The 144179-nt window shown below is 39.2% G+C and overlaps 2 protein-coding genes across 3 annotated transcripts; both read left to right on the top strand.

Annotated features, from left to right (window-relative positions):
* Nucleotides 1-57657: 57657 nt before the first annotated feature.
* IDO1 (indoleamine 2,3-dioxygenase 1) lies at nt 57658-69680 on the top strand. The gene is made up of 10 exons (XM_061177401.1): nt 57658-57756; nt 62148-62243; nt 62355-62474; nt 62947-63065; nt 63722-63736; nt 65841-65940; nt 66493-66610; nt 67649-67700; nt 68152-68300; nt 69252-69680. The coding sequence occupies exons 1-10, from the start codon at nt 57658-57660 to the stop codon at nt 69614-69616; spliced, it is 1233 nt and encodes a 410-aa protein (XP_061033384.1). The 3' UTR covers nt 69617-69680.
* A 7297-nt stretch (nt 69681-76977) lies between these two features.
* On the top strand, nt 76978-123344 carry IDO2 (indoleamine 2,3-dioxygenase 2). Of its 2 annotated transcripts, XM_061177307.1 has the most exons (10): nt 76978-77233; nt 92644-92739; nt 99558-99677; nt 101792-101910; nt 102939-102953; nt 104371-104470; nt 105778-105895; nt 115128-115179; nt 121202-121350; nt 122626-123344. In XM_061177307.1, the coding sequence occupies exons 1-10, from the start codon at nt 77135-77137 to the stop codon at nt 122979-122981; spliced, it is 1224 nt and encodes a 407-aa protein (XP_061033290.1). In that variant the 5' UTR covers nt 76978-77134; the 3' UTR covers nt 122982-123344. The 2 variants fall into 2 exon arrangements, with proteins under 2 accessions (XP_061033290.1, XP_061033291.1); XM_061177308.1 differs by lacking the exon at nt 102939-102953.
* The last annotated feature ends 20835 nt before the right edge of the window (nt 123345-144179 follow it).

Here is a 144179-nt window from a genome sequence, read left to right as displayed (position 1 = left end):
AATCACAAGGTCAATAAAGATTAAATTGGAATGAAAGAAGGTTAGTTTTTGTAGGAGTGTTTCAGATTTTCCAGGATAGTATTGTACATTCTTTTTCTCATGATTTGATTTTTGGTTTTAGTTTTGTTTTTAGCTACCTGGGCAAAAATCCATGTTTACATGTATTTTTTTATGTATATAGAGATTGGAATGGCAAGTCAGTAGATTCTGAAAGTTTACTTAATTTCCTTTTATTTTACACATTCGTGATCTAACTTTAATGGCCTGAAACTTTAAAAGTTCAGAGTGAATTTCATTCACATATAATCATATTTCCTCACTGAAGAACTGCTAGGATAACAGTAGTTTTAGGCAACTGATCAAAATTCATTTTTATATTTTGCTTTGTAAACAGTTTTTGAGACTAACTCAAAAGCTCATGCATATATGCATGACTCATGCATATATGCTTGCTTTTTAGACAGTCATTATTCATAATACTCCAACATGATTTTGTATTTTTAGAAGAATTAAATTAAATTTGAATAGATCAAAATTACTGACATTCAACTATAATCATTTGCTGATTGAGTAAAGGTAGTATAACACCAAATTTCAGTTATTTGCTCAGCTGTAATACAGGGTTTATAGTTTGGACCAAATACATGGTATGTGATTCGTATTGTCTTTCTAATTATTTGAAACTTGTCTTTAGTACAAGTTTCAGATTAGGTGACTTAACCAAATTTCAACCAGAGCTGCAGAGCTATGATCTCTCATAAATGACAGGTCAGTGCTATTTTCTGTATGCTGTGTTTTTGGGGTGTTACTTTTTATTTAGTTGTTTCTTGTTTTTTTTCTTTTTCAATGCTCATTTGTATTTGAAAATATTATTTGTCTTTGCCACAGTAACTTTTGATCAAGGTTTAATACATCACTTAAAATAAAATTACGGGAGTTCCCTGGTGGTCTAGTGCTTAGGATTCGGCCCTGTCACTGCTGTGGCCTAGGTTTGACCCCTGGTCGGGGAACTGAGACCCTGAAAGCTGCTTGGTGAGGCCAAAATTAAATAAATAAATAAATAAATAAAAAATAATTAAATAATACTCTCTGTAAGATCCAATAAGTAGAATCTAGGACAGACTCCTTTATTAATTAAATAAACCTTTAACCCAGAATTGAGTTACTTGACATTTGACATCTTCTTGAGTTCTAATGAAAACAAGGGTGCTTAGGTAAGATGTAACCACTCATGTGCATTTCCTCTTGTATGCTTTAATATCTCCACAAAACTTACCCAAATGGGTCAAAAATCAGATCTTTTGATGTAGTTTATTTATTTATTCATTCATTTATTCCTCTTTTATTCATTTATTTGGCTTCTATCTGGAGCAGGCATTTTTTTCTTGTTGTTATGTTACCAAAAACTATAGGGCAAAAAGCAGTTCTTATAGTAGTCTACTATATGAGACATATGAATTAACGAAGAGTTGTTTAAATTTCGCATTATTTCTTTCAGTAAATTTAAACATTTAAAGCAACTGTAGAAGTTCAATCATATTAATCATCTTTGTCCATTAAATATATATAGTGAGTGTGTATGTGCACGGTACTGATAGTATTCAACAAGTTGGACACAGTTGCATGGTTATTGTACTCACAGAACTTATGCTCAAGAGACAAAAACATTAAATACATAAACACAAAAGAAACATAAAACCTCTAATTTTATGCAAAGTGCAGTTAAAGGAAAGAAAATAGACTGTTGAAAGAAAAATGAAGTGTAGAGGACAAGAAATATACTGCCAACTGTCATCAGATAGCCTCCAGCTGTCAGCTCACTCCTTCAGAATTTGTACCAACTACACAGAGACACTTCACCCAAGCACGCACCCTTCCCAGGGCAGCACACATATCCAATGATTAACTGAGGTGGGGTAGAAAGGCCTGGTTTATGTTTATGCTCCACAGCTACCCGTGGGTGGGTCAAGTCTTTGTCGGGCCTGTGTCTTAGTTTGACTTCCTCTCTGCTCCATCCTGCTGCCTCCCTCTCACTTCCAGAGGTTCTGATCACTAATAAATAGTTTGCACATCATACCTCATCCAGACGCTGATTTCTGGAGTCTCCAGCCACTAACAGTCAGTACCGAGAGCAGTCTGAGAAAATAGCCTACAAGATACATTTTCAAAACTAAACCACTCACTACCAGGCAGTTAACGAGCACCCCATCCCTGGTGGAAGCTGAGGATGTGCTCACCGAATGAACAGGGATAGGATACTAGTGACAGGGTTCACCACATATCAGTGGGTACAGGTGAGATGTACTGGGAAATAGTAACTACAGGAACAATGGAATTGGATGACTATTACAAAGCAACACTGAAATCTGGGAAAAGATAACAAAAAGGTATTATTTGAATTCAAACTGAGTGGAGGGCCTCCTTGTTAACTGATATAGTTGAAATCAGTGGGTAGAGAAAGTTGAAGACTTATCAAGCTGAAGGAACTCCAGAGAAGGTTAAATTGTCAGTCAAGTCTGTTTTGCCAGGGTTAAGGATCTGGTTGGGAAAAGAATGGGACCTGCAGTTAGGATGGGAGGAGTTAAAAGTATGTCCCCCAAACTTTTGAGCCTCCAGACTAATCTGAAACTTTTGAATCTATATAATGGTCCAGCCCTGCCCCAATATATCACATATTTTATATGTATATATAATACATATCATATATTATACATTATATAATATATCATATATTATATATCACATATGATAATACCGACATCTGCTCCCAATTAAAAATGGCGTATGTTCCCCTTGCCTGAAAATAACGCAGAAACCTGTTACACAAATTGTATCCCCCATTAGTATCTTCCCCTACGTGTTGGCCATGAGCTTAAAATAGAGTTAAGGCACAGTAAAATAGAGCCAGGATGTGCTGGAGCTTATAGGGGAATAAAAGAGCTCTACACCAGGGGTCCCCAACCCCTGGGCCACAGACCGGCACCTGTTAGGAACCAGGCCGCACAGCAGTAGGTGAGCGGCGGGTGAGCGAACAAAGCCTCATCTGCCGCTCCCCATTGCTCCCTGTCGCTCGAATTACCGCCTGAACCATCACCCCCCCTTCCCGCCCCATCCACGTCCATCCGTCTGTGGAAAAATTGTCTTCCATGAAACCGGTCCCTGGTGCTAAAAAGGTTGGGGACCGCTGCTCTACACCAACAGAGCTGTAGGTCCTAGTCAGCAGTTACTACCAAAACCAAGGGATTCACATGGAACTGGATTCTGAGAGCGTGTTGTCATAAGACTGGATCAGGGAACGTAAGATTGGGTGGGAGAGAGTTTATTGTTATGGGAGCACTCTCCCGAGATAGAGGATTTAACATCCTGGCAAGGATCCTAGAAGGTAGTAAAAGTTTTTGCTAGATTGTTCCCAGAAGCATGGAAAATAACACGATGGCCCACTCTAAGTGAACTTTAAATGCGAGAATTGCCATAACAGATAGTGGAGTAAAGGAAGAAAAGGCTCAGGGAAGCGGATATTCTCTAATGTATATGCTACATATGTAAGACCAAATAATTAAGCCCAAGGCCATAGGGGATGTGCTGGTGAGAGGGGTGTCAGAATCACTGCATGTTTCAGTGATGGCCTTCTCTTTAGGCCAGGGGCAATGATGGTAGGAGGTGATAATATAGAAGTAGGCTCACTAATGGTAATTGGTATGATAAGTTCTTGAAAAATATCAAGGTCAGATAGCAGTGCTTGACTGCCAGGAACAGCTGGATAAAATTATTATAATAAGCATCAGGGACAGAGTAGCAGATGTGGATACCTGATTTACAGGCAGTCAGGGAGACAGTTAATAGAATATAATTTCTATTCTAGTGTGTTCTATGGGCAGCCGACCAAGGTATCACTCCATTTGTACCATCAAAGGAAATAAAAAATGAATGACTCAGGGACTGAGGAGAATTACCTTAATGATTATCATAATCCCATGTCCAAATTCTGAGCATAAGCCAGTTTTCAGAACCATTGACTGAATGGGCACTAAAGGGCGCAGACAACACTTTGGCAAATATACATGTTAACCGTTCTCCTAGTGCACCCCCAAATGGGACCTACAACCATTTAATCAGGGGTTTGTTCACTGGGGAAAGGGAAATAACCAAGCATTTTGGAAACTGGTGGACAAGGTCCGATTTGGCATGCGTACCTGGAAACCCAGTTTCATCATGGTCTCTCTGTGAGAGCAGGGACTTTGAGGGGTCAAGGAACAAATAGAGTCTGTGCCAAGTTTCAGTTTATAATGGGTCCACCAGGTCCACAAGTCCATTTGGTAATCCTTTCTCAGTCCTAGAGTGTATCATTGGGGTTGACATGATGGTAGTTTGTACAGTGCCATCATTAGCTCCTTGGTCTGTTTGGTAAGGCCATGGAGATAGCCTTTCCAGAAATTAGTGCTTCCCTTAAAGATCTAAAAGATGCAGACGTGGTTGGCTATATAATATCTACATTTAATGACCCAATTGGGTCATTAAGTTGACCCTGCAGAAACCAGATGGTCCCTGGAAGATAATAGTAATCTATTGCAAATGCAGGCAAGTAGTAGATTAAGTAACGCACCCACACTGCCGGTGTGGTGTCTATGCTAGAGCAGATCAGCGTGACCTCCAATATGTGGTAGGAGTATAGCCATTGATTTGGCAAATATATTCTTTCCTATTCTTATCTGAAAAGAGAATTAGAAACAGTTTGCATTCACATGGAATTCACATGTCATTAATTTAGGGTTTTGCTCCAGGGCTGTGTTTACTCTCCTGCCTTCAGTCATAATGTAGTTGAAGAGATTTGGACATCCCAGAAGATGTCACATTGATCCACCCTATCATTGATTTTTGTACTAACCCGGCTAAATAAGCAAAGTGTAGCTAGAATGTTGGAGGACCAAGTAAAATGCATGTACTACGAGGGGCAGAGATAGACTCAAGAAATATTTAGGAACCAATCACATCAGTAAAATTTTAGGAGTCCAGTGATCAGAGGCATGACCTGACACCCTCTACAAAGTAGAAGACAAACTGTATGTATCTTGCATTTCATATGACAAAGAAACAAGTCCAGTACCTGGTAGGCCTCTGTGGGTTCTAGAGGCAGTAGATGGGGAAGTGCCGCTTGATTCCATTTACTGGTTGGCCTGAAACATTGCTAATATCGAGGGAGGTAAAAACAGGAAAGGCCTCTGCAGCATATCCAAGCTGCAGTGCAGACAGACCTGCATTTTGAATCATAAAACAGAGAAATCCAATACCAGAAGTGTGGGTTATGAGAAAAAAAAAAAAATGCCCTGTGGGGTTTCTACCAGGCCTCTCGGGAGAATAACAGTGAAGTTCCCTGGGGTTCTAGAGCAAAGCTGTGCCATCTAAACTGGAAAATTATACCAATTTGACAAAACAACTCTGGGCACACTACTGGCCCCTGTAGAGGTAAACAGCCTGGTTTTCGGACATCAAGTGACCAATTGTTGAGAACTGCGCATCGTAAGCTCAGTTATGTCAAATCCACTAAGTTAGATGGTTCAATAGATAGAAGTCATTCATTCATCTGGATTCAAGCACAGGAAAAAGAGAGGGCAGGAGACAAATTCATGAACAGGAAGTCTAGATCAGTATGTCTTTCTACCCTCTTCCACCTTTGCTTCTTCCTCGGCTCTGACCAGCAGATACGTGGGCTTTCATTACAAGCAGCAGACACAGGAGAAACAAGCCTAGCCTTGTTTATGTAGGTGTGTTGGCTCAGTACTGGTTATAAGTTGAAAGAGGACAGTAGCCGCACTGCAGCCTCACTTGGGAGGATGCCTTAAAAGATTTTGACCACGTGGTCATCCATTTCCCATGAAGGAGAAACGGCCAGAGGTTGGATTAGAGGGGTACCCATGGACAGGGACGAAGGGCCAAGCAGGTTGGTGGGAAGCCTGGATGTTGGAAGATTAGAGCCAAGAGTTCTGGGATAGAAGTTAAGTGAATAGACACATGGACATGAACAAAAAATGTGAAGATCTTTGTATTAATCCACCAGGTTAATACCCACCAAAGAAGCGCCCACCGTGGATTAGACACAGAACAATCAAATAGACGTAAAGACTTAACCAGGTTACAGCAGCCAGCATCCATCGTCCTCCACCGCAGTGCCTGTAGGGTGGACACATTTCTGAACTTTCTCTATTTTTAATTACCGTTTTTGAAATAACGGATTCTTATCCGAATTTGCCGTATCTCTTTCTTGAGTATTTGTACCATCTGGTCACATTCAGCCAAGAGTAACCAAGACACATTCTGTTTCCTGACCACCTTGCCTAAGGCAGTAAGTTCATTAAGGACATTATCCACCTTTAAATGATTGAGAAGATAGTTTCTCCAGAAGTTTCAGCATTGCACAGCGCGCATAACTCTCCTTCTTGCCCCCTACTGTCAGGCTTCAATTACAATGCCACATTTTAGGCATATTTTGCAGTAGAATTGCACATCTACATACCAATTCCTGTGTTTGTTGGAATGGAAATGAACCTCAAACCTCTGCGATTTCCATATCTAATACGCTTACTCTGCTACTCCTCATCGCCTTCACTATGACACCCAGACTGACTGATGAGCCGCTACTTGAAACATTGCTTGTCCCCCATCAGAGAAAAAAAAGAGAATATGGCACTCAATCTACTAGTTCTGAAGGTTTTGCCCCAACTGACATTTCAAATCTCTCATTTCATTAAGCAGAGCAAGTTACAAGGTCAAGCCTGACGTACATTGGACTAGGAAGGATGCATTCCCACAGGGAGGGGTCAGCAAATTATTTTTAACCATAACCTAATTTACTACAATAGACATAATAATTTTCTATTTTCTGTCAGGTAAGACAATTGTTTCTTTCTACTTGCATTGACAGGGAACACACAGGAAAAAAAAAAAAAAGCATGATCAAGACCATGATTTGTTTTGCTTATGCAATGAGTTTCATTAACATTTTATTGACAAATGTTTTATTGGCATCAAGAATAATAATTTAGGACATATTTTCATTTTAAGGTGCTCAAGGTGCTCCATTTGCCTGTTTTGAAGAAGTTAATTCTCTGCGTAATAGTCTTGGAAACTGTGGTTTTAAAAATTCCCAACCATTACCTTGTGAACAGAAGTATGTATATAGAAAATGATTGTTTCATTGAGTTATAAAAATTATATATTTCTTGTCAAGAGACACTAAATAGTAATGGACAGTAAATCGTATATCTGGAGAATATTTTCAAATAACATTATGTGTATTTTCCTTCTATGTAATTCAGTTCTCTTTTTTCTTATTTTTTTCCCTGCTAGTGTGTTAGTAAGGAGACTAGACTAAGAGAAATTTGATATTTCTTACTGAAGGTAGAAAGTGGGCTCAGTGCAGAGGGAACACTGATGAAATCACCCATCACCTAGTCTTTCCCTGAAAGGCTTCCATCTGCATACTAAGAAAGCTGCTACCTGAAGGTCAGGTTTCTAATTTAGGACACATCTAGGAGCTGACTGCAATCCTCCCCAGAGACTCAAGAAACTGATAGACACTTTCCCTGCCATCTCTTTGTAGCCCACTCCAAGTCACCAGTATCTCCCTATAAAGAACTTGTACACATTTCTACACCCCAGCTTTTGCACTGCTGCCTGAGGGTCAGATCCCCAAGGTCACCTTTCTCAGATAGCCAAAGGGACTTCCATTCACAAATCTCACAGGAGTGTAGCAAACAAAGGAGTTCCTAAGTGGCTATGCCCCCAGGGTTCAGCACAGAAGGAGCAGACAAAAATGCCCATCTCCCAGTCTTACCTGGAAAGGGGTCCACGTGCATGCTTTAAAAGCTATTGACTGAGAATCAGCCTTCTAATTTAAAAAGCTTCTAAGGCCTGCCTTTGATCCTGCCCAGGGACCAGGAATGCCAGCAGCCTCCTCCTCCAGCATCTCCCTGTAACCTAATTCAAATCACCAGTATCTTCTGCTGGAAGCTTGTACACATGTCTGCACCACAGCTTTTGCAGTTAACACCCAAGAAACAGGCTTCCAAACAGCTTGGCACTGTTAATCAATGGCACTTCCATTAATGAGTCCCATTTATTGTAGAAATCAAATAAGCACTTCTTAATGGACACAGGAACACCCCTACACATACACACTCTGCTGCTATACCCCCAGGCCCAGTACATAAGAAGCAGGCAAAAATGCCCATTACCCAGTTTTTCCCTGTAGGGAGAAATACTGGAGTATACTATATCTACTATATAGAAAATCTGAACAGACCAATAGCAAATAAGGTGATTGAACTGGCAATCGAAAACCTGCCAACAAACAAGTCCACTGGGGAATTCTACCAAACATTTAAAAAATGAATTAACAAATTCTTGTGAAAGTCTTCCAAAAATTAGAAAAGAACACTTCCAAACTCATTTTACAAGGCTAGTATTACCCTAATACCAAAGACAGACAAGGACATAACAAGAAGAGAAATAGCAGGCCAATATCCCTGATGAACACAGATGCAAAAAAAATTTTTTTTAAATAACAAATTTAACAGTACTTTAAAAGGAACATACACCATGATCCAGTGGGAAATATTCCAGGGATGCAAGGATGGTTCAATATCCACACATCAATGAATGTGATACACCACATTAATAAAATGAAGGATAAAAATCATATGGTCATCTCAGTAGGTACAGAAAAAGCATTTGAAAAAATTCAACATCCTTTCGTTATAATAACTCTCAACATATTAGAGTAGAAAGACTGTACCTTGACATAATGAAAGTTATATGGCAAACCCACAGTTAATAGTATACTTAACAGTAACAGCTGGGAGTATTACCCCTAAGATTAAGAAAAAAACAATAATGCCTTCTCTTGTCACTTCTATTTAATAAAATACAGCTGTAATAAGCAAAAGAGCATGATACTGGCATAAAACTGAGATATATCAATGAAACAGAATAGCCTAGAAACAAACACATACATACACAGTGAATTAATTTTCAACAAAGGGGTCAAGATTATAAAATGGGGAAAGAATAGGCTTTTCAATAAATAGTGTAAGGAAAACTGTATTGCTACAGAAAAAAAAAAAAGTTGAACTGGACCTCTATCTTACACCATATACAACAATCATCTCAAAGTGGAAGATAAAAAAACACTTGAATGTAAGACCTGAAGCTGTAAAACTCCTAGAAGAAAACATAGGAGATAAGCTTCCTGACATTGGTCTTGGCAATGATTTTCTGGATAGGCACCAAAAGCAAAAGCAACAAAAGAAAAATTAGACAACTAGGACTACATCAAACTAAAAAGCTTCTGCTTAGCACTGGAAACCATCCACAAAATGAAAGGGAATGGGAGACAATATTTGCAAATCACATATCTAATAAGGGGTTAATATCCAAAATATACAAGGAACTCTTACATATCGATAGCAAAAAATATTTTAAAAATGATAATGATAATCTTTATTAAAAATGGGCAGAGGACCCAAATAGACATTCCCCCCTCCAAAAAAAATACAAATGGCCAACAAGTACACGAAAAGGTGCTTAACGTCACTAATGATGAGTACCATGCAAGTCAAAACCACAATGAGATATCACCTCACACCTGTTGAGACAGCTATCATCAAAAGACAAGAGATGACAAATACTGGTGAGGATGTGAAGAAAAGGGAACACTTGTACACTGTTTGTGGAAATGTAAGTTGGTACAACCACTATGGAAAACAGTATGGAAATTAAAAATACAACTACTTTATGATCCAGCAATAGCCAAAGTATGGAAACAATGAGTGTCCATCAAGGGAAGGATGGATCAAAAATGTGGAATACATGCAATGGAACATTCAGCTTTAAAAAAGATGGAAATCCTGACATTTGTGACAACATGGATGAATCTGTGGGGCAGTATGCTAAGTGAGATGAGACACACAGAGAAAGTCAAATACTGAATAGTATCAACTATATATGTATTCAAAAAAAAAATGAACTGGTAGAAACACAGAGTAGAAAATCTGTTGCCAGTGGAAACTAGGGAGAAGTTGGTAAAAGGGTACAAACTTTCAGTTATAAGATGAATAAGTCCTGAGGATCTAATGTATAACATGGTGACTATAGTTGATAACACTATATAATTGTTATATAATTATACAATACAATTATTATATAATTATTGTATAAATGAAATTTGCTAAGAGAGTAGAACTTAAACATATTCACACACAAAAATGGGATAAATATGTGAAATGAAGAATGTGTTAGTTCACTCAGTGGGGTGAATCATTTCACAATGTATACATGTATCAAGTCATCACTTTGTACACTTTAAATAACATAATTTTATTTTCAATTATACCTCAATAAAGCTAGAAAATGACAGTAGCAGATAAATAAGTTCTGGAGATCTACTATACAGCTTAGTTCCCATAGCTTTAAAAATATGTCACTGTATACTTAAAAGTTTCCAAGAGGGTAGATCTTTTGTTAATTGTTCTTAGCACACACAAAATAATAATAATTATAATCCAAAGGGAAGGAGGAAACTTTGGGAAGTGATGGATATGTTTATGTCCTTGATGATGCTAGTAATTTCATGGGCGTGTCCTTATCCCCAAACTCATCAAGTTTTACACATAGGTACAGTTTTTTGCTGGTGATTATACCTGGAAGTGGCTTAAAGAATAGTAACAGAGCCAACTTCAAGAACTAAGAGAGTGGGAAGAGAATATAAAAAGACTCAGATAAAGTCAAGCGATCCAGGGAGAAATAGGACTTTCTTTAACCTCCAGGACATAGTCAGAAAAACTGTAAAATCCTTAGGTAAGCACCACACTCAGCGTGGTTGAAAAACAACTTGGTTCCTTTATGAAGATTATAAATGGCTGAAGAAGGTGTCTAGTTCAATGGGACTAAGTGTCCTCCACCACCTGCCTCCACATGAGTTTACTATGGGTTAAGTATGACGTGTAGAGAATGCAGAATTTTCCACATGCTCCAACACAGGAGGACCTAATGGATTAAAAGAGGAGCTCTGGGATCACAAAATGAATGAACGAATGAATGAAGTGAGATCTCATGAAGAGACCCTGATTATCTCTAAAAGACAAAGTATAATCAGCCACTCTTTGTTAGATACCAACTGAGAGCACCAGTGATCAGGCAGACTGAGTTACACCACAATGGATGCCAACAGAGACAGGAGATGGTGGTAAATCAGCCACACTTAATCTCTCCCTGATGGCCAGAGGCATGTGTGCCATCCTTGGTCTAAGACTACCATGGAAGAAGGAAAAGGAAAGGTGGAAGGAACTGTGAAAGTTAGCAGGCATGACTTATCTGGACTTCATCTGAGATGATAATAGTACATGAATTTTCGCAAAATAAAATCACTAGATGAGACTGGAATTCAGTAGCTCAATTCATCTGCTGTGCCAGTTCCAAGAATTCAACCATAAATGCAAATTTTGAGAGAATGAACTTTGGAGGAAGAGTTTGTATTTCAATAGCCAGACTAGAAAAAGACCTACCATGCAAACTTGGTTTAAGATATATTCCATAGAAAGAGAATAGAGCAACAATCAAAAGAATTATTTCGATCTGAAAACCTAGAAAAATTAGGCTGGAGGGGAGAAAATCTTGGAAAGAAATTTGGGTATTGAATCCCACTCTTATTTCAATCTTCACTTCTTGATGCTATTAAGCTAATCCCTGTGATTTTAAAGAGCCGCCCCATGGAGAATTCCCTGGCGGTCCAGTGGTTAGGACTCTGTGCTTTCACCGCTGAGGGTGTGGGTTCAACCCCTGCTCAGGGAGCTAAAATCCTGCAAGCCACAAGGCAAAAAAAAAAAAAAAAAAAGGCCCCTCCATGGTCTTTTAGGACAAGTGGATGAAATTTCTCAAGGGAAGACTTTTGGAGGGACAATAATGGCATGCTCCACAGACACATATCAATAACTAAGAATCGTTGTTTCCACTGAGGATGAGAATTGATAGATCTGAGTGATTCCAAGAGCAAGAAGTGACATCGATGATTTTCCAGGGCATAAACTAGGAATATTGGAAGTCTCTTAGACAAGCCAGCATTCTACCCAATGATAGATTATAAATGGCTAAATAAACTGTTTATGGGATAAACTTTGGTATGCTTCTGCCAAAACTGGGATCTAAAAGTTTCTGAATTCTCAAGAGAGGAGGGCAGAATGACTGGGAATATCAACAGGTTGGAAGAATCCTGGGATTGAAACGGAGTGTCTGTGTATGAAATAGATTTACTGACTAAAGATCATGGCAGGTACCATGAGCATAATCGGAAGGGGCTCAAAAGATGCACAAAGTGTAAATAGATGCAGTCAGCCACTCTCAACAAATGCTGCGTAACAAATAGGGAGACTAGTCAAGCTTTAGCAAAGTGGGAGCAGGTGATGAATTTTCGCAATTGAGTTCTAAAATAGGAAATGAAGGCATGTCTGAACATTTGAGTTCAGGGTGTAGTTTTCAACTCTGCTACAGTGCTAATTAATTGTATCACATTTAGCTGTGCACCATAAAATAATGTCATTGTGGCATTTTTCTGGTTTTTTACTATCCGTTAAACAACATATTACAGTTTACGTAATACAATACTTATTTAAAACTTCGTTTCATTAGAAGGCAAAATGATAAGACATTTTTTGCTTTCCCTTTCCAGGGATGTTCTTTGTGGAAAATTGGCTTGTGTTTGGCCACATAATAAAACTTACAAAAGCGATGTTCGATCTGCAGTTTACTCATCTACTCAAGGACATGTATGCATAACTATTGGGTCATCAGTGAGATCAGGTGGAAGAGATTATGCCTATGTGGCTGATGGCACTGTGTGTGGTTCACAAATGGTAACAAAACATGTTCACTTATCTTTATTTGTGCTAAATTATGTAATTATCAGACACTATATTCCATGATGACTATCACAATCATACAAAATGGATTTGAACCTGGTGCTGCCACTTATTTCCCATATGATATTGAAAAGATAATTAAACTAAGCCTCAGTTATCCAATAACATTGATTTTTGGGTTAATCTGTCATCAGTCCTAATGTGAGAAGATGTGTTTTTAAGCACAAGATTCCACTAACTGACAGGTGATTTCTTTTTAGGTCTTTGAATTCTGATGGTTTTAAATCATAAAATTCTAATTTTGAGTTTTTAATTTTTCCTGCTTCACAAAGAAACATAATCGAGCTTTCATATTTCTTCTGCTTATCTGTATGGTCAAAATATAAGTGTGAGAAATTTGGGAGAACCAAACAAGAAGTCTGTACTGGGAGACCACAGTTATAGTGATGTACAAGCTTATGTTGATACATACATGTAGTACTATTCATGCAGTCAAAAAATAAAGGGAGAACAAAAATGGTTCAGAGGCATAGTGAGTCAGTCTGGAAGTATGAGTGCACACATTTCAGAAAACATAAGGCAGCAGTTGTAAATCAGTGTGTTTCATGTAAATGGCATTTAGTACTTATTTGCTGGATTAAAAATAAAACAAAACCTTAAAATGGTTACTCAATTAGCTAGTTCTCATATCTGTGTTCAGCCATTTTATCCCCTTGGAAACTTGCTTCTTGTGGTCGACAGCTTCTAAAATGCTCCAATGCTCCCACTTCCTGGTACTCACACCCCTGTGTAATACTCTTCCTTTGTGTGTGCTCTGGATACAGTGACTGGCTTCTGAGAAAGATAATATGGCAGGGTTATGGAATGTCACTTACAAGATTAGTTTAAAAAAGACAGTGACTTCTGTTTTGCATTCTCTCCCTCTGTCTTTCTCCTGCCTTCTCAGATTGCTTGCTTTGCTGAAGCAAGGTACGTGATGGAGAAACTCATATGGAAAAGCAAATATTTTCTCCTATAGCTTTTTTTGTACCCTCTTCACAGACTTTAACAGAGCAAAAGCTTTTGATTTTCATGATGTCAATTTATCAATTTTTCCTTTCATAGAGCATGCTTTTTGTGTCAAGTCTAAAAACCCTTCATCTAAACATAGGTCATGAAGATATTCTCCCAGTTTTTTTTCTAAAAATGTATAGTATTGTGCTTTACATTTAAGTCTTTGTTTAATTTTAAGTTTATTTTATAACGTGTGAGGTTTAGGTTGAGGTTCTTTTTTTTGTACTTTGGTCAAAAATAAATTGGGTATATTTTTGTGAGTCTATTTTTGGGTTGCCTAGATTGTTAAATTAATCTGCATGTCTATCCATCCACCAGTATCATATTCTCTTGATTACTTTAGCAATTTAGTAAGCTTTAATAACAAGCAGAGTGATTCTTCTCATTTTATTTTTCTTTCAAAATATAGTTTTAGCTATTCTAGTTTAGCCCTGCACTTTTCCATATAGATTGTAAAATAAACTTATATGAGACAACAAAAAACTTTTCAGAAATTTAATAAGAATTGTGTTAAAGCTATAGTTGAATTTGGGAAGGACGAATATCTTTACTGCATTGAATCTTCCAATCCATGAATGTGGTAAGCCTCTTCAATTATTTAAGTGCTCATTGATTTCTTTCATCAGCATTTTATAATTTTCAAGATACAGGCATTGTGCATCTTTTGTTAGACTTGTATCTCAGCACTTTATTCACTTTGGAGTAAGTATAAGTGATATTGTGTTTTTAATTTCACCTTTCACATGTTTATAGAAATGTAATTTTTATGTGTTGAACTTGTACCCAAAACCTTGCTGCATTATTTTATTAGTTCTAGAACTTTTTTTTGGGTAAAGTCCTTAGAATTTTGTATGTAGACAATCACTTCATTTTCAAATAAAGACAGTTTTTTTTTTCTTTTATGGTCTACACATATTTTATTTTTTTTCCTTGCTTATTGCACTGGCTAGAGCTTCATGTACTATGTTAAATAAGAGTCTTGAGAGTGGACACCCTTGCTTTCTTCCTGATCTTAGGGGAAAACTTCCAGTCATTTACCATCAGCTATTTTATTAGCTGTAGGTTTGAATATGACCCTTAGCCACTTGAGAAAGTTCCCTTCTACTCCTTGTTCACTCAGATTTTTTTCATTATAAATAGGTGCTGAATTTTGTCAAATACTTTTTCTGTGTTAATTGATATAACCATGTGATTTTTCCTTTTTGAGAATATAGTTCTATTTCATCCAGATCATCTAAAAAACAATATGTGGAAATACATTAATGGTATTTGAGAAGTCTCGATTCATAAGAAAAACTAGTGTTTGTAAAGATAGTACATTTTCCTTTATTCTATGTTAGCTGGTGTAGCTTGATAGGAATGAGGAAGCATGAATGATTAAATTTAGGTGGAGAATTTTGGAAAATGGTTCAAAATTGCCAGAGACTTTGATCATGACTATCTAGGAGATTTAAGAGTGCCAAACACCTCTGTGCAAGTTTTTTTTTTAACTTTTTAAATATGGTAAAATATACATAATATAAAATTTACAGTTTTAACCATTTTCAAGTTTACAATTCAGTGGCATTAAGTACATTCACTTGACCATAAATAATCTATTCCATTAGTCAATTTGTCTGAATTTATGCCGGAAACACATGGTTATCATTGGTGTAGCTTTATAGTAAGTTTTGAAATCAGGAAGTGTGAGTCCTCCAACTTTGTTGTTTTTTAACACTGTTTTGGTTATATAGAGCAGTGCTCCCCAACCTTTTTGGCACCAGGGACTGGTTTCATGGAAAACAACTTTTCCACAGATTGGGGGGGGGGGGCGGTGGGGGGATGGTTCAGGAGGTAATGCAAGCAATGGGGGGGATGGTTCAGGCGGTAATGTGAGCAATGGTTCAGGCAGTAGTTCAAATGATGGGGAGCGGCAGATGAAGCTTCGTTCGCTCGCCCGCTGCTCACCTCCTGCTGTGCAGCCCGTTTCCTAACAGGCCAGGGACCAGTACTGGTCCACAGGCTGGGGGTTGGGGACCCCTGATATAGAGTCTCTTGGGATTCTATGTGCATTTTAGGATGGGCTTTTCTATTTATGAAAAAAAATATGTCTTTGGAATGTTGATAGATTGCATTGAATTTATAGATGCTTTGGATAGTATTGATATCTTAACAATATTATGTCTTCCTGTCCATGAACACAGGATAGGTTTCTATTTTTCTGTTTTTTTGTTTTTTATTTTTTTCAGTATTTCTTTTTAGTTTTCAGTGTATGCTCCTTGGTTAAGTTTAGTTGTCTAATAATAGTGGATGCTATTCTATACTGAATTGTTTTCTTAATTTCCCTTTTAGAATGTTCATTGTTAAAGAAATGTCTTTGGGTTTTGTATGTTAATATTTTATCCTGCAGCTTTACTGAATCCTTGATTAGTTCTAACAGGCATTTTGTGTATGTAGAGCTTTTAGAGTTGACATATAAGATCACATCATCTGTAAAGAGATAATTTTACTTCTTTCTTTACAATGTGTATGCCTTTCATTTTTTTCTTGCCTGATTGCTCTGGCTAGAACTTCCAGTATTATATTGAAGAGAAAGGGCAAAAGTAGACTGGCATACGCAATGTCATTTTACTCATTGGCTCTGTGTTAATTTTCAGAAAATAATTGCAAAATGCTAATTTTCATTCTTATTTGATATATTCTCCTTTTCAATGATTTCCTCATATGTTATGCTGATATTTTTAAAGAAGTCAAAAGAACATAAGCTAGGAGCCTAGTTTAAAAAACAGAAAAAGGTAAATGAGGGGAAAAGTGAGTAATTTATCACTGGATTACCCACTTTGACGTAAGAAGCGTTTTGCAATGGATCCAAATTAAACTAAAATATTTCTCTTGCTGGATTATTCAGGTCAATATTATAACAGGGATTCATGATAATTTATAATCCAAAATATTAATTTATATTTGAAACCCAAACTAAATTAATAAATTATGTTCCAGTTTCAGTTTTTGAGGGGACAAATCATTAGTATTAATCTAACCAATTATTCATAACAGAACATTAACTCCCTTGATGGTGATTCTCAATTCAATTCCCAATTGTAAGTATCAAAACCAAAATTATATGACATTATTACATAAACTATGTTAAGGCAAGCACTCTCAGGGGGGCTTTCTTAAAGTTATTATTGTTTAGATTTTTGTATTGGAATGCCAGAATCTTTGTACCAAAATCAGAGTAATACATAATAAAAAGTCTCAACAAGAGCATCTTTTGTACGTATATAACAAATAGTTAATTCTTTCTTCACATCAAATTTGTGAATAATTATGAAGTATTGTTTGCTCTGTTTCAGTATTGTATAAATAAAACCTGCAAAGAAGTTCCTTTAATGGGGTATAATTGTAATGCCACTACAAAATGCAGAGGAAATGGGGTAAGTTACTTTTGTTTTCGTAGTTCTAAATTTCATGTTATTTTTGTGGGTATTTCAATGTCAAAATCTATACTGTTTGGGAGAATTGAAAATCTAGGTTGCTTTTAAACAGACCTGGCCTAAGAATAGCTAACTAATATAAAGGAAATCAGCTGATTTCCAACCAATCCAAACACTATTAAGTGAATTGTCCTATGTGTGTACTGAATTTATTGTAAGCACTCACAACTTATGAATTAGTAACATGTTTAAATAAAAAACATTTATTATTTTCTCATGCAAATAAATGCATATTTTGCTTATATTGTGAACATATTTGTTCTCCCTCATACTCTGCATAATTAAAATTTATGGCTATATAATATTTTGCAGAAGGTATACTTAAAAAACATGTTAGAGAATTTCTGATGTTCTTATGAAGAGGTTTCTAATAGAAAACATATCCTCCTGCAAAAAATATTTTATTTCTTCTCAATTGCTTATCTGTTTTAATCTGGTAATACAGATTTGTAGTTACTTTTATATTTAATTTTTACTTCTTAAAATGTATAGTTTGGGTCTCTTTGTGTTACTATTTTCCTAAAAGAAAATTAGTGTATGATTTAGTCAACATTATATGAATGATCCCAAATTAACCAAATTTATCAGTATTCAATTTTATAATTTTTAATTGATTGGTTTTAGAAGATATAAAGTGCTGCTGCATTGTCTTTAATTTTCTATGAGCTGTAAACAAAAAGGATAGCTACATTTTCATGTTTTGTCTTTTATTTTCTGTACTTATAATTATTGGTCTGATCTTTTGGTTTCCTTTGTTCAATTACCTGTTTTTAAGCCTTCAGCCTTAATATTTTTTATAAAATCTCAAACCAAAGTTATAGATTATTGATACATTTTATTTAGTAATAATTAACATGCAATATTATATTAGTTTCAGGTGTATATTAGTTTCAGGTGTACAACACAGTGATTTGATATTTTTATACATTATGAAATGAACACGACAGTAAGACCAGGTTTATGTATGTCTTATTTTACAATACAAAGTTTTATTAAAAAAAAAAAACACACATCCAAAATGTAGCTACTTTGACTTTGATGTTCCTGAGATACTCTATGCATTATGTTAATTTTTTTCTAAAATTTATGTTATAGGGAAATTATAATCTATTTAGATTTGATATTCTAGATAAATGTTCTTTCTAACATGACATTGTCTGTCTACTTTAATGGGAGGAGTAGGGTACTGGAATACCACTTTTTTCAAAAAGTAAAGAAAAATGTATGTGGGTGGTATTCATTTAGAGGAGGTCTCACATATCAACAATGGAAAAATGTTGCCTTTCCACATTAAAAATCCCTCTGTTGTCACAGGACTATTAAATTTTAATTCCATTCTCCCAAAACTTTGTAAGCTCTGTTGGACTGTCCTATTGCTTTCAGTCCTGCCAGAGAGAAATGTGATGCTAGTTTAATTCCTTTTACCTTGTGCCGAATGTTGTGAGATTACTTTTCTTTGTTTTCTGAGCTTAGAAATATTGCTGACAAGTGTCTAAGGTATGTGTTTTTCATTTCATTTTTTCTACTAGGAAGTCAAATTACACATCCAGTCTGAAATAGCATGTCATTCTTCATTTAATAAAATTTAATAATATAAAATTTAATAATATTATTTATTTGATTATTGCTTCTGCTCTAGCTGACCATCTTTTTCTTTCATTAAGTTAGTCAAAATGCAGTGATGGTAACCTCTGTTGCTTTATGTGGCTTAGATAATCGTAAATTAATTCAGGACGGGGGAAAAATTTTGGATTAGGTTTGAAATAATAAATGATACTCTAGTCCTAATTTCAAAACTTTATATTAAAATATTTATCACCTTGCACTAAATATCAAAAAACAGAGGTATTCATATGTACAATAGAAGAACACTTTATGGAATTCAAGATTATAATTCAAACTCATTTTATTGAAATCACTTTTGATATGTAGGGAAAAGAGATTTAAAATTTCAATAATCGTTAAACACAAAGAATTTAGTGCTGTCAGTGTACATGGGCAGGACACAATATCTGTAGCAGAATTATAGGAAATATCCATATCTTTGAATATTATATCTATTTTTTAAATGTGCCGGTCCTATATTTATACCTTCAGGTATGGGAATACGTTCATAATATAACATTAGTGATATTTGTTTGGCAAAAACCTGGGAATGAGTGTTAACGTGTGTTTGTGGATGTGGGTGTACATGTTTATCTGTGAATATACATAATACAGAATATGCTTAGCAGTGGAGAAGGACTTAATTAGTGGGTGAAGACACGTTTAGTTCTGTGCATTTTAATTGTTTGAATTTTACAAAATTTTACTCAAAAATGAAAATTAACACTAAGCTATTGAAATGTAAAAGCATAAGTAATGGGGAAACTGCACTGAATATAAACTGCTAGCAATTCAAATTTATCATAAAGGTTTTTTTTTCTGTCCTTTTTAATTATTTTTGGCAGCTATGTTTTTTTTTTATATTGGAAAATTTTTCACTTAAAAATTAAATACAAATGGTTGATCAATAGTATTAAATTTTGAAAAAAAGGGCTAGGATAATAAACTAAAGTGGCCAAGTCAATTGACGGTAATTCTATCATGATATTTTTGTATATAAATTAAAGGCCAGAAACATACTATCAGGCAGGGTAGTGATTTTGGCATTAACTGTTAGTATACTGCCAAAATTTTCACTACTTTTTCTAACCTATTTCTCACATTATGTAGTCTTAATAAACTCAGAAAAACAGTGATTTTGTTCTTTTGAGTGTAAGTATTTCTATATGACATATAAAGACTACCATGATTTATAGTGATTATATGTTTTTCTGTTTCAGATATGTAATAATTTAGGCAATTGCCATTGCCTTCCTGGGTATAGGCCTCCAGATTGTGAATTACAAATTGGTTCACCAGGAGGAAGTATTGATGATGGAAATGACCGTAAATCTGGTGAGTAGAAATTAAACTTTTAAAACAAAATAGAATGCTTTATGAAATAATTAAAGAAATATACTGCCGAGTCAAATCTTTCATGATCTCCTGAGTAATTAATAGAGTTACCTTGAATAGTGGCTTTCATTAAATTAGTGTTAAATAATATTTGTAATGTGGTTTCCTCAGAGAAACCCAGTTTTAATCAGCTCAGTTACTAAGATAGAATATGGTACTCTTAAGTTTCAATAAATGTCATAGCATGAATGCAAAACAAATTAAAATATGGACGAATGAACACTATGTAAGTTGTTTGCATCCCATGCTATTAAAAACTTTGTAGGTTATTAAAAAACAGTTGTAGGATAAGGTGTTTATTCTGAATGAAATTTAGACAAAAACATATGACAAAATATAAGTATACACACTTATTAGGAAATAACAGTAAATCACATTTTGAGTGATGAAGTACAGATTTATACTTACTCTTGTTTCCATGAACAGCAAGTGGCTGTTCATTGATTCAACATCCATTTATGATAAAAACTCTCAACAAAGTGGGTATAGAGGGGCTATACCTCAACATAGTAGAGGCCATATATGGAAAACCCAAAGCTAACATCATACTCAATGGTTAAAAGCTGAAAGCTTTTCCTCTAAGAACAGGAACAAGACAAGGATGTCCACGCCCACCACTTTTATTCAACATAGTATTGGAAGTCCTAGTCATGGCAATTAAACCAAAAAAACAAATAAAATATAATCCAAGTTGCACTGTATGGGTATTTTATTCTTACTGGACTACATGGCCCAAATCAATTCATACATATTCATTTATAAAATTATTTTTGTGTTTGTATAATTTTGCTGGAACAACTGGACATCCATAAGCAAAAGAATTATTCTAGGCACAGACCTCATAACTTTCAAATATTAGGATCACAGTCCTAATGTAAAATACAAAAATATGCATCTCCCAGAAGATAACAGAAGAAAATCTAAGTGCCCTTAGAGAATGACATTTTAGATACAGCACCATGAGCATGATCCATAAAAGAAAAAATTGGTAACTTGCACTTGACTAAAACGTAAAAGTTCTGTTCTGACAAGACAGTCAGAGAATGGAAAAACAAGCCAGACACTGGGAGAACATCTTTGCAAAACATATATCTGATATAGGACTGGTATTCAAAATATACCAAGCACTCTTGAAACTCAACAGTATGAAAATTAACAGCCCAGTTTAAAAATGAGCAATGTTAAAGTGCTTATCTGGGCTCTCTTGTAGTTCTCCGGCCATCTCTAGAACGATTACGTTGAATTCTTCGTTGAGCAATACCTAGATCTCCATTCCTTTGGGGCCAGTTACGGTAAATGTCCTGTATTCCTTTGGTGGAGACATCTTTCCCTGATTTTTCATGATTCCTGTAGCCTTGTGTAGGTGTCCATACATTTGGAGATACAGTCACCCCTTCCAGACTTTGTAAACTATTCCCTAAGGGAAGCCTTTCACCTGTGGATGGAGGCACACTTGATCGTGCTGTGACCCTGGGAAAACTGGTGCAGGGCACCAAGTGCAGGAGCACCTAGTGGTACCAGGCCCAAAGGGATGTAATGTCTCTTCGGCTCAGGCCACTGAGGTCCATATTATCAACGGTGTGGTCCTTGTGAGCACTTCGTGGGTCCATAGTGGCTGCAAGGACTGTTGCGGTTCTAAGCAGCACCTCCAGGATCAGTAGCTAAGGACAAGGCCAGGCAGCAGTGGTGGCTGGAGATAGTGGCATGCACACACTGGGCCGTGGGGCCCAACTGCAGGTGCCCGTGTGGTGGCAGAGGTCAGGTGCAGACGTGCTTGAAGTGATGGGCTGGAGCCAACTATAGGCTCACTGGCCACTGCAGTGTTCCTGAGTGTCAGTGTACTTTCCTACTGCTTCAGGCTCTACCTCAGGGTATGCATGCTGCAGGGAGACCAGTGATGGGGGGTGGTCAGGCTCGGGGTGCACAACTGGATGAGCTAACTACAGGTAGCCACAGTGATGCCAACCAGTGTCAGAAGGCAGAGCCTGATCTGGATCCAACAAACAGCTACAGTATGCTCCTCTCCTGTGGCTGTACTCTTACCCCCTGGAAAGAGTGCACTGCTGTGGAGGTCAGTGATGGGGGTCTGGCTGGGGGTGTGCAGGTGCATAGCTGGGGGGCGGGGCTAGTTACAGGTGGGCATGGTGGTACCGGCCAATGACAGAGGCTGAGCCTGATCTGGATCTGACAACAGCTGCAGGGTCCATGGATGTCAGTGTGCTCTCCTGTGGCTGGACACTCTCCCCACTGGCATGCACACTGCAGTAGAAGCCAGTGACAGGAATCAGGCTGGGAGCATGCAAGTGCACGGCTGGAGGGGCTATCAACAGGCGGCCATGGTGGTCTTGGCCGGTGACAGAAGGCAGGACCTGACTGTGCCTACAAACAGCTGTGGCTGGCAGGAGAGGGGGCAGGCTGGCTGGCTATGCGTTCACCTGGGGCTGCAGGTTATTTCTGCTCAGTATTATATCAGAGAGTCTAGTCAGTATAAAAAGACCAAAAAAAAAAAAAAACCCAAAAAGCATACAGATTGAAAAGGAAAAAGAAAATCAGTCTTTATGTATAGGTAATATGATCCTATATGCAGAAAATCCTAAGGAATCCACAAAAAATTTAGTAAGGTTGAAGAATATGAGATCAATGTACAAAAAGCAATTGTATTCCTATAAACTAAGAGGAGACAATCCAACAATGACATTAAGAAACCAATTTTATTCACCACAGCATAAAAAGTAAAATACTTAGAAATAAATTTAGCGAAAAATTACATGATTTGTACACTGAAAATTTCAAACCATTGCTGATGTAAATTAAAGAAAATTTATATAAATGGAGAGACAATGATGTTCATAGATTGGAAGACGACTGTTAAAAGGACGGTTCTCCACAAATTTATCTATACATTCAAGAAAATCCCTGTAAAAATCATCCAGCAGTTTCATTTGCAGAAATTGACAAGCTGGCTATAAACTTTATACAGAATTTCAAAGGACCTAGAGTTGTCCAAGTAACTTTGAAAAGAGTGATGTTGGAGAAAGTATACCACCCAATTTCAAAACTTTCTATAAAGCTACAATAATCAACACAGTGTAGCACTGATATTAACATAGACATGTAGAGCAATGGAACAGAATAAAGAACTGAAAATAGACCCACAGATACACGGAAAACTGATTTTCCATAAAAGTGCAAAGCAATTCAGTGAATAAAGGATAGTCTTTTCAACAAAAGGTGCTGGAACCATTACATACCCACATGTAAAAAAAAAAGGAATTTTGTACGTTTTGTACATGATCTGAAATCATATACAAAAATTCACTCAAAGTGGATCACAGACCAAAATGTGAAGCCTAAATGTATAAAACTTCCAGAAGAAAACATATGAGAAAACCTTAGTGACTTTGGATTAAATAAGGATTTTTTTACATATGACACCAAAAGCACAATCCAAGGAGAAAAGGTGAAAACTTGGACATCATCAAAATTAAAATCTTTTACTCTTCAAAAGTCACTGTTAGGTGTATACCTAATAAAGTATTTATATTCAGAATATGTACAAATTTTATATTCAGAATATATAATCTTTGAAACGTAATAATGAAAAACCAACAGCCTTGTAAAAATGGGCAAAACACTTAAACAGACACTTTATCAAAGAAGATATATGGATTGGCAAATAAGCACAAGTAAAGATGCCCAACATCATTGTTCATCAAGGAAATGCAAATTAAAATCACAATTAGATACCATTATATTCCTTTAAAATTTGTTTAAATTTAAAGGACTAACCACATGAAGTTTTGCCAAGATGTGAGGATAGTGTCTCATACACTACTGTTGAAATGTAAAATTGTACAGTTTCAGCTTCTTAAAAAGGTAAACTTTTACCTACCATGTAATCTAGTCACTTTACTATTTTATTTACCCAAGAGAATAGAATGCCTTCTCCCATACCAAACTTTGTATACAAATGTTCATAACAGCTTTATATGTAATAGATAAAATTTGGAAACAACCCAAATACAAATCAACAGGTGATGGATCAACGACGTGTGGTATATCCAAACAATAGCATATATTGAACAGTAAAAAGGAGCAAGCTATTGTTAAAAGTACCAACATGGATGGATGTCAACATTTACGCTGTGTGAAAGAAGCAAGACTAAAATGAATACAGACTGTCTGACTCTATATTAAATTGTAGAACACACAAACTAATTGATAGGGAGAGAATGCAGATCAAATCAGTGGTTACTTGTTTGGGGGAGTGGCATCATGGCAGCATCATATATAGGCAAGAAGAAACTTTTGTGGATAATGGATATATTCACTACAGTTGAGCCTCGGAGTACATGGATTTGAACTGCACGGATCCACTCATACACAGATTTTTTTCAATAAATACTGCAGTGCTACAACATCTGAGGTTGATTGAATCCACGGAAGGGCAACTGCGGATACGGTGGAACCTGGGCTAAGAAGGGACCTAGAGTATGGAGGACCAACGCTAAAGTTAAACAAGGATTTAGACTGCTCAGAGTGGATTCCCCTAAACCCTGCATTGTTTAAGGGTCAACTGTCTTTTGACTGATGTGGTGGTTTCATAGATATATACATATAATAAAACCTGTAAAATTGTACATCTCAAATAGGCGCATGTATTATGTGTCTAAAATAACTCAGTAAAGCTGTTAAAATAGCAAAATTTAAATGACATCTAAGACAAAAGTCACACTATTTTGTTGTCAAATCTCAGGCGTTAGTTAAACTTATTTTATTTACTTATCAAAAAATGATAAGAATTTTACATTAAATGAAGAAAAATCCACAGATGTCAAAAAAAATAATCTTTTAAATGTATCCCACATTTGTTCAATCATATCCATCTGTACAGTTATAATGTTTGCATTTCATTGTATATGAAGAATAACTATAATAAAAAGAATGAAAATACCAAATAGACCAAGACTCTCATCCACTGCTAATGGGAATGTGATTTCTACAACCACTTAGGAAAATCATTGGAAAAGTTACAAATGTTCAATTTAGGCACATGCTATGAATAAGCATCACCACTCCCAAAGGCATATACCTGAGAGATATGCACACATACATTGGCTAAGAGACATGTAGTATAATATTCATAGCAGCACTATTCATAGCATCCATAATTGCAAATAACCCAATGCTCAAGGGAAATAGAATGCATTAATAGCTGTTATTTCTACATAAAGATATCGTATGCAGTGATGAGAATGAATATTTTACAACTATAAACAATAATCTGGGTGAATCCCTAAATTAGATAATATTGAGCCCCCAAAAAAATCAGATAGAATAGAAATACACACAATATAACTCTATTTATATAAAGTTTAAAATCTGTCAAAAATGATCCGTGCTCTTAGCTACCATGGATTAGTGATTCTCATTGGGAGGATGGTGGCTGAAAGAAAGCAGATTGGAGGTCATGGGATGCTGGTAGTATTAAGTTTCCTGGATTTGGTGCTGGTTACATAGATATGTTCAATTTAGAAAATTCTTTGAGCTGTAAAATTATGGCATGCATGCATTTCTGTTAGTATGTTATAGTTCAGTAAAAAATTTACTAAATAAATAATAATGGAAGAAATCAATACACATGTAACCTTTGGAGAGGAATGGTGATTAGAAAATGTCCTGAGGACGCTTTGGGGAGTCTAACAGGGTATGTTTTGAGATCTGGATGATTTTGCTAATTCTTTGTTAACATATTTATTTACTGTGTACTTTTCTGAATTGTGTAATACTTCAATTTTTTAGGTGTAAGAAATAACGAAAGGGCATAAATAACGTCGTTGAACGTCAACGAGAGGGGAAAAATACACACAACACACACTTTATATATAGGTAGATACAGATACAAGGATAGGTATAGATATGGATTTTATTCATACGTATAAAATATAAATACTAGATGGAGAAACATGAGTCATTTAAAAATGGTTTCCTCCAAGGAGAGAAGCTGTGTGACTTGGCAAGGGAGGAGGATGGTGGTTTTTCACAGTATTTTGCTAAATTTTTAACTTAAGCCCTATTAATATATCACCTTTTAAAATATGATGCCATAAATAAGCTGCATGTAGTAAGCATACCTCAAAATATGTATACAGTATCATAATAATTAAACAAATATGCATAAAAGATGACTAGTAAATCTATGAAAAATGTACCATTGTAGTTTTGGCTATGAGCTTAAAGGCCTTTTGTTTTCTCCGATAAGAGTTTGCAAGGTATTAAACTTTCAATTAGGTATATGATTTTATATGTACACATATGATTAGAGTGAAATAAATATAAATTTATTCAAATGTTCTATTTTTCATTTCTAGTTACAATTTTTACTAAAAAAGGCTACAATGCACATCAGAACTGGCTTATTTTGAGTTTCTACATTGTTCTGCCCTTTTTCATAATTTTCACCATTATGATCATGAAGCGAAATGAAATGAGAAAATCATGCAACAAAGAGAGTGCAGAATATGAGGGGTAAATATGATTTTACAAATAATTTATTATTTTAAATTGTGCTGGTCATTAACCAGTGTCATAAATTCATAATTACATAACATTTGTTATATTTATTATTAAATATGTGCTATTTTAAATCTAAGGTAAATGGCATTTTAACCATTTTGTTTTCCCAGTAGTTCATTGTTAGTATATTAAGGCAAGTCAAAATTTTGACTGCTCCAAAACTGTTCTCCTGATGAATATTCCACACTGTATTAGGGACTTAATATGTCAGAGAAGAATATATTTGGTGTATCATTTTAAGTTCCTTTCTAGTTGGATCTAAATTAAGTATGAGTGTTTGTTTCCTTTGGGGAAACCGTTTTTTCCAATTTAGAATTTGTGTTAAACATGTCACTAATAAACCCTTGAACCTCGTAATATTTCTATCTCTTTAGTAGTCTCAAATACTGTTAAAAAATCTCTACAGAATTCCTTTGAAATTAGATACTGTTTCTTACACATTTGTGCAGACTATTTTCTTATATTTGTGCGTCTTCTCTTCTGATGACTTAACATTTAACTCATTGAAGGCAAGAAATCCTCAAATTAATCCCGAAATGTAACATCATGAATGAGGATTTCAGCTTCAAAGTTACATTTTCTTTGAAAGCTATTATTACTGGTCCATTTTATGAAGACACGCTCAATTGTACACACATTACATGCATATCGTTCAGGGAAGTGATGGATCATATTCACTGAAAGAGGAAGTGACTTGATGGGCCTATCACGAGCCTTTACAGAGGAAAAGAGAAAAAGAGAATTCAAAGAAAGTCCTGACAGGTAATATCGTAGCGGGAACCTGAGTAAAGTACATGCTCAATACATCTTCACATCCAAAAATTTCTGCTGCCCCAGCGTTAATGACTGTTCCTTTATAAACCCTCCCACCAGGCCTGGGATGTGTACCATTCGGCCCTCCATCTTTGTTTATTCTGTAAGTGTATATACTGGAGCCACTGAAAACATTATTTTCATCAGATGGGAAAAATCATCTTGTAGCCACATATTTATTTCCATCATGCATTAGGCTGGGGCTATGGGTTTTAGGTAGGAAGATCACAGAGATGGAATGTCATTCTCATCACATCAATATCAAAGGCAAATACTACCAACTGATAACTTAATATCAACCTTGATTACCTGGAGGAAGTAGTGTTTGTCAGGTATTTCCTGAAAACATGAAAACACCTGTAAGATTATTTTTCTCCCTTTTTATACTGAAATCTATAAAAGGAAGCGACTAAATGTACCCCATATGTTTTTGTTTTCTGAGCAGCTCTTCACTATTGGGCTCTATAAGATGTTCCAGAATCATCTTGTATATCCCTGGCCACAGGCCTAGAAGCAGGCATTTCTTCAAGGATTCTTGGTTTCTTTTATTGGAGAACAATATTAGAAACAGATCTAGATGCTAGGTGTGCTCCTTGCTTCTTGGATTTCATTGCATCTAGGTCCTCACAATAGACGGATATATAAGTTCAATATATGTGTACAACACATACATACACACACCTGTCTTTATATATCCTGCAGATAAGGCCTTTATCAGATATAAAAATCGCAAATGTTTTCTTCAGATATGTGTCATATTTTCATTCAAACCACAGTGTCTTTTGCTGAGGAAAAGTTTTTAATTTTATCATTATTTTCCTTCTTGGATTATGCTTTTGTTGTTATATTTAAAAACTCACCACCAAACCCAAGGTCACTCAGATTTTCTCCTGTGCTTTCTTGAAGATTTATAGCTTTGCATTTCACATTTAGATCTATGATCCATTTTAAGATAATTTTTGTGTAAAATTTGAAGTAAATTTAGAGTAAGGTGTGAAGTATGTGATAAGATTTGTATTTTTGCATATGTATGCCAAATGGTCCAGCACCATTTGTTGAAAGAACTATCATATCTTCATCAAAATGCCTTTGCACCTTTGTTGAAAACCAACTGACCAATATATACGTAGGTCTAATTTTGAATGAAGGAAATAAGTTGTTTTTTATTTTCATGGTTAATTTTACAGTGCAAGTCTGCTTATTTATAGGATAATGATATTTTTTTCTGTAATGTATCTTTTTCCAAGTTTCAAACATTAGAATGTGATTTTCTCTTTAATTCACGTTTGCAAATAAGTTTGCCTAAAGGAAAGATGTGAGTTATCTTTTTCACATGCCACAGGTTAAGTAAATAAATAAAGGTACAAATTCCTTTAAAATCCTCTTTTACGTTGAAGTTTGTGTCTTAGAAAGCAGAATGGAAAGAAAATATTGCTTCATGAAGATTGGTCTTCTCTGCCTTCATAATGTAGTTAAACTGCATTAAAATGTATTAATATTTGGCAAGGTTTGAAAGAGACTTTTTGGCTGTTGTTGCTTTTAACTCACACTAAAAATTGTGCAGGCAGAGGGCTAGACATGGGAGACTTAGTAGGAGACTAACTTTTCTTAGAGTGGACCATAACACAAACTCACAGACCACAAACTTAAGAACTCCATTTAATCACTTTCTGCAAGACCAAGAGGAAAAATCATAGTTATGGTGAATATACATTTGGGTTGAAGCCAGGAATACAACACAAATTACTTGGGCTTCCAGAAGGAATATATTTCAAATATATATACCTAGATATACATACATATATATAACCTAAATATTCATATATAGAGAGAAGTTTTATGTATGTAACTATATATATCATATATATAACTATGCATATATATATATACTTTCTGACATCTTAATGGGTATGAGGTTGTAGCTTATTGTGGTTTTTATTTGCATTTTCCTAATGATTGATTAATAACTTGAGCATCTTTTCATGTGCTTATATGCCATTAGTATATCTTCTTTGGAGAAATGTCTATTCAAGTCCTTTGGCCATTTTTGGATCAGATTGTTTGGGTTTTTGTTGTTGTTGAGTTTTAGGAGTTCTCTACATATTCTGTATATTCATCTCTTATCAGGTATATGATTTGCAAATTCTTCCATTTTTTGATTGCCTTTTTATTTGTAATATTCTGGGTATATAGCCAGATAATATTCTGGGTATATAGCCAAAATAATCAAAAGCAGTTTCTCCAAGAGCTACTTGTACACCAATGTTCATTGCACCTTTGTTCACAATAGCTAAAGATGGAAGCGACACAAGTGTCCATCAACAGATGAATGGATAAAGCAAAATGTGGTTTAAACATGCAATGGAATATTTATTATCTAGCCTTAAAAAGACAGGAAATTTTGACACATGCTACAAGGCAGATGAATGAACCTTGAGGACATTATGTTACATGAAATAACCTAGTCACAAAAGACAAATACTGTATCAGTTCACTAACATGAGGTAAACGGAGTAGTCAAATTCTTAGAGAGAGAAAATAAAATGGTGGTTGCCAGGATTTGGGATAGGAAGGAATGAGGAGTTATTGTTTAATGGGTATAGAGTTTCAGTTTTTCAAAATGAAGAGTTTTGGAGATGGTAGGTGGTGATGTTTGTACAACACTGAATATACTTAAGAGCAATAAACTGTACACTAAAAAATAGGATGGTAAATTTTATGTTATGTGTGTTTTACCATAATAAAAATTATTCTTATAAAAAATAAATTTCCCCCAACCCATAAATTAAAACATGAAATGAAAGTCCTCTTCAAGTTAACTCTGTAGCCTTTCAATGTGTGAACTCCACAGTGACTGGGAAAAAATTGTATTTAGCCTTTCACCATAGTCTTTCTAAACCATAGATTTTTCTAAGAACCAAAAGTGTACAAAACTAAATAAATAAATGGATTTCGATTGTTTTCAGTTTTGTCAAGGCTGTAATTATTTTGCCTCATACTTAAATTATAAATCAACAGTAAAGTAAATAAAATGCACACATAGGAGAATAGCTCAAGATGGCGGAGTAGAAGGACGTGCACTCACTCCCTCTTGCGAGAGCACCGGAATCACAACAGTTGAACAATCATCAACAGGAAGACACTGGAACTCACCAAAAAAGATACCCCACATCCAAAGACAAAGGAGAAGCTGCAATGAGATGGTAGGAGGAGTGCAATCACAATAAGATCAAATCCCATAACCGCTGTGTGGGTGACTCACAAACTGGAGAACACTTATACCACAGAAGTCCATCCACTGGAGTGAAGGTTCTGAGCCCCACGTCAGGCTTCCCAACCTTGGGGTCTGAAAACGGGAGGAGGAATTCCCAGAGAATCAGACTTTGAAGGCTAGCGGGATTTGATTGCAGGACTTTGACAGGACTGGGGGAAACAGACACTCCACTCTTGGAGGGCACACACAAGGTAATGTGTGCATCAGGATGCAGGGGGAAGAAGCAGTGACCCCATAAGAAACTGAACCAGACCTACCTGCTAGTCTTGGAGGGTCTCCTGCAGAGGCGGGGGGTGGCTGTGGCTCACTGTGGGGACAAGGACACTGGCAGCAGAAGTTCTGGGAAGTACTCCTTGGCATGAGCCCTCCAGGAGTCCGCCATTAGCCCCACCAAAGAGCCGGGTAGGCTCCAGTGTTGGGTCGCCTCAGGCCAAACAACCAACAGGAGGGAACTCAGCCCCACCCACCAGCAGACAAGCAGACTAAAGTTTTACTGAGCTCTGCCCACCAGAGCAACACCTAGATCTACCCACCACCAGTCCCTCCCATCCCATCAGGAAGCTTGCACAAACCTCTTAGATAGCCTCATCTACCAGAGGGAAGAGAGCAGAAGCAAGAAGAGCTACAATCCTGCAGCCTGTGGAAAGAAAACCACATTCACAGAAAGATATACAAAATGTAAAGGCAGAGGACTATGTACCAGCTGAAGGAACAAGATAAAACCCCAGAAAAACAACTAAATGAAGTGGAGATAGGCAACCTTCCAGAAAAAGAATTCAGAATAATGAAAGTCAAGATGATCCAGGACCTCGGAAAAAGAATGGAGGCAAAGATCAAGAAGATACAAGAAATGTTTAACAAAGACCTAGAAATTAAAAAACAAACAAACAGAGATGAACAATACAATAACTGAAATGAAAAATACACTAGAAGGAATCAATAGCAGAATAACTGAGGCAGAAGAATGGATAAGTGACCCAGAAGACAGAATGGTGGAATTCACTGCCGCGGAACAGAATAAAGAAAAAAGAATGAAAAGAAATGAAGACAACCTAAGAGACCTCTGGGACAACATTAAATGCAACAACATTCTCATTATAGGGGTCCCAGAAGGAGAAGAGAGAGAGAAAGGACCCGAGAAAACGTTTGAAGAGATTATAGTTGAAAACCTCCCTAACATGGGAAAGGAAATAGCCACCCAAGTCCAGGAAGCACAGAGAGTCCCAGGCAGGATAAACCCAAGGAGAAACACACTGAGACACCTAGTAATTAAATTGACAAAAACTAAGGACAAAGAAAAATTATTAAAAGCAACAAGGGAAAAAATGACAAATAACGTACAAGGGAACTCCCATAAATAAGGTTAACGGCTGATTTCTCAGCAGAAACTCTACAAGACAGGAGGGAGTGGCACAATATAGTTAAAGTGATGAAAGGGAAGAATCTACAACCAAGATTACTCTACCCAGCAAGGATCTCATTCAGATTTGATGGAGAAAACAAAAGCTTTACAAACAAGCAAAAGCTAAGAGAATTCAGCACCACCAAACCAGCTCTACAACAGATGCTAAAGGAACTTCTCTAAGTGGGAAACACAAGAGAAGAAAAGGATCTACAAAAGCAAACCAAAAACAATTAAGAAAATGGTAATAGGAACATACATTTTGATAATTACCTTAAATGTGAATGGATTAAATGCTCCAACCAAAACACACAGGCTCGCCAAATGGATACAAAAACGAGACCCATATATATGCTGTCTACAAGAGACCCACTTCAGACCTAGGGACACACACAGACTGAATGTGAGGGGATGGAAAAAGATATTCCATGCAAATGGAAATCAAAAGAAAGCTGGTGAAGTAATACTCATATCAGATAAAATAGACTTTAAAATAATGTTACAAGAGATAAGGAAGGACACTATATAATGATGAAGGGATCAATCCAAGAAGACGATATAATAATTATAAATACGTATGCACCCAACAAAGGAGCACCTCAATACATAAGGCAAATGCTAACAACCATGAAAGGGGAAATCAACAGTAACACAGTAATACTGGGGGACTTTAACACCTCACTTACACCAATGGACAGATCATCCAGACAGAAAATTAATAAGGAAACACAAGCTTTAAATGACACAATAAACCAGGTAGATTTCATTGATATTTATAGGACATTCCATTCAAAAACAGCAGATTACCAAGCAGTTTCTTCCAAGTGCCCACGGAACATCCTCCAGGATAGATCACATCTTGGTTCACAACTCAAGCCTCTGTAAATTTAAGAAAATTGAAATCATAGCAAGCATCTTTTCTGACCACAATGCTATGAGATTAGAAATCAATTACAGGGGGAAAAAAACGTAAAAAACACAAACACATGGAGGCTAAACAATACACTACTAAATAACCAAGAGATCACTGAAGAAATCAGAGAGGATGTCAAAAAATACCTAGAGAAAAATGACAACGAAAACATGACGATCCAAAACCTATGGGAGGCAGCAAAAGCAGTTCTAAGAGGGAAGTTGATAACAGTACAATCCTACCTCAAAAAACAAGAAAAATGTCAAATAAACAATCTAACCTTACACCTAAAGGAACTAGAGAAAGAAGAACAAACAAAACCCAAAGTTAGTAGAAGGAAAGAAATCATAAAGATCAGAGCAGAAATAAATGAAATAGAAAATGAAGAGAACAATAGCAAAGATGAATAAAACTAAAAGCTGGTTCTTTGATAAGATAAACAAAATTGATAAACCATTAGCCAGACTCATCAAGAAAAAGAGGGAGAGGACTCAAATCAATAAAATTAGAAATGAAAAAGGAGAAGTTACAACGGACACTGCAGAAATACAAAGCATCATAAGAGACTACTACAAGCAACTCTATGCCAATAAAATGGACAACCAGGAAGAAATGGACAAATTCTTAGAAAGGTGTAATCTTCCAAGACTGAACCAGGAAGAAATAGAAAATATGAACAGACCAATCACAAGTAATGAAATTGAAACTGTGATTAAAAATCTTCCAACAAACAAAAGTCCAGGACCAGATGGCTTCACAGGTGAATTCTGTCAAGCATTTAGAGAGGAGCTAACACCCATCCTTCTCAAACTCTTCCAAAAAATTGCAGAGGAAGAAACACACCCAAACTCATTCTACGAGGCCACCATCATGCTGACACCAAAACCAGACAAAGATACTACATAAAAAGAAAATTCCAGACCAGTATCACTGATGAATATAGGTGCAAATATCCTCAATAAAATACTAGCAAACAGAATCCAACAACACATTAAAAGGATCATACACCATGATCATGTGGGATTTATCCCAAGGATGCAAAGATTCTTCAATATACGCAAATCAATCAATGTGATACACCATATTAACAAATTGAAGAATAAAAACCATGTGATCTCAATAGATGCAGAAAAAGCCTTTGACAAAATTCAACACCCATTTATGATAAAAACTCTCCAGAAAGTGGGCATAGAGGGAACCTAACTCAACATAATAAAGGCCATATATGACAAACCCACAGCAAACATCATCCTCAGTGGTGAAAAACTGAAAACATTTCCTCTAAGATCGGGAACAAGACAAGGATGTCCACTCTTGCCACTATTATTCAACATAATTTTGGAAGTCCTCGCCACGGCAATCAGAGAAGAAAAAGAAATAAAAAGAATACAAATTGGAAAAAAGAAGTAAAACTGTCACTGTTTGCAGATGAGATGATACTATACATAGAAAATCCTAAAGATGCCAACAGAAAACTACTAGAGGTAATCAGTGAATGTGGTAAAGTTGCAGGATACAAAACTAATGCACAGAAATCTCTTGCATTCCTATACACTACCAACAAAAGATCAGAAAGAAAAATTAAGGAAACAATCCCATTTACCACTGCAACAAAAAGTATAAAATACCTAGGAATAAATGTACCTAAGGAGGTAAAAGACCTGTACTCAGAAAGCTATAAGACACTGATAAAAGAAATCAAAGATGACACAAACAGATGGAGAGATATACCATGTTCTTGGAGTGGAAGAATCAATATTGTGAAAATGACTATACTCCCCAAAGCAATCTACAGATTCAATACAATACCTGTCAAATGACCAATGGCATTTTTTACAGAATTAGAACAAAAAATCTTAAAATTTGTATGGAGACACAATGACCCCAAATAGCCAAAGCAATCTTGAGGGGAAAAAGCGGAGTTGGAGGAATCAGACTCCCTGACTTCAGACTATACTACAAAGCTACAGTAATCAAGACAATATGGTACTGGCACAAAAACAGAAATATAGATCAATGGAACAGGATAGAAAGCCCAGAGATAAACCCACGCACCTATGGTCAAGTAATCTATGACAAAAGAGGCAAGGATATACAACAGAGAAAAGACAGTCTCTTCAATAAGTGTGCTGGGAAAACTGGACAGCTACATGTAAAAGAATGAAATTACAACACTCCCTAACACCATACACAAAAATAAGCTCAAAATGCATTAAAGACCTAAATGTAAGACCAGACACTGTAAAACTCTTAGAAGAAAACATAGGAAGAACACTCTTTGACATAAATCACAGCAAGATCCTTTTTGACCCACCTCCTAGAGTAATGCAAATAAAAACAAAAATAAACAAATGGGATCTAATGTAACTTAAAAGCTTTTGCAGAGCAAAGGAAACTATAAACAAGATGAAAAGACAACCTCAGAATGGGAGAAAATATTTGCAAACAAATCAATGGACAAAGGGTTAATCTCCAAAATATATAAACATCTCATGCAGCTCAACGTTAAAAAAAAACAACCCAATTAAAAAATGGGCAGAAGACCTAAATAGTCATTTCTCCAAAGAAAACATACAGATGGCCAAGAGGCACATGAAAAGCTGCTCAACATTATTAATTATTAGAGAAATGCAAATCAAAACTACAATGAGGTATCACCTCACACCAGTTAGAATGGGCATCATCAGAAAATCTACAAACAAATGCTGGAGAGGGTGTGGAGAAAAGGGAACCCTGTTGCACCGTTGGTGGGACAGCAGGGGGAAGGTGGCTCGGGAAGGCCCCATCATCCGTGGCGGGCCCACACCCCCGTGTTACAGTCCCCTGGATGTAAATTGATATGGCCACTATGGAAAACAGTATGGAGGTGCCTTAAAAAACTAAAAATACCATATGACCCAGTAATCCCACTACTGGGCATATACCCAGAGAAAACCACAATTCAAAAAGACACATGTACCCCAATGTTCATTGCAGCACTATTTACAGTAGCCAAGTCATGGAAGCAACCTAAATGCCCATCAACAGAAGAATAGATAAACAAGATGTGGTACATATATACAATGGAATAGTACTTAGCCACAAAAAGGAACGAAGTTGGTTCATTCATAGAGAAGTGGATGGACCTAGATACTGTCATAGAGTGAAGCAAGTCAGAAAGAAAAACAAATATCGTATATTAACGCATATACATGGAATTCAGAAAAATGGTACAGAAGAACCGTTTGCAAGGCAGAAATAGAGGCACAGATGTAGAGAACAAACGTATGGACACCCAGGGGGGAAGGCAGGGGGAGGGGGGGATGAATTGGGAGATCGGGATTGACATATATACACTACTACGTATAAAAAAGATAACTAATAAAAACCTGCTGTAAAAAAAACCCTAAAAAACGCACACATATTTATACATATAAATACATATTCATATATAAATACATATTCATATATGAATACATACATTTAATGTTTAGCTTTTCATGTGGACTGCTTAGTTTTCTAAGAAACAAACTTACCTATAATGAATATTTCAATTAATCTATTATAGTTGATTTTTTATTTTTTACTGTGTTCCTTTGCGTGAGTGTTTTGATCTGAGACTTAAAACAGAAATCTGGCAGTAGATGCAGTTAAAGTAGGAAACCGCCTGCTACTAAAGATATTGTGAATTTCTATTTTCTTTTTCTTTCACTAGTCGTTCAGCCATTGTACCAGAGAGTCATGACGTGGAGTATTAATGTTGCCAAGAACTTCATCATCAAGTGGGTTACATGCAGAAGAGGAAGTGTTTTGTAACCCTTATGATACCCCTGAATACGTTTAAAATGTCAAAGTTTTGAAAATAAAGCGCACTTGGGCAGGAGGAAGGCTCCCCTATGCTTCCGGGCATACACCTGGCCATAGGTGGAGTCTGGGTCCACGGAGCCGTAGCCACACTTCCACCCTTCACCCCACTCAACCCCCCCCCCACCAGCCCCACCATCTCCACCCGCCCCACCCCCGCCTCAGGCCAGCCCCCCAGCCCCTCTCCTCCCCGCCCCTCCACTCTGCCCTCCCTCCCCGCCCCTCCGCTCCTGCCCCTCCCCGCTCCTCCCCGCCGGGACCCAGAGCGCAGGGCCCCGAGGGCTCGCTGCACCGTTTCCAGTCAACCGCTCTCCCGGTGGCGAGGCCGGCCGGCCACGCAATGCTGTCTCTCTTGCTGCTCCTCTCAGGGCTGGGCCGGCTGACCTCCGCGGGCCATCGTAAGTGAGGACCCTGCTGGATAGGAGGGTGGCCCGTCATCTCAGGGTCCCTTGGCGCGGGGGGCGTCGCCCTCCTTGCTCCAGAAGCCCAGGCCGGGCTGGGGAGAGTCCGGCGTCGGGTCCGAGCCCGCCCAGTTTCAGGGTCCTGGCGGGCCCGCTGGTCGGAGGGCTCCGAGCAGGACTGGGATAGTTGTCCCTCACTCCGGGACCCTGCACCGCAGGAGGGGGCGCCTGTCTTCCAGGGAGGTGGGGGGACGAGGGAACCTGGATGGGGTCCTGGGAGCAGCCCTTCTTCACCTACCCAGGGCTGAGGTCAGCCAGCCCCGAGGGTCTCTGGACGGTGGTGGGGTAGTAACACTCCCGCTTCTAGAGGAGCCTCTTCCTGGAACCCTGCGCAGTGTGATTGTGTGTGTGTGTGTTTGTGTGTGTGTGTGTGTGTGCGCGCGCGCGCGCTGGGGCTTGGAAGATCCACGAGTGATGTGATAGGAGAGGACAAGTAAGGGAAAGATAAGGATGCTGCCGTGCGCTGGGGAACGCTCACACCTGTTTTGCTCACTGTAGATTCTGAAACATCACTTCTACAAATTACAGTGCCACAGAAGGCTGGGACAAAGGTCTCAGAAACTCCTGTCATTAAGAAATCATTCTTTGTGTTTTATGGGTATTCTTTCTGGACTACATGGCCCAAATCAATTCATACATATCATTTGTAAAGTTATTTTTGTGTTTATTTTGTTAAATAGCCATTTTGTCTGAATAAGAGCAAATGTTTTAATATTTAATTTTTTTCATTATGTCACAAGCAACACATAAACATTGTAACATACATAAACATACATACACACATATTTTTAAATTACAGACTCAGGAAAAAAAAATAATTGACCAAGTTTCTATTTCACAAAAAGTCTACTGGACCTTTTATCTCTAAAAAAAAATGTAGTTTTAATATTTATTCTTATATTAGTGAGATCATACTAATAAATTCAATTCTTGTGATAGCTATGTTCTATAAAGCCCCAAATGCTGAATTAGCTATTGCTGAATCAGCATTTCAAGGGGATATACGTATGTATCTCATAGAGATTGCGATCTTAAATCCTGAAAACATCTCATCCTGGAAGATTCTATTTTCCCTAATTTACAAAGGAGAAGTTAATAGTGGCTTGCCTGGGGCCATGTCAGCAATAGGTACCATAGCTGAGATTCAAACACCCTGCAACTGGCCTCAGAACCCAAGCTTCTTCAATACAGTGCCAACTCCATCTTCTGGTCATCTCTGCAGCAGAGCTGCAATAAGAAGGCAGAGTATCAGCTGTTCAATCTCAGCTGGGAGTGTGAGCCTTGTTACAAATGAATTTTTGGCCATTTGTTCATAAACTCAAATGATCCAAAAAGAGCTACAAGTAATTGATTTGGGGGCTTACAAATAAATCTGAGCAAATAGGCAAATTTGCAGATATGGAATAATTGAATAATGATGATTGACTATTTTGTAACATAATTTAAAAATAAATATAAGCTCAATAAGATTTGCAAGGTAATATATATACCAGCTATTTTTTTTGCAGATTGTATTGTTATTTAGATTGAAAGCTTGAGACATTTTGTTACTGAACACCAGTTCCTGTGCCCAACGCATAGTGAGGCCAAACAAACCAAAAGGTAGGAGTTTGGAGCAGAGAGAAGTTTATTGCAGGGCCATGCAGGGAGACAGGTGGCTCCTGCCCAAAAAACCCCTGAACTCCTTGAAGGGTGTCAGCAAAGCACTTTTAAAGGCAAGATGAAGGAGGGGCGAGGTTGGTTGTTACAAACCTCTTTGCAGCTGTCCACGTAGGTCAGGTCACATGCTCCTGTAAACCTCCAACAAAACAAATATTATTCTCTGTTCTGCAACTTTTTATCTCTATATGAATAGACTCTTAAAGGTCAGAGCCTTGAAAATAGGCTCTCCTGTATATTTCAGGCTACAGGCAACATTCTTTTACAAAAGGCACAGAGCCAGCATAACTAAGCACAGGCAACAGAGCACCAAGGCTAAAGTAAAAGAAACAGATCTAATGCAGTCAGATCTGTTCTTCCCTGTTACAATTTTACATACAAATTCTCAGAATTAATTAGAAAGTTTAACAAAGGATAACTGGGCTCTGAAAAATGGATTAGTATGTGTAATAATGATGAAAAAACTGCAAGGTGTTGAGGGAGGTGATGCTTCCAAGTCTCCATCACACACTAGCTCGGTGCCAAAATAAGTTTTTCAGTTTCCTTAACTGTAAAATGGGTATAATAGAACCATACCTCGCTCATAAGTATATTGTGAGACTTTGAGGTAATTTAAAGAGTGCTTAGCCATAATGCAAAGAACGTATTTTTTACATTTCATTTTTACCAAGAAGGTACAGGTATATTTTGTTGTTGAAACAGATTTCTGCCTCAAATAATAGTATATGGTGGTACCATTATGTGATATGCAGAATGTGGAAGGCAAACTCTACATTTTTATTCTCAAACAATAGGATAAAGGAAGGCAAGGATACTGTGGAGCCCTACATCAAGGACACAGGGCAAAAATCCCGGAATTAATGGAGCCCCCATAGCAACTGTTGCCATGGGCTCTCCTGACCTAAACCGGACAGCCCCCCGACTCCATATTAGGCAAAATAATCACCATGTAGTAACCTTGAAGCATCCTGACCAATCACCTAATGCCATCCTGCCAGCAGGAATTTTGTCTTGAGGCTATAAAAGTTGGCTACTAGCCCACAAAGGGGGTCAGCTCTCCCTGGTCTATCAGGAAGCGGGCCTGCTGGATTCGCAGCACCCCTCACTAACTCTGCTTTTTGCTCTCAATAAACTCACTCTTTTCTAAAATACTTCGTGTCCGGAAATTCTTCTTGCAACCCGCGCTCGGACCACGACATTTTGGTGGCCCCGTACGGGGACATCTCCGGGGGGATCTCCTCCCCCGACCTCCTCTCCTCATTTCTTGGGACCCTCTGTGAACAGGCAAGCTGCCGGGGAAGCAACAGAGGACTCTGGCCAGGGCCACAACCCGGTGTGTTCCGAAGGCTCCACGGCTCGCTTTGCCCCAGTAACTGCCGCCCAGAACGGGTGAGGGTCCCTCTGTCTTCCTCCTGACTGCGGACTGGGCCGATTGGTATCGTGCGGGCACGGGTCAGGCATTTAAAAGCCATCAGGGCGCCTGCCGCTTGAAGACTCCCATGAAGGATAAGGGGGTCACGGAACGGACCAGGCTGTTAGAGCATCTGCCCCCAGCAAGACAACTTCCGTGCACCGTGAGGCACACACTGGTTCAAGCAGAACACCGAGCCCCCTCCCCTTGGCCGCCGCCTTCCCGGCAGGACTACGAGGCGATTCCTCAGCCTCTCTTCTCTGTCGCTTTCACCTTTTTCTCCGTCCGGATTGACTTACAGGAGCCTAAGTGTTGCCTCTGAGCCATCCCAGGAGTGCCTTTCACGTTTCAGGGCATCGCCAAGCGGTGAGTCACCCGGTGGGTCCCGGGAATCAATCTCTCTTTCCTTTCTTTCTCTGCCCGAGTCGCACGGTTCCTTAGTCGCATGGTTTGTGCCCTAGTAGCACGCTCAGGGGTCACCTCTCACGGTCGGATGCGATTGTTGGGACAGTCGGCCCATTTTGTGCCTTAGTCGCAATGAGAGATCACTGGGACAAAGGGGACGCCCTTCTGTCAGCCGGGGGCTCTCAGGACCCCCGTTCTACGGCATACAGGCTAAGAATGGGTTCTGGTACGTCTCGGGAGCCTGCCTCGGACTCACCCCACGGCTGTATCCTCAGGAACTGGGAAAATTTGACCCTGAAAATCTCAAAAAGAAGAGGCTCATTTTCTTTTGTAACACGGCTTGGTCCCAGTATAAACTGACGGACCGAGAACAATGGCCTCTTAATGGCACACTAAATTATAACACGATCCTCCAACTTGATCTCTTTTGCCGGAAACAAGGAAAGAGCTCAGAGGTTCCTTAAGTCCAGACCTTTATGGCCCTTAGTCAGAATCCGGAGCCGAGGGACTCATGCCGCATGTGTCTTTCTGTTGCCGCCTTTTCCTCCCGACCCCCTCTGTCTCCCTCTCCATCAGATCTTCTAGGCGACCCTCTACTCGACCTTTCCTGTCCCCCACCCCATGAACCCCCTGCTTCAGCCCCCGACCCCACCTCAACCCACAGCTCCCCAACAGGTACCCGCTTATCAGGGTGAAAGCCCCCCTCCCCTCCCCACACAAGATCGAGGACTGCCCAACGCCAGGAAGTAGCAAATGGAGACATGGGCACTATTAGAGTCCATGTTCCCTTTCCCATGTCTGACGTTTCCCAAATTCAAAACAAGTTAGGTTCCTTCAGTCAGGATGGCCACAATATTCTTTAGACTCCAGAGAAAACTGGTTAAGATAAAAATTTTTTTGAAATTGCAAAACTGGTTCTTTTTGCATATGCAATTAGAGAAAGCTAGCTTGTTGAAATATCTTTTTCAGAATTCTGACCCTGAGAGAACAAAAATATGCCTAGGAGAAAGCTTGAAGTTAACTCTTAACCATGTCCTTGAGCTACAAACACAGCCCACTTTGCCTGAGACTTCAGCCTTGGATTAATTAGTAGAACTTCAAGCCAAGGGGGAAAAAAAAAAAGAGTCAAAGAGACATTTTAAATCTCAAGTGGAAACTATGAGATCTCTGATGGTCTGGATATATGTTTATGTCTCAGTATGTGTCTTTGTCTTTGGATAATATTGCTGAGGTTAATTTGTAAATGAGCTCTATTTAATTGGCTTAACAGAAAAGTAAGCGCTTACAAATCAAACAATTCTAAATACAAGAAAAATTAAGCTAAATAAATTTCAGATTCACGTGAACTGGGAAATATTCAATATTAAATTAATACCTGTGTTAATGTTTACATTTCTTGATCTAATTAATATAGACATGTCTTTCGAGCCATCAACATTAAGTATACTTTTATTGTGCTTAGGTTTAATATAAACTAAATAAGATCTTATTATATTTGTCAAATTTGTCCGCAATAAAAATCACTCAATGTGTAGAAACTTCTGAGAAAAGAAAATACAAATGAGATAAGAGCTTTGGGTGAAAGGAAAGCTAAAATTCCTTTTTAGGAATAATTATGTTTTAGGAATGTCTACTTAAGAATAATCTCTCCAGATACTCGCAACTTAAAACATTTAGAGTTGTGCTAAATTAAGTTAGAGGATGGAAGTTTATTAAATAACTAGTCCATTTCCAAATAAAATAAGATACTGAAACATTAATTACTGAACATTGGCTTCCTTTTACAGAGAAACAAAAGGTTTGGAACTATTAAAAAAATGTGTTTGGTGCCACACTGAGATATTTTCTGTAAGAAAGCACATTCTTCAAAAATTATTTGGATGTATGTTTACCAATCTACAGAGTGCTGATATAAAGGACAGTTCATGGTTGCTTAAGGAAAGTAGGACGCATGTTTTTAGTAAAAAAGGTATGAGGAATGGAATTGCATTTTATTAAGGAAAAAGGAAGTAGGACTGACCTACATGTGGCTGTTTCTGAATGGGAAAATAAAGCGATAGATACAGAAAGTGATAAAAAAAGGTTTGTGGAAAATGGACCCTGAGAAGAGAGTTTTATACATGGTACAAGTTTTCTTAAGATGTTGAACTGCCTTTGCAAAAAGACTACCTCTTCAAGATTTATAGAAAGGACTTTCTAAGATTGAATTAAAATTAATTAGGTAAATAAATTTTGTTATTAACAGTAAGCTGTTACCAGACTGGAATTTGGTTCTGTCTCTCTGGTAAGAGAACAAAGTTTTCTTGGAATGCTGCTTTTGATAACAGACTGAACTACCTTGCATTTAAGTGATTTATATTTGCTTTTAAAATCCTATTGTTACTTTGGTTGAGTAAATAAGTAGTATTTCACAATGATCTATGAAGATTATGGCGCATGTAGATAAAGTTCATTCTGCTTTTACAAAAATTAACCCCTCATTGCCAGACTTTTGCCATCCTGATGTCCTTAAAACATGGCAATAGTCTACTCCTAAATCAGGGAATTTAAAATGGGTAAACAATAGCTGTAAATCTAAGAGTTGGGGCTATGGGAAATCCAAGACGGTCACTTGGCTTTTTATGGCTCCCTGACAAAGCTCATTTTTTTTATTTGATGGGATAAGGCTTCCCTGGCTGCAGGGTTAAAGCCCTCACAATGAAAAAAAAAAAATATGTTTCACTGAATATTAAATTCTGGTTTTGTTATTTAAGGTCTGTGTTACCAAGACTCACTTCCCAGATAGTTCCTTGCTGTTATGTTATATTGCTAAAAAGTTTAATTCAATTGTTAAAGGATACTCTTTTCTAAAGCTACTCTCAGTAATCTATTTTTGGATGAAGATCAGATACCCACGACCTACAATGGGGATTATGCATACTGGAAAAGACATAATTTAAAGGACTGTCTCCAACCTGGATGGATGGGGATCCATTTTGGGCTGGCTAAATGACTTTCTTTGTTAACTACACCCTCAGTTTTAATCAGACTAGCCTGGAGTGGGATCCCTGGTCAGAGAAGGATGAATATGATGTACATGAAGATAATTTCACTTTGCGTTGGGGAAATTCAAGGAAAAATGCTGTGACTAAGAAATATGTTAATGAAGACCACATCCCCATAAACAGCTCAGCCCTGGGAACTAAATATGTGGGAATTGGTGTGACCACCGGACACTTACTTAGTTTAACCTCCGACAAGACTCTCCTCCAAAATACAACATAATTCAACTAATATTCAGAAATTTGTTATGCCAATTCCCCCCGTCACACTCATCATCAGTCAGAGCCCGGATTCTCCCCTTTACGTGTAGATGATTACTTCCTCGAAGCTTGGCCTTCCTAATATAATCCTAGGCCATGGGACCCCAGTCTATTTCCAGAGGAAAACTCCCAAAAGGTCAGGGCCTGGCTCTGGGGACCCACACGGGGGTATCCTTGAGGGGCACCGGATTTTCATCTCTATGCAGTAACGGGGTCTATCTGGATCTTCCCACACTTTGGAGGGGCTCCTGCACAATTATTGCTGTGGTCCCAGAGGCGACCATTATGACTACAAAGGATTTAGCTTTCTCAGGAGGCATTCCCAACCTTAGGTCCTTCCTCGAGGAGGCCTTAAGACCTGTCCGGGAGAGACAAAAACGAACTGCTGATTGGCGGGGACGTGCTTATGATAACCCAATTCTTGATCGGCCCCGAAATAATACACAGTGTCTTTAGAGGGCTCTCCTGGTTTGCAGGCGTACCCCTCTTAAAGAGGAGCGTTCTCCATCCCACCATCATGGTCCAGGAACCTTGGAAGGCTACGGTAGCAGCCACTGAGGAATAGCAGTCAGCCCTAGGCCCTCTGGCCGAAGTGGTTTTACAAAATAGGAGGGCCCTTAATGTTATAACAGCTGAGGCAGTGGTGTCTGTGCCCGTACTAAATGAGACATGCTGCTTCTATATTAATACCTCCGGCCACATTGAAGAAGACGTTCAGATTCTAAAGAAAAGCATCAAATTAATAGAAGATTTAAAAGAGAGAGCAAGACAGGGCCCCAGCTGGCTTTCCAGCCTCCTCTCCTGTCTGGGGATCCAGATATGGACATGGCTATTGCCCTTGTTGGGACCATTAATCCTGATAGCCTTTGTTTTGTTGCTTGGCCCCTGCATTATTAACACATTATCTAAGTTCATCTCCCGGCAGGTTCAAAAGATTCAATTCCAGATGGTGCTACAACAAGGATACCAGTCAGTTGGCACAGGGACCACGTTGGAACAAGCCGCCTTACCATTCCACGGGCTCTCATCTCCCTCCGTAAATACACCCTGACAGAGAGCGGGCATTGGGACCCAGGGCGCCACGATGCCCCGTCCAGCAGGAAGAAGCTAGGAACGGTCATCACCCCTTTCCCTTTCCGCAGTGACCTGGGTTCCTATGGCCCGAGATGGGGATAGGCAGATAGTCATGAGCGGGGTGTTAAGGAGCCAAAGATTTGGCCCATCAATAAAAGGGGGTGGGGTGGGGAATGTGGAGCCCTATATCAAGGACACCCTACATCAAGGACACAGGGCAAAAATCCCGGAATTAAGGGAGCCCCCATAGCAACTGTTGCCATGGGCTCTCCTGACCTAAACCGGACAGCCCCCCGACTCCATATTAGGCAAAATAATCACCATGTAGTAACCTTGAAGCATCCTGACCAATCACCTAATGCCATCCTGCCAGCAGGAATTTTGTCTTGAGGCTATAAAAGTTGGCTACTAGCCCACAAAGGGGGTCGGCTCTCCCTGGTCTATCAGGAAGTGGGCCCGCTGGATTCGCAGCACCCCTCACTAACTCTGCTGTTTGTTCTCAATAAACTCACTCTTTTCTAAAATACTTCGTGTCCGGAAATTCTTCTTCCAACCTGCGCTTGGACCACGACAGATACTAAAAGAAATATTTTATTGGTTTGTTTCCTATACAGTTTGTAGCAAATATAAATTCCATCATGGAGTTCAACATACAAAAGCAATCAGTGTAGTATACCACATTAACAGAATGAAAGAAAAGAACCACATGAGCATGTCAAAGATGCAAAAACAGCATTTGACGAAATGCAACACACTTGCGTGACACAGTTATACCAACTTATTTCCAAAATATAATTTTCCTGATTAAAAGGATTAATTGTTGATGTCATACTGTTGCAACATAAGAAAAGAATAATGTAGCTACTGATAAAAAGGAATAGATCCTTGAAAATATGTACCAATCACTAAATCACACCAATAAAATGTGGTCTATCTGTTACTTACAGTTCCAATTCAGAGTAGTGTTCTGACTGCTGTCCAGATGTGAGGCTAATTGTACACTCAATTGTTGATTTTTATTTATTAAGGTAGAATTCACATAACATAAAATCATTTCTAAGTGAACAATTCTGTGGCATCTAGGACATTCACTATGTCGTGCAAGCACTATTTCTATGAAGTTCCAAAACCTTTCCGTCACTCCAAAAACAAAACCCCATATCCATTAAACAATCTCATCCCATTGCATCCTCCCACCAGCACCTGGCAACCACTAATCTGCATTCTGTTTCTATAAATAAAATTATTCTAGATAAGTAATAAAAATAGAATTAAAAATACCTTTTGTGTCTGGTTTCTTCCACTTAGCATAATGTTTTAGAGGTTCACCCACTTTATAGCATGTATCAGAATTTCATTTATTTTTTATGACTGATTAATGCTCCACTTATACCACATATATATGCCATAATTTGTTGATCCATTTGTCCATTGATAGGCATTTGAACAGTTTCTACCTTCTGGCTATTGAGAATAATGCTGCTATGAATATGTGTTTATACATATATGTTTGAGGACCTGTTTTTAATTCTTTTGGGTATATACCTAGGAGCGGAATTGTTGGGTCATATGGTAATTCCATGTTTACCTTTTTCAGGAACACCCAAATTCTTTTCCACAGTGGCTGAACCATTTTACATCCTCAATGGCAATGTATGAGGGTTCCAATCTGGCCAACACGTGCTTCTTTGATTCTTTTATTATAGCTATTCTGGTGGATGTGAATTGGTACCTCTTATGGTTCTGAGTAGCATTTCCCTAATGAGTAAGATGCTGAGCATCTTTTCATGTGCATATTTAGGCACTTTTATATCTTCTTTGGAAAATTGTCTATTCAAGTCCTTTACACATTTTTAGTAGGGTTTTGTGTTGTTGAAGTGCAAGTTTTTTGTGTATTCTGTATACTATATAAATACTGTATATGTATATATATTTTTTCTGCCATTCTGTAGATGTCTTTTCATGTTCTTGATGACAAAGGTATTTATATAAAAGCAAAAACCTCACAAGGACAAAAAACGAAGATGAAGACAAAAGCAGTAAAATTTGAAAGGTGAAAAATAGATGAATGATATAGTAGATACAAAAATTTGCATCAGGAGCCTGTAGAAGCAGTCAAACAACTTGGAGAACCATGAAATGTTGAGGGATTTGATACATTTATTACACTGGAAGTAGAAGTAAACATGGAACTAAAAATAGAAAATTGTTTGAAAACCTGTTTTAAAAGTAGTTATACCCTATCCTCCCACCAACACACACACACACACACGCCCCTTCTTTGGTCTAAATGGACACTTGGAGAACCATTCTCTGGGAAGGGAAAATGAGGGTTCTCAGGACTCAGGGACCCTTGAAGACTAGAGTATCATATCGAAAACACAGAAATTAAGTTTAAAAATGTCTTATTCCCCTACACTACATCCAGATCTACTTTTCAAGTGGGATATGAAAAGAATGTTCTTTTGTTAACCTTACAGTCCAAGAGAAAAGATGTTAAGACAGAGACTTCTGAGGTTATCCAATGAAAGAATCCAGAAAAATTACTCCATGGTGAGGTGTCAAATTAGCAAGCTTCAACCATGTGAACAGAGCTTCCAATCAGATTTGTAATGACTCATTTTTGATCACAAGCAGACAGTTAAGAATGACAAGACATCTGAGGAAAGCATTGATTATGACAAAAAGAGACCAAGACAAAAAAGAAGCTTAAGTGAAAGAAAGACAATCTGCAGAGCTGAAGGAAGAAAGGAGAGAAAGAAATTATCCATAAGGTCTTCAAAGAAACAGAGAAAGTATTGCATCTGGTGACATGATCAGTCTCCCCTTCTTTTTAATGTTCCGTGAATCCACTCTAGATCTTTGCTTTGTGGTTACCATGAGGCTTACATGAAACACCTCATAGATAAGACAGTCCATTTTATGCTGATAGCAGCGTATCTTTGTTCACCCATAAAGGTTCCACCCTTTTACTCCTTTCCTTTTATATTTTGATGTCACAATTTATTTCTTTTTATTTAACAAATTATAGTAGCTATAGCTACTTTAAATACTTTTTTCCTTTAACCCTTATACTGTAGTTAAGTGGTTGACACACCATTTTAATACAGAGTTACATTTTCTAAGTCTCTTTATTTTTGACCTTTACCAGAGTGTTGTGTACTTTCACATGCTTTTTGTTACTGAGTAACATCTTTTTATTTAAGCTTGAACTTCTTGTAGCACTTCTTGCAAGGCCAGCCTAATGGTGATGAACTTTCTCAGCTTTTATTTGTCTGGGAAAGCCTTTATTTCTTCTTCATATCTGAAGGAGAAATTTGCTGAATACATTGACTGGCAATTTTTATATTTCAACCCTTTGAATATGTCATTCCATTCTCTCCTGGTCTGTAGTTTCTTCTGAGAAATCTGCTTACAGCCTGACTGGGGTTTCTTTGTAAGTTGCTTACTTTTTTCTGCATTTAAGATTCTTTATCATTGATTTTTGACAGTTTCATACAATAAGTCTTAGAGAAGGGCTTTTTGCATTGATATAATAGGGTGTTTTATTAACTTCATGGACTTGTATGTCCAATTCCTATTTCAAATTTGGGGAGTTTTCAGCTTTTCTTTCTTTAAATAAACTATTTTCCCCCTTCTCCCTTTTTCTTTTTCCTTCTGGTACACCAGTTATTTTTATATCTGCCTTTCTGACTGGACCCAACAGCTCTCATAGGGTTTCTTCACTTTTTAAAAAATCTAAGTTCTGTACCCTCTTCTAACTGAATTCTTTCTATATTTCTATTCTTCCAGTTAGTCTGTCTTCCATCTGATCTGCCCTGTTACCTATGCTCTCTATTGCATTCTTCATCTCATTTATTGAATTCTTCAGCTTGAGAATTTCCATTTGGTCTTCTTTCATGATTTTAATTTTTAGTAAATAACTCCTTATCTTCATTAATTTTATTCCTAAGTTCAATAAGTTGTTTTTCTAAATTTTCTTGCAACTCATTGAATTTCTTCATGACAGCTATTTTCAATTCTTTATCAGTTAGATCACAGTATTCCATTGTCTTTGAGTTCAGTTGCTGGAGAATTATTAATTTGTTTTTGTGATACCATATTTCCTTGATTTTTCATAGTGTGTGATATGAGCTTCTACTTTCTCATTTGATGTAGGCTGACACCTTCCTTAATTAAGAATTTATGTTTACTTTGCTTCTCAAGATTCAACAGACTGGCAATTAGAACTCTTTCTTTATTTATTCCACGAGGTGGCACTACAGCTCAAGTTTGTGGTTTCTCCTACAGGAGCCGTCTCTTCGGGATGCACTGGGGATTTGCGCACACGGAGCTGGCATCAGAGTGGGAGGAGGCTTGGGCCAGCACCTCAGGCTCTGAAGATGCTTGAACTTCAACTGGGGCACTTTGTGGGTGTGCCCCCTGCTGAAATCTCAAAGTGGACAGCAGGAAATCTGTTCAGGAATATCAATGCCCGTTGATATTCCTGTGTGCCCCCTCCTCTTTCTTCTCCCTGCACCAGTCACAGAGGCCCCTCATCAGAAATCTGGGTGCTGCTGGAGAGAAACAGGTCCCTGCAGCTGCAACTCACGCTACTGGGCAGCTGAGTGGTCCCTCACTGCTTTCACCTTACACCTCCTCAGCCAGGAGTGCTCACCTCTGATGCTCCCCAAAACCCAGTCCTTGCAGTGTCACTCTGGAGCAGGGACACACTTGAAGGGCTCCTCCACCTCTTCGGCCTCAAAATTCATTTCTATCCCACTCTGATGGTGTGCCAGGTCCCACTGTCCAGGCAGCCTGGACCTCCACAAATTCTCTAAATTCTCTCTCGGCTGTGGGTATCTGCCCAGTTTTGCTCTCTACAGGTTTCCTTTTCCCTCTGATTATGGCAAGTGGGGGTGGGGCAGGCTCTCCAGCTCCCTTGGTTCTGCAGCCACCACAAAAGTCCTGTCTTCCCACTTTCAGATGCACAGATGAGTTGAAACCTCCTTGGCCTCCTGGTGTAATGTACAGAGGTACTTAGGTTTGGTTATGGATGTTTACTTAGTTGTAAATCAAAGGGGAGAGAAAAAATTAGTGACTCACTCTGCCATTATGCTGACATCACTATCAATCAGTTTTTATACACAAAGCTTAGCTGTAAAAATAGAGCTCAGAGAAAGAAATAGAACATTACCATCACCCCTAGAATCCCACTATAATGCTCACTTCTATTCATTACCCTCAGAAGTAACCATTATTTCACTTCTATCACTATATATTAGTTTTTCTTATGTTGCTACATTTGTAATGTGATGATGATGTATCTATCATTTTGTATCTGGCATCTTTTGCTCAACATGTATTTGTCCATTTATCTATTTATGGACTTTTGGGTAGTTTCCTATGGAGAGCTTCCAGTGGAGAGCTTCCAATGGAGAGCTAGGGCAAATAGTGACACTATGGACATTCTAATTCATGTCTTTTGGTGGATATTTACATGCATTTCTGTTGGGAAAGTACAAAGAAATCAACTTGATGGGTCATAGTGTATGTATCAGTGAGCTGTTACAATAATATCACAAAACAGACACAAAACTCAGAAACAGTGTTTCATTTCTAGTTCCTGTGACTGTGGATTGCCTGGAATGGGTTTAATTCAGTCTGTAAACTTGTGGATCAGCCAGGAGAGGTTTGTACCTATGTCTTGTGTATTTAGAAGTTCAACATTGGAGAATTAGCTGCTAATTAGCTGCTTGTAAACTGTTGGTGGGAATGTAAAATGGGGCAGCCACTATGGAAAATAGTATGGAGGTTGCTCAAAAAATTTAAAAAATACTATATGATCCAGCAATCCCACTTCCATGCATTTAACCAAAAGAACAGAAATCAGGATCTCCCATGAACATGCACACCCATGTTCTTTGCAGCATTATTCACAATAACTAGAGGCAGAAACAAACTAAACGTCCATCAGTGGATGAATAGATACAGAAAATGTAAAATAAGCACCGAATTTCATTCTTTTGCATGTGGATATCCAGTTTTCAAAACACCATTTGTTGAAGAGGTTTTCCTTTCCTCATTCTGTATTTTTGGCCTCCTTATCAAGATCAGGTGATATGTGTGGATTTATTTCTAGGCTATTTCTTCCATTCTATTGCTCTACAAGTCTATCTTTATGTCAGGACAATACTGTTTTAATTACTGTAGCTTTGTAATATGTTTTGAAATCAGGAAATGTGAGGCCTCCAGAATTGTTTTTCTTTCTCAAGAACATTCTTGGCTATTCCTTTGTGGTTGCATACAAATGTTAGGGTTGGTTTTTTTTTCTGCTTCTGTAAAAACTGCTATTGAAATTTTTGTAGGGATTGCATTGGATCTGTAGATTGCTTGGGTATTATAGACATTTTAGCAATATTAAGTCTTCCAATCATGAAAACAGGACATCTTTCCATTTGTGTCTTTTAAAAATCTCTACAACAATGTTTGTAGTTTTCAATGTATAAGATTTTCACTTCCCTAGTTAAGTTCATTTCTATATATTTTATTCTCTTTGATGTATTAAAAATGAAACTATTTTCTTAATTTCCTTTTTAGATTGTTCTCTATGAATAATAGAAGTTCAGCAGATTTTTGTATATTGATTTCATATTGTGAAACTTTAGTCAATTCATTTATTATTTCTGACAGATTTGTGTGTGTGTGTGTGTGTGTGTGTGTGTGGAATCTGTAGGGTTTTCTATGTATAAGATCATGTCATCTGTGAGCAAAAATAATTTTGCTTCCTTATATCCTATTTGGATGCCTTTTATCTTTTTCTTAACTAGTTGCTCTGGCTTAGACTTCTGGTACTATGCTGAATAGAAGGGGCAAGTGGGGCAACTTTGCCTTGCTCTTGATCTTAGAGGAAATACTTTCAGTTTTATACCATTGACTATAATGTCATCAGTGAGCTTTTCACCAGTGTCTTTATTTTGTTGAGATAATTTCCTGAAATTCCTAATTTGCTGTGTCTTTTTATAATGAAATACGTGTTGAAGTTTGTCAAATTATTTTTCTGCATCAGTTCAGTTGATCATTTGATTTTTGTTCTTCATTCTCTTAATGTGGTGTATCATGTTAGCTTATTTCATATATTAAACCATCCTTGCATCCCTGGGATAAATCCCACTTGGTCATGGTTTATGATATTTTTAATGTGCTGTTGAATTTGATTTGCTTGTATTTTGTTGAGGATTTCTGCATCTATATTCAATCAAGAATATTGACCTGTAGTTTTCTTTTCCTGTGAACAACACAGGTTTGAACTGCATGGGTCCACTTATACACAGATTTTTTTTCAGTAAATACATACAATACTAAACTATGTTGGTTGGTTGGTTGGTTGGATCTGCAGATGTAGAACCACAGAAGTGGAAGGCTGACTATGGGACCTGAACACATTTGTGCTTTGTTCCTATTCTCTTTCCCTGTTTTGTTCTTATTGCATGTTGCTTTTCACCTTTCCTTTTACTATGTAATATGCTGAGATTTCTAAGTACAGTTATGTTGGGTTCTTTGACTAAAAATCTATTTGCTGAATTTGAAAGTGCTCTGTAGAGTGTGGACTATCTGAACTATAAACAAATAAAGATATACTAGCATAAAATTCACAGAATTGTGACAATGTGTAACTAGTTTGTAGAAATCCTCTTCTGGAAACTCATGTTCCTTGTTAAACCCAAGAGTAAAAGAAAAAAAAGCAGTGCTTTTTAAATCTCTTCTCTTAAGAAAGGCTGCCCATCATAATGATCTTAAGATCATGATTCTTGAACCAGACTGCTTAGGCTGAAATCCTGTCATTCCACTTACTAACTGTGAGATTGGACAATTACTTAAATTCTACATGTCTTACATTTATCATAAGGAAAATAAGGATAACATATATACCTTTTAGGATGTGTGCAAGAATGGAATGGGTTAACATTTGTAAATTGTTTAGTAAAATGCTATTTAAGTGTTTGATAATGAAAATGTTGATAATTATTTGGTGTGCGTGGCATTCTTTCAAAGACAAATTAGGGAAATGTAGCTATTAAGGAAAACATATTTACCCTAAATACCTTGCACTTCTTTTTGGTTAAAGCTTGCAACAACAAAAAAGTGGCTCAGACTCTCACTGGAATATTAATATATTTGTAATTACTGTAGCATTGCAGTGATGTGCCCTTTTTCATTCTTGACATTAGGTATTTGCTCCTTTATTTTTTCTTTATTAGTCTTATTAGGGGCTTAGAATTTTTGTTTTCAAATATAGGTATATACTTTTCTATTCCACTAATGTCTTCACTTATTTACTTCCTCTTACATTATTTTCTTCCTTTTACATTCTTTGAGCTTAATGTGGTGTTTATTTTTCCAAAATCATGAGATGGAAGCATAGCCTTTCTTTTAAATGATCTATGCCTTGTAGACTATATAGTTTCCTCTAAGTATGCCATTAGCTGTGTCCCAGACATTTTATGTCATTTTAAACCATTATTCAAGTCAAAAATAGTTTCTAGTCTCCATTTTGTTAGGGTTTTTATGACCTGTGAGTTATGTAAAAATATGTTTCTTCATTTTCAAACGTATGGGGATTTTTCAGTTAATTTTTGTGATTTGTTTCTATCTTAATTTGTCTTGGTTAAAAAATATTTTCTGTATGATTTAATCTTATGAAATTTTTGAGACTTGTTTATGAACCTGCACATATATGGTCAATTTTTGTAAATGTTCCAGTGTACTTGAATATAATATGTATCTTGAAATGGTTGAGCTTGATATCCTCTGTTTCTTAAACAGATCAAGCTCATTAATTCTGTTTTTTTAATTGCACATATATTCAGTGATTTTTGGCTAGCTTGTTTCATCTCCATCAATTTTGCTTTACACATTTTGAGGTTATGTTTTTGAATGTATAGAAATTTTAAATTGGCATATCTTCCTGGTAACTTGAATGCTTTATGTTATAAAGTACTCCCCTTTTATCACTGTGATGATTAGTTTTATGTCAACTTGCATAGGCTATAGTACCCGCTTCTTCAATTAAACACTAATCTAGGTTGCAGTGAAGGTATTTTGTAGGTATGGCTAACATCTACAGTTAGCTTTGAGTAAAGGAGATTAAGCCTAATAACTTGAGTGGGCCTTATCCAATCAGTTGAAAGGTCTTAAGAGCAAAAACATAGGAGAAATTCTGCCTGTGAACTGCAACATGAGATTCTGTCAGAGATTTTCCAGTTTTCTGCCTCTCCCTCTGGATTTCAGACTTCCTAGTGCCCACAATCATATCAAATAAACCCATACCCTGATATGTATCTATCTACCTGTAATCTAGTCATATCTATCTGAAATATCTCCTACTTACTGGTTCTGTTTCTCTGGAGAATCCTGAGTGATACAGTATCTAATGATACTTTTTGCCTTAAAGTCTACACTAAATATTTACATAGCTATGCTACTTAATTTTATTTGTTTTCTGTGACGTATATTTTTATCATTTTACTTTTCAACATTTCTGCATCCTTATATTTTGGATTTTTATATTTTAAATAACATATAAATATGATGTTTTTAAAAGCCCAGTCTGACAATCTTTGTAGTTTTAAATTGGAATGCTTAGTCAAGTTACATATAATGTATTTATTGATATACATGATTTTAAATCTACCATTGAACTATTTTCTTTGTGATAGCTCTGTTTAGCACCCTTTTTTTCTCTTTTTATGTCTTCTCTTGTATTGATTAAGATTTACTTATTAATCAGTTTTTCCATCTATTGGCTTATTGCTTATAATTGTAACAGCATTTATCTACTGATTACCCTAAAGATTATAGCAAACATCTGTAACTTTTCAAAACCCTTATAAATTAGTTCTCATTTATCATTCCAGAAAATGCAAGAATTTTAATAACATTTATATCTGTTCTCATATTCATGCTATCGTTGTGATATATTTTAATTCTATCTATCATGTATCTATCTAAATAAATAAGTAAAATTTTGCTGGTATTTTTGGCTTCCATATGGATAGGCCAACATCATATTTTTTGTTTTCTCTCTTGGGCCTGATTTCAGCAGTTTTAGCCTCATGAACCATTCATTTTTATTTATATTTTTATCTTTTATTGAATTATAGTCAGTTTACAATGTTGTATTAATTTCTTCTGTACAGCAAAGTGATTCAGTTTTATATATATATATATATATACACACATTTTTTATATTCTTTTCCATTACGGTTTATGATAGGATATTGAATATAGTTCTCTGTGCTACACAGTAGGACCTTGTTGTTTATCCATTCTACATATAATAGCTTACATCTGCTAATCCCAACCTCCCACTCCATCCCTCCCCCAACCCACTCTCCCTTGGCCACCACAAGTCTGTTCTCTACGTCCGTGAGTCTGTTTCTGTTTTGTAGATAGGTTCATTTGTGTCATATTTTAGATTCCACACATAAGTGATATCATATAGTATTTTTCTTTCTCTTTCTGACTTCACTTAGTATGATAATCTCTAGTTGCATCCATGTTGCTGCAAGTGGCATTATTTTGTTCTTTTTTATGGATGAGTAGTATTCCATTATATATGTACCACATCTTCTTTATCCATTCCTCTGTCAATGGACATTTAGGTTGCTTCCATGTCTTGGCTATTGTGAATAGTGCTTCTATGAACATAGGGGTGCGTGTATCTTTTTGAATTAGAGTTTTGTCTGGATATATGCCCAGAAGTGGGATTACTGAATCATATGGTAATTCTATGTTTAGTCTTCTGAGGAACCTCCATACTGTTTTCCACAGTAGCTGTACCAACTTACATTCCCACCAACAGTGTAGGAGGATGAGTAATTCATTTTAAAGAAGCGTCGCCATTGTGTTCTCTTGGCTGTGTAATTTTAGTTTCAGTTTTCTTTATCTTTACTGTGAAGAGAAGCTATTCTTGCAAAACTACATCTTTAAAAAAAAAAAGCCATAATGTAATAGGGAAGAATGGTGTGAAAACCATTCTATAATGTAGTCATTCCAATGTAATGTACCACTGAAACGTATTTTAAGTACTAACAAGCTGGATGACAACACTGCATTGTCTTTTAATATACTGAACACTAACTCCTTCTTTTTTTTCCTTTTGACCATCATAAGGAACAACATGGCTTCTTCTCTTGCTTCAGCTTCTTGTATGAGATTATAAGATCACATGATGCCTGTAAGTGACCACAGACCTGCAGAAACCCTGAAAACCTTTACCAAATTGCAGTCTTAATTGCATTTTGAAAGAACCATTTTCAAGGTGTTTTATCCTTTCTTTCAGCTATGAACATATTCCAGAGTCTCCAAATGTGGACTGTTTCCTTATCAGTCCCTTAGAGATCAGATAAAGTAGAGATGCAGGAAAATCTTCCTTAAAAATGACTCATTAGGAATACGAAGAAGAAGAAAGAACAGTATCATTGTGAATGCACATAAAAGACTGGGTAAGAAAAATGGAGCTAGGGGGTGAAGAGATGCTATGTTTCTAAATTCTTCATGTGCTTGCTTTTTTCTTTTTTTTTTTTTCTATTTCAGACGCACTGACTCTGGATACCAGAGATTTTCTTTCATGGCTACTGAAACAAGACACTAATATGTTCAAAGAACCCTGGGGGTTTAAAGAAAGCCAGTGACTGTAATAACTAAATGATGGTTTAGGACATTAGCCATGATTAAATTCATTATTTTAATTCAAAGATTCAAAAGTTCCCATAAAATAAAAATGTTCTTTCTGGTCACCTATTTTCATGGTTTTTGTTGTTTCAGGCCCTTTCTGATTTCCTGAAAGCAGTAGATGTTCCAAGTAATACATGTTTGCCAAGAGTATAAACTTTCAGTTTCTTCATATGATGAGGCTTTTGTGGTTTTATTTTTCATCAGATTACAAGTAAAGAACATAGAAAATGAAACTATTCTAAAAGTGGAAGTCATTTCTTGCTGCCTATGAGGTGAGTTGTGGTCATTGGCTATGGCAACCTCTGTAATAAATAGATGATCTGAAACTACTCAAGAGACTGAGAAGTACCAGAGGAGCAGGCTATAAGAATGGCACCTGACAAATCATCTCCTGTGGAAAATTCTTGGAAGATCTTTGAAGAATACCACATAGATGAAGATGTGGGCTTTGCTCTGCCCAATCCACTGGTAAGCGAGGGCACTGAAATCTGGACAAAAATATTTTCTTATCATGATTTACCTGGACAAGTTAACTTCTATTGAAAAAATGTGGTTCAGTAATTTCTACTGAACAAGTGGATAAAGCAGTACCAAAATTGGAGGCAGAGTTTGAATAAAGGGGTCTCAACTTCCTTAAAATTTTCTACCTAGAAACTTAGCCTTAGAGGCACTTCTTACTTATCTCACACAGGCACAGAGTGTGATGAGATAAGGAGACTACAGAAGTATTTTGGTTTAAGGCAATTGCATTTCAGAGGGTATTTTGAAAAAAAAAAATAAAGTAATAAATGACCCATGAGTCAAAGAACCCCCTTTCTGAGCTGATATACCTTAGGTTGTATAAAGTATGTGTTCCTGCTTTGATAATGTTTTTGAGGTGGGGCACTTTGTGTTGTATTAATATTGCTAGGTGTTTACTGAGCCTAAGATTCAGGCTTAGAGAGAATTAGAGCTACCTTTTTATTTCCACAAGTTTTGCCTACAAAGGGCAAGGCATTAGAGTGAATGTGTGCCTTAAAACTACATTTTCCTAAGTTATCTTCCCAAGAGCGTCATGAAAAGCATCTTATCATTAATATTGTAATCATCAAACACTTACATCGCATTTTTTTAGCAAATTTACAAATGTTAACTTACTCCGTCTTTACAATCATCCTGAAAGGTATGTATGTTATTAATCTTGTTTTCCTGATGAGAAATGTAGAATGCAGAATTTAAGTAATTATCCAAACTCACACAGCTAGTAATAGCAGAGATAGGATGTGAGCCTAATCAGTCTGGTTCCAGAGTCTGTGATTTCTTTTTTTTTTTTTAAATATCTTTATTGGAGTATAATTGCTTTACAATGGTGTGTTAGTTGCTGCTGTATAACAAAGTGAATCAGCTATGCATATACATATATCCCCATATCTCCTCCCTCTTGCATCTCCCTCCCACCCTCCCTATCCCACCCCTCTAGGTGGTCACAGGTGATCTCCCTGTGCTATGCAGCCGCTTCCCACTAGCTACCTAGTTTACATTTGGTAGTGTATATATATCCATGCCACTCTCTCACTTCGTCCCAGCTTACCCTTCCCCCACCCCGTCCTCAAGTCCATTCTCTAGTAGGTCTGCGTCTTTATTCCTGTCCTGCCCCTAGGTTCTTCAGAACCTTTTTTTTTTTTTTTTTTAGATTCCATATATATGTGTTAGCATATGGTATTTGTTTTTCTCTTTCTGACTTACTTCGCTCTGTATGACAGCAGAGTCTGTGATCTTAAAACCGTTACCAGTTATGCTACACAGCCTCACTCAAGAGAAGGAGAGATCACAAGGCATTTTTTGGTTGGTTTTTTCCCCTACTCTTGGGTTTAACAAGGTACATGAGATTCCAGGAGAGGATTTCTAGGAACCAGTTACATGTTGTGACAATGCTGTATACCAGAATGTCTCATTTGTTTGTGGCTCAAATGGATAAGAGTGCACACTCTAGAGAGAACCTTTAAAGGCAGCGTATATATAATTTAGTCAGAGATTCCAATCTAACTGTACTTAGAAATCACATCCTGTAACTACCTTGGGTAATTCAGGCAAATCTCAAACAATTTTTTTTCCCAATCTAATCTTCCTCTTCACATAATTAAGTTAATTGAAGAAAATGAAGTATGTTTTAATTTTTTTGCTAAAAGCACTGGTTTACTTTATATTTGCAAATCAATAATATTCAGACTTACTTCCCCTTCATACAAGCACACAAATGCCAAAGTGCCAGGATTGGATGTTTCAAGGATGTATTTATCAATGGTACCAAAAAAAAAACTTTTTCAGAAACTGCAAAGCCTCATATCGAATTTATTCTTTTTTTTTTCCTAAAAAGTTGGTTCTTTTAGAAAATAAAAAAATCACAGTAATTATGTAGACCTCTAAAACAGATTCCAAGGGTTAAAGCAAAACCTGAAAACTAAAGTAAAACAAAACTCTTCCTGAGCTACTTAAAAAATAATGCTGCTACTTGAGATGCTTAGGAAGTTAGATTCAATATCCTGAAACGGGATGGAAAAAAAAAAAAAGCTTACTTTTATTTCCTCACTGAAGATCTTTCCTGGAAATTATGTATTCAAAAATGTCTATTTCATCTCTTATAATCTATCAGCTTCCTATTCTAAGGGAAAATAATATGTCTTCTGATTCCATGTAGATGCAAAATACATTCTCTAATCTAGCAGGAGTTGAATGGCCCTCTGTGTTACTCTTTATTAATTTATATTCTATCATTTAGGCATCCTCTGAACCAGAAGGATATTACTGGTTGAATTTTACATGTGTTGAAAGTTCTGTCCAATAAGACACTAATCTTGACACATAATAGAGTATCTCTGTTATTTTGGGGAAATAGCAATAATCAAAAAGTCGGGCATGCTACACAGTGAAATACACAACAAAGAAAATGTATATGTATTACTAAAAACACCAGAACACAGTATTTGTGTGGTTAGGGAGAAAAATTCAGAGCAAACAAGAAAGGTGACTATCTAGTGAATATACTGCCTGGATCTTTCATTCCTAAAAATCTGCCCTGACAGGTTAAGTCTGGCCAATTATCTGCAGCCCCTGAACATGTTTGAAGTTTATGTTACATTTGTCTTCGTGTTTTATTGCTTCTTTATAATATTAACTTGGTTTTTGTTTTTAATTATTTATTTTTTTATTTTTTATTTATGGCTGTGTTGGGTCTTCATTTCTGTGCAAGGGCTTTCTCTAGTTGCGGCAAGCGGGGGCCACTCTTCATCGCGGTGTGCGGGCCTCTCACTATCGCGGCCTCTCTTGTTGCGGAGCACAGGCTCCAGACGCGCAGGCTCAGTAGTTGTGGCTCACGGGCCTAGTTGCTCCGCGGCATGGGGGATCTTCCCAGACCAGGGCTCGAACCTGGGTCCCCTGCATTGGCAGGCAGATTCTCAACCACTGTGCCACCAGGGAAACACTATTAACTTGGTTTTGAAGCTTAAAGCCTCACTCACCTTGGTTTCAGGTAAACTCTTGATGTGTCCTCCGTCCCCATAGTTCAGTATTGGTGCTACTAAGAGCATGTCTGGAAGCAGCTTAATGAAGAAGGCCTAGGGGAGTTGTTCAGGGATCTGAATCTCATTTCAGGGTGTGGCCTAGGCCTTTGGTTTTTATGTTTTCCCTTGAGATGTGATTATAAATATAAGATCCAGGGAGACACGTGTTAAAAAACAAAACCCAACTGAGTAAATTTTAAAGATGTCATTGGCTTCCTTCAGGGATTCATGAATCAGGCAGCATCCCAACCAGCAGAAAGAAAGTGGGTCTCAGGAGCTGTACAAAAATGAAAGACTTCTCTAGGCAGAGGAGAGCAGGAACAAGGAAGTTATACCAGCAAAAAGTGGATTGGAGTGTCAAGGTCATGTTCCTTTAGGGAATGGCAGCGGCCTATGTGCAGATGACCTCACTACTTGTCGGCCAGGTAATTCTGGATTGACTGTTTTAGGATTCCATTTTGGGAGAGGCAGAAACTGTAATAAGTATTGTCTTGAGTTGGTGACATGGGACTTAAGTTACTCCATTTTGGGCCTGTTGTCTTGTTTTTAACACTCTTTTATTTGGATTTCATTTTTACTTACTGGGCAAAAACTTAGCCTGTAGTACCAAAGGAAGCAATCAACATGTATCTATACAGCACCTCGTACATGTCCAGTAGTGTGCTAAGAAAAATAGGATTAAAAGCATGATAAAATCCTTGCCATCAGGTAGTGAGATGTAAAAAGAGCAAGGTTTTTTAAAAGCTGGAAACCCTCATGTTTGAGTCACAATAAACTGTACATACAAAACAAGTTACAAAAACTGCCCAACACTTGCTTTTCTTATTTATGACGTGGAGATAACAATCAACTTTTGGGGCCATTATTATAATTAAATGAGAAATGACTGAGCAAAACTGCCTAGTCTCCTACTGACATTTAATAAATCTCATTTCTCTTCCATTCAAAAAACCTTAAAATCTAGCTGAGAAGAGAAAAAATAATAGCAGATAGCAATAAATTACTTAATGTGAAAAGGTATAATCCATAGGATTCCTCACTGGAGGTGTAAGAATAGAATGGAATAGTCAGGAAGATTTCAGTGAAACTTTTGAAGTGACCTTTGAAAAGGAAGTAGGTGAGAGGAAGAAGAAGAGCACAGAGAAGGTCCTGTGCCCTGAGTGTGCAGGTGACAATGCATGGGCTGGTGTCACTCGACAGGTAAGAGAGTGTCAGCATTGCACAGCACTGAGAAGGAGGCAAGACGGACCCTCAGCGGAGGCAAAACTATTTTATAATACCTTCCACTAGTAAATCAAAGTCCTATTTCTTCTTTTCAAGGAGGAGCTACCTCACCCTTACGATGCCTGGATTTCCATTGCTAAAAATCTGCCTGAACTGATTAAGAATGGCCAACTACGTGCAGAAGTTGAGAAGGTTTGAAAAAATATGACATGTTTTCTGTTTTAGCGTCTTCAAAGTGTTAACTTGGTTTTGCAGCTATCACAACATGCATTTTGAGTTGGGTCAACCTCTGTTTATTCTCAGTTAACAACCTTCAGCATTGACGGCCTCCAAGGACACAAGTCACAGCGCCTTGCACATCTGGTTCTGGGGTATATCACCATGGCGTACGTGTGGGGTGAAGGTGATGGAGATGTCCGGAAGGTTTGGAGATTTTCTCATATTTCTTATGCTAACACGACAGATTTATATCCAGTTTACAGTTAATGTAAAAAATTCTAAAAGTATTGTAACTGCATTTTGTGAAGCTTGGGAAACAGAATGAGTACCTTGCACAGAGGAGTTGCCTAACGAATATTTATGGGTTGGATGGATGCATGAGCGAATGGCTGCAAATGGTTCACAGGCCATTAGAAAATCAAGATACAGCCTTTGTTTCCTCTCGCCCTCTACTGCTTTGTTCTGTCTATGCCCAGATTATGTCTGCATCGTCACAAATCTAAAACATAAGGATTTAACAAGTACTGGGATTAAGTTACGAAATGAGGAAGAGAAAATGACATCTGTTTGGTTTCACAGTGCCGTTAGGTATAACAGTTAATTTTTTGACAGCCAGAAAGCAGAAGAAAAGGTGAGACATTTCAAATGTGAACACTAAATATCGTGTTTTAATTAGGTCTTGCCAAGCAATATTGCTGTTCCTTACTGCAAGGTATCTGAGAAGCTAGGACTGCCCCCTATTCTGGTTTATGCAGATTGTGTCTTGGCAAACTGGAAGAAAAAGGATCCCAGTGGGTATGTAAACAGTGATTATAACAGGAATGAAAGGAGTGCACACTATTTGAATCAAGAGGTGTTAGTCATTGGTTTAATCTTTGGCAGCGGGGCTTTCTTTTCTGCTGTTAAGATGTAAAATGCATATGCATGTGAGAGAGAGGTGTCTAATTAGCATACAGTGAAATGCACACATCTTAAGTGTTCAGTTTGATTAATTTGACTGGCTGTATAGATGGCAATGTCTGGGCTTTCAAAGCAGCCTGCTTGAAACTAGGCACTTCCTAAGCACTGAGTGATGGAACCTGCTGCAATTAAGGGTCAGAGGCTCTCGGTGTGTATCTTCAGAGGAGTATTCTAGATGTGGGAATACCACAAAACGAAATGATTTGATCTAGAAAACTTTCTTACGAGTAACAACTAGTTTTGACTCTCCACGTGTGCTCCTTGCATATTTAATTTTTTATTTCACTTATAAAAGTCCTAAGTTAGGCATTTGTGATGCCTACTTGATAAATATCAGAAAACATATTTTTTCTATTTTTTATCTATTGTTTTTACCTTTGCTAGATCAGTGGTATTAAATGGAATAACAATAACTCAAAAGCATTTAATTTTTACACTGGTTTCCTTTCTCTCTTCCAAATGATCCGCTGCTTCATGGCTGCTTTCCTAAGGCCCATGACTTATGAGTGAGTATTCGATCTTTTTTATTCTAAGAATTATTTGTTATTCAAAGTAAACACAGGTGTATCAATACCCTCCAAGTGCGTTCTTTTGAAACACCAATTGATTTTAAGCAAAAAGTAATTCAAATAATTGTTGAAAGAGCAAGTAGTTCTGGTCGTTAATTATATCTATGACTGTGATTAGACTGTGTCTGTTTGATATTATAGCTATTAATATATATATACTTGCATACGCAGATGATACCCCACTTAAGGATGGTTTGACTTAAGATTTTTTTTGACTTTAATATGGTGCAAAAGCAGTACGCATTCACTAGAAACCGTACTTTTTGAATTTTGATCTTTTCCCGAGATAGATACACAGTCTCTTGTGATGCTGGGCAATGGTCATGGCTCCCCAGCAGCCCCGCGATCACAAGGGTAAACAACTGATACAATTACAACCATTCTGCACCCAGACAACCATTCTGTTTTTCACTTTCATTAGAGTATTCAGTAAATTATGTGAGATATTCCACACTTTATTATAAAATAGGCTTTGTGTTAGATGACTTTGCCCAACTGTAGGCTAATGTAAGTGTGCTGAGCACATTTAAGGTGGGCTAGGCTAAGCTATGATGTTTGGTAGGTTAGGTGTACTAAATGAATATTCAACTGAAAATATTTTCACCTTAAGATGGGTTTATTGAGATGTAACACCATCATAAGTTGAGGAAGATCTGTCAATAAATTTAATTAATATGCATATATACAAAATGCACATACACCTATGTATCTATGACTCAATGACCTCAGAGGCCAGAAATATAAATCTATTCTTTTTGACCCAATTCTTACTATTTTTGGCCTGTGTACTAAATAGAGGCTAAGAGCTAAGGAAACAAAAGTCAGTACCATCGGAATAAGCCTGCCCTGATGAACCTGGGCTAATGTGGAGGAAAGAAGATATATGAAAATTATGTAAATTACTATATGATTAAGAGAAGGATTAAGAAAGTAAAGTGCTAAGAGTTCTAACCGAACAAAAGGCATGAGGGAAGAATCCTTATAGCAAGTTATTGAAGCTGAGTCCTGGAGAGTGACTAGGCATCAGTTAGAAGAAGGAAAAGCTGAGCATGTTCACAGTGGAGAAAACAGCAAGAGTGAGGGCTTTGAAGTGACAAAAATCCTGGTGCATTTCAGAACCGAAGGAAGGCTAGTGTCGCTGATAAATAATGAATGACGAAAGTAACAGTACAGGAAACGGATGAAAAAATAAACTTAAAAATATTATGTAGGACTTTTGGCTCTGATATGGGGTTTAAACAGTATCTTAAATGGGAAGTTATGGAAGGTTTTTGAATGGGAGAATGATATCAACAGTCCCATTTGACAGATGAGAACACTGAGGCTGAAACTGATGAAATAATCTTATTCAAGGTCACACAGCAAGTAAGGAAGTGGTCTGGGTTGAGACCATAAATGTAACTGCCATGAAACTCAGAGATATACAGATACTGAGATCACGTTTGCATCAATGCAAAACTTCAGTGAAAAAGAAAATAGGGGGTAATCAGTGATTTGAATTTCCCAGTCAATTCCTTTGTTAGGCAGATAAATCACTGAGAAATTGAATCAGGCTCACAGATAAAAATACGGATATGAATACATTTATTTAAGCCAAAATTCTACTTTTAAAAACCATACCTCACAGATATCTCTATAAACATTGAGCTTATATATATATATGTATGTGTGTATATATGTATACAGTAATACATGTGCATGTGAAAAACTGATGGGATAATAGAGAAAGAACTAGTCTTGAAGTTTTTAGTTTCAAGTTCTAGAAAGGAATTTCAAGTCTCAGCTTAATCTACTGTTAATTATATGACCTTAGACAATAGACCTAACACCACTACTCCTAACTACATAATGGATATGGTAAAACCTGCCATACTTATCTCACAAGATTATTTTGAAAATGTAGGATAAATAAAAAGACTTGAAAACTAATAAATATTCGACAAATATATCAATATTTTTGTTAAATTCTTTTTTTTTTTCTTTTCAGTGTTTACGTTTTATATTTTTCTAAATTCTTGACTTCCTGGATTACTTTTCTTAGGAACATGGACATCCTATTCTCGTTCCCTGGTGGGGACTGTGGTAAAGGGTTCTTCCTGGTCTCTCTGGTGGTGGAAACAGCAGCTGCTTCTGCCATCAAAGTATGTCAGTCCATCCTGGAAAATGTGTATCTTGATTCACATAAGCAGAGCAATCACTTAGTAGCTGAACTATATTCTGCATGAAATAACTTTATCCTGACTGAATAGAGCATTTGATGACTGAATTGGAGACAAGGGATCATCTGGAAGAAATAAATATTTTATTTGTTTTTGTGTATTCCCTAAAAGATAAAATGTAGGAGCCATATATTTAGAATAAAATTTGAAACCCCAGTAAGAGAGAAGTATTTTCAATGCAACTTGGCATTGGAACTCTATCACACAGTGACATAAATCTAATGGTTTTGTCCCTCAGAAATAGAAATATATAGAATTACGTAAACTTATCTCTAAGTGATAAGTGAATAAAGACAAATCCAAGCTTAATTAAATATATGGAAATTAGTCAAACAATCAGAGGGTACTCAGCCCAAGAAAGAAATGGAAATATGAAATTTAATTGGGGGATTAAGATTTAGGAGAATTTTATTCTATGCCAATATTTAGTGTTAGGAAATCTTAAGTGTTTGTTTTCTTTTTTTTTTTTTAAAGGTGATCCCCATTATATTTAATGCAGTACAACGTGAAGACCCAGATACTTTGCAAAAGGCATTGCTTGATGTAACTTCTTGTCTGCACAAAGCCCATGAAATGTTTCACCAAATTCATGGCAAGTATTGTATGCCTTACAACATGCCAGGCCACTGTCAAATGTTTCTAGTTATCTAAGATGTAAGTTGTAGAGAAAACAGAAGCAAAACCAACTCTCACGTAGTGGGTGTGTTTGCGCTTTATTTTATCTCACTAAATCATTATACTTTCCACATGGCAGGTTTTATTATGTCCATTTTACATATAAGGGAATCTAAATTTGGAGGGATAAGATAAATGACCCAAGATTACATAAGTAGTAAATAGTGAAGCCAGAATTCCAAGCTAGGGCTATTTACCTCTAAGGAACATCCTTGTCTCCCACTAAAAACCGTGGAGAAACTTACCAAAAGTACAGGATGTTTTAAGTTCTGAAAAACTTAGCTTTTGCTTGATAGGAACCGTCTGCGAATTCTGCTTTTTCACAAGCTAACTAAAAAAGGAAAAAATAAGAAAAATAGAAAAGCCATTGAGCTCAAAAGTTATTGCAAATTAACAGCTAAAAACCAACGATAACCAAAAGAGTACAGAAACAAGGATTTGCAAAAGGAATTGTGCCCTACTGGGATGTTCCTAACAAATATGTGACTGTGTATCACTGGGCTTTGGCAAGAAGATTGACCTTCAAATGAAAGACATTAGCAACCTTTGGGGAGGGACACCCGTGGTCCTGGAGGTTTTGTTTTCAGTTTTCTTTTTGTTTCGGTTTGTTGTTTTCTTTATGTAAGTAATTTATCTGTTGTATCAGTAAACACATGAAGTAGCCTTAAGTAAATATTGGCAGCTTAATTGGTCTCCAGAGGATGAGTGCTGGGCGGGCCCAGGCTCTTTGTCACAAGCTGTGTGTTAGCCCCAAGGTAGACCCCGTTCAGTGGACACAGGTGATGAGAATGGGCAGGTGAGGGAGAGCTTGTCTTCAGGGAATTTCTCTGCACAGGCTGACCTAACGCCTTTCTCGTATCCTGTGCTGAAATCCATGATCAGTTGTTTATAACACCTTGATTTTTCCCAATCTATCTGATGCTACTTAATTAAACATATCTCATCTTTTTTTCAGAATATGTGGACCCAAACCTGTTTTTCAATGTTCTTCGCATATACTTATCTGGGTATGTAGCCTTATGCTTGAATCTGTTTTCTCTTAGACAATTAACATAAAGAAGACAACGTTTCCACTGATGGTCCCTACTATCAATCCAGTTTAAGAAACAATTTATATCCTAACATACACATTGTAAGAAACAATAGACTATTCTCTGGGTTATTACTTGGCCAGGCATACGCTGGAGTATGGACCAGAAAGCTAGTCATTTTAAGGAGAGTGGAGTAATCTTTGGTAGTGCAAAGGTAAGGTTTCACGCATAGAATACTCATGCCAGATTTGCTCAGAACCGTATTATTTATTATTCTCATGCATGAACATGAGTAGAAGGGAGAATGTGGAAGAAGTATAATGAAACCTATCTCATTTCACCTTCCATTCATCCTCTATTGCAGGATTTGACATATGAAAATTTGGCAATTCATAAAATAACAATTATTCTTTCCTTCCTGGTTTAGTTGGAAAGGCAACCCTTTGCTGTCAGAGGGTCTGCTGTATGAAGGTGTCTGGGACACCCCAAAGAAGTTTGCTGGGGGCAGTGCAGCCCAAAGCAGCATCTTTCAGTGCTTTGATATTCTGCTGGGCATTCAGCATACTGTTGGTGGAGGTGAGTGGCAAATGACAAATAATCATCATCTCTTATGCTAATAGAATAGTATCTAAAAAGTACTTTCCCATCAGCATCTTATCTGAGCTTATCTGATGCTTTTAGGAGAATAGTAGGGACTTTATTGCAATTATCCCATTTCACAGATGAAGAAGCAGAAACTTAAAGAAGATAATAGGCTCTCTGTTAACCAGCTAGAAAGCAGTGAAGCCAGAACTTAGACCAAGTTCAACACTGTCGTGATCTTGACCTTTGAATATGTCTATGAGGTCTGATTGACTGTGGTGAAGCCAATATCACATGTTCTGAAAATGTAAGACCAGATTCAGAAAAAGAAAGTCTCCTGCAAATGAGATAAGACCATGAGTTGAAACTGGGGAGTGCAGAGGCTTGGCACTGTCTAGTTCCGCCATCCTACTGCCTTGGGGGTCCCGGGGCAATGCCTGCACCAAAGTTTAAAGATGAGCCACACTCATTATATTCCTTCTAGAGGATTAAGGGGGCTTAGTGGAAGAAGCTCCAGGAAGAACTTCTTTCTACTTTTCTTTGTCTTCCTAAACTTCTATTGAATAGTCAAAGGGGAAAGCTTTGGGCTGCAGGATAATAAGCTTTTTCCTGAGCTCATTCACTTATTTAAAAATGATCCCTTATATTCTCTTGGATTCAGCATCACGATCTGTGAGGTATAGTACATATACTCTGTCCTTCTTGGAAGGATCAAATCCAGTAGGAAAGTGAGAAAGGAAGCAAAACAAAAATATTATGAGTTTAGTTCATGTGGTTTTCAGAATTAAGTATATTTTACAATAATTACCATTACTAGTAGCAAGCCTAGTAAGATGCTAACAAAATGGTTGTAAATTCATGGCCACCCACTCCGACCTCACTCTGCCCTTCTTCCCTGGATTGGAGAATGCTTTGACCTCCTTACTAATCCGACTTTGTCTTTAGTTCCTTCAGACTCTGCTGCTAAATTCCTCCAGGAAATGAGAACATATATGCCATCAGCTCACCAGAACTTTCTTCGCTCGTTAGAGTCAGGCCCCTCGGTCCGTAAGTTTGTCCTTTCAAAAGGTGATGCTACCCTGCAGGAAATTTATAATGAATGTGTGCAAGCCATGGTCTCTCTGAGAAACTACCATTTGCAAATAGTAGTTAAGTACATTGTGATTCCTGCAAGCCGGCCATCCAAGAAAAAACAAACCTCGGAAGAGCCTTCAGAACCAAAAAGTAAAGGAACTGGAGGCACCGATATCATGGATTTTCTAAGGGCTGTAAGAAGTACAACTGTGAATTCCCTGTTGAAGGAAGATTAAGGTCATCCAAGAAAGTCCTTATATTGCTACCACATGTGGTAATGTCACTGCCCATTATATCAGAAATAGCATTAACATTCATAACTTGAGGAGAGGAAAATAAAACTAATGTCCATTAAAAAAAACCTGCACATGGATGTTTATAGCAGCTTGATTCATAATTGCCAAAACTTGCAAACATGAAATAAACCGAGGTACACATCCTTACAGTAGAATATTATTCAGGACTAAAAAGAAATGAGTGATCAAGCCATGAAAAGACCTGCAGAAACATGACCTACATGTTATTAAGTGAAAGATGTCACTCTGAAAAGGCTACAGACTGTGTGATTCCAACTACGTGACATTCTGGAAAAAGGTAAAACCATGGAGGCAGGAAAAGGATCAGTGATTGCCAGGGGTTAGGGCAGAGGGAGTGATGAACAGGAGAAGCACAGAGGATGTTTAGGGCAGTGAAACTATTCTGTATGATAGTATAATCGTGGATACATGCCATACATTTCCCAAAACCCATAGAATGTACACCACCAGAAGTGGACCTTAATGTAAATTGTGAACTTTGGATGCTCATAATGTGTCAATGTAGGTTTATCAGTTGTAACAAGGGTACCATTCTGGTGTGCAGAGCTGTGTGTGTGTTGGGTAGAAGATACATGGGCACTCTGTATTTTCTGTTCAATTTTGCTATGGACCTAAAACTGCTCTAAAAAAATAAAGTCTGTTAAAAAGAAAACTGCTCTGCAGCCTTCAATAATTCACTTACCTCTCTCATCTGTTTTCACACGTCTAAAAATAATCAGAGATAAATAGATTAAGATGCTTTCCAGCTATGATTCAATCCTGTATGTGATCTGCAAATTCATCCAGAAAAAAATCAATTGATAGGCTACGTTAATCTATAGAGATTTGTGTTCAAAAGTAGAATAGCTCTTCTATTTCTTCCAGATCATAAAGACAATGATTTTGATGTAACAATCATTTTATATATCTATAATTTTTCAAAGTTTACAACGGGTTTTCCCTCAATGGCATTTTTTTCCTGTCTATAACGCTGTCAGTAAGTCAGAACAGGAATTATGTTTCTTATTTTTTGCTGGTGGTTTTCTAACGTGGTGGAGGCACGGTGAATGAGTAAAGGGCAACACCAGGAAAACTTGTCCTTTGAAGAGAGTGTCGTTTGAAGAGTACACATAACAGGCTGTCTAATTCTCCAAGGACAGTCAAAGCCTCCTGGACCCTGGGAAGATCTCCAATGATCATGCCAAAACAACCACTTACCACCCATATCTATTAGAGACCCACTTGTTTAGGCCATTACCCAAACCACCTGAAGGTAGGGAATTCTCTCTCAACTCTGTCCCCACAGATTTTTTATTCTCTTTTAGTACACGTCGCTTTTCTCTTATGTAGTGATCATGGCTGTGTGTGTGTGTGTGTGTGTGTGTGTGTGTGTGTGTCTTATTTCACTTGCTAATTTGTCGGTTCCCTGTAGAAAAGATCCATGGCTTTCTCATTTTTACATTACAGCACTTAGCAGTGTACTTAAAATATCATCCGTTAAGAGAAGAAATACATTTGACCCTTGAACAACTTGGGGGTTAGGGACACCAACCTTCCCCACAGTGAAAAATCCGCATATAAATTTTGATCAGGCCTCCGTATATGTGGTTCCTCAGTATTTGAAATTTGCATCCTGGGATTCAACCCTAACCCTAACCCTAATCCTAACCCTAACTGCAGAACACTGTAGCACTGCAGTATTTAATATGGAAAAATATCCACGTGTAAGTGGACCCATGTTGTTCAAGGATCATTTGTAGATGAATACTGCGTTGACTCAAGTACTGTTTCATTAAGCAGGTTAGACCTAACCCTGTAAGCACCAGAATCTCTGCTCTAATGACTCATTTGTTCAATAACCATTTAATAAGCAAACCTAGGATGCTACCTCCTGAGCTAGATAGTAGAAAGATTAAGGGCACCAACCCTACCTTCAAGGAGCTCACTAGTGGAGAAATGGACAAATGGATTGTTTCAACACAATGAAATAAGGGCTATATAAACATAAGCAGACAGTTTAGACGTATAGAGTCCCCAACCCAGACTAGAGGGCAGCAGAGGGGTTGGGGCTTTCCAGGGACAAAATAGGGAAGGGGAGGGTACTGAAAAAAGTACGCGGTAAGAATAGATTTTCCTAGATGAGGCAATACGTGAAATGAGTTTTAAAGGGTGATTAGAGTACAATATGCAAACCAAAGGCTAGAAAATTCCAGGAAGAGAAAGAAGGGTGTTCAAAGACTAGCAGCATAACAAGGTCTATTGAGGAAGTACACACAGCTCAATATGGCTGAAACATTAAAGAATAAAAAGGGCCATGCAATAAAGGAGTTTCAATTTATCCTGAAAACAGAGGGAATGTTTTTAAGCAGAGAAATGACTTTATTATATTCGTATATTTGAATCATATTTAAATGAAGCATTGCCCATTGTAAAGAAATATGCATTGAAATGACTCTGGTAGTATTCGGGGAAAAAAGAGTAGGGGTGGGATAAAATGGGGAGTGATAATGAAGGCAGGGGGATGAGTTTGGAGGTTGTAAAAGGAATCCAAGCCTGCAACGATGGGAAAGTATCATGGGCTTAGATTTGAGGCAAAGAGATCAGTTAAGGATTGGAATATATACTCTTCCAATAGTAAATGGTGAGGAATTGAAAACAATGGCAGTGGCATTGGAGATCATAGAAATATAAGAAATATCATGGCAGTAGGAGTGGCAAGACTGGTGTTCTGTTGGATGTGATTTGGGATGACTTTTAGGTCTCTAATGATCAGCTACGTCAACAGAGTTACTAGGACCAGCCCATGCTGTCAGGTAGGGTCTTGCATGCAGAAGGGCCCACACTTGGCTTCATACTCTACTGTCACTGTCTTGAAATTCTGAATAAGTTTGAACAAGGGTCCTTACATTTTTATTCTTCTCTGCGCCCCACAAATTATATTGCCAGTTCCAAAAGATACCATTCACCAAGACATGGCATCGATGGGGGAGATGAGCTTGGTTCTTACTATCAGAGAATAAGTAATAAGTAAACCTTGGATTTGTTGCTTGGCCGTGGGCTCTCTGCTCAAGAGCTTGAACTAGTTGCTGGAGGTTTTGTAAGCATTTGCCCTGGTCTTAATGGAAGGTGTCTAGTCTATGACTGATGTGTTAAGGTATTTCTTATGATGCCTCTACAGAGCAGTTGAGTAAGGATGTCTAGTAGATGGTAGGAGAGACCCAACTACAAACAAAATGTTGGGAGTCCTTAGCCTAGAGATGATGGCTAAAGTCTTTGAACAGAGGCAATCACCCAGCGAGAGGGAAGTCAGGACCTGAACTAGGGAGGGCACAAATGGTAAACTGTAACCAGAACAATGAGAGAGAAAAACCAAAGAAGGGAAGCCATGCCTCTAGTGGTTAAAAGTGATGACTTTCAAGTCAAATGGCTCCAGCCCTGACTCTACCACTTACAAAAAGTATGACCTTGGGCTCTTACTTAACTTTCCCAAACTGCGGTTTCCTCAGTTGAATGATGGGGATAATAATAGCACCTAACTCACAGGGCTGTTGTGAACATTAAGTAAGTTGCTCCATGGAAGATGCTTACCGTAGGACTTGGCACAGAGGAAAAAATCAGCGAGTGTTAACTATCCGTTTTTTCTTATTAGTTTTAAGTATAGTCCAACCAGAAGGAATACGTGTCATAGGAAAGGTCAAAAAGAGAAGAGAGTTAAAAAAAAAAAAGCAAAATGCCAGATGCTTGAACAATTAGAAAGGACTAGAAATTCCCATTGAATTTATGAACAAAGGTGTAATTAATGAGCTGTACCAGATTAACCTCAGTGTACCAGTGCTGTCGGGGCTGACTGCTTTTGACAATTCAGATTTGGGACTTTATCAATTTGAAACTAAAACTAAGTATATCTGAAATCACACACAGAAAAATTTCCATTGTGAATGTTTTTCTTTCTTTTTTGAATACTTCTTGGTACATTTCCAAAAGGCCCTAATGCCCAGTTTAAGAGACGGGGAACCTTCGTTGTATACTGAAACTACAATAATTCATGGGAAAGCTGATTATAGAACCCAGGACTCTGAAACGACAAACCTTACTATTAGGAGAGGAAGTTCTTGGGCACAATTATGTTTAACCAACTTCCTCTTGGTAAATAAGAAAGATGCCAAGCAAAGTTTCATGAGGCCACTGTGTTCCCTACTTCAGAATATGTCTCTGGGACTAGGGCTACAATGGTGTAACAGAGAACAGCACAAACTTCTACCTGGCATCAAGACCCCAAATCTAAAAATGAGATGCTGAGAGAGATCATTCATTTAACCAGCATTTATTGAACTTCAGACACTGAACTTGCTGATAAAGGAAAATACAAAGTTGCATTAAATATGGGTTCGTCAAGGAACTTACAATCTAATAGAAAAGATTAGAGGGGCTTCCCTGGTGGCACAGTGGTTAAGAATCTGCCTGCCAATGCAGGGGACATGGGTTTGAGCCCTGGTCCGGGGAGATCCCACATGCCATGGAGCAACTCAGCCCATGCACCACAACTACTGAGCTTGCGCTCTAGAGCCCACGAGCTACAACTACTGAGCCCGCGTGCCACAACTACTGAAGCCTGTGCACCTAGAGCCCATGTTCCGCAACAAGAGAAGCCACCACAATGAGAAGCCCGCGCACCTCAACAAAGAGCAGGCCCCGCTCTGCCGCAACTAGAGAAAGCCTGCGCGCAGCAACAAAGACCCAACGCAGTCAAAAATAAATAACTAAATCAATAAATTTATAAAAGAAAAAATTAGATAAATACAATGTTTGAGTGTTAGTAACAGTTGACTAGGTAGAACTTGAAACACGATGTAAAACAGGTTCAAGGTGATAGAAGAATTTTGCACAGCTAGAGGGTGTTTAGAGGTCAGGTGATGGACATCCTTGAATGTCAGGGCAAAGAAATTTGAACTTTATTTAATTTACAGGAAGGAGTTCTTAATGATTTTGTGGCAGAATCTGAGATGTTCACTGACCCACAAGTTCCATGGACCTAGACCTTGGAAGTAAGAAAAGTCAAGGCTGAATATGCAGGCTTGGGTACCTGCGCATAGAATTGATGGGTAAGATCAGGTGGAAATACATAAGAATACTGAGGTGGGGAAATGGTTAAAATAATGCTGCAAATATCTATATATTTAGGTCTGAAGTAGGGAAAGGAGTCAGCGACTGAAACAGAAAAGATATATTCAGAATGATAGGGAAGAATATCAGAAAAAATAAGATATTAAAACTGTATTTCCAGAATGAGGGGAAAAGAACATGAGAAAAATAGTATTTACTGTTACCCATTTGATAAGTGCTTTACTTAATGTTCCTCATTTATTCACTGGGATAAATATAACTATTTCCTGTAGATGTGGAAACAGAAGCTTAGAATTTTAAACCACTTGTTTAAAAAGCCACATAGCTAATAGGAGACAGAGTAGAAATTCACACTCGGGTAGGCCAAGCTGAGTGGGCTGAGTGGAAAGTTCTGGTCTGAGAAGTCCAAATTCTAGTCCAATTCTGATGGTAACAACCAGGGTGACATTTGGTAAGTCATTTCACTCCCATAAACCTCAGGTTTTTCATATTTTACTGAGAGCATTGAACTAGATCACTTATTCTGTCATGCTCTTTTTAGTTTTGGTATTTTGATGCCACGCTCTTATAATGTTACAGTAAATTCTTAAGAGGGTGCATAGGGAATGGATGAAAAATAACAGGGCCTTCCCTGGTAGCGCAGTGGTTGAGAATCTGCCTGCCAATGCGGGGGACACGGGTTCGAGCCCTGGTCTGGGAAGATCCCACATGCCGCGGAGCGACTAGGCCCGTGAGCCACAATTACTGAGCCTGCGCGTCTGGAGCCTGTGCTCCGCAGCAAGAGAGGCCGCGAGGCCGCGATGAAGAGTGGCCCCCACTTGCCGCAACTAGAGAAAGCCCTCGCACAGAAACGAAGACCCAACACAGCCATAAATAAAAATAAAAAAAAAAAAACAGGACTAGCATAAACAAAAATAACTGTGTCTTCTTTTCACCTGAGATTGAAGGAAAAAACAAGAAGATGATTCAACAAATTAAGTTTGACAAACTGCCTTTAGGAGGCATAAGAAATTAATCTTCAAAACTGGTTGGGTACTGGGCTAAGAGGAAGTGGATAATTGAGGATGGCTCTTAGGGTCTAATGAACCATAAATCAATTAGGCTACTTTTGACATACTACCTTCAAAGTTGAATGCTCCATGGGAACTGTTACAGGAGTTATCAGAGCACTTCCTGCTTTAGCTTTTATACTTATCTTAGAGAAAGGGAGGGAGGAGAAGATGTGTATAGACAAATCAGCTTCCAAATAAATTTGTTGACAACCTGACAACCTAAGTTCAGGGTCCAACTGGGCAAAAGGTAGAGTCTTCGGAATTTTCACAGTGCAGATCTATGGCCTGGAACTTATCAGCGAGCTCCATACTGATGTGAATTCAAACCATGATGGCGCCTTTGACAGACAGCCTGGCAGCCTGATCGAGTGAACAAAGGAATGGCTTGGAGATCAAGCTACCTCAGCTCTAGTACATAATTAGTGGAGTGACAGTGGGCAGGATTATTCACATACGTGTGCCTCAGTTTACTAATCTGTACCTGGTTCATAGGTAAAGTCTCCCATCTTAGTGGTTGGTTCTCAAAAGATGTTTAATAAAAGTAGAAGGTTAAATCAAATGATCTGTTAGGCTTTTCTCAAATTCATTAGTATCTGCTATACCTCATTTGTTAAACTTCACAAAAGTATATATTCTCCTTTAATGTCATGGAAGGTTTCAAAAACAATAATATTTCTTAAGGTAAATCAAAGCAATAATAATCTTTAGAATACACTGTTCAAATACGCGCAGAATACTTCTGAGGTTCTGATATGTGTTTAGAGGCCTCATCCCTACTCTACCCATGGCCAATCCACTGAAATATCTGAGTGTAACTAACTTCTAGTTTTAATGTTTACACCTTTGGCATAAAGACCCAGTTGTCAAAGTTCATCATGGACCAAGTTCCCGTCGGGGTGTTTGGGATCATCCACAACCAAAACCCTTGTTCATTTCCCGTTTTCTAAAATAGAACAGATTTGTCTCTGGGTTTAAAATCAATCTTCTTATATTCACATATATGAAAAGAAAGGAGTTTTTTTTCCCCCCCCGAGGTGATTTTGTTTGCCTGTTTGTTTTAATCAGCAGTCTTTAATAATTTACTCAGCCTTATGTCAGAGAAAGTCTATGGCAGTGTGGAATTCAACCTTAGAGCAAGGTTCTCCCCTGTTCCCGAGACAACTGTACAGCTAACTGCGAGGAAGAGATGCTGTTTTGAAGCTCCCTTACCCTGGGTCTTTGATGTATTTGGAGCAGTTGTCTCTTCAGCAGCAGCCTCTGTGCAGATACTTCAAACAAAATTATGGAGCCTCAAAGTCAGAATTTGAAGACAGCACCACCTTTGACTTTAGGAAGATTTCATATTTCTGAAGATTATGGCTTTCTTCTTCCACATCCTCTGGTAAGGATAGGGTCTTAAAGCAGGTCAGTATAGCTTTCTTGAGAGGCTGACTTGGGTGTTTGTTTGTTTAATTGATGTGGTCATTAAGAGAGATGCAGTATAAATGCCAAGTCATTGATTTGGGACAGATAATACAAATAAGGCACAGTGTGATTACCAGCAAAGGGGAAGTGACCGCTACAGCAGGGGATAGAGCAAATGGAATGTTTTAATGTCAGTTTTTTTTTTTTAATGGATTGTCAATCATTCCAGCAAATTCATGAGCAAATGTGCAGTTATCCAAAAAAAAAAAAAAAAAGAGAGAGAGAGAGAGAGAGAGAATTTAGATAAAGATCAATTATATGAGTAAATCAGTTTGTCTTGACTTGCTAGTGGGAGAGAAAAGAGAACACAAGGGACCCTGGCTGTGTTCGAGGTTCGTAGGACGGATTAGATATTCACAGAAATTGCTGAGAAGAGGAAAGAACCTTCGAGGACAAACAGCACCTATTTCTTTCTTTTTTTAAAATTTATTTATTTATTTATTTTTGGCTGCATTGGGTCTTCGTTGCTGTGCATGGGCTTTCTCTAGTTGCAGCGAGCGGGGGCTACTCTTCGCTGTGGTGCGCGGGCTTCTCATTGCGGTGGCTTCTCTTGTTGCGGAGCATGGGCTCTAGGTGCGTGGGCTTCAGTAGTTGTGGCGCACAGGCTCAGTGGTTGTGGCTCGCGGGCTCTAGAGCGCAGGCTCAGTAGTTGTGGTGCATGGGCTTTGTTGCTTCGCGGCATGTGGGATTTTCCTGGACCAGGGCTCGAACCTGTGTCCCCTGCATTGGCAGGCGGATTCTTAACCACTGCCCCACCAGGGAAGCCCCAGTACCTATTTCTTAATTGTTCTTAAGGCTCAACCTGTAATGCAATTCCTTTAATGGTCAGGTCTAAAATGTCAACACTTTAATGGTCAGGTCTAAAATGTCAACACTTTAATGGTCAGGTCTAAAATGTCAAAACCTCAAGAGTCCTTAGAAACCATGGCTGAAGGCCAGAAGTTCTTGCCCAAAGTTATATTACTGGAAAAAGCAGAAGTAGTACTCAGGACTCTTGACATCTTTTTTCTACTACATTCTAAATAAGGGCCAAGCCTACTCAGCTAAGAATCTAGGGATCCAAAGTTACAATCACTGCAGTCATTTATTAGATCCAGTTTTTCCTTCTAGGGGTCTAATAGGGGGGTTTAACTGTGATTAATGAATGATCTGGTGTTTAATGAGTTTTATCGAATACCTTCTTCTGAGTGTGAATAGAAGAGTAAAAATGAAGATAGGATCTATTTGCTGATCCCAAAAGCCCTCTGTAGAGCTGTTAGTTGTGAGACCAAGTCACAGATCTGCAAGTAACTTGAGCATTAAAAGTAATGACTCTAAGGTGTTATGCAGAGGAGGATTGTGGCCCAGAACACTGGACTGTGTTCTCTGACCCTGCCACTAGGGTGACCAAGAATGTCCATTTGCTAGAGGCCGAAGGGGATTCCAAGATGCAGGACTTTCCATGGTAAACCAGGAAAGTCCTGGGCAAAACAGAATTATTTAGTCACCCTAAGTTTCACTTACTAACTCTTGTGACCTAGAATGAACCACCAGCATCGCCTGACCCTCAGTTTTCACATGTACTTGGAGAGATTTAGTGTACCCCCTGCCACTGGATTGCTATGGAGTATGAAAGCACTTCCATAAATCCAGTGGAAGGTTAGAAGCCAGTTTGCACAACCCTCAGTCCAGTGCTTATTCAAAATTCCATTCTGTGTGTATAACTTGATTCAGGAATATTTCCATCATCCCTAGTTCACAAGGAAGAGTCGGTCAACAGGCCAACACTCTCTTATTGGGATTAAATATATACACTGAGCTGATAATAATAATATTAATAATATTAAAAGTATGTAAACATTGGGTAGGGCCACCATGATTGTGTTCCTTTCTTTGCTGTTTCCTTTCTTATAAATAAGAAAACCAGACGGGAAACGAGAGCAACATCAAGTGTTTGTGACTTTCTGAGAAAACACAGGACTCTATCTGTCCTGTGGTTTGGTTGATGGATACTCCTTAGAAGAAATTTCCATTCTGGAGCTCAGAATTTCCTGGCAAACTGGGTCTACTCTCACAGTCATGTGTCAGAGTTCTAAAGAATGCAATTCTTTGTTTCAGTTTTAATTTTCTCTCACTTGTGGAAGAATTCTAAACATCTCCCTTTCTGGGAAGAGGTAAGGGAAGAGAGTTTACACCAGAATCTGCCTCAGTTTACTCAACTGATCAGGAGAGAATCTCTCACCCATGACCAGATAACAGTGGTGTCACAATAGATCGCAAATTGAGAAATACCAGCCACTGACTTTGCTAAGGGCATGAGTAGGCTTTGTTTGCCTTTAGGTAAGTGATGGGGTGGCTATTCCTTCATGTCAATGAGCCCAGACATACTCTTTCAGCAAGCTTGGTTGTTTACCATAAATACTTAAAGCATGTGAGTGTAATCATGTACCACAGGTAGTAAATATTTTGTTATATTTCAATGATTTTATGGATATTGGACCAATCTGTATGCTATTTCTAATAGCATTTTTATGACCAAAACTAACAAATATCGGAAACGGTTCTGATTTTTAATAATAACAGAAAAGAAAAGAAAACACAGTCAAACTAATGAATAAGCAATCATTCTGGCTTTGGGGGAAGGGGCTGACTTGGTTTCAAATACTCTATCCCACTGTTTCTATAAACTCTCAAACATCTCCAGGGTCTAATGTTTCAGTGAGGAAAATGTATACCTTTCAGACCCATGTCCATAAGGAAGCCACAGAAATCCCTTGCCAGATCGTGTGTCTGTTGTGTACGTGTGTTCGGGTGGGTGCGTGGGTGAGGAGTAATTTTTCTTTAGACATAAAGAATGTGAGGAAATTTGCTTGGCAGGAAGGGAGGAACCGAGATCGTTTATAGCAGGAGATTAGATTGGAGTGAGACCAAGGGAACTCAAACATTAGGCTCAGGAATTTGGATTTCATGCGTCTGGTAAGCAACAATGCCCTGGTGTGTGAATTTATTCCTAGCAGAAGGTTAAGTGCAGGGTGGGTTCCAGCAATCGTTCCTGAACTGCATATCAAAATTAGCTGGGAAGCTTAAAAAGTACTGATGCCAGAACCCCAGCCAGGAGTTAATTCAGAACCTCTAGCCTAACTAGCTCAGTACTTGAAAACGACAGAATACGTAAAGGACAATGCAGGGCCAGGTGAGGGATGAGGGGCTACACGCAGGAGGTTGTTTGTGGAAAGAAAGGTGTCATAACTATGAGAAACAGTGAGAAGAGCTTGGAAGTAGTTTAACTACAAAAACAAAGGAAAGGGAAAAACAAAACAAAAGCAAATTGCAAGGGTGCCATAGAGCAGAATAAAAGGAATCGGGATGCTGGGAACCTTGTTCTGTATAGCGGCCAAGCAACGATTTAGGAAAAATAAAGTCATATATACTCTCCTGTAGTAATTCAAAGCACTTGAGAGAAGCAGTGGACTCCAGCTGCTTAGAAGGAAGAGTAGAAAAATAATTAACACAGGAGGCTACAGTTTTCTTTTTAATTTTTTAAAAATCTTTAAAAAAAATTTTTGGCTGCTTTGGGTCTTTTTTGCTGCTTGGGCTTTCTCTAGTTGCGGTGAGCGGGGGCTACTCTTCGTTGAGGGGTGCGGGCTTCTCATTGCAGTGGCTTCTCGTTGCGGAGCACGGGCTCTAGGGGTGCGGGCTTCAGTAGTTGTGGCATGCGGGCTCAGTAGTTGTGGCTCGCGGGCTGTAGAGCGCAGGCTCAGTAGTTGTGGTGCACGGGCTTTGTAGCTCCATGGCATGTGGGATCTTCCCAGACCAGGGATCCAACCCGAGTCCCCTGCATTGGCAGGCGGATTCTTAACCACTGCGCCACCAGGGAATTCCCAGGAGGCTATAGTTTTCGAATAGAAAGTATAGGTAGGAAGAAATCTGATATTTCCCTGAAAAAATATTGCCATCTCTGCTAGTGTCTGGGGTATATATGCCTGATCATGTCAAATGAGATTTGAGGCAATGATGGTTATGTTACTAATATATATATTAGTATATCTACTATATTGTGGAGATAGACACAAAGAGATCAGATTTCAGAAGACTTAGTGGAGATCAATAAAGAAAGATGTGTTTGCGGGTGGGAACGGTTGGATGGTACGTGGATTTCCATGCCAAAGTTAAGGAACCGAGAGAAAAGGTGAGGCGAGCCAATGGGGAAATGGGTGGACGACGGAGATAAGAAAGTGGAAATGGAGACAGCCAAGAGGGTCCTCTAGAAACTGGGATTTGAAGCAGTGAAACACGTTAGAGTCTTCTCCCTCAGGATATCTAAGCTGTAGAAAAACTTAAGACAACATGCGGAGAGGTGAGCTGAGAGATCTAAGAAAGGACGAAAAAATCACTCATCGGAAAATACATACCTGCTATTTTCAGTCCAAAGGAGCCTCCGGGAATGAATTAATTTCCTAGGGCTGTTGTCACAAATTACCACAAATTTTGGTGGCTTAAAGCAAGAGAAATGTATTGTCTCTGAGCTCTCGAGGTCAGAAGTCTGAAATCAGGGTGTCAGCAGCAAACTCCCCCTCCAAAGTCTCTCGGGGAGAATCCTTCCTTGCCTCTTCCATCTTCTCGTGGCTCCAGGCATTCCTTGCTTCTGGCAGAAGAACTGCACTGTCTACCTCCATCTTCACATGGTCCTCTTCTCTGTGACTCCATCTTCTCCCCTTCTCTCTCTCTGTCTTCTCTTATAAGGACACATGTCATTAGATCCATCCTAATGTTGGATGTTCTCATCTTGTGATCAACTAAATGACATCAGCAAAGAACCTTTTCCAAATAAGGTCACGTTCACAGTCTCCAAGTGGACGTATCTTTGGGGGCGGAAGGGGGTTGGCATGCACTATTCAACCCCCTACAGACAGTGAGGCGGAAAGATAAAGAATTAGAGGGAGGGAGACCCTGGGCAATGGAAACCAAAGCGTTGTCTTGTCCTGAGATTCCCAAAGCTGACCATATAGGAGGGTGAAAGGCAGCAAAACGAGAGGGTGCGAAACACAAAATGGTAAAGGAAACACGAGGACACAGTTAAATATTGACTGGCTTTGTCCCATATTGTTAACTCATGTTCACCAGTATGACCTCGATGTTCTGAAGAAAAGTCATGCTCTGCTGTAAAACTGTAGCGTTGAGGTCAGAGAAAAGCTAGCATATGAGAAAACATCATAGGGGCAAAGGGTAGACAGCTAAGCTAGCCCACATGTGCTCAAGGTCCAGCCTTGTTTTTTAAATGTCAGCACAGTAATTACATGACCACAGCTGCAGAGGAAAGGAGTCTTCCCTCTTGCATAAATATAAAAGGATAATCTAGAATCACGTTTCTGAAACTGTGGCCTATGGAGTGGGGAGACGGAAGAGGAGCAAAGATACACTCCTGAGGGTGCATAAATACTAAGATTTTTAATTTTGTGTTTTTATTTTCTAACTAGATATAGAAATTTCACAATTTCACAATATAGAAATGTCACAGAGATAATTTGCAATTGAAAGACATTTTCCATAAAATAAGATTTTAGTTTCTTTCTTCCTTTTTTCCAACTGAGGTCTTTGGATTCTTGGGAAATTATTCTCTGGGATCCATGAAAATTATTCCTTTAAGGCAATTCTGTACATTACTCTAGTTGAGAAATAGTAGATAGTTAATATGACAAATTCTGGTTAATGGCATAGACAACACTGTAATAGTCATACTGATCTGAAGTCCAGCTAAATCTCTTACCAGTTCTAAAACTAACAAGTCATATTTGATCTCTTTTAACCTTTTTCCTTGTGTGAGGCTAATACGTCACAGGCATACTAGGAAGATCAAAGTAGGAAATCTACCACATAAAACCCCTTATAATTCTGACACTCTGTGGTTTGAGTCTAGAACTAAATACTAGGTCAGGTCCAGCTCTGGGTCCTATTGACAAAAGGATAAGTTATTACTATACAACCTAGATTTTCTAAACCATGACCAATTTGAGAAGGAATATTTTATCACATTTCATATTATAATGTCAATATTTATCATACTATGTGTCTTAACTTGATTTTGAAACATACAATTGTTGTAAATATCTCCCAACTGCCTTTAATCACATCTTATGACCCCATTATTGATAAAAATAAATCTTTCCATTATATATAATATCAGGTTAATGTGTACCATAAATTGACTATCCTCTGCTTGAAATCTTACTTCACAATTCTTTTTACGATTATTTACTTTATTATTAATCTTTAGAAATTGGGAGACTGCTAAAGTATGGTGGCTCGTCATGAGTCACAAGATTTTTACGAAAAACATTCTAAATGTGACTATTTTCTTACCAACTTAATAAATTCACATCAAATACAAAGTGGAAAACATTTTTTAAGTAGGAAACTGATTATTCATAGCTCCACCACAAAATCAAAATACCTTAGTTGTCTGGAGGTAATTTATCTAAAGGTGTGTATGTTTGGGTATGTATTTGTGTATGTGTGCGTGTCCGTGTGTTTGCAAAGCTACAAAATTGTAATTCTGTTGTATATCCAAACCTGCATTGTGCGTTTTTTAACTCAATGCTATAAAATAAAACTTTGCCTGAAATTAATCAGTCTTAATAATATAATTTTAATGGTTTCATTAAAACCCACTTGCATGATAAAACATTGCAATTTAAATGGCATTAGGCATTTTAGTTAATTTCAATTTTCTCGCTTTATGAATACAGCTGATGTATAAAACTTCTGATGTTTTAATTCAAACCAAATAGTTCTCACAAAAATTGCATATCTCCTTCCTAAAAGTAACTTGTAATCACGAGCTAATTTTGAGGGCATTTGTTTAGGATGCTTCCCCATCCTTCATTCTAACCTCCAGACATTCACTCTATTTCTCTAGTGTCAAATTAATGTCCCTCCCCGATCTACTATTTCTTCAATTTTTTCACTGGAATTTTATTTATTGTTTCAATCTAGTGCATATTTTTCACTACTTTGTATGTTTAAGGGCACTTAGGTTACAGATGTGAATTAATGTGAACTCTGTACTCCCAGACTAAATAAAATTTTGAAAGAGGATGAGACCAGAACCAAAGATGTGGGCCCCCTAGGTGGATGAATTAATTTGGTGTCAATGAAGAGTTTTTAATATTTGTCCAAGCTTTATTATAGAAACACTTGAGCTCTCATTCTAGGTGGAGTGGTGGCAGAGGCGGTGAACCCCTCTCTGTAACAGCTGCTGTCCAAAGCTACTGAACTTCAGTCCCAAATCTGTTTACATCCCCCAGGAAAAAGCAAAAAAAGAGGAAAAGTAAAGAAAAGAAAACCTTATCACTGCCAAGTTCCATCTTAGCAGGCATTTTAGCAACCATTTATTGTTACTTTGGTATGCCCTCAAGCAGCTTATCAAAATATTCTCTCCAAACCTTTCCTATACTTTTTCTGGGTTTTTCTGATTTTATGTACAGTAATAACTTCCCAATATCAAAATATACTCATAGTAATGCTCAACATGGATTTGTCTTTCAGTATGCTATTGAATTCAATTTGATACTATTTTAGTTAAGAATTGCCTTTTTGTATTCTTACACCACAGTAGTGTTATTATGTCAAGGGCTAGTCCTGGGGGTCTGTTATCTTCACAAGATGCATTAGGTGCTTTGTCCTCTGTGTCTATGCTCTGGAACAGATAATATATCACCATTCTTAAGAATGGAAAAATTTTAGGTGGTAAGTTTTAAATTGCATTTTTCATTTCCTCTGTGCTTATTGGTCTATTTAGATTTCATACTTCTAGGCAAAAAAAAAAAAAAAAAAAAAAAAATTCATCTTTTAAAATTTTCCAAGTGGGGTTTTAATTCAGATTTTCAAAGTATTAGCAAAATTTATTGATAGCATTCTCCTATATTTCATTAAGAATGGAGTTTTTCTTATTTCCTATGGTAACCTTCTTATAATATATAATAAGAGTAGTAATTATTATTTAATAGGTGCTCACTTTATGCTAGGCCTTGTGTTAACTGCACATTTCCCATTTGAGTCTCACAGTAATCTTCGCTCTCAAATGACTCATGTGATAATTAAGGAGTTCAGCCCTGTCTCTGAAAACTGTCTTTTAGCTGCCCACCTTTCTCTTTTCCACCCTAGTCCAATCCACCACTATTTCTCCCTGAACTATTGCCTTGTAACCCGTCTTCTTATTTCCCCTCTTGCCCAACTATAGCACAGTCCCCGCATGGCAGTCAGAGTGACCCTTTAAAACAAAAATCAAATCACATCACTCCACTCTTTAGAACAAAATCCTATGTTTTAGTGTAGCCTCCAAGGCCCTCTCATGCTGCTTACCCATCTCTTCAAAGTCATCTAATATCTTTCTCCTCTTTAGTTTGCAGCAATGACACACCAGCCTCTTTCCATTGAAACTTGTCTTTTATTTCACTTAAAACCCTCTCCTTCACGTTCTACTCTGTCCCATAGTTTACATTCTAATTTTTATGATCATAATATTGTCATCCAACTTTCCTTGGTTGACGTTTGCCTGCTTTAATTTCACTTAAACTTTCATTTTTTAAACTTTATTTTCTTAACCAGAAGCTGGTTTCATTAACTTAATCAGTGCTAATACAGTTTATTGTTTCTATAAAATACATTATTTTTTAAAAAGTCTGTTCTTTTCTAGATTATAAATGTGTTGAGAAGAATTATCCAAAATAGAGCAAAAGGAGGGCTGAGTTTTATTTAGTACCATCCGGAGCCCTGTCTAACTAAGCAGTCTCACCTTAGGATGACTTAATTACCTAAGGGATGCTCCTTTTTTGACATGCTGCTTACTATTGATTAGGACCGAATCTCTGAAGCTGCATATTAACTTGCAGATTTTTGTTCAAAAGAGCTGCCAGTGATTTCTGTTGAGTAGAAAATAAAACCCTAAAGCTTGTGATTGTTCTGCCACGTAGGACATTAACCAATTACTATGTCTTTACCTTAGCAATTTAATTTTAACATTCTTTTTTCAAAACTCTAAACACTTCAGTTTATCAAGTGCTTTTGAACAAACTGGACCATCCTCTGAGTTCCTCATTAATAAACTAAATATATTTTGGACACACATTCCATATTTGCATGAGTCATTTTTTTTAACTTTTTGAAAATTGTACTTTGACAGATATAAAAGTGCAGAAAAAGAATAACATCAAATAGGAAACTGAAAAAATAGAAAAGAAGGCCATAGATTTTATTATTTGTGTCCATCCCACTTCTGGGTCTTCTGATTATTGGAATGAGGGGAAGAAAAACATGGAAAGTTTCTTGCGATTTCTTGTCCCCTTGTACTAACCATCTCCTCAGTCACCATCCTCCATGTGTTTACTATCAGGAGGTACTGGAAAGTACACTGAACTCTGAGTCAGAAGAGGTTTGACCTGACCACCGACCAGATGTGTAAACTCGGGAAAGTTATAAAACTTCTCTGGCTTGAACTTCCTCTATTCTGAAATGGAAATAATGAGATAATCTATCCGGACTCACAACACAAGCATAGATAGATGAAAGATGTAAGCACCAACAATTAAACTAGAAATTCTCTAAAAGAAATGATATTGGGATGGGAAGAACTTTCTAAGCATAATCGAAAACCCAATGGCATAAATGAAAATGTTGGTTCATTTGACTACCCTGGTATGAATGGCATTTCACACCCGCACACAAAACGCAATGACCAAAGCATGACAAGATATGCAAACTCATTAATAATCACAGAAATGTAAACTTAAACAATAAAATGATAGCATACAAAATTTCTGGAAAACCACTCACACTTCCAAGGGCCATCATTGCTAGATGAGAGGATGAGAATAAGAATAATTTTACTTTCCACTTTATAAATTTTGTGCTTTTTGACTGTCTTGCCATAAATATTGATTACATTATTTTAATCATTTCTGAGAAAGGTATTTTTTGGATGGTTCTTTTATTGTTATTAAATATTGAAATAATTATAGAATTTTAGTGCAGATAATACATATTATATCTTTAAAAATAACAAAAAAGTTTGGTGATGCTCTGTTGTTAGATTCATAAATAAACTGGCACTCCCATTATATATTACATACTATAAATGTGATTATAAATTCATGTAACTTTTCTGTAAGAAAACCAAGAAGTAGCTCTTAACCTTTCCATGTGCAAAATCTTTAATCCAGTAAATCCACATTTATAAATTTGTCCTAATAATAAGAAAACATCTAAAAACACATGTACAAGGTTGACTCTTTCAAACTTGTTAATGATAGTGAAAAATTGTAAGCAATTACCAATATTCATTAGTAGAATATTGAAATTGTATATAGGTTTTGAAATAGCTGTGATAGATAAGTATTAACTAATACCAAAAGGGGTGCTATTTAGTTGAAAACTCATCAGCTGATCCTGTCCCCCCATACTGTAACTTAAAACAAAATCTGGCAATCAAAAAGTAAGTAACATAATTCAATATTTTATTCAGTCTCTAGAGGAAAATCCCATTGGAAGGGTGAGTACATTTTATTTTTTTTTTAACATCTTTATTGGAGTATAATTGCTTTACAATGGTGTGTTAGTTTCTGCTGTATAACAAAGTAAATCAGCTATATGGATACATATATCCCCATATCCCCTCCCTCTTGTGTCTCCCTCCCACCCTCCCTATCCCACCCCTCTAGGTGGTCACAAAACACTGAGCTGATCTCCCTGTGCGATGCGGCTGCTTCCCACTAGCTATCTGTTTTACATTTGGTAGTGTATATATGTCCATGCCACTCTCTCACTTGGTCCCAGCTTACCCTTCCCCCTCACCGTCCTCAAGTCCATTCTCTACGTCTGTGTCTTTATTCCTGTCCTGCCCCTAGGTTCATCAGAACCATTTTTTTTTAGATTCCATATATGTGTGTTAGCATATGGTATTTGTTTTTCTCTTTCTGACTTACTTCACTCTGTATGACAGACTCTAGGTCCATCCACCTCACTACAAATAACTCAATTTCACTTCCTTTTATGGCTGCGTAATATTCCACTGTATATATGTGCCACATCTTCTTTATCCATTCATCTGTCGATGGACACTTAGGGTGAATACATTTTTAATGGATTATGAACTAGCTTTAAAATCCTTTCTCCCTTTCCTTCGGGGTCCCCACATCAGTGGTTTTCAAACTTTGGGGTACATTAGCTTCACCTACAGGGCTTGCTAAAGCACAGGCAGCTGGTTTCAGGTTCAGTACATCTGCGGCAGAGCCCAAGAATTTGCATGTCTAACAATTTTCCACATCATGCTGCTGCTGCTGGATGGGAACCACACTCGGAGAACCCAGAGGTTCTCAAAGCTCATGGTTTTCTTACATTTGTGGGGTGATACCAGAGTCCAAAGACTAGAACTGTTTAAAGAAGGGAGAGGATGAAGAGGAGGAAGGAAAAGAAGCCTCTAGGAATCTAAGGGGAAAGAAAAAGAGATATTCAAGAATAGAGTGCTGCTTAGATTGAGGCAAAATGTAGTATTTAAGGATTCCCATGCAAGCCAGGAAGCAGAAATCCAGGATGCTTTAATTTTTTTTTTTTTTTTGGCTGTTCATCATGGCTTGCAGGATCGTAGTTCCCCAAACAGGGATGGAACCTGGGCCACCGCAGTGAAAGTGCCAAGTCCTAACCACTAGATTGCCAGGGAATTCCCCAGGATGCTCTAATTTAATTCTCAGAATACGATCCCCTCTCTAGGCATCAAAGAAGGAAGGACAGATTTAGTTACAGCTTTTCTACAAACCCACTTTAAAAGGCCCTTCTGAATACTCTGAGTCTGCTTCTGTGATTTTCTTTTATAAACATTATATTCCTTTGTCTCTGTAGCTGCATTCAGTTTTTGTTCATAAAACATATGCATCATATAGATGAGAAGAAAAACAAGTTGCCAGTTCAGAGTCAGTTTACCATAAATCTCTCTGCCTTTATGTGTGCGAGCGTTCTCAGCTGGGCCACTGCTCTGTAAATCCCCAAACTTGGGTCAATTAGAAGCTTTCTTCAATTCTGCAAGACTGCTGAGCTCTGCTAGGGAAAATTATGCCATTATGCTTATAAATGTTCTCTCTGGGAGAAGAGTAGGGAAGCATAGTGGACTCTATCTACCTCTCAGAAGCTGAGGTACGGGATGAGGAATGCATGCGGAGAACAGGGTGTGATTTCCTCTTTGTGAATATCTGTATTGTTGGGACCCAGGGCAAGTCACCCCCGAATATGCCTCAATGCATATTGATTATTTTGGGTGAAAGTTACTTAAGAAACAGTCAATTTAAGAGGAAATTTGACCCTCTTCTCTGTCTCCCTAAAAGCAGGAAATAAATCTCTCCTATGAAAGGTACCCTCCCCGCATCTGGAGATAGGACACCACCCTTACCACCAGAGGTAGGGAATTCAAGCGGAGAAGCCTGAGTAAATAAAACCCTGTTACTTCTTTAATTGACGACCCCAAGCCCAGACTCTGTTTAGATAAGCACCTGAAGCCTAAGTTTCTTTGTCTTGTCCATTCCTCACAGATTTATTGGCTCTTTGTCTACAAGGTATAAAAGCCTGCTTTGGCCACTTCTTAGGTCCCATTTCTATGAGACCTCTGTACACACAAACTAAAATTTCTTTCTTTTTCTCCTGTTAATCTGTTTTGTGTCAATTTTATTGACTCCTGACACAAGAACTCAAGAGGAGTAGAGGGTAAATTCTCCCCCTCCTGCACAATATCTATATTAAAAATGTTAAATTGTGATGTTTGGTGTAATTTGATTTGTTGGGAAAGCTAGTAAAGGGTGCCCAAGTTGTCCTAAATTGATTCAGGGGCAAAGATAGGAAGCAGAGGATTAAATAAAGTCTATAATTTTCAAAGATTGTATATTGGATGTTAGATTCACCCAGTTTTATTTTAGATTCTGAGAGACAGAGGATCTCCAACAAGTGACTTATTGGTAACTTACAGATCTACGGCACTCCAAACTTATAGTTTTCAAACTTCCCTGGGTTTTTAAAGTCATTATAATGTATTATAATATACATATTATATATTGCAATATATTATTTTATTTGCATTTTTATGTTTAATTTCCTCTTCCCTTCCCTCCGATAATTAATTTAGCACCCACCCCTCTCCCCAAGGCATATAACCTGAATCTTCACCATTTGCTGAGAAATTGAGTTCATAAGAAATGAATCCCTCAAACTCCAGACTTTCTCCTTCCAGCTCTTCGCAGCCAGATGCTCCATTTGGGCTCTTCCTCTCCTCCTCCTCTGCCTCACGACCCTTTACTTTTAATTATTCCCTCTCTCCTTTCTCTTCAATCTCTGCCCCTTACACTAGCAGGCTGTAAACCGCTCAAGTTTCCCATTCGAAAGTGGGAACAGCTCTCAAACACAAACTGTCCCCTTGTTACAGCTTATGGCTCTCCCAAAAAAGTAATTCACATTTTCAATCTCTGTTTTCTTCCCTCCTCAGCACACGAAAATTTGAACCCTATTTCCATGACCCTGACCTGAATTTCTATGCCATATACGTGGAAAGACTGGTGTATATATTGATATATTAGTGACTATTTAGTTTTGTCTTCCAAAGGGGTAACCTTACTTAAATGATGCATTTGGCCATCTGATGAATCCCTACTTCCGAGAAATCCTCTAATGTCTTGACTTCTATAGGGTGATTCGCTTCTGGCTCATTTAGCCTCTATAGCTGTCTTTTTGTGCTGGATTCAGTTCCTCTGCCTGCCTTGTAAGTATCGCCCCAGTGCGCTGAGCTAAGCCTTCTCCTTTCACTTGGCAACTTCTCCCAAATGATCTTGTATCCACTTGTGGTTTTTACCACAATGCGGAATTTGCACTACTGTGATGCCTCCCGATTGTATATTTCTAATATTAATTCTCTCCTGAGCTTCCAATTGTATATCCAACTGCCCAATATATAGCCATATCTTGACATTCCACAGATATTTTAGGTTGGACATATCTAAAAACAAATTCAGTATTGTATGTCCTCTCTTTGACTTCCACCTGCATTTCTGTTTCAATTTGTCTTCTCACCAATTCATTCAGTCATCTGATTCAGAAACATGGAAATCATCCTCACCGCCTCTCCTTCTTAACCCAGAGACACAACATTTCAGTCTTGCAGACTGTACTCTGTAAAAGGGGGGGACAGGTCACGAGTTGGCAAACTTCTTCTGTAAAGGGTCAAATAGTAAATATTTTAAGCTTTGCAGACCATATGGTCTCTGTTGCCACTATGCAACTCTGCCATTGTAAAGTGACAGCCACTGTAGACAATGTGGAAACAAATGAACTTGGCTGTGTCCTAATAAAAGCTTATTTACAACAATGAGTGTAGTTTGCTGCAGTTTGCCATTTCTTGGGATAGAGTCAGGGTTGCTGAAATCCAACCTGTGTTCTTCTTGGCTAAACCAAGGACCCAGAGTGGGCAAATAAACTGTGTTATTCGGCTAGGGATCATCTTGCCTTTAGCCCCATCCCTGCCTCTAAATTTAATTATTTCAATTTTATTTTCCAAATATTTTTGAATACATACCTTCTCCTTTCCAAATTCACTGCCATTGCCTAAGCTTAATTTTTAGACAATATTTCAAAGGCTTCCTAATCTGACTTTATATCTTAAAATCCCAAAGCAAAGCTATCTTCTTAAAATTCAGATTGAACCATGTCACCAACATACATAAAAATAAAGTTCTTATGTAGTCAATAAAAAGCATACTTGATCTGATTTTCTGGTCAAATCTTCCATCATCCTTTCTCTTGAACTTTATATTCTAGTGACACTGAATCATCTGTAATCCCAAGAAGCACAGTTATCTCTATTTATCCACTATCTCCTCTGTTTCACTGCCTTCCCATCTTAAAATTCCAACTAGAAAAGTCACTTTCAGACCCTACTACTGGCCCCAACTATCATATTTTTATGAACATTTCCCTTTAATTCCCTAGCACAGTTGACGGAATTAACCACTTCCTCTTCAGCTGGTTGCTAAGCTTACACATATCCTTAATTGAACATATTATACTGCATTGGGTATGTCTGATTACATTTTATTTATCTCTTACTAGACCACATGCTGCCTCACTACAAGGACTGTATTTTAGTCACCTGTGTATCTGCAGTGCCTAGCATAGGGTACAGCAGATAGTGAATTCTCAATATCTGTTGATTGGAATTGACCTGAATTCTGCCTTAAGACTGAAATCTGAAAACAGCTACTACACGAAGCTGCTTCCCAGAGAGGTCTAAAATACTGAGACATTTTTATTTTTTGAATGCAGAAAGAACTCCCTGATCACTATAGACCTTGGATGGAAATTGCCAACCGACTTCCTCACTTGATTGGGAGTCACCAGCTTCGAGCTCAAGTGAACGAGGTAAAACGTTTTGTATTCTTCTCCTTAACCCCTTCTCACTACCCTATTTTCATCCTCACGCCATTTTCCTTTCTCAGCATTGTGGAGGTGGGTCAGCTGACCAATCACTGCTGTTGAGTTTAATCCACAAAACTAAAACTATGTCACCCTTCATGATGAGCAGAGTGACACTTGCTTCTGGTATGACAAGTGTGTTTCCCTAAAATTTCCAGAGCCTGCACAGAACAGTTCCTGGAACCTACTGAGCGCTCAACAAGCATGTGTTTAAAAAAGGAAGACAGTCTGGTTGAGAAGTGTCAGGAAACCGATGAATAAGACCTAGCTGGGGAAGGACAGGCGTGAAAATTCTCAGTGCCCTCACGCCCAGCCACATGGTCAGGGCTCCCCTCCCCATGAGTGAAGCCACATTGATTTACTGTCGGCGTTTCACAGAATAGTTGAGTCAAGAGACTTTCCCAGTTATAAAGTCAGGGTTGGCGGATTCTTCAGAAATCATTGATAAGTCTGTAAATGCCATATATGAGACAAGATGAGCAATGTTTCCCCAAAATATGTAAGGAACGGTGAAACTCCTTGATCCTGGGAGAACTGACATGACCCCACAGGAATAAGAAGAAGGTGTTATAGGAAGAACATAGATCTGACTCAGGAGGACCTGAGTTGGACTCTTGGTTTTATCACTTAGTCGCTATAAACTTTGACTTAACGAGTTACTTATTCTGTTTCCATATTTATAAAATGGGAGAAATTCGCGGCCCCTAGAATTGTTGTGAAAACTAAACGACTTTTGCAATAGTGCTTTTGTATTTCCTGCCACACAACAGTGTTCGATATATATATTTACACTTCCCTCTCGTCTCTTCTCCATCTGTTTTAATCTCACCAGTTGGCGTGCCATGTGATTTTAGACATATAAGAGGTTTTCCCCTCCAAAATTCTCCTTCACTGACTTATGCATATTTCATGTCTATAATTACAAATTCATTTTAAAATACTTATGGAATGCCTGCTAAGTGCAAGCACAAGGTTTAAAACCCTGCAAGAGATGTAAGACACTGTCTTCAGTGTCTATGAAGATGGGAAACTAAGCCTAAGAATTTATTTTCCTGCTGCCTAAAGTCTCATTAATATGCCCAAAGAAATACAAAAAGAAGAAAAAAGGGGATATCTGAGTGAGGGAAAACAAGAGAAATGATGGAATAAAACCCTTAAGGACTTTTGTACCATATTAATCAAATTATATCAGATCCAGAAATGAGTCTACTGTACCCATGCCAAGCATTCAACCAAAGCAAAAAGAAGACCCCTGAGGCTCCCTCTCCCATCTCAGAGTAAGAGGGCACAGAGGCAAGGGGCAGTTGCAGGAAGGTAGATTCAAGTTCAATATGTGAACTTCACAGTCCTCTGTACAAGGCTTTCCTCGGGCTTTATGTAACTCAACCTCCATACACGAAGTGAAGAACTTGTTGAATTGGTGCTTCTCATATGTTAAGTGTCAACAAGGAAAGGCCAGGAGTGTCCAGCTAATTTCTGGTCACTGTAAACATGGGCATGGGGGATACAGCTCAGTACAGCAGTGGAATTAATCCCCCTGATACTTCTCCTGTGTTGAATAGTTTCTCTCCAGAAATTGTGTCTTGGAACCTGTGAAGCTGACCTTATTTGGAAATAGGGTCTCTACAGATGTCATCAAGTTAAATAAGGTCGTGTGTGTTGTATTAGGGTGCACTCTAAGTTCGCTAAGACTGGCACGCTTAGAGCAAGAAGGGAATTTGGACACAGAGACACAGATACACAGGTTAGAACATCATGTGAAGATAGAGGCAGAGACTGGAGTGATACATCTACGGTCCCTTAAAGTATCCCAAGAGTTGCTGGCAACCACCTGAAACTTGGACTGAAACAGGGAACAGATTCTCCCCTGAGAGCTTCCAGAAGGAACAAACCTCACAAACACCTTAATTTCAGACTTTCATCTCCCAGAATCGTGAGAGCATAAATTTCTGTTGTGTTCCTTCTTTGCGGCAGCCCTAGGAAACTAATATAACATCCGTGGCCAGTCCCTATGCTTCTAATTAGTTCTAAAACAACTAACTGGATAAAACCACTCTTTAGACTTCACCACCACAGATGGACACTGAATCACTTGGAAAACCGTCATGAGAAGCAAATACTATGGCTTCCAGGACCACACATAGAGCTACAGACTAAGACATTTGTCCTCTTGAGGCCTTTACTTGGCACAGACAAGACAGAAAGTGAATTTACACTTCTAATCTCACAGTACCTCCAGGCCAACCACCTTACTCTTAAGAAAGCCCCCAAGGCCCCTATCCGTATGTTGGTAAAAAACAAAACAAGATAGACAAAAACTTGTTAACTGGCTTAGAGTCAATCATCTTCTTCCAGGAAGGGTCCCCCTTCTCCAGCCCTCTGGGACAAAACACTACAGACAACCGATGGGCTCACAGGAAGCTCACAAGAGGAAGCTCAGAAGTATTCTGGAAACATGATAAGGGAAGCTCTATTAGTTACTAATTCTGATAACCCTGGCCTCCATTCCTGAACACGAATGGATAAACCCCAAATGACCAAACGATATGAAGAGAATAAGCAAGTCAAGAAGGACGAGGGAGAGACAGGACATTTGGTCTCCGACAGAAGCCAGAAGATGAGATCAGTGCTTATAAAAATTGAATTAATGTCTTCAGTATATGTACTTCATAAAAATAAATAAAGTTGCTCTGTAAAAGGAACTATTGGAAAGCAAAGAAATAAACAAAAAGCTCAATATCAACCCGAATAAATGAGGGAAACATTGATTGTAGAAAAATAATGGTGATTTAGGGACTTCCTTGAAACGGTTTTATAAAGCAGAAAGCAAAAATTAAATGCCAGCATCAGAAAAATAAAAGAATATGAAAAAGAGAAATGGATGATCTAAATTCCACAAAATAGAAGTCCCACAAGTAGACTAGTGTGGGTGAAGAAAAAGCAAAGCTTTAAATACATAAAAACAAAATTTTTCAGATCTTATGAAAGATTGGAGTATTTCTATCAGAAAGACAATGGGGGCGGGGGACCACCCATAGATATCCTGGTGAAACTTCAGAGTTTCTAGAATAAGAGGGAAATTTTGCAAGTCTTAATCAGGAAGGAAGAAAAATGAAACTAGGTGACTTAACAGAGAAACATAGGACTATGTATCTATGTAAATAAGTACTAAAAGGCAATTTAAAACCTATTTGAACAGCTAACATTGTTTTAAAACTCTGGCAACATCAAACACTGGTGAGGCTATATACCAAAAGAGACTCTACTTCACTTTGCTGATGGGAATGCAAAATAGTCTGGCAGAATCTTTTAAAGGCAAACATCGACTTACCATATGACCCAGCAATCACATTCCTTAGTATTTACCCAAACTGAAAATTTATGTTCGTGGAAAAGCTTGTGTGTAAATGATCCCGTAAACCGGAAACCACCAAGATGTCCCTCAACAGGGGAATGGTTAAACTGAGTACAATGGCCTGAATGTTTGTGTGGTCCCCAAATTCATATGTTGAAATCCTAATCCCCAACATGATGTTGTTAGGAGTGGGGCCTTTGGGAGGTGTATTAGTCAGGGTTCTCCCAAGAAACAGAACCAATGGGAGATACAGAGATATATAGAAAGAGATTTATTAGGAGCGATTGACTCACATGATTATGATTATGGAGTCTGAGAAGTCCCACAATCTTCCTTCTACCTGCAAGTTGAAGGCCCAGGAAACCCAAGAACCAGAGGAGCCAGTGGTGCAATTGCCAGTCCGAGTCTGAAGATCCAAGGACTAGGGGTGCTAATGTTGGGGGAAGATGGCTGTCCCAGTACAACCAGAGAGCAAATTCAGCCTTTTTCCACTTTTTTGTTCTATGCAGGCCCTAAACAGGGTGGATGATGCCACCCGAATTGGTGAGGGTGATGTGCTTTACTCAGTCTCCCAATCTCTTCCAGAATCTCTTCCAGAAACATCCTCAAAGACACACCCAAAAATAATGTATCTGGGCATCCCTTAGCCCAGTCAAGTTGACACATCAAATTGACCAACACAGAAGGTAATTAGGTCATGAAAGTAGAATGGGATATTCATAAATGGGATGAATGCCCTTATAAAAGTGACCCCAGGGCTCTCTGGCCCTCTTTTGCTGTCACGTGAAGATGAAGCAAGAAGACAGCAGAATGGTTCTCACCAGAACCCAATCATGCTGGCACCCTCATCTTGGACTTTCAGCTTCCAAAACTGTAAGAATCAAATTTCCATTGTTTATAAGCCATCTAGTCTATGGTACTTTGTTACAGCAGTCTGAGCGAAGACTCCTGTATTCATACATTAGAACGCTATACAGTGACAAAAATGAATAAGCTATTGATTTATTCAACCATATGGATGAACCTTAAATACATTTTGCTAAATGAAACATGTCAGAACCAAAAGGCTACATATTGTATGATTCCATTCATGTGACATTTATATATATATGGTTGGCCAAAACGTTCATTCGGTTAGTGAATATGTTGGTCAATAAAGTTCTTCGTGAAAATGAAAAATGTCTTTTATTTGTACTTAAAACCAAACGAACTTTTTGGCCAACCCAATGTTAGGATGAATAAATAAGTAAATGAATGGTGGATAATATTTCACCATCAGAGAGTAAAGTTATAAATTAGCAAGGGGGGAAAGATAAGATCAACCTGTGACACCAGATTAGAGTTGGAGACGTCTGACGTGTTTAGCATTTTAGCATCATATATACATATGATGCTAAAACGTCTATATATATATATACACACACACACACACACATTTTGTGGATATATAGATGGATAAACAAACATTATATGTATGTGTACATAATATGTGTATACACACACACAGAACACACACACACATTTCCTAGCTTTGTCCACTGCGAGGATCTAGAAACAGTGGCATTCCAGTAGCAAAGAGCAAACCCAGTGTCCATTTATTGGAACTTTTTTCCAATAAATGGAACTGGGGCTTCTCGGAGAAAGAGCTGATTATAAATCCGGAACAGGGAAAAATAGAAGGTGACCCCAGAACATCTTGGGACCTTATTCCTTTACCTTGAGGCTGCATTGTAGGTAGCCAGTAGCCACTCATGGCTACTGAGCACTTGAAATGTGGCCAGGACAAATTGGCATGTAAGACACTCACTGAATTTTGAAGACTTACTATAAAAAGACAGGGTAAAAATCTCGATATTTTTAATATTGATTATGTGTAAACATTTTGCATACATTGACCTAGATAAAATGTTATTAAAACTAATTCCACCCGGGGCTTTTTTGTTTTTTGTTTTTTGCTATTTTTAAAATGTGGCTGATAGAAAATGTAAAATGACAAGTACGGCTCTCATATTTCTTTCGGGCAGTGCTGACTTCGGAGGGCAGGGCTGTGGTCAGCAGAACTGAACTGGCACCCTGGCTCAGTCCCTTCCTGGCTCTGTGGCCCTGGGCAAACATCTTACCCTCTCTGACCCTCAGTTTTGGCCTGTGGGTTTGGGGGAAGATGGAGTACCAACCTGCTTGGGACGCTTTTCGCACCATGCCTTGGACACTTTAGTAATTGCCTTAGAATAAGTACTGAAGAAATAACTGAATACATTATAACTGTGGTTATAATTCTCAGGCTAGTTCCTGTTAAAATGCAACATCTCAGCAATCCCTCCAATAGACACACACACACCCTAAGGCACAGAACTTTCGCGATTCTATCTCAGAGCCAATTTTAAGGGCGAAATAAGCAGTCTGGCACAGTGAGGACAAACTTAGAAAGGCTGCCCCCTAGGGGCCAGCGGAGGAAGGATTCCCATCGGGGAGGCTGCCGCTCAGGCTGCCAGGCGCTGGGCGTAGGGAACCGCGGTCCCAGCCCGCTTGTCACTCATCGTTTAAGAGCCCAGAGCTTAAAGAGATACACACATCCACCGCCGCCTCTTCCGGCGCTTCGGACCCTGGAGAGGGGCACCTGGGAAGAACTAGATCAGACTGTGTCTAGACCTGGGGAAGGGATAGGGGACGGAGGAAAGCCGAGGGGGAGGTGCAGGGAAGCTGGAGCTCAGAGGCAGTTGACGGCAACCGAGACAGGCAGGGCTGGCCGGGGCAAAACTGAGAAACTGGTAATATTTGCTTAGTCAAGGCTGTCAGTAATAACTAACTTGTGTACAGGGTGTTGCTTTCAACGACATCAACTTTACACCTCTCTATGACGCATCTTGACAGGGAGGGAGCGGGCGTGGAGAGGTCACAGGGTCACGGGGAGCGTTCGGAAGAGAACCGAACAACCTCTTGGTAAGGGATTTGATCGGATTCCTAACTCCACTGGCATCCGTGTACTCGTTTACCTACGAATTAAACAGAGTAAACAGAGACAGTAACGCCCACAGCAGCAGGGCTGTTATTAGGGTTAAATTGTACCCGTTATGCAGAGGTGCTTTGATAAGGCAGGATTGTAAAAGTTGCCCCGGGAGACTCCCGTTTCATAAATGATGTCAGTCTTGGGACTGAGTTATTCTAGAACACTCTAACCAAGCTGTCAGTGATGGTGACCAGTGTCCGGCACAACCATGGGGCCAATTTGGTGTAGGTACTTCGTGAACAATATCATCTGGGATACCTCCTCTACCACAGTGTCCTAAGATCAGGGCAGAAAGGGGGGTGTGTGGATCCCCGTCACTGAAATGTAACCCCTTCAAGCCACAGAACCCCTACACCCTTCACACCCCTGCCGCTGGTAATCTCTGGAAATTATCTTGAACAGATGCCCCTCTTGAACTGTCAGCTCCTCACGAGTTACCGGGAACAGCGGCTGGCACACCTGGTCCTAACCTTTATTACCATGGGATATGTCTGGCAGGATGGAGAGGCACAGCCCAAAGAGGTAGGGACAAAGGGACACCTGTCTTGTCATCTGGCAGGTCTGCTGCACCTGGAGGATGCTGTCTACACTGTTTGCCTGGAAAGTGGGTCCTTTCTTGTTCTTTCCTTTGGGTATGAGGTGAAGGAAGGGCAAAGGGCCCATTTAAATGAAAACACCTTTTCCCCCTGGCCAGGAGGTTAATTTTCCTTAGAACTGGTAGCCCTCTCATTAGTTTTTGAATTTTGTTTTTTCTGGCACCCACCCTCTTCCAAGAATTGTGAAGAGCTGCATTTGAAGGCAAGTTCTGAGGTGTCCTAGAAAACTTAATAATTTCCATTTTACAGCAGTTTGTGCTCTTATACACATCTGTAATCACAGTCAATGTTCACAATCCCATAAGGTAAGTACAGCAATGCTGTGCCCATTTTACAGATGGCTGAGGACTACAGGAGTTAAATTCCTTGCCCAAGGTCAGATAGCAAGTTCGTGGAAAATCCAGTGCCACAACTCAGACCTTCTGATTTCACTAACGTAACCTTCTTTCCCCAGAGGGGAAAAGCACACATTGCCATTTATAACACTAATCTTACTTTCTTTCATGTTGCTTGCTATCTACCAAATGTTGGTCTGTGTCTCTTAATACTTCATGTAAATCTCTTCTGAATCTTTTCAAAACTTTTTAGTTTCAATCTGAAACTTGAAATGTGAAATCTTTGTTTCACTAACTGCAGTATAAATTCCTATTCGTTTTATTTTTTTATAAATGGACATTCTCCAGAAATGAGGGTGTTACCCTTGTTCTAGTACTTCCTGCTTGAGTCAGCAGCCTGTGCTTATTTTGTTTGCTTGGTTGATCCTGCCTTTTCTCTCTCAAGTAAATACAGGAGACTCCCAGTGAGAAAAAGAAAGGAAAGTAAGAAAGGAGAGAAGAGGAAAGCATAGAGCTGCTTCAGACCCTTTAAAAAGAGTCATGTGTCTGATGTTGGAAAGTCTGAGATCTAGGCACATGCGGCAGGACATCCCAATGGACTTCCCTCCTCCTTCCGTTCTCCAAACCACAATCCTCAATCAGGGGAAGGGGTGGGAGCCCCCTGTCACACCCCACCCCCGCCTCGGGCCATCTCTTACCTTCTTTGTATCTCCTCCTTTAACTTCTTCACTATGGAGACACTTCACTTCTGCGCTGCCCTCCTCATCCACTGCCCCCCAAGGGAAGTTGACCTTAGGTTTGAATCTGAAAACTCTTTAAAGCTCTTTATTGTTTTCTACCTGAGAAACAGTTCTGTCCCAACTCTCTCTAAAAATCTAAGGGAAAACAAAGGCAGAAGCTGGACTTCTCTGAGTAGATTAAGGGGAAGGAAAATGGAAGTGGGAGACAGGAAACATAAGAATGTTCTTTTGGATCTGGACTAATTAAGCCTTGTTCGTGGTTGGAGTCTCCCACTGGCACCCCCATGGGTCCGGGTAGTTTTTCTGGATTTGGGGGCATATAGGGCTCTTTAGAGTGTCCTAGGATAACTCAGGGGTTGAATGGGGACTGTCTTGAGGTGACTTACTCGAAGTTGTTATTGGGTTTGATGAAGCGTTCTATCCTTCCCATCCCTCTCCCTGAGGAGAGGACACACACACACACACACACACATACACACACATGCGTGTGTATACAAACACATACGCATATGCTCCTAAAACTAAGACTATACACAGAAACACACATATATCTAGATAGCTACATATCTCTATGTATCTATTTATCTGGAGATACATATATACGTAGAGAGAGAGATTTTTTCCCACTGCTCCTCAACTCAGCCCCCATTTATGCTTAAACATTTGCTCAGGCCCTTCTCTGCACAATATTCAGAGATTATTTTATACTATATGCGTAAGTGTGTGTGTTCCAGTTTTGTAATTTTCATATGTATTTCACACCGTACTCATAAACAATATATCTACCAGGTTGTTAACAGAATAAACATGAGAGTGAGGTGTGTGTGTATATGGATCACTCATATAATTCCAGTTTTATCCCCGGCTCGCTGCTCTACCACAAGAGTGACGGAATAAAAGACAGATTGCTTCCTCTGCTGCATTCTTTCTAGAATGTGCTAATTGTCTGGATTTATATCTGCAAGGTTCTGCCGAGAACACTTGCCCTTCCCTTGGTCGAGGTCTCCAGGAACTTGGGGCTCCCTCCTATCCTGCTTCACTCGGACTTGGTTCTGGCCAACTGGGCTATTAGGAACCCGGGAAGGTAAGAGCTGGAGAGGGTGCTTGGGATTTGCACAGATTAAAACCGGGTAAGGGAGAGTCTTGACTTTTCCTTCTCTCTGCAGGAAAAATCCAGGCTTTGTCAGCTATTTTGTGATTAGAGATGTTCATATTTATTACCTGATTTATGGTGCCAAAGAAGGGGTGAACTTGAACACAAGTTCAAAAATTACAGTTCCCAGGAGTTTCCTCTCAACCCAGTCTGAAAACATTGGGGCAGCGAATTACAAGTATATAAAAGGAGCACGATCAATGGTCAGGATGGCCACAGGCTAAATGCTCTGGGGCTGATATGTAAGTTGAGATCTATCTCCCTCTTTGTCACTCCGAGGACTGTAGGGGAGGAAAAGCTTGCCCTTCTTCCCATTTAGGCTGCTTAGCTGGTCTAATAATCAAATTGACATCAGATAGGTGAACAGGAGAAAAACAAATTTAATTTTGTACGTATTAGAGCCCCACAAAAATATGAGACTCGAAGATGCGACTAAAGCCGGAAGCTTGTATATCTCCTAGATGAGGAAGCAATGCATTTATGAAGAATTGACAAGACACAGGCTTTTGGGCTTGGGTTAGCTAACTAGGGAAGAAGTAACAAGGTTTGTTTATACAGGCTTCTCAGCCCCGAATTCCTGTCTCTGGTGATAAGGCTGTCTCTCTACTTCCTGGTACAGGGAGGGCGCCTTCACATGGGAGATTTATTTCCTACTTTCAGGGGCACAAAGAGGTCCGAGTGTCCTCTTGGCACCTGCTGTTTCTCAAGTACCTTTAATTCAAAATAATCAATACACCTAAGTGGCATATTTGGGGTGGTCTATTCTGCTCCCCTCAGGCCCACGGTCTAGTCACAACCCGTGACATCCAAACTGTGCACGATGTGTGTGTGTCTGCACGAGCATTTGCACACAAGTGTGCATGCCTGTGTCCACGTGACCCTAGAAGGCATATCAGGTTTGCAAACTGATTTGTTCTTTTCTTTTTCTTTCCTTTTGTCAATAACTGAAATTGGACTAGACCCCTGGAAATCAGGTAAGTTCTCAGAAATCCTTCACTCACTTTAGGATCCTTGCTAACTGTAAAAGCTTACAATAAAACCAACAAGCAAAAAAAGAGAAAGCATACCACATTGTATGTATAGTACATAAAACATATAAAAATGCATGAAAAAATAGTAGAAGGAAATGTGCCCCAAATCAACAGCCCAAAAGTTAACAGTAGTTGTCTCTGCTTTGTAGAGATTAAGGGATTAATTTTCTTTACTACATTTTCCAATTTGCACATAATAAAACAAGTAAAATGCAATGTAAGAAGAGCAAAAAAACAAACCAAAACCCCCCAAAACACCAAAACTTCACCAGTTCTCCAATTCTCTGTCATTTTTTGAAGTCTAATGATCTGAGAAAGATCTCTGGTCTCACTATAACTTCTCTGAAAGGCCAAATTGCAGGCTGTGGTTGCTACAGCTACAGAATCCCTTTGAAATATTACATAGACTGGAGCTCGTGGGGCAAGTCTGGTCCAGATGTTCTTAGGCTCCTGTTTCCCCAGGGAGCACAGTTAACCTCTAAGTTGACACTGCCTCTCCAGTCACCAAACCTCAGCTCAATAAAGGGGCTCAGTATAAACGCTGTAGCTCAGAAGATGGAGAGATGAAGCATGAAGACCCCATTTCCCACACTAATGTGACTCTGCTGAAACTACGGGGGTCCCTGACTGAGTTCTCTTTTGTGTTTGTTTTTCATGTCTTCTCATGTTTTAGAGGCAGAAGTGATTTATGGAATGAAGTTTTATGTTTTGTAGACTGGATCCACCTCTGGGCTATTTGAATCCGTGTGATAACAGGTCATTTAAGAATGATCCCTCTATAACAGTCTTCAGCTTTCACTATTATAATACAGAATTTTGGGGGAAAATTGGCTAATTAGAGAGAGCACTGGCCTGAGCTATGAAACTGTTCTGGACCAGGTCCAGTGACTAACCAGCTGGGTGCAATTGGGGAAGCTATTTTGCTTCTTTGGGCAAAAAGGAGCATGGAATTAGCTGTTGCCTGTGGTCACTGCAGCATTAAGACACTGTATTCCTAACAGGAAGGGTGTGATGGGCCCCGGACTGGCCCTGTGAAGAATCAGCCCTACTTGTCCGCTCGTGCTTTAGCAGTTCCACAGCAGGAGCGGGGAGGGGGTGTGGAGGATGATCTGGGACCATCCGGGCCATGCTAGACTTTGGGAGTCCTCAGGTGAACTTGGGCTGGAGCAGATCTGTCTCTTTCCTACCTGAATGTTGCTGGAGGGAAGATGCCCATCCTCGGGCTGCCCTGTGGAGAGGAGAATGTCAACCTCTGGTTCCACCTTGGACTAACAGTTCCCCCTAAATCGAGGCCACCGCTGGGCCCTGCGTACTCACTGTGTCCAGACCTTTCTAACCATGTGGTCATCTCCCTCCCAAGGAACTTGGACCCCATTTTCTTATTCCCTGGGGGAGAAAGCCTCCGTGGTTTTATACTCGTGACTGTTTTGGTGGAGAAAGCAGCTGTACCCGGGATTAAGGTATCTTCCCACTCACAGACTTTTTTTTTTTCTAAATGAAAAGTCAGTCTGAGCTTTGCTTCCCACCCAGACCCTTTCCCTGCAGTGAATTCATCAATATAGGCCTCATCTTACTTGGTTAGTTGAGCAAAGAGATTTAAGTTCTGGCCCACAGAGGTATCTACCTTTCCTCAACTACTGAAAACACGCAGTTGACCGTTTGCCCATCAACAAACAAGCATTGTTCTAGGCGATGGGAGATCTGGGGGAATAAGACAGACATTGCTCTGGCTTCCACAGAGGCTCAGGGTCCAGTGGAGGAGGGTGCATCGATATAGGGAGTAACATGAAAAAAAGTGCCATGTTTCATGAAAAGACGTCTAATACCTAATTCAGACTTGAAGGGTCGGGCAAAGCTTTCCAAGGGAAATGACAGGTCTGAAAGTTAATACCTGAGTAATGTAAAGGAATTAAGCAGAGAGAGAGACAGAGAGATAAGAGACAGAGAGAGAGATGCTGGTGCCTGGAACTACCATGCAAGGGCTCTGAGTTAAAATGAACCATCCTTGAGATTACCTAGCCCTGGGGGTTGTAAACTTGAACTCCTTTAGGGGTCAGGCACGTCCCAGAAAGGTCAGGTGTCTGCCAGAGAATCCATGCCCTGCCTGAAGATATTGAAGTTAGATTTCTGTCCTTCCTCACCACCTTCCCTGGTAAGCATATTTTGGGTGCCTACTGTTATCTACTGTAGGGTGACCAGATTGGGCTACAATTATTAGAGCTCCCTCTTGCACTCTGAGAAGTGAAACTATGTGGTCACTTTACTTCTCATCCGTGTGTTTATTCCATAGAAAGATACAGAATAAAATACTGGTCTTCCAAATATAGCTCAGATAAGGTCGAGACTGCTAATGAAGGGGGGTCTGAGCTGAGGGCTCCACAGATTCTGATTTTCTGTAAGACAGAGCTCAGGGTTGAGGCCGTCCTGAGTCAAGACGCAGGAGTAGAAAGAACCCTCATGTGTAATAACTCAAGAAGCAGAAAGGAGGAAAATGACAGTGAGGCCCCTGAGAGGCACAAGAAGTATCAGCCAGTGGAAAGATCCAGAAAGACCTAACCAGGTCCATCTGGGAGGTGACCAGGAAGATTCTCCTTTGAGAAGGACCTCATGGCAAATGTAGTTTAGGAGCACTCCCTGGGGAGCCCTGTCACACAGTCCAGCAGGCTGAGGGCTGCCCTTCCTGGATTCCCCCATCTCTGAGGCTCACTGCATCTCAATGGGCCTTCAGTGAATGCTAATGCATTGTGAGACTGAATGTCATCCCCAGGCCCTTGTTCAGGCTGTGAATGCCATCTTGCTGCCCAGCCCAGACTCCCTGCTCCAAGCCCTGCAGCGACTGAGGCTCTCCATTCAGGACATCACCAGAGCCTTGAGACAAATGCATGGTAAGGGGCTCCTGAAGGCTGAGGGATCGCTTGCGGGGGAGAAAGGGCCTGGAGGTTGGCAACGTCCATGAGATGGCACTGCTGTGCTAGCTTTGTTTTAGGTAACTGCCGCTCATACTATTGGAAAATGATCTCTCAGTTGGCAGGGATATTCTCCTGGTTTAGTCTTTCTTTCTATTTTCTTGTGATTAGGCTAATTTCCTCTCTTCCGCTGTAATGTATTTCTTTGTGTGTTGAGGTCTTGCACGAAGCTTGGGAGGAGGGGAGGGGCACACAGCATGGCTTGTACCTGCTTTACCCAGCAGTGACCCTGGTACCGGAGGACATGACTGACCTTGGCTTCTTCAGTTCTCCTCTGTGGCCAGTGCAGGATGGGTCACCACAACGGTGGCCACTTAAGGGGCCCACCCTTCCTGCAACTGGTTACATATTATTCTGGCAACTGCCTTCCTCTCCAATGTCTGGGCAGCTCTTCAACTTCCCCTAGCAGAAGAATCTCAAAAATTTAAGGGGGAAAATGGGTGTGATCTGTTTAACAAGGGAAAAACAGCTAAGTATCAGTTTCCCTAAGTCCCTCTTCACTGGAAAACAAAACAGATTCTGGAAAAAGAGGGTGTTTATAGGAAACAGGACAGGAGGGAGGGAGCCGGAGACGGGATGGTGCTCAGCTTTATGACTTTTCATTAAAAGGATAGATTTCTTTGTCATCCCAGACTCTCTGGGAAGTCCATCTGAAGTCACAGGGTTATGTATTCTTTCCATTTCAATGTCCCTGTTTTACATGTTTGACTCACATCTCCCCATTTCCCTGATTTTTAATTTTAAAGTCCTCCCGATCACATTAGTAGGTCTCCTGCCAAACAAGCTCTCCCAGCTTAGTGAGATGGATTTTAGTTTTGCAAGATACCCTGCGTTTATTACTCAGGATGTCAAGACCACTAGAGGGACATTGCAAGGTCTTCAGATCGTACGAATAAGCAGAAGTGAGTGGTTTGGAAGGTCACAGGAGGCCCTCCACCCTGTCACGGGGCATGTCCCAGTAAGGTGGCACAGCCCTGTCTGGCTCTCACACGCTTCCCTAGCACTCATTTTCAAAGTCACTTATTCAGCCCAGGCCAACCCTAATGCTTTCTTGATCATCCTCTGCAGGAGGTCTGATGGCCTGGGCAGGTGATGGGGTGATTTCCCTTGTGTCCCCCAAAGGCAAATTTTCCCACACAGACATCATGTATTTTAAAGGTTTCACTACTAGTCACTGCAGTGAAATAGATGAATGTATCAGCCTGCAGTTTTCAAAGATGGCCACAACAACACCATCCATCCTCAGGGCTCCTTTACAACGTGGCCTGGATATTCCTCTCATCAAAGCCTGTGTCCTGGCTTGTGACGTAGGCGGGCTTGTGGCACGCTCACGATCAGTAAAACTCAGCGGAAGTGACACTGCGTGACTTCCCAGACAAGGCTAGAAAAAGTGATGCAGCTGCCACCCTGTATACTGGGCCACCATGTAAAAACTCCATCTACCCTGTGGCCACCATGGCTGTGAATGAGGGTGTCAAACCACACAGGGAGGCCAACTGTAGGTGCTCCATTTAGCACCTAGCACAGGGGCGAATAAGCCCTCAGGTGAGTCTAAGTTCCCACTTTCCAGGCATCCTTACTCTTCCATCTCCTCAGCTGAGGACCCAACCACTGTGAAGCAGAGACAGGCCATCTCCACTGTGTCTCGCCCCAATTCCTGCCCTGAGTCCATGAGCGTAATACGATGGTTATTCTGTGCCACTGAGTTTGGAGTGGTTTGTTATGTAGCCACAGTAACCAGAAAAGTGAAATTATAAAAATGATAACAAACAATAAAAACTGCAAGGTGTAAGGAATCGCACGGATTTTTTAGTGATTGATTGTGGTTTATGGTTGTTGAATTTCTTCTGCCTGATAAATAGAGCCCAGCTACACTGCTTTCCTCCCCCAAATGGAGCTTACCCAACGATTCCTCTTTCTGAGCCAAACTTTAGCACGAATTGTGTACTCCCTTCCTCTATAAACCCTCCTTTCCAGGAATTTTCAAAGTCACACCTAAAGATGTGGTAATTCTAATATTTGAAACTGGTTTCTGTTTCCTTCTTGTTTTTTAACCTTTTCTTTCTTTTTCAGTCCTCATGGTGGTTGTCATTTTTTTTCTATGCTTGATTTTGTGTTCACCTTGTAATGTTCATTGCCTTTGAAACATCATTTGTAGGCAGGCTTTTGGGACTAGGAGAGAGAAATATCTGTATTTGGTTCTTCCTGGTTCTTTGGAACTCTAAAATTCTGCATCATCTTAAATCATGTTGAACAAGTAAGGACCCGACAACTGAACTTGGGCTAAAAATGTGCCAAAGAAAAGGTCACAACTTTTCAGGGACAGATTTTTTTTTTAATCCTCTTTGGCTTGGTGCCAAAGTTAGTTCTAATTCTGTCTCCTGTGGCAAATGGGGGTACAGTGGGGCCCTGATTCACTCGGAGGTTGTGAGTATAGGCATTTGGGGCTCCGCGGATAATATGAGGAGGTTCTGGTGCAAAATTCCTCACCAAAGTTGGGACCAGGGCTCCCATCGTACAGAGAAGCCACTAAACCAGAGCCCTGGCGAACCTGGATGGGCAAGTGATTTCAGGGAAAACTCTCTCTGCTGGTCTTGTTTTCTACCTCCCTGGGTTTCTGCTTTCCCTTGCAATTTTTGCTTGGTGGTTCCTTGCTGTCTTTTGAGCTCTTTGATTGCCTTTAGGATGTTTTCACATTTATCCAGCTTTTCGTTGTTGTTGTCAGGGGAAGGATAGGTCCAGGTAAAACAACATTCCATTACAACAAAGGGAAGTCTCTTTCTGGAGTACTGTTGGCATCTCTTCCTTTCTCTGTGTTTCCACCATCACTTCCTCTGCACCTGGCTATCATCATCTCCTGCCAGCACTCCTGCAGTGGCCTTCTCAATCCTTTCTCTCATCTGTCCTTTACCTAGTCGAATCCATGCTCTGCACAGAAGCCTGAATCAACTTTTAGGAGTGCAGATCGGTTGCATCACTTTGACTCTTAAAACCCTCCAGTTGCCTTCCTGGCACAGTCCAATATGGTAACCTCTAGCCACACGCGGCCACTGAACACTTGTTATATGGCTGGTGTGACTGAGGAACTAAATTTTTAATTGTATTTAAATTTAACTAATTGAAATTGAAGTCGAAAAACTGAATCAGTGTCAAATACTTTTCTGTTAGACACAGCTTCATTGTTAGAAAGATTACCTTTCACTTAACTGTTGAAAATTCAGCATCCGAGTTAAAATGCACTCTAAGTATAAAATAAATTTTAAATCTATAAGAATATACCCAGGATTTCAAATAATTATTTTTAAAAACCACATTAATAATTTTTATATTGATTACATACTGAAATGATAATATTTTGGATATATTTTGGATATTTGGAGTTAACTCTTTTGGATATTTGGATATTTTGGATATTTGGAGTTAACTATTGATATTAATTTTTCCATTTTTTTTTTTACCTTTTGAAATATGGCTACTAGAAAATTTAAAACTACACGTGTCTATCACATTAGATTTCAACTGAAAGCACTAGTTTATCCATTATTCTAAGGATAAGGCCAAAATCCTTAACCTATTCTGCAAGACCCAAGATGAACTGACCCCAGGCTATTTTAATTTTAATTTATTTCACATCATCTTTCCCTTCACTTATTCTTTCTGACACTAGCTTTTAGTTCCTGAAAAGAACTTTTTCCACTTCAAGGCTTGTGTACGCACTATTCCTTCTGCTTCAGACATTCTTCCTAGCTCACCCTCCGCCTACTTAACTCCTGTTTACACTCAGATTTAAGCTCTGGTCTCATCCAGGCATATATAGCTGCTTAAACCCTATCAGCAATGCTGCCAAGCCCAGGAATGGGGCAAGGGATGGAGCAGTGACTGCAACAGGAGAAATAAACAAGACTCCCCAAGGAGAAGGGCTGAGGATTGGCTGAGCCGAGGCAGGAGGCGGGGTCAAGGGTATATACATATGTATGATTTCAAAGCTGGTTGAAAAAAGTCATGAGGCCTCTGGCAAAGATCTGTTATTTGGAAGATTGAATCAAGTTCTGCTTGGTTGGCAGATTGATTTTCAAAGTGAATAGGGAACACGGGGAAAGGAAACAATACTTACTTTGAAACATGTCACATTTAAGGCGATGGTGAGACATTCAGTGGAAATATGTGGCTTTAAAAGTGGGAATTACCCAAAAAAAACCACAGTTTGGTGGTCAGGTCCATCAGATGTATAGTTCCATTATGCACCTACAGGGCTTTGTTTTAGGTGTCAGTAATGGAGCATTGACTGCCTTACCTTCCTGAGTGGGATGACCATAATGAACATTAATAATGTCATATGAAAATACTGCAGTGATTCTGGGTCTGTGGTTTTAGTACTGACCCAAAGCAAGGATTTGCTGAGTTTTGTTTTGTTTAAAGGCCACTTCTCAGTATAAAACCTAAATCCCTACCCCTGAAAAGTTGAAAAAGCAAGTTTCCTTAGGTTTTCCAAGCAAAACAAAAATAATGCTTATGATAAAATGTTCATGAGATGAGAGTGAACTAATCAAAAGCAGACATTGTATTTTTCTTGAGAGTCACTTAGATTTAAAAGAACAAGATACTTGAACAAAATATTTTGTGTTTTTCTGAACAATAGCAACAGCAACTGTGGAAGACATCTAGCCCCATCCACTAAGTGCACCTGGGCTTGGCCATCGGGGCAGAAACTGCGGTCCATGGGGCCATTTTTCCACTCCTCTAGGAAGACACAGGGAAGGAAAGGGGGGAGGCTTAACTCAGGTGTCTGCTTGGATGTTCTATGCTCCCTGTAGGATAATGACACTGGCTTTCAGGAACTGCCCTTCTTAGCCCAAGTGTACACACATCAGATCCAGAAGCAAGAGTTTTTATGTGGCTCTTGTCCTTCACCAGCCCCGCGTTAATAGATGTTCTCTACCTGGTTTAGGAAGAGAAATACCTTCCATCAGCCCTGGTAGGGAGGGATTCTGAGGCTTTTTCACACTTTCTATGGATACACCTGCTCCAGTCTTCTTGCTCCCTCTCGTGGCAGAATTCCTAGTCCTCATCGTCGTGCATGCCTTCTTTCGAGCCTGCAAAGCCAGGTCAGGAGCTGACATTCTTCCTTTGCTTCCCCTAGGGCAGTGCTGAACTCTCAAGTGTGTTTGCTTTCTCCCAATCCCACAGAGTCCTGCTGTACCTGCTCGCTACCTATCTGCAAAGGCTCACTCTTGCCACCCTCAGGAGTGTGCCAAGAAGGTCTCTCTTGGCCCTGTGCTGTGCTGCCCTGGGGAAGGGGTGATGTGGGTAAAGTGAAATATTCTTCTTACCCTCTTTAGTGCATCCAATCTTAGATTTTCTTTTTTGCTCCAACGGTGTTCTGGAACCTTTCACTGGACTCCTGGACTTCCACAAAGGCTGTCTTATCCACGGGTGACTGTCTAAATCAATGTTCTTTGGGGGGAAGACAGTAGAAAACTCTTATTCTGCCATGCTGATGATGTCACTCTTGCATTTCCCTGTTTTCTAATGAGTTAACTCTCTGTGTGTCTGGGATGGAGGTGGAAGGGCCCGTGCTCCTGCGTGCTCATCGCGTGTGTCCCTGATTTGTGAAATGCATGGCTTTTCTTATTTTTGGAAATGTCTTTTATCTTTTACTCATTGCCTTTAATAAGTTTTTGGGTACACTCTGGAGGGTGATCTTAGTTATGGATTACAAATGTTGTGGTTTGTTTCATTCTGCCTTTTGAAAGCAGAAGTTCTTAATTTAAATATAGTCAAAGTATTTCTCGTTTCTTTTGTAACAGTTTATTTTTAGGAAATCTGGCATAAGATATAATTTCATAATCAGAGGTCATAGATATATTTTTCTACATTTTTTTCTGTAATTGATGTTGTCTGTCTTTCACCTTTCACCCCTTAATACACATGATTATTATCTCTATACAGTATGACATAGGAAATAAATTCAATTTCCCTTCTGTGAATAATCACTAGTCTACAATATTAACACTGTCTTACATCAGATTTTCTTAAATGATTGGATCTCTTTCCAGGCTCCCTATTCCGTTTCATCGTCTGTTTGTCTTTCCCCACACCAAAACCATCTGTCTTAAATGAAACAGAGCTTCATAGTATTTCTCATTTTCAGGTAGAGAAAATCCCCCTCACCTTCCTCTTCTCCAGGGGCGCGCGTCCTGTCTTTGACCCTTTGCTTTTCATATAAACTTAGAATCAGCTTGTCAATAAAAATTCTGTTAAGAATTTTGCTCAAATTGCATTAAATCTGTATATTAATTTGGAGAAAAATGACCTGATTTTGATATTCTATCTGGTCCTTCTGTCCTCTGATCAGGGCAGATGGACAGGTGGAGACTAACGTAAAGACGTTAACGTGCTCTCCGAATCACGTCTTCATATTGCTGGGTGTTCTTCTCTTCCCACATGGCCTGAAATTTATCCAGATACAAAACTCTTCTTTAAAGAAATAAGAAGACTTGTCAACAGAAAAAAAGAAACCAAGAAAATGGAATGATACCACTGAAGTGCAGAAAGAAAATAACTTCCAATTTGGCATTACACACCTAGCCAAAATATCTTTCAAATTTGAAATTAAAACAAAGATATTTTCAGGCAAATAAAAACTCTGAAAACTTATTGCCAAAAGACCCACACTAAAATAAATATTCAACTGAGTCCTTTGGGCAAAAGTACAAAGATTCCAGATGTAAGCACAGAAATACAGGACAGAATGAAGAACAAGGGACGGTCGGTAACTATGTGGTTAAATTCAAATGATTATTGACTTTATACAACAATAATAATGTAGGTTTAAAATGTATGTAGAAATAAAATAAATGATAACAATAGCACAAAAGGCAAAGGGGTTAATAGGATAAAGTATTCTACAGACCTTGTATTGATTGGGAAGTGGTAAAAGTACTAATTTTAGTGGATCTATTGAATCAAAGATATCTGTTGTAATGTCAAGAATAACCGCTAAAAGAATAGCATTAAGAGGGGGAAACTAATGATAATAAGGGGGGAAATAAAATAATTTAAAACATTTTATTCATGAAAGTCAAAAAAGAAGAAAAAAGGGAACAGAGAATATGAGACAAAGACAAAATAAATAAAAGTGTATCTATAACCAAAATATATCAGTAATTACATTAAATACTTGAATATACAATAAAAACAAAATAAACAAAACAAAACAAAAAATTCTTCTTTAGATACATTTATTTTCCTAGATATTGATACTGAGTTTTCTTGTCCGTGAACAAACACACATTTTCTTAAATTACTTTGACTTATTTCAAGATAAGAGATTTAGATATTTTGCTTTATTCATAGTTACTTTATATTTTTGTTTCTAGCCAATAATTCCAAAAACATTGTTTTGTTTTTTCATTTACAATACTTATAACTTTTTTCTTTTTACAATACTTATAACTTTTTTCTTTTAATTTTTATTCTTATTCTTCAGGCGAGGGGATGCCTAACACAGTGTTGAATGGACGTGCTGATACTTGGTTTTGTCCGACATTTTAAAAGACTTTTTTAATATTTCAACATTAAGTATAATATGTACTGGAGGCTTTCTGTGGATTCCTTTTATCAGTTTAAGGATGTTCCCTCCTATTCCTAACTAGCTAAAATTTTTTGTTTGTCTTAATCATGAATGGATTTTTTATATCTATTGAAAATTTTACATCAAAATTATCTCACATTTGGGAATTCCCTGGCAGTCCAGTGGTTAGGACTCTGTGCTTTCACTGCCGAGGGCCTGGATTCAGTTCCTGGTCAGGGAACTAAGATTCTGTAAGCCATGTGGTACAGCCAAAAAAAAAAATTTATCTCACATTTACTGAAATAATCATTTGACTTTTCCTCCTTAAATATGATAAGTCGGTTAAAACATTAAATTATCTCCAGTCATTACTGCTTCAGCAAAAATTTGTACATAGTACTTAGCATATTTGTGGGAACAGAGCACCAAATGGGAAAGACCCAGAAATAGGGCCCAGAGAAAAGTCCAGCGCATGGGATGCTGTCGCAAATGAGCAGGGAGGATGTGACAGCCCTCAGAGGCCCTGGGAAGCCCTGAGGCTGATGGGAGATGTGAGTTACCTGAGCCCAGGGGGCTTCAGAGAAGACAGAGATGGAGGACCAGAGACCAGGTGTGACGGTGGAAAAGGTAAATTGATGGTATAGAGATGCCATTATTTAGGTCTCATCAAAAAGATGTTTCTTTTTTTCTCCGAAACAAAGAGACATAGACAGGAATCTGGATGAGAGAAACATGTCAGCTCCCAGAGGGGCCCCATTGTGAGAAGAAGAGAGAATAATGGTCAAAAGTGGATGAAAAGAAATTCGGTGCAAATGTGAGGACATGCTTCTTTACACACACAAGTTAATAAGCTAGTGGGATCAATTATCCCCACGCATTGGCTTAGATTCAAAATGAGCTTCACAGGGACTTCCCTGTGGTCCAGCGGTTAAGACTAGGTGCTTCCAATGCAGAGGCCACGGGTTGGATCCCTGGTTGGGGAACTAAGGTCCCACATGTGGCACCGTCAAAAGAAAAACCCCCAAAAACAAAAACAACAACACACACACACAACGAGCTGCACGGACGAATGAATGCAGGTGAGTGAGCCTGTGTCCGACCAAGTGTGGCAGAGCCTGAGCAGAGGATCCCCCACTCTCTGCCCTTTGTTGACTGCACAGAAATGCACCCAGGGGTTCAGTGGTCCTGTCTTCTGAAAGCCTTGAAGAGAGCAGATTCTTTCTCTCTGCTTTTCTCCTTTCTGCTTCCCACATTCTTTCATTCTCTCTGTCTGTTTAAAATATTAATTTTTTAAAGATGGCCTTGACCTCTCTTCTTGGCGATTGTTGTGAAGTGCAGAAGAGGGAAGTAACCACAAATAGAAAAAGGCAGCATTTGGAACCGTTTAACCCTCCCGTCAGCGCCAGTGAGGGGGGCGACCGGAGGGAACATTCCTCCCCCTCCTGCTGCTGTGTTCCCTCCAGGTTTCTGTGCAGATCAGATAGAGGGGGTGTCCCGGGAGGGCAGCAGAGCCCAAGCATATGGAACCAATTGCTTAGTTTGCCTGTAGTAAAGTTCACATTTTGATTGTTCCTCCAGATTATGTAGATCCAGACATATTTTACTCAGTCATCCGGATCTTCTTCTCTGGGTAAGTATAGTTCAACTCTTTTCCTGCATGAGGCATCTGTAGCCTTTCCCAGATTTATGAGGGGAGAAACAGACAGAAGCTTCCCAGAGGAAGAAACACACCAAGTAACCCTTGCTAACAAAGGAATCACCTGGATCCATTCTTGCATAAAAGAAGTGGGGTACCATTTGCATGACAAATGACACTGAAGGATGAATATTTAAGTTTAGAGTAATTGTCCTGAGGCCATCACTTTAGAGTCAATGTATTCATCTTTCTTAGAAAACCATTGGATGACAGAGGGGAAAAAAGCCCAGTGTGCCACCCACAAAGCTCGATTATGTATATCCTTTCTCCTGCCTGTTATCCAGGCAGGTGGAGGCATAGGCAGTAGCTTAAAAGCTTCCTTCTAACATTCCTGGAATAGCTACCCCAAAGACATTTTTTCATATTCCTGGTATTCTTCTTTGGTCACCTGGCCTGCAATTTCTCCAGATAGAGAACTCTACTCTTAGATACATGTCTTATTTTAAATACATTTGTCATAACGTGACATGTTTTAATGAGATTGCTTTCCTATTCACATTAACTGAGAGAAACTAAGTTTTGTTTTAATGGTGAAGAGTGAAAGGTGGAGGTGATGGATGGAAGAGGTGAAAATGTGAAATAGACGTCATCTAGAGTACCATCTTGATAACTAGGAGGTGCCTGAAACGCTGTTGGTAGAAAGAATATGAAGCTGTGTCTGCATGTAGCAAGAGTCATGCCGAATTCCAACATCAATAGATGTATTGATTCATCAGTACATTTAGTGGTATATTCCATGGGTGCACGAAGGGAGTGACCATGTGTATTAAGTATTTTCTCTAGATTGGGTAGGTCTGTAGTGTGAGACAGTCTCAGGGGAGGCCAGCCTGGGTGGGGACCCCTCATTGTAGGGGTAGTGAGTGGAAGCAAAGTTTCTAGAGAATAACTTGAGAGTAACAGGTACCTGGTTTATGGGGAAAAGAGAAGGAAAGGGAAAGAGCAAAGAAATGGAATTGAGAGCGTATCTCAGAATTTAGACCTTCCTATGTACCCTTCACTCCTGAAACCCCGACAAAGGGATTATTCATCCTGTAGAACTCTTCTTGCTCTCCGTATCTTTTGCATGTAGTCAGGGTCAATACAAAGATCTGATTGTAAAATAGAGATTCTAGCAACAAATATTAAGCAAAACATGCATATAGGCTTTGGTAGGATTAGAGGGGAGAACAAAAGGGCCATTTTTCCAAAACTTTTTAAATAGACTGCGTTTTAGGAAGACCTAATTCTGGAAAATCTCCTTGTGCTTCAGTTTGCTCTCTGAGTTTGGGTTTGTTTCCACTGTTCCATAACAAATTACCACAACGTAGCAAGGCTCATTTATTATCTCACATTCCCGTAGGTCACAAGTCCGGGTGAGCTCGGCTTGGTTCTCTGTTTAGTGTCTCAAAAGGCTGAAGTCGGGATCTGCTGGGCTTGAGCTCTTATCTGGAATATCTAGGGGAGAATTCACTTCCAAACTCATTCAGGTCTTTGGTAGAATCAGCTCTTTGTGGGTTGGGAACTGAGGTCTCTCATTCTTTCCTGGCAGAATCTGCTGTCAGCTTCTAGAAGCCTCCAGTATCCTTTCCAATTCAGCAATGATATTTCCAATCCTTCTGGTAATTCAGATCTCTCAGAGTTCTCCTTCTGTCATCAGCCAGAGAAAACTCCCTGCTTTTAAGGTCTTGTGTGATTAGATTAAGCTCCCCTAGATAATCCAGGATAACTGCCTATGTTAAGGTCTCTCGTTAGTGACCTTAATTACACCTGCAAGGTCCCTTTTGCCTTGCCTTATAATATATCATATCGACAGGCATGCTGTCTTATCATATTAATAGTTCTAGGAGTTAGAATGGGAATCTTGGGACAACATTTTTAGGATTCCATCTATCATAGTTAAATGGATACCAAAGGGTGACTTCCATTTTCATTAAGATAAGTTCTGGGTCAGTGATGCATTTTATCTGTGATCTACATAAATGCCTCCTTTCTATTTCTGATCCTCAAAATTATTTCCCACATAGCTAAGCTAAGTGGCCAGTAGCCAATCCTAAATGTGTTGGTGGCCAAAAACATCTGGATTGTTGAGAGTTCCCAGTAGGGTTGTTTTGAAAAATCTAAATCTGCTCCTGTGTTCTTGATTTGTCTTACGCTTGACTTACTATTTTTGTTGACTTTTTAAAAAACATTTTTATTTAGGAGCATTTAGAATTTCCATCTGTAAATGAAACATTGTCCCTTTATTTCTCACTCACGTCAAATTTCTCAGGGAAGTTAGCCACTATGGATAAAAGTCATCTCTTTTCCTTTCTTTTTGTTTTCTGTTTAAACTTCCCCTTTTCTGGGGTTTGCTAGAAATATGCTACAAGAAATGTTAAAAATAAACTTGCCTACAGAGATTTGTAAGGAAAATAATTCCTTTTCTTCACAAACAGCAATTTGGGCCTGGGAATGCATGGGAGCAATCCTTGGGCTATCCAGAGAAACCCAATTTCTCTTCCTCATATTAATCTCATCATAGGTGGAGAATATGGGTTTTGAAAGTAGATGCCTTCCTTTTATTTTTTTTAACTTTCACGCTCTTTTTTTCTCTATCAGCTTCTTTTAAGCTGGCCAGGTCCTTTCAACAAATACACTTGGATTTACATATTCTAGATCTATAATACCTAATTATAGAATGCTATTTTTTCATTCATTCATTGATCAAGTATTTAGCGAGGGCTGACCAAAGGCCAGGCACAGTTCTAGGTGCTGGGAATGGAGCAGTAAAAACAGCAACTTCATTTCTGTGGAGCTTACATTTTAATCACGGGAGACAGATAATGAATAAATAAATATAACAAAGGCAATACCATACTCTATGTGTTACAACAATAAGAGATACAGGAAAATGTAAAGTAGGATCATAGAGCATTATGGAGTGTTAGGGGTGGTAGCCATAGTTCTTCTTTATTTATTGTGATCTGCGGATACCACGTTTCTAAAGGATGTTTAAGCAGAAATGTGAAGGACGTGAGGAGGATGAGGAGCAAGCCACCCAGGTACCTGCCCGGCCTGAAAGGAACAAGCATCATTATGACCCTGGGGTGGGAGCAGTCTTGGAGGAAGAGCTGCACCGAGCCCAGCAGCGCTTGCGTGGAGTAAATGTGGGGAGAATGAGAAATACAAGCGATGGGGGGACCAGATCATGTAGAGGCTCGTTGGCTCCTTTTCTGAGTGTGATGAGCAGCACGGGCAAGTTTTGAGAAGAATGACATGAGCTGTATTACGTTTCAAATCGTCACTCTGTCTTCTGAGTGGGGAATAGAATGGACCAAGGGAAGCACCTAAGAAACTCTGAAGACAATCCAGGGTGGTGGCCTGGACTAGGGCAGGAGCAGCAGAGGCATTGAGAAACAGTCAGTTCTGGATGTGGATTGAAGTTATCGGCTCTTGGATTGCACGTAGAATGGAAGAGAACGAGGTCCGTCAGAGAGGACTCTAGGTGTGTGTCCGGATCCATGGAAAGAATGGAGCTGCCATTTTCCTTTCTCTGAAGGTGGAGACATGGGAGGGGCAAGTCTGGCAAAAGGAAGGGGGGAATCGAGAGGTCAGTTTGGGATGTGTCCACTCCCATGGGGATGTCTAGTAGGCAGCTGAATACACGTCTCTGGAATATAGGGCAGAGATCCAGGTCCAGGTGCACGTTTGTCAATAATCCTAATATAGTTGGCTTTGAAATCCAAGACACTTAGATGAGATCGCTTGGGAAGTGAGAGTAGTGAGGAGCCCAAGGAATGAGTCCCGAGAGTGTCCAGCACTTAGAAGTGGTCATGAAGGGAAGGAACTAGAGAAGGAGACCAAAGTGACTCTATGAGACCATCAACAGGATTACAGAGAAAAATCTGAACCGGTACAGCCATTGTGTTTGGTCCACTTACCACACAACAGTGGTCTGGTCTTCAATATTTCTGCCCCGTAAAATGTTGCTTAGAAATTTTATTGGACCAGTGTCCTGAACTCTGATGAGTCAGTAGACCTTTGTGGAATCCACTTGATTCTTCCAGGAGCTTTAGGCAGTAGGTACAAGTCAGGAGAACTGAGACTCAGAAGGGTTTGTACAAAGTTACAAAATAATGAAAGGAGGGAGCAGAGGTTAAAATTCCCTGTGAATAATATGATAAAATGGCTAATATTTATCAAATGCTTAATATTTTTCAGGCACGGAGCAGGTATTATTTTAATTCGTTCTCACAACCCAGTAAGGTAGATACTAATATTACTCGGAGGAGGAAACTGAGGCTCCAGGAAGTTAATTAACTCACCCAAGGCTCAGAGTTACTAAGTATCAAAGCTGAGATTCCATTCCATATCTGCTTAAGATAGAGCGCCCTCTCTGAAGAGCTACAGCAGGTTGTGATCTTAGACTCAGAATCCTCCCTGGTCTCCTCCAAATTGTCCCCTGCCCTGCTGTGCATATGTCATCTCTTTCCACGGTGATATTGCTCCAGCTGCAAAGGCCACTACGAGATATTCATCCAGTGAAACCACAGAACAGGCAACGCAAAACAGCCCCCAAAGAAAACAATAGCATTTCCTACCTCAGGGAAGTATTTGCAAAAGGTCATGGATGCGAGCTGAGCAGTCTGCCTGCGGCTTTTGTGTGTGCGTGGTGTGTGTATTTCCCTTCTCTCCAGCAGAATGACTTGTAGAATTACAGGAAAAAGGAGAGACATCAACATAAGCCTGTTACTTAAAACCGTTAACAACAGGGTACCCGGCAATAAAAGAAAAAGATTCTGTTCTTTAGTAAAAGTAGAAATGTACACGTGGGTGGTCTTGGGAAGTGAAACTAGAAAATGACAAGTTTGGGGGTCGAGTTCTGGTTCCCTCTCTCTCTAACAACGTGGTCCTAGAGACTTAGTGCCTTGAGTCTTTGTTTCCTTATCTGTAAAATGGATTTTAAAATGCCTGCCTTGATCTACTCCAAAGAGGACAAACGAGAAAATGGATGTGAATGTGATATGTAAACTGTAAAGCATCGTGAGGGCAGATGCGGTGTGTCTTTGGCGCTGCTGACTGTCTCATTGTGGAATCACCCACATACACTCTGTGACTGTTCAAGACCCTATAAAAAGTCAGACAGCGAACTGAGTAAAGTGGCTTGGGGACTCAGGAAGAGGGGAACTCAAGGACAAAAAGATGAAGACATGGAATCAGGGCGACAGAAGAGGAGAGAAAAGAAGAGAAGAGAGGAGAGAGAAGGAAGGAAAAACCATTTAATCTGAGCCTTAATTCCGGTCCTTCCTCCTGTTCTTGACTGTAGATTCTGGTGACCTGCATAGCTGTATTGTGTTCTCTTTGCTGCTACCCTTATTATTAACACCTGCCATCAACAAACTATCTGATAAAGGCATTCCCATGAAGTTAGGTAGTATTTAGAACTGAAGTTTAATGTGAAAACTGTTATAGCTATAACTTTTAGGGAAGGGACAAGATGTGTGTGTATATTTGTATGTATATTTGTGTGTTTGTGTCGGTGTTTGGGGGTGTGTGTGTGTGTGCACGCACATGTATTTTCAAAACTCTACTTGTGGAGTTAGGGCATCAAGGTCATCCAGGCTGAGATTAGCAGAGGGAGTGAAGATTGTTCCAGATCCCCTATGTTAATGGTTCCTGTTGATCAGCACTGAGGTCATCTTTATAACTGAATTTTTCCAAAAAATATGTCATAGGACCAATGCCAGCGATTTCTCTCTAAATATCTTTTACTTCTCTGGAACAGTCCTTTCTATGAGCAAAGAGAAGGGCTGGCCTGTTAGGAAGTTGGGTCAAGATAATGCTTAAGTACACATCCTACAAAGATATGCAGCCTCTTGCCCTAAAGTTGCCATTGAAACTGTGTTCACTTTCTTGCTCAATCTCTGTTTCCATATCAGAAAATATACTCTTAACCCCTAGCACCCACTTCTTCTCTCTGACTTTTACTCTTGCCTAGCTGGAAGGATAACCCAGCAATGCCTGCGGGGTTGTTATATGAAGGCGTCTCCAAAGAGCCCCTGAATTACTCCGGCGCGAGCGCCGCTCAGAGCTCAGTGCTGCATGCCTTTGATGAATTCTTGGGTGTTCGTCACAGCAAGGAGAGTGGTAAGTCGGACGTTTTTCTTTTTCTTGTTTTTTCCTTGATAGGGAGCAAGAACAGCGGTGTTTTTATCAACTGATATGTCCAAGTGTAAATGAAACTATCAGGAAGTCTATACTTCTCCAGATCAACCAGGAGACTGTGCACCTGCCATCTGTGACTGTCAAGCCAATTAGTATCAGAGCTCAGCTGAATATTGGGTTTTATTTCCAAATCTTAAAACATTCCTATATTTCCAGCTGTTCCCTGTAACTTTGTTTGGGTCCTTAGGCAGTAGCTTGCTTCTGTAGAGTGGGGGAGAGATCTGCAGATCCAGGGCTGTGATACTATGTTGCCAAGTCTGGATGTAGCTGGGGATGGGGATGGACTCCTCCCCTGAAGCCCATTCCTTAAAAATGGTGTGGCCTCAAGCCAAGGCTATTTAGACCAGAAGAGGGGTTCTGCCATTTTACAAGCTTGAAATGGCTCTTCTCCTTACCTGCCAGCATCAAGCCTAATGTTCAACAGCTGCAAAAAGGCACTTCCTAGTACAGAGTTTTCAAGTTGGATTAAGAAAAAATAAATGACTAGAATTCGGTGTCATAGGGTCCAGTCTCATCCGCAAAAGTCTGTTCTATAGAACTATGATCCCTTTTCATGGACTTTTGATTTGATGAGGTTAGTAGTTGACGTACCATGCCTAATATTAATCCCATAATGAGTTTCCTGTAAATGATCTCTCGTCTACCTGTATTGCCCATAAATATCTATTGATCTGATTTTTAAACAATTTGACTTCGAGAGGCTATTACTGAAACAGTTGATCATTCTTTATCTTCCTGTCCTTAAGAACTCTATTACTTTCCTCTTCCTTAGCACTCCCTCCAAAACGAAGCACTCAGGAAACAAAATTCAGCAGAGTATTTAGCTCAGCTGCTTAAGGGTCCATGCCTTACATGTGTAGATATACCTCATGTCACTAGCAAGACATGTTGCCCACATTTGGTAGGTGATAAATATTTATACCTTGGCTGGTAGAGCTAGTTCCATCTTAGTTATTTGTGATGGGCTTGCTGCTTTTCCTTCCTCATCTCCGATCTACATTTGGAGGATTTGATGTCTGTACACAAAAGAGCCAGCCAAGTTGATTGGACACTATTAGGATGAACAGTTAGGAGAAGAACAACAGCATTTGCTGTGTTGACGTCTGGAAAGGCAGACAGGCTCTCTTACCTTTCCACGTGGAGCTACAGCATCGTTCCGCCTTGTTTTATGACATTGTTCTGCCTTGTTTCTTTCAGCTGATTTTCTGCACAGAATGAGGGATTACATGCCTCCTTCCCATAGGGCCTTCATAGAAGAAATTCACTCCGCTCCTTCCCTGAGGGACCACATCCTGTCCTCTGGAAACAGCCAGCTTCTGACAGCCCATAACCAGTGCGTGGAGGCCCTGGCAGCCCTGCGCAGCTATCACCTCGCCTTGGTGACCAAGTACCTCATCACGGCCGCACCCAAAGCAAAGGGCAGGAGGATGAGTCATCTCCCGGGGCCGCCTCAGGCCTTAGAAGAGAGGGGCACAGGCGGAACGGCAGTCGTGAGATTCCTGAAGAGTGTCAGGGATAAGACCTTAGAGGCAATCCTCCACCAAAGTGGCTAAGAGACTGCCCTTCTCCCCAGCAATGCAAACCACCCAGGTCTCTCCTTATCCTCCTTTCACTGGACAGCAGGTGGGCCTGGAGAATGAGGACCGGGAATAATCTGGAATAGTCTGGAATAATCTGAAAGGGACCTCAGACCTGTTCATGTTCTCGCTCCACAGAACACCATCTTTTCCTATGTTGAGAGAATTTTCATGACCAGGAACTTGTCTTTCCCTCCCTGATCACTGGTTAATAGCAAACAGCTCTGGATAGCCCCCTCATTCAGAACCCCACAGAGGAGCGAGTGTACCCCTATTCTGTTTGTCAAGTGATAGAAAACCAACATAATTTCACAAATCAAATAAAATTGCTTGTGGACAGATCGCCTTGCTGATTTCTCGAAAAAAAATTTTTTTAAATTCCTGCATTCGTTGGTTCACTTACTGACTTATTCAGCCCATACTGAGTCCTGGCTTAGGGGTTACAACAGGGATTTTACAGTCCTCTCTCCCCACGTGTGCAGAATTTGGGGGCAGAAGTTTGGAGATGCTCCAGTGGAGACATGAAGGGAAGAGAAAGCTGATGATAAGACTCTGAAATCACCAGTGTGGAAACGAGAAGTTAATGATATGGGAACGGGTGAGGCTTAGCCACAAGGTTCAGAAATTTGTAATTTCTATTTTGGTTTCTTTCTTTCTTTTTAGAAGAATGATTCTTTCTCCTTACGCTGAAAGTTTGTATTTGTAAAATGAACGAATTGACCCTTTGGAAGTAAATGAGTGAAATGGGAATACATGGGAAATCCACACGTGTCGTGTGCAAATAAATGTCACTTTTTATTGACTTGGTTTATATCTCAAGATCTCACTCCACCTGGCAGTAGAAAACTAGAAAACGTTAATCTTAGGATGAATTCCATTAATTTAGGGTTGCCCTCACTGTGCACACACATGTCCCTGGGCTAGTTCTGAATTCCGGAGGGCTGATCTATATCACAGCATCAGGGAGAGGCACCTGATCATCGGGCAGGTGGGCAAGTTAGCATCTGCTAAGCAGTCCCCCTCCCTACGTGGGTAGTGGTCTAATGGACCCCTCAGCATGCCTCATCCTGTCTAAGCCAGAAAAGATGCTTAGCCCTCAAGGTCCTATCGCGCCACCTGGAGAAGCATTGACTTATTCCCACAGCCCCCAGGAATGTTGGGCGACTACCAGGCTGGCTCAGAGCATCTGCCCAGTGGTGTAGGCACAATCTCCACTCTTCAGTGCCATGGCGGGCGGGGCAGGGGTTTCTGGACTCTCCTCAATGCCCAGGGCCCTTGGTAAGAAGTCACGAACCAGTATATTTCTTGCGGTGCCAGGAAGGTTCCTACTGCCCCACGTCCGCCAAGGGCGTGGCCTTGCAAAAAAAAATGGGGAGGTGGGCATGAAGGAGCCAAGAGCATCTGGTCTGAGTGGACCAAGGGAAACTCTGGGTCTGATGAGGTCCTCTCTGCCTACCGTTTAAGTCAGAGTTTCAGCTCAGAAGACCGAGGCTCTCATCACTCAAAAAGCCTTTTCACTCCGCAGGCTGTCCTTGTGTTTGAAAAGTCAACTGTGAAACTCAAAAAATGAGCATGGATATATTTATTTCTCTTTACTTTGCTTTTCTAACTGCTCTAACTTGGTATCAATAAGCCCAGGCTGTCTTAACTGCCCGGGCTGTGTGTACGCCTCAGTCCAAAGAGGTCCAAAACATCACCCCTTCTCGATGTCCTTCTTGGGTAAAAAGAATGTGTGACCTTTAAAATACGTCTGAATTTAGTGTTTGAATTCTGACTTCTCCATTTTTTTAAATTTATTTTTTAAATTGAAGTATAGTCGATTTACAGTATTGTGTAAATATTTACAGGTGTACAGCAAAGTGATTCAGTCATACACACATCCATGGATATATCTATATTCATCCATTTGTTAACAATGTGGTTTTTGACCAATTTTAGAATATCCCTCATCCTCAGCTTCCTGTTTCTTAAACAATCAAGATGATCAGATCGGTCTTGGGGTGGATATAAGTCACAGAAGGGATAGTTCTTGTTATGGAGGGAAAAAATTAATAGAAGTTTATTTGTTTATGGGGTTGGGCTCAGAGCATCATGGAGACATCGGTTCAAGAGAGAACATGGCAGTCCTCCAGCTTCTTGGATTCACAGAGTCTGCATGGCAATAAAATGACCATTTATCATTTGGGAATCCTAGAAAGTAGAAAGTAACAAAAGTGTGGGCTTAAAGAGCTGAAAAAACCTGGGTTCGTATTCCAGCTTTGTCACATTTCATGACACAAATTATCTAATATTTCAGAGCCGCGGTTCACTTACTTGTAAAAGAAGGAACATTGCCATCATGGAAGGGAGCTAATATAGAGAGTAACTAAATGGTGCTTATGATACTTTTATTCTCATGTATGGGGCCTTGAACTAGAGGGAACCATGTCTAGGGCTTCCTAAGAACCAGCAGGGAAGTTCACCTGGTTGTCTCTATCCCTGCACTTGGTAAAGAAAAGAGATAACATGACCTCAAAATAGGCAAGCAAAGTGAGACAGAACATAGACTTTTCTTGAAATAGTATAATGATAAGGACCTTTCACTGAGAACTTAAGAAAGGAGGCCAGTTCAGTCTAGGTTTTAAATCTAGGTTTGTATGAATTAAAAAAAAATGTTTTCCCTGAGAGTGACAGGATTAACAGAGATTCCTCTTCCCTGGTGTCCTTTCAACAGATCCAAGTCCACACAAAGAGACCACAGGGCCTGACTCTGAGCAGGTTTTCAATAAATGTTGAATAATTAGAAAACCAGATAGATTAAAGGGGGGCTGAAACGGAAGTGAACAAAGTGTAGGCTTTCAAAGCTTTCAGAATGTTTTGTTTGTTTGTTGTCTTTACACAAGAATGAAATCAATGCAAACCAAAGAGTTCCTTTGCCAAAGAACCAACTCCTAATTCATGTTCAAGCTTTGATTTCTAAGGGCCAGTGAGTTCCATTTGCAGCTTTATGGCATAGTGTGAAAATAAAGCTTCCAGAACAAAAGAGAATGCATTCTCCTCAAGATTTCTAGAGATAAAGGGAATCCATATCAGTGGGGAAAAATAACTAATGGTAGAAATGATTTGATGATGATGATGATGATGATTAGGTGAGGAAGTTAATGTAAGCTCGAAGAAAAGGCAAAAATGTAGGCTTAGAAACTCTTTCTACATCTGTATCTGTATCTATACCTATACCTACATCTACATATATATCTGTATCCATACCTATATCTACATCTATATCTATTCCAGGCTGAAGACCCAGGGAAGAGCCAATGCTGTGGTTCAAGTCTGAAGGTCATCTGTTGGAGAATTTCTTCTTTCTCAGGGGAAGATCAGCCTTTTGGTTCTATTCAGGCCTTCACCTGATTGGATGAGGCCCACCCACCTAGGGTTAGGGCAATCTGCTTTACTCAAAGTCCACAGAATTGAATGTTAATTTCATCCCCAAACACCCTCAGAAACATCCAGAATAGTGTTTGCCCAAATACCTGGGCATCATGGCCCAGCCAAGCGGATGTATAAAATTAGCCATCTCCAGCTTCCTTGAGAAGTTATGGTGTCTAACGTCAGACTCTCCCCACACTCTGTATTAGCAGAAGATTCTTCCTTTGTAACGGTGGCAAGGAGGTAAAAAATGGTACCAAGTAGAGCTATCCTCTAAGACATGCCAGGGAGGGATGCAGCGGTGGACTGGGTAGAAGCCACTAGGGGGAAGCAAGGAACACCGCCTAGAAAAAGCTGACTTAGTTCACAACTAAAGGCTCCATATGCTGGGTGATCAGCGTGGAATGGAACCATTGCCTCTACTTATTCATTTATTTGTTAGTTAGTTTGTTTACTTGGCTGCACCAGGTCTTAGTTGCAGCACGTGGGATCTCGGTCCCTGACCGGGGATCGATCCTGGGGGCCCCCTGCCTTGGGAGCCCAGTGTCTTAGCCATTGGACCACCAGGGAAGTCCCCATTGTTTCTCTTAATAACCATAAAAACCCACTGCTCCGAGGTTGAGAATGTAGGACAAATCTTCACCTGAGGAGGAGGAACGAGGCCTTCAAGTGCTAAGCCTTGTACACGAGACTCAACTTCCCTTTGGCAGCTGCCACCAGCCACCACTGCTGGTGACAAGGAAGCACTGAGTCCTTTCCATCCTGTGCCCTTGTCTGGCTAGGCTGGGTGTGGTAATTTTTAAAGAGACTTTAAAGATTCAGGCTTTCAGACTACAGGAAGTTTTGTAATCCCCCAGCAAAGAGTTGGTTATTTATTTATTTTTGTCATGACAATTTTATTTTTCTTTTTGAAAAATGAGACGGGACCTCAGGGACATGAGGGATTAGCCACTGTTTCACTCAAAATGATGCATTTATTCGGGGCAAGACTTAATTTTATTTGTCTTTTTCGGAAGAAAGAGCGGCAACAATGCCTGAAAGGGAGGACCTGAAGACTCAGGAATGATTTTACAAGGAAACAAACACAGCTAACATGTCACGCTCTCTCTGTGGGCTCGCAAGCCCCACGCCATCCTGATCCCCGGCCTGCCTTCAGGTCAAACTTGGATGCAAAGATCTGCAAAGGTCTCTCAACTTATAGGATATCAAGACAGAGAGGTTCAGAGACTGAGTTCCCCTTTCCTCGCTGTTAATCTGTAGTTTGCTTTCCGTTGTTTCCGAACCAGGGTTAAAAGCAAAATGAAACTAAACTATGACAACAAAGAAATGTTTAAAGCCTGTGAGATCTTATCCAATTTATGATCTGGGATAGAAAACTTTCTGTACCCACAAGCCAATTATTCCTTCCACGACAATGAATTTCACCCACCAAATTGTGGGTTGCATTTCCTTGTGCACAGATGTCCTATTTGCTTTGCTAATGGGAGAAATGTTTTTCTCTTTCTTTGTTCACTTAACCGTAAACTTAATAAAGAAGTCGGATATCATCGCTTTCTGAAATGCCACCGCTAGTTAATTTTTGCAGTTTAGCATCTGCTTGCCTGCAACATTAAAAAACTGAGTTCTTGACCATAAGCATCATTAAAAATATACTTAACTGTGGCAATAGTAGTGGTTAAGAGTAGGACTGATTAAACCAATAATATGTAATTATTCTCACTTTAATTATCTAAACTTTTCAAAAGGGTTCAGTAAACATGATCACAGCAGTCACACTGTGAAAAATCAAATTCTTACTGTCTCAATACAAAGAAGACACCATAGTCAGTCCACAGGCAATGTTGGACAGATTGTGAACACTTGGGATTATAAGACACATCCCTTGGAGTGAGTATCAGTGGGGGACCTATGGCTGTGAACCACAAACCACAGTTGCCAACGTCAGTGACCAGTGACCATGACTGTAGAAGAGGGATAATCTACAACACATCGCTTTGACGTTGAAAACAGTGTTACTTTCAGCTCCTATTTGGGGGACTGTCATGTGCATTTTGCCCTTCTCCTTTAATCTTTGGACGCAAGATTGAAAAGTGGGACTTTTCACATCCCGATGAAGCGTTTCTCAGGACATGGAACTTCAGTGTTGAGAGCGGGACAGATGCAGGCAACCCAGTCAGGTCGCCCTAATTGCCCGCAAGAGTCCACACCACTTCCACCACTGCCACCTTCTAGATCATGCTCTGGGTACGAGAAACACAGAATCCTTGCACAAGGGGTCCCAAGACTGCTTCTGAAACCTGCATAGTCCTCTCCTGGGTTTGCTCCTGATGGGGCCAGGGCTGTTCGTTCCGTGGACGCACAGCGAGTGCGTGGGGAGGAGGGGCTATTTGCGGAGGAGGAGCTCTTTCCAGAGCAGGGATGGGGTTGGTGCTTGGCCAGGAGGCTGGGGTGTCATGGTGTGATGGTGCGGTCCCTGGAGATGTGCAACAGAGCGGGGCTGGGAAGAGTGAGCTACGCCTGACACCCACTGTCTCCAGGCCTCCGGGTTTCATATGGGATTCTCAGGGGTCTGGGAATTTTAACTTGAAGATGGGCCCCCAGCTTATTACGAAAGTATCTTTTTCGAGGTGGGATGATGGAAACCTTTTTTAATAATTTGCTATCTTGATTTTTCACTTTTACATATGTGTAGACATGGCATGTGGATGTCCATTTACCCCAAAGGCCCTGGCAAACATCAGGGGTGGGGATTGCCTCGCTCTGTCCCAGGCTTGAAAAGTATAAACTTTGCTTGCAAGTCTGCTCCGTCACCACCAGAGGGCAACAGCGACCTGCAAGACAGCACCAGCCCGAGCAAGGGTGGTTTCCCAACTATCTCACAAAAGCTTTTCCTATGTTTTAGAATTATCTCTTTCTCCACAGTAGGACTTGGGGAATTTTGAGAGGTTATCCCCCAGGGCCATGGCTCCAGACAGAGCCACAGTAATCCATCCAGACAGCTCTCCGTGTGTCTAAAAGCAAATCAGGGCTTCCCTGGTGGCGCAGTGGTTAAGAATCCGCCTGCTAATGAAGGGACACGGGTTCGAGCCCTGGTCCGGGAAGATCCCACATGCCACGGAGCAACTAAGCCCATGCGCCACAACTACTGAGCCTGCGCTCTAGAGCCCACGAGCCACAACTACTGAGCCCACGAGCCACAACTACTGAAGCCCGCGCGCCTAGAGCCCGTAATCCGCAACAAGAGAAGCCACCCCAATGAGAAGCCCGCGCACCGCAACGAAGAGTAGCTCCCGCTCACCACAAGTAGAGAAAGCCCGTGCACAACAATGAAGACCCAACACAGCCAAAAATAAATAAATAAAAATAAATAAAAGCAAATCTTATTTTATTTATTTGTAAATTTTTTAATAGGGATATTCTGGGTGGTAGAACTGTGGATAACTTGGATTCCTCTTCTTAAGAGTTTCCTTTATCAAAAAGAAAACTCTAATCCCTGTTGTTTTGAAAGTTGGAGAGGAATTCTTCTTCCTACCTCAGTGACCACTGTTATATGAGAATCTTTACTGTCAGGGAAGCTTAAATGCTGGCGGATTGTGAAAAGAAGATTAATAGCACAACTAAGGGTTGAAAAGGAAGATCACATAAATACTACAAACAGGAAAAGCCAAATAACTGCATTGGGCTTAGAAAGAGACTAGTTGGGGCTTTGCCTACAAGAAAAGAAAAATGTCATCACTGATTACATATTTCTCTCCTCTTTGCCTCCTTCACCCCCCATCCCGATCCACTGCATCCGGAGCCATGTGTGACTCCTGTGGAATTCCTGCTGTGGTAAGAACACAGGCATGAAATCTGCACAGGCAAATAGACGCTTCACTTAAACATGTCCTATCAGGGCAATCACTGAAATTGTATTCAGACTCTGGAGGGGAACTTTCGGGTGGACAGAGGCAGGAGAAGGAACAGACAATGTGACATCTAACCGATCTGCTCATTGTCACCACGTTCACCCTTCTTCTAAAATACAAAACAAGCATAAAAAGAAAACAAACTTAAAGAGTCCTTATTTATCATCTCCCTTGTCCATTAATTTCCAATACAGAAATTAAAACAGAGAATTAATTCTGATGTGAAGCTAATGAAAAAAAGCAAATGTAGACTCTATGCTGCAAAATGCCCCGTAGCCATGTAGTAAACAAATTTGGGATTAGAGATTTCGATACAGACCATGAAGCCCACAGAAATCTCCTCATAACATCCTCCTTTCTGTGTCACTTGCCTGGGTACAAATTCCAGTTCCTCCATTCAATGTATTTGTGACATCTTTGTGAGTCAATTTCAGGGTGATGATGATTCATACATTATAGGGTTTGATGATTATATGAGTTATTATACTGTATATAAAACATTTGGACCAGTGTCTACAAAGAGCAAACACCATGTAACTATTTGCTGCTATGATTGGTGCTATTAGGAATTTCCAGGGACTGTTAGACACACAGTTGAACAGTGTGGAAGGAAACGTGCTTTCTTAAACCTGAGGCGTAGAGTCATAGAAGAGTTCTGCTCATTTCTGTTCACCTGGAAGGGAATTTTTACCCTAAGAACCCCAGAGGAAGGCTGCGGGGAAAACTGAGAAATTTCCATGGTATTACATTGTCATCTTTTTAGAGAAATATTTTTCTGACTCTGTTTGATTACTGTCATGTTTACTATAAAAGACCTTCTCCAATCCCACTCCTAGATTCTAAATGATATAAAATATCTAGCTTTAAGACATATAACTAAAATCATGTCAGTGTTGTTGTGAGACCTTACAACACTCTTTGAGGGAAGTGGAGATACTATAGATTTTGAAAAACCAGAACTAGTACTTACAGAGTTAAAGACTCATAAGCCTGTTGGCAAGGGGGAGTTAATTTTCTGGGAGAAGGAATTTAATACCCTACTGCTTGACAGGGTTGGCTAAGCTGTAAGTAGGAAAGTTTAGCTTCCACACTCCTAATCTCCCCTTTCTGTGCTGTCCACCCCCATCTTGGTGCCATCTCTTCTATCATGTTGTATTTTATATAATCAAAAAAAAAAAATCCCAAGAATAGAAATTTCTCTCTCATGTTTTAACATATCTAGGAATGGAATGCTGGTTCCATTCAGTCATTAATAATTCAAGTTGCTCTCTCTCCACTCAGACATCTCAGGACGTTTATTCCGCCTCATGGTTTAAGATGGCTGCTGGAGCTCCAGCCTTTATATCTGCCTTCCAGGTGATGGGAAGAAAAAGGGAAATACGGACAATTTCTTTTTTTAGAAGACTTCCAAGAAGTCCTCTATGGATATTTTACTTTCTGTTGACTATATCTTAATCTCATAGCTTTCCCAGCTACAACAGAGGCAGAATTGCTGTATACCTAGCAAAAAATAGGATTCTGTTAAAAAAGGAAGAAGGTATGAATGCCTGTTGAGGTAGACAACAAGACATATTTTTATTATACCTTCCTTAAATAGTGTAATTTTCTCTGTGTCTTTCATGGTTCTCAAAACTTTTCCTCAAAAAGGAGTCCAAAACTCAGTTAATTGTATAAGAGATTGGTAAAGGATGAAAGTATTCCTCCCTAAGGTATTTGACGTATAATAGGATTAAAGCCTTAAGTATAGTTATTAAACGTTACTAGTAAACTTTCAAGGGAGGGAGAGGCAAATACAGGAAGCAGAGGCAGTGTTTGCTAGGAGCAGAGTATGAAATCACAGCACAATGACGACTCACTCCTCCCCTCGGGCCAGTCAGCCTGCACTAAAAGCTGTAATATTATCTTCAACTTGCAGCTACATTGATATGGAAAAGGTCCTGCCTTGGTAAAATAGCTGCTCTCAGATTGGAAGAAATTCTACCTGTTCTCATAGTCAGGAGTAAATTCTTAAATGGGTTGTATTCCTTAAGTTTCCAGCAATCTATTGGGTTGGTCAAAAAGTTCGTTCGGTTAGTGAATATGGTGTTCAGTAAAGTTCTTTGTGAAAATGAAAAATGCATCTTTTATTTTTACTTAAAACTGAAGGAACTTTTTGGCTGACCCAGTATATCTCAAACTTTAGGCTTACATCAGAATTGCCTGGAATTTGATAAAACATGGGGTTGGAGCACTCCCAGGGTTTCTGATCTGTAGATTTGGGGTTCAACCTGATCATTTGCTTTTCTAACAAGTTTCCAGGTGACGGCATTATAAGCTAAAGTTTGAGACCCACTGGTTAATGGCGTTCTCCCCTTTCCCTTGTTGGCAAGGATAACATGAACCATTACCTATAATTCACCTCACATTTAATGAAAAAGAGTTTTGCTTTCTGAAGGGGAAAACATAAATACTTTATCATCATCCGAATAAGAAGCAAAAAATGCCTAAGTCTCTTCTGATGGCCTGGCTACCCATCCCTCTCCAAAAACTTGCATAAAAATGTTTGTCTTTATTATATAAAAAGGCAATTCTTTCTGATCATTCTCTTGCACCATTAAGTTTCAATTGAAATAGAACACAAATTCAAGTTTCAGGAAAAAAAAGAAAAAAACAATACTATTGTTAAATGAAGGACATAGCAAAAAATGCAAGACAGCTTGGGCCAAAAGACACAGGAAAGGAGATGAAGAGTTTCCTCAAAATGGCAAAATTCCAAATCAACTGCTGACTAACCATGATTTTATCTGAGGGGAGACTGATTCTGGGACTTGAGTTGAAACAAGTTTGACATATTTCTTAAGTGGTGCTAAAATTAATGGATAAAATACGCCTTCAAAAGTTCAGACAGAGAAAGACAAATATCATATGATATCACTTATATGTGGAATCTAAAAAATGATACAAATGAACTTATTTACAAAACAGAAACAGACTCACAGACAGAAAACAAACTTATCATTACCAAAGGGGAAAGGGGGGGTAGGGGGGAGAAGAATAAATTAGGAGTTTGGGATTCACACTACATATAAAATAAACAACGAGGACCTACTGTATAGCACAGGGAACTCTGCTCAATACTCTATATTAACCTATATGGGAAAAGATTCTGAAAAAGAATGGATGTGTGCATATATATATATATATATATATATATATATATATATACATACATATATATAAAACTGAATCACTTTGCTGTACACCTGAAACTAATACAACATTGTAAATCGACCATACTCCAATATAAAGTAAAAATTAAAAAAGAAAAAGTTAGTGAGAAAAAACAGCAGTGGAAAAATGTTCCATATAAATCAGGATTCTTCTGCGAATAAATATAAACTGCATGGTGGGATGGTTGTATTACTTCCCTCTGCCTGCCCATCGTAGGCCAGTCACCCCTCCTCACTGAGACTCAGGGTCTTCAATTGTGAAGAGAGTGAGCTGGGCTGGAAGATCTGCAAGGTTTCTTTCTTTTCTAACATTCAATGATTCTCTAATGAGTGTGCAATTGATGATCCTGTGCTCAGTGTACAGGGAATTAATTCTTTTTTTATTTTATTTTTTGAATTTTTGAATTTTATTTTATTTATTTTTTATACAGCAGGTTCTTATTAGTTATCCATTTTATACATATTAGTGTATATATGTCAATCCCGATCTCCCAATTCATCCCACCACCACCTCCTCACCCCACTTTCCCCCCTTGGTGTCCTTACGTTTGCTCTCTACATCTGTGTCCCTATTTCTGTCCTGCAAACCGGTTCATCTGTACCATTTTTCTAGGTTCCACATATATGCATTAATATACGATATTGTTTTTCTCTTTCTGACTTACTTTACTCTTTATGACAGTCTCTAGATCCAGCCACATCTCTACAAATGACCCAATTTTGTTCCTTTCTATGGCTGAATAATACTCCATTGTATATATGTACCACAAAAATAAACAAATGGGACCTAATGAAACTTAATGAAACTTACCATCTTCTTTACACATTCGTCTGTTGATGGGCATTTAGGTTGCTTCCATGACCTGGCTATTGCAAATAGTGCTGCAATGAACATTGGGGTGCACATGTTTTTTTGAATTATGGTTTTCTCTGGGTATATGCCCAGTACTGGGATTGCTGGGTCATACGGTAGTTATATTTTTAGTTTTTTAAGGAACCTCTATACAGTTCTCCACAGTGGCTGTATCAATTTACATTCCCACCAACAGTGCAAGAGGGTTCCTTTTCTCCACACCCTCTCCAGCATTTGTTGTTTGTAGATTTTCTGATGATGCCCATTCTAACTGATGTGAGGTGATACCTCATTGTGGTTTTGATTTGCATTTCTCTAGTAATTGGTGATGCTGAGCAGCTTTTCATGTGCTTCTTCGCCATCTGTATATCTTCTTTGGAGAAATGTCTATTTAGGTCTTCTGCTCATTTTTGGATTGGGTTGTTTGTTTTTTTAATATTGAGCTGCATGAGCTGTTTATATATTTTGGAGATTAATCCTTTGTCCATTGATTTGTCTGCAAATATTTTCTCCCATTCTGAGGGTTGTCTTTTCCTCTTGTTTGTAGTTTCCTTTGCTTTGCAAAAGCTTTTAAGTTTCATTAGGTCCCATTTGTTTATTTTTGTTTTTATTTCCATTACTCTAGGAGGTGGATCAAAAAAAATCTTGCTGTGATTTATGTCAAAGAGTGTTCTTCCTATGTTTTCCTCTAAGAGTTTTATAGTGTCCAGTCTTACATTTAGGTCGCTAATCCATTTTGAGTTTATTTTTGTGTATGGTGTTAAGGAGTGTTCTAATTTCATTCTTTTACATGTAGCTGTCCAGTTTCCCCAGCACCTCTTCTTGAAGAGACTATATCCTTGCCTCCTTTGTCATAGATTAGTTGACCATAGGTGCATGGATTTATCTCTGGGTCTTCTATCCTGTTCCATTGATCTATATTTCCGTTTTTATGCCAGCACCATATTGTCTTGATTACTGTAGGTTTGTAGTATAGTCTGAAGTCAGGGAGTCTGATTCCTCCAACTCCATTTTTTTCCCACAAGACTGCTTTGGCTATTCAGGGTCTTTTGTGTTTCCATACAAATTTTAAGATTTTTTTGTTCTAGTTCTGTAAAAAATGCCACTAGTAATTTGATAGGGATTGCATTGAATCTGTAGCTTGCTTTGGGTAGTATAGTCATTTTCACAATATTGACTCTTCCAATCCAAGAACATGGTATATCTCTCTATCTGTTTGTGTCATCTTTGATTTCTTCCATCACTGTCTTATAGTTTTCTGAGTACAGGTCTTTTACCTCCTTAGGTAGGTTTATTCCTAGGTATTTTATTATTGTTGTTGCAATTGTGAATGGGATTGTTTCATAAATTTCTCTTTCTGATCTTTCCTTGTTAGTGTATAAGAATGCAAGAGGTTTCTGTGCATTAATTTTGTATCTTGCAACTTTACCAAATTCATTGATTAGCTGTAGTAGCTTTCTGGTGGCATCTTTAGGATTCTCTATGTATAATATCATGTCATCTGCAAACAGTGACAACTTTACTTCTTCTTTTCCAATTTGTATTGTTTTTATTTCTTTTTCTTCTCTGATTGCTGGGGCTAGGACTTCCAAAACTTTGTTGAGTAATAGTGGCGAGAGAGGACATCCTTGTCTTGTTCCTGATCTTAGAGGAAATGCTTTCAGTTTTTCACAGTTGAGAATGATGTTGGCTGTGGGTTTGTCATATATGGCCTTTATTATGTTGAGGTAGGTTCCCTCTATGCCCACTTTCTGGAGAGTTTTTATCATAAATGGGTGTTGAATTTTGTCAAAAGCTTTTCCTGCATCTATTGAGGTGATCGTATGGTTTTTATTCTTTAATTTGTTAATATGGTGTATCACATTGATTGATTTGCGTATATTGAAGAATCCTTGCATCCCTGGGATAAATCCCACTTGATCATGGTGTGTGATCCGTTTAATGTGTCGTTGGATTCTGTGTGCTAGTATTTTATTGAGGATTTTTGCATCTATATTCATCAGTGATATTGGTCTGTAATTTTCTTTTTTTGTAGTATCTTTGTCTGGTTTTGGTATCAGGGTGATGATGGCCTCATAGAATGAGTTTGGGAGTGTTCCTTCCTCTGCAAGTTTTTGGAGGAGTTTGAGAAGGATGGGTGTTAGCTCTTCTGTAAATGTTTGGTAGAATTCACCTGTGAAGCCATCTGGTCCTGGACTTTTGTTTGTTGGAAGATTTTTAATCACAGTTTCAATTTCATTACTTATGATTGATCTGTTCATATTTTCTATTTCTTCCTGGTACAGTCTTCGAAGGTTACACCTTTCTAAGAATTTGTCCATTTCTTCCAGGTTGTCCATTTTATTGGCATGTAGTTGCTTGTAGTAGTCTCTTATGATGCTTTGTATTTCTGTGGTGTCTGTTGTAACTTCTCCTTTTTCATTTCTAATTTTATTGATTTGAGTCCTCTCCCTCTTTTTCTTGATGAGTCTCGCTAAAGGTTTATCAATTTTGTTTATCTTCTCAAAGAACCAACTTTTAGTTTTATTGATCTTTGTTATTCTTTTCTTTGTTTCTATTTCATTTATTTCTGCTCTGATCTTTATGATTTCTTTCCTTCTACTAACTTTGGGTTTTGTTTGTTCTTCTTTCTCTCGTTCCTTTAGGTGTAACGTTAGATTGTTTATTTGAGATTTTTCTTGTTTCTTGAGGTAGGCTTGTATTGTTATAAACTTCCCTCTTAGAACTGCTTTTGCTGCATCCCGTAGGTTTTGGATCGTTGTGTTTTCATTGCAATTTGTCTCTAGGTATTTTTTGATTTCCTCTTTGATTTCTTCAGGGATCTCTTGGTTATTTAGTAATGTATTGTTTAGCCTCCATGTGTTTGTGTTTTTTACATTTTTTTCCCTGTAATTGATTTCTCATTTCATACTGTTGTGATAGGAAAAGATGCTTGATATGATTTCAATTTTCTTAAATTTACCGAGGCTTGATTTGTGACCCAAGATGTGATCTATCCTGGAGAATGTTCCATGTGCACTTGAGAAGAAAGTGTAATCTGCTGTTTTTGGATGGAATGTCTTATAAATATCAATTAAATCTATCTGGTCTATTGTGTCATTTAAAGCTTGTGTTTCCTTATTAATTTTCTGTCTGGATGATCTGTCCATTGGTGTAAGTGAGGTGTTAAAGTCCCCCACTATTATTGTGTTATTGTCGATTTCCTCTTTTATAGCTGCTAGCAGTTGCCTTATGTATTGAGGTGCTCCTATGTTGGGTGCATATATATTTATAATTGTTATATCTTCTTCTTGGATTGATCCCTTGATCATTATGTACTGTCCTTCCTTGTCTTTTGCAACATTCTTTATTTTAAACCCAGTCCATTAGCCTTAGCTTTCTGTAGCTTTTTCTCCTGTCCCAATGTCCATTTCTGAGTTTCTGTGCTGCTCTGGCCGCCGAAACACAGAGACACAGGGTCCCAACGTGATGGCCCTAATTGGTGACTCTACACTAAGGGCTTTGGGGAGTGATTCCCCTGCAGTGAATCACCCATCAATCACCAGTGAGTCAGGCCACTTAACTCCATCTTTAATTCATACTCCATAAACGGTGCCAGTTACTTCAGAAGTCTTTCATTTAAAAGTAAGGAGCAATGACTATGCCAATAGCCAGAAGTCCCCTTACAGAGAGAAAAGAGAACAGAAAAGGAAAGCAAACGTCCCCTTTTGTTCTCAATAAAAATCACCATTAATATAAGCATCTTCTCCACCATGCCCATTCTTGTGGTCACCTCCAGGACTCCTCGATGGTGAGAGAGGTAGTAATACAAAGTGCCTTTGTAATCTGTCCTCCTAGCTCTGGGATAAACCAAGGACAGGCATCACCATAAATCATCCTTTATTGCAGCAGTGACAGAGGAATTCCACAGATGTGGCTTTGAAATATGTTCCCCAGCTTTCAATAGTGCTGCCCTGGGTGGAGAAAGCAGAAGAAGATTTGGTTTGGTGCTTCTTTATGATACCAAAAACTCAGCCTCTGTGCAGCAGAGCTGAATTGAATCTTGGAGACAGAGTTTTGGATGAAGTAGAAAAGAATAGCTTTATTGTTTTGCCAGGCAAAGGGGGAACACAGCAGGCTCGTGCCTCTCAAAACTCTGTGTCCAACTTGGGGGGATTTGCTGAGGAGTTTCATAGCAATGGTTCAAGGGCAGGGTTGCTGATAAGGATCAGGGTGTATGCAGGACCTGCACTCCTTTAGTCTGACCTCAGGTGGTCTCCTGATGAGCTTCTTGTGTTTATCAAACTGTGACCTTCTCTCTGGAACATCTTCCATCTGGTGGGGGGTTTTGTGCTACAGAAGAGCTCAAAGACATTGTCATGTGTATCCCTTGAGGCGGAACCAGGACATTGTCCCAAGGCTGCACTATTGTTTCTTGACTGCTCCTCCCTTGCCTCTGCATCCCCTCCCTTTCCTGATTAGCGACTGTTTGAAAGACTTCTGTGCCCAGGAGCCCCACAGGGCTCTGCATGGTTTCATTTAGTGCCCATTTCTGAAACCCTAATGGTATTATCAAAAAGCTATATACTTTGATTATTCTGTCCAAAGAGGAAAGGAAGGCTTGATTTCCTGTCCCAAGCACAGAGGGGTAGATCCTAGACTGAAATTCTCAGCCACACTGTCAAAGAGCCGTCTGATGTGGGTGCTGTTTACAGTTAAGGGGCTGAATCAGTGTCAGCATATAATCTTTCATATAGAGCCCAGTAAAATCATTTTGTGATTTTAGAAAGGGATAAAAACAATAGACACTAGATTTTATGCTTCCAAACCAAAGACATACTTCAGATGCCTGTCGTTAGAGCATTCATTTCTATATCATCTTATGATAAATTTTAGAGCAACTTTTACATGTCAGGCACTAGATTATATACGTTCTATACTCTATACATATAGCATAGTCTCAAGACATGTCCTCAAAGAGCTGTGATCCTACACAGAAAGTCAGATAAAGAGTGTGGATCTAAAGCAATTATACTCCAATTAACATGTTTAAAGAAAAAAAAAAAGAGTGTGGATCAACTACTAGTGTTACGGGGCAACTTTCAAAACACCAGAACTAACTCTGTGCCTTGTCTTGTATCTAAAAACCATGAGATTCAGGCATAAAATGATGCTTTCGCTTTTGGTGTTGTTACCAGGTGAAAAGCTCCAAAACATCCGTCACTCCGTGAGTACTATTTTAATAGGACTTGCTCTATGAGCTATACTCCTGGCCTGTTCCTTTGCTATTTCACTCATGTTTTAAGCGTAGCTAAAAGCTATTCCAGGGTCCAGATTTTCAGTGTCTTCACTTAAGTGCTGAGGAGTATTCCAGGCTGGCCTAGCACATCTGTTTTCCATTTCTTCCTGAGTTGGATGACTTTTACTCCATGCCAGCACTCCCTAGGGGTAACTGTTAAGTGCAGAGACAGCCTGGTGTGGACACAGGGAAACAGAGCTCCCATGTTTCCTCCTTTGACCTTCTGTGTCACTATCCCAATGTGGCATCTGTATGTCAAAATTGTTCCATGTGTGGCCTCCTCCTGAAACAGGAGGGGAGGGGGCAGGGCACAACCTTTAAAAGAATGACATAGCCTGAGGACATGATATAAACTGATTAGAACCAAATAAGTCCAAGATGGAAGATGAATCGACTTCCACTAGACCTTGAGCCTTAGTATCTGCTCATTGCAACACATCAGCATGCTAAATGACATACCCACAGGTGCCATGACAGTTCCAAGGCGTCATGACCATAAAGGTCAAAAAGTGGGCGGTGGCCCAATTTCTGGAAATCCCCACCCTTTCCCCAAAATAGCTGGAATACTCTTCCCACTCATTAGCCTATGAAATGACCCACTCCTATAAAAACTGACAACCCCATACCATGGGGGCCTTCTAGATGGCCCACACTCTGTCTGTGGAGTATGCTTCTCTCTAAATAAATCCACTCCTTACCTATCGCTTTGTCTCTCACTGAATTCTTTCTGAGACCAGACGTCAAGAACCTGAGCTTCATTAAGTCCTGAGACCAGGTGTGTGATCTCAGTTAAAAGAATGTGGGTTCAAGTCCCTATCTGGGTTTTGGCTGGGTTCAAGTCCCAGCCCGTGGGTTCAAGTCCCAATCTGAGTTGCACGGTTTCACTCCCACACACATCTTTTCTGACAAAACGCCGAAGGAAATGTTTTTGGTCTGCAGTGCCCTCCCCCATCTATGTTTACTTTTATGACATCCCTCAAGCATTTTAATGCTTTTACGCCCAAGTCCTAATTCCCCAGCCTGGCTCTATCTTACCTGGAAGAGCACCTTCCAGTGCCATGAGTCCTTTAAGGTCAAGGTGAGAGTGGCTTTTTTCCATTTCATGTATTACAGTGGAGCCAATTCCAATTCTCCTGCCCACAGAGGCGGATAGGTGACATGATCACATTTCAACAGAGTGTTCTGTTACCCAGGCCATGGGGATAGGCCTGGGACCCACAGGGTCAATGGACACTTTTCTTACTTTAGATATCTGGGTGCTGAGAGAAATGAATGGAAAAGTCACTTTGGGGATGGCTGTGGAAAGAGCCTGTCTGAGAACAAAACCAACAAAAGCAGAGAGGGGAGTCAAGGGGGAGAGGGCGTGAAGAAGTGGGAGGGAGAGAGAGTGAGCCTAGAAAACACCTTCCAAGCCGTAGCAACTGAAGCCAGCCCCGCCCTTGGACTTCCCAGTTACCTAAGCCGGTAAATTACATTACATTAAAAAAAAAAAAAAAAAAAAGCCTAGACACAATGAACTACTGTCTACAGTTATTTCTCCTCACTATGTACCTGTCCTGGAATTTGTACCTGGCTTCTTTCTTAAACTCTGCTAGATGTGACCGCAAAGCTATCAACAGAATTTCACACTCACAGATTCCAGGATAAGGTTTTATATCCTCCCTGGTGGTAAGCAGGTTTCTCATGCTGACCACACCCTTGGCTCTGTTTTTCCTTCATAAGTATGTTTTAGAGTCTCACTTGCCCCCATGACCCCAGCCCATTTAAGTCCACCAGCCCATTTAAGCTTACATTCTATCTCATCCCATTCCCGGTTTTCTTTACTTTTCTCACTTGTCCTGAAAGCACACAGACTGTGTCTATGCATGGACAGATGAGATTGAATCCCCATTCAGAATATCAGGTAACCCTCGAAAAGGAAATACCCTAATTGAAGGAGTATGTCCACATTAGTACTCCAGCGGTACGTCTGCATTCTGAAACCCAAGATGTGTTAAACTGAAAAGGAGTACAGATGAGATTTCAAGCAGTGCGACAGGTCAGTGGGGTTGGAAGCTTTCCCAGGCTTCTCCAAGCAAAGCCACTTGCGTGATGTTGGTCATTTCCTGCTCTGCTCACATTCCCTTCTAAGGAAATCTGCTCCACCTATGGTTCCTGCTAACTAATGGGCCATGTTTTGTACTGTGTTACCCTGTCCTCTTGGGATCCGGAGTCAAACAGGTGACAGTAGAAAAGACAGAGAGAAGTACCTACATTTTGAATATTTAACTCATGCCGAAGAAGAAACACTAGACAATTTCAAAGAAAGTCTGTGAATAATCACTTCGACTCAAAAAATACAGTTTGAAGATCCTGATTTTGGATATCTATGGAAAACCCATTTCCCAAACTACTCTACACGAAAGAAATTAATATTCTCCAACTGAGCTCCTGGTGCTTACCTAGCTCGGTGACTCTCTGCCCCTTGCAACCAACCATAAAAGTCCAGTAAGTGTTATAAAAATGTAGTGTCTTCTTTACCAAAGATAAAGATGATTCTGATTGTCCCAACAGATGAAGACACAGTGGCATGGGGTGGGAACTGGTGGTGAGGGTGTGTGCGTGAAATGTATAATTGTGTTCAGCAGAAAGGAAAACAAGTCAAATTTAACACAACCTGACTTAGAAGAAAGAGACAGGTGATTTCAGATCCCTTTTTCCAATGCATATCTTCTAGAAGTTTTTTTCTTACTCACCCTTCCAAGGGTAAGATGAATCACATACATAAATGTTGCATATCAGGATAATTCAGATGAAAGCAAGACATGCTATATTAAGCAAAAGAGGGATTTATTGAAAAGATATTAGGAATTTATGGAACTGAAGGAAGGCTAGATAACCAGCTCTGTCAAAACTTTATGTATATACTCACAGAGTCACAAAAAGTTGCAAAGATAGTACAGAAAGGTTCTATGTAACCTACACCCTGTTTCCCTCAAAGGTTACATCTTATGTAATTAATAGCGCAACATATTGAAACAGAAAATTGAAATTGGTATATTGGTATGGTACTACGTAAATTCATGCAACCACCACTGCAATTAAGATACAGAACTATTCAGTCGCCACCAAGGGATTCCTTTTATTTCTTTTTATGGTCATGCTCATCCCCCCCTCTACATCCCTAACCCCCCGAAGTCACTTACCTGTCTTCCATCTCTATAATTTTGTCTTTTCAAAATTGTTATATAAATGGAATCACACTGTATGTGGCCCTTTAAGATTGGCTTTTTTCACTCAGCATAATGTCCTTAGGATCCATCCAAGTTGTTGTTTGTCAAAAGCTAATTTCTTTGGATTGCTGTGTAGTATTCCATTATACTGATGGAGCACAGTTTGCTTAATCATCCACTCATTGTGGGTGATGTTAACTGTTTCTGGTTCTTGGCTATCACAAATAAAGCTGCTAGGAACAATCTTTATACAGGTTCTATAATTTGAGGGTCTTTTTTGTTTGTTTGTTTGCTTTGTTTTTTGGCACAGGCTTTGTCTGATTTTGGTTTTAGGTTAATACCGGCTTCATAAAATAATTGCGTAGTGTTCCCTCTTATTTTATTTTCTGGAGCAGATTATGTAGAAAATAAAAATTTTAAATATTTGATAGAATTCTCTGGTAAAACCACCTGGACCTAGAGATTTCTATTTGAGTGGTTTGTTTTGTTTTTGGTAACTGATTTCCTCAATAGTTATAGGGATATTCAATTATCCTTAGAATATATTTTCTATTGGGCGAGTTGTGCTTTTCAACTTAAACCATTGGATGGTTTATGCTTTTCAAGAAATTGGTCATCGCTCAAGTGTGTACTGAGCAAATTGGGGTGATCAGTAAAGGAACTTAGCATTGTACAAAACAAGTTTGTCCACCTGATTATTAAGATTCCCTTTTGCCGTGGTGAATTGCTGGTGATAATTTATGTGAAATAGAATGTTGATTTTATTTAGGGTATCAAACCATCTACCTGACAAAACTATACTTCCTAGCTACCATTGTATCTAAGTGTAGCCATGTAACTAAATTCTGGCCAATGAGATGGAAATGGAAATACCATGTGGAATATCCAGGAAGATTGCTTACCAGAAGCTGACTCAGTTGAGACGTGCTTCCCTTTTTGCTTTTCTCCTCTTCTTTCTTTCCATCATGATGGCTGGAGTTCCAGCAGACATCTTGGACCAGGAAGTAACCATGATGAACGTGGAGCAGTTATATCAGTCCTGGCCACCCACCTTCAACTTCTTTTATATGTGAACAGAAAACAAAGCAAACCAAAAAATGACTTTCCATGTTGTTTGGTTACTGTTTTGTAGGGTCTTCGGTTGTAGAAAGCTGCAACTAATCCTAAATATGTAATATAGGATCTATTCATCAAGATCCATCCACATACTTCTCAAAAGGTCCTTGTCATCAATTCCCTAACCAGGATCCTTCCAAGGTCCTCATTGTCTGAGCAGACTGTTAGCCACTGCCCATGTTTAAGGCAG

This window comes from Eubalaena glacialis, chromosome 20 (assembly GCF_028564815.1).
Source record: "Eubalaena glacialis isolate mEubGla1 chromosome 20, mEubGla1.1.hap2.+ XY, whole genome shotgun sequence".
Taxonomy (NCBI): Eukaryota; Metazoa; Chordata; class Mammalia; order Artiodactyla; family Balaenidae; genus Eubalaena; species Eubalaena glacialis.
The sequence above is the reverse complement of the archived record's forward strand: the minus strand, read 5'-3'. Positions and strand labels throughout refer to the sequence as shown.

Coding starts and splice junctions, on each gene's coding strand:
- IDO2 (XM_061177307.1), top strand. CDS start 77,135: ATGGAGCCTCAAAGTCAGAATTTGAAGACAGCACCACCTTTGACTTTA. Junction 77,234..92,643: donor TTCTTCTTCCACATCCTCTG/GTAAGGATAGGG, acceptor TTTTGAATGCAG/AAAGAACTCCCTGATCACTA. Junction 104,471..105,777: donor CAGCTGTACCCGGGATTAAG/GTATCTTCCCAC, acceptor TGTCATCCCCAG/GCCCTTGTTCAGGCTGTGAA.
- IDO1 (XM_061177401.1), top strand. CDS start 57,658: ATGGCACCTGACAAATCATCTCCTGTGGAAAATTCTTGGAAGATCTTT. Junction 62,475..62,946: donor GTGATGGAGATGTCCGGAAG/GTTTGGAGATTT, acceptor TGTTTTAATTAG/GTCTTGCCAAGCAATATTGC. Junction 66,611..67,648: donor AATGTTTCACCAAATTCATG/GCAAGTATTGTA, acceptor TCTTTTTTTCAG/AATATGTGGACCCAAACCTG.